General features: G+C 39.3%; 3 protein-coding genes and 3 pseudogenes across 21 annotated transcripts; 4 read left to right on the top strand and 2 right to left on the bottom strand.

Annotated features, from left to right (window-relative positions):
• The first annotated feature begins 6,140 nt into the window (after positions 1-6,140).
• On the top strand, positions 6,141-6,694 carry LOC113613472 (ATP synthase subunit g, mitochondrial pseudogene; annotated as a pseudogene).
• A 25,121-nt stretch (positions 6,695-31,815) lies between these two features.
• Positions 31,816-34,964, bottom strand: LOC113613468 (far upstream element-binding protein 3 pseudogene; annotated as a pseudogene).
• Positions 34,965-54,786: 19,822 nt separating this feature from the next.
• On the bottom strand, positions 54,787-71,639 carry RMI1 (RecQ mediated genome instability 1). 4 transcript variants are annotated; one of them, XM_027094189.1, is made up of 4 exons: positions 71,480-71,639; positions 66,371-66,431; positions 58,089-58,185; positions 54,787-57,020 (listed from the first exon to the last, which is right to left on the bottom strand). In XM_027094189.1, exons 3-4 carry the CDS (start codon positions 58,089-58,091, stop codon positions 55,404-55,406), a joined length of 1,620 nt encoding a protein of 539 aa, XP_026949990.1. In that variant the 5' UTR covers positions 58,092-58,185; positions 66,371-66,431; positions 71,480-71,639; the 3' UTR covers positions 54,787-55,403. The 4 variants fall into 4 exon arrangements, with proteins under 4 accessions (XP_026949990.1, XP_026949987.1, XP_026949988.1 ...); XM_027094186.1 differs by having other exon boundaries at positions 54,787-57,320; XM_027094187.1 differs by lacking the exon at positions 71,480-71,639 and adding an exon at positions 70,947-70,985 and having other exon boundaries at positions 54,787-57,320.
• HNRNPK (heterogeneous nuclear ribonucleoprotein K) lies at positions 71,591-84,106 on the top strand. 13 transcript variants are annotated; one of them, XM_027094190.1, is made up of 17 exons: positions 71,591-71,861; positions 73,840-73,918; positions 74,026-74,110; positions 74,566-74,663; positions 75,329-75,385; positions 76,828-76,871; positions 77,749-77,821; positions 78,349-78,420; positions 78,924-79,037; positions 79,387-79,515; positions 80,129-80,436; positions 80,555-80,609; positions 80,925-81,008; positions 81,287-81,302; positions 81,379-81,461; positions 81,860-82,029; positions 82,741-84,106. In XM_027094190.1, exons 3-17 carry the CDS (start codon positions 74,053-74,055, stop codon positions 82,772-82,774), a joined length of 1,395 nt encoding a protein of 464 aa, XP_026949991.1. In that variant the 5' UTR covers positions 71,591-71,861; positions 73,840-73,918; positions 74,026-74,052; the 3' UTR covers positions 82,775-84,106. The 13 variants fall into 13 exon arrangements, with proteins under 13 accessions (XP_026949991.1, XP_026949996.1, XP_026949999.1 ...); XM_027094195.1 differs by having other exon boundaries at positions 82,801-84,106; XM_027094192.1 differs by lacking the exon at positions 71,591-71,861 and adding an exon at positions 72,098-72,211.
• Positions 84,107-90,543: 6,437 nt separating this feature from the next.
• Positions 90,544-97,844, top strand: LOC113613491 (phosphoserine aminotransferase pseudogene; annotated as a pseudogene).
• A 129-nt stretch (positions 97,845-97,973) lies between these two features.
• QNG1 (Q-nucleotide N-glycosylase 1) lies at positions 97,974-110,966 on the top strand. 4 transcript variants are annotated; one of them, XM_027094167.1, is made up of 5 exons: positions 98,491-99,023; positions 99,545-99,804; positions 105,565-105,760; positions 105,939-106,057; positions 110,609-110,704. In XM_027094167.1, the coding sequence occupies exons 1-4, from the start codon at positions 98,687-98,689 to the stop codon at positions 106,007-106,009; spliced, it is 864 nt and encodes a 287-aa protein (XP_026949968.1). In that variant the 5' UTR covers positions 98,491-98,686; the 3' UTR covers positions 106,010-106,057; positions 110,609-110,704. The 4 variants fall into 4 exon arrangements, with proteins under 4 accessions (XP_026949970.1, XP_026949969.1, XP_026949968.1 ...); XM_027094169.1 differs by lacking the exons at positions 98,491-99,023; positions 105,939-106,057 and adding an exon at positions 97,974-98,482 and having other exon boundaries at positions 110,609-110,966; XM_027094168.1 differs by lacking the exons at positions 98,491-99,023; positions 105,939-106,057 and adding an exon at positions 97,975-98,460 and having other exon boundaries at positions 110,609-110,966.
• The last annotated feature ends 10,930 nt before the right edge of the window (positions 110,967-121,896 follow it).

Here is a 121,896-nt window from a genome sequence, read left to right on the forward strand (position 1 = left end):
ACATAGTGTTGTAGGTCAATTATACTTCAAAAACAAACAAACTCATTGAAAAAAAGATCAGATTTGTGGTTACCAGTGGCACGGGGTTAGGGGAGAGGGAATTGCGTGAAGGCAGTCAAAAGCTACAAACTTCCAGATAAAAGATAAATAAGTATTAGGGATATAATGTGCAACATGATAAATATAATTAACACCGCTGTATGTAATATATGAAAGTTGTTAAAAATGTAAATCCTAAGAGTTCTTATCACAAGGAAAAAAGTTTTTTCTATTTCTTTAATTTTGTATCTGTATGAGATGATGGATGTTCACTAAACTTGTGAAATCATTTCATGATGTATGTAAGTCAAATCACTATGCTGTACACAAACTTATGTCCACTTTGTGGATGACCACTTTGTTTATAAAGGCTGGGTCAGACGATGATTTCTGAGGTTGTTTCCAGTCTAATACGTGCAAAGAAGCAAAGATGTTATCAACTCCTTAGATGTTAATTTTACAATTTAGTAGCTGGTAAGAAAGTGAGACCACACATGAGAAAAGTAACAACTCTAGCAGTACTGTGGAAGGTGAGACAGAAGATAACTTTGGGGAAGATAACTCGATTCTGTCCTCATATCTCCACACAGAATAGACCCTGCCCTCCTGCCCTGTTTCCCACACTGTACGCTATGGTCACACCTTAAATTATCTATTGAACTTGTTTGCATGTTTTTTCGTCTTACTGGACACCAAAGTTCCTTGAGAGACTGAGTCCTATCCATCATTAAATAACCTGGGACAGAGACTTCCCTGGTGGCACAGGGGTTAAGAATCTGCCTGCCGGGCTTTCCTGGTGGTTCAGTGGTTAAGAATCGCCTGCCAATGCAGGGGACATAGGTCCGAGCCCTGGTCCAGGAAGATCCCACATGTTGTGGAGCAACTAAGCCTGTGCATCCCAACTACTGAGCCTGTGCCCTAGAGCCCTCATGCCTAGAGCCCATGCTCCTCAACAAGAGAAGCCACTGCAATGAGAAGCCCACACACAGCAACAAAGAGTATCCCCCGCTCGCCACAACTAGAGAAAACCTGTGCGCAGCAATGAAAACCCAACACAGCCAAACATTAATTAATTAATTAATTAAAAAAAAAAAAAGAATCTGCCTTCCAATGCAGGGACACAGGTTATATCCCTAGTCTGGGAAGATCCCATGTGCCGCAGAGCAACTAAACCCGTGTGCCACAACTACTGAGCCTGCCCTCTAGAGCCCGCGAGCCACAACTACTGAGCCCGCACACCACAACTACTGAAGCCCACGTGCCTAGAGCCCATGCCCTGCAACAAAGAGAAGCCACCGCAGTGAGAAGCCTGTGCACCACAACGAAGAAACCCCCGCTCTCTGCAACTAGAGAAAGCCCGCACGCAGCAATGAACACCCAATGCTGCCAAAAATAAATTAAATAAAATAAATACATTTATTAAATAAATAAATAAAGAGTGTTTGTTCCTTTTAAAAATAAATAAATAAATAAATGTCCTGGGACAGACAGATCAGGTATTTTTAAATTATTGGTTGATTAATTGAACAAATGAATGATTAATTGAACACTTTTTTCTTCTATATTTAATTCACATTTTGCTACTGAAAGCAGCTTACCTCCAGTGCTTATCATGAGTATCTTGAAAAAAAACAGTATGTAATGATGGTATCTTTCACAATAATCAAACTAATCCTATTAGTGATAGAATTACTGATTACTGACACCCTTTCACCCCCTTGAAGTTTTGCATTTATGGCAAATCTACACTACAGCTTTCCGTTTGAATCATGCAAGATCTAGCTGCACCATTATTACATTGTAGCCATTTCTCAGACAGGTGTGGCTCTGTTGCTTCAAACTATATATCTAATCTGACAGAGGATTTCTTTACCCTGTGTCTTGTGTCTCTGAGGTTTTCCAATGCTTTTGTTGGATCTGGCCAACATTTATTAAGTACCCGCTAAATATTTTGTATGAATGCCAGTTTTGTTGAATATTTAGGACTAATGAGAACATCAAAGTGGTATTATATAATCTCTGCCTTCAAGGAATTTCTGGTCTACTGAAAGAGCTAAGACTTGTATAGACATGAAAAGATAACTAATACTGGATCTTACGTAAAGCAGTACATTTAATAGGCCAAATGAGTGGCATAGAAATTAAATGACAATACCCTTGATTATCATTATCTTACTTGTCTTTCCCATTATTCTGTGAGTGCTTTGAGGATATATTATTTGTAAACTCAGCATCTGCTTTTCAAGAGACATCTGATTTTTAACAAGCTTCCCAGGTAATTCTAATGTACAATGAAGGTTAAGAATCAGTATTGTAGACAATAGGGAGGGATGGAGGGGTTTGAAGCAAGAAGATGTCATGATAGAAGTATCTGATGAAGATTCATCTAGCAGGGTGCAAGATGGAGCAGAGCACAGAGAAATTGGAGATCAAAGATACAGAATGAAAGCTGCTGCATTTCTCCACTCTTGAGATAATGAAAACCAGAAACACTAGGAATAGCATAAAGGGAAAGGAAGGGATGGACATGAAAAGCACTAAGCAGGAGGAATCATCAAACTTGGTGACTGAGTGTTTGCTAGAGAAGAAGAATGAAAAATAACTTCAATATTTCTAACTTAAGGAACTTGAATAATAATAACAGCTAACGTGTAATAATCACTGCGGTGGTCACTATGGCCAGGCTACCTCAACAACCATGCCCAACCCTCTTCTTTTGCGCTCATCTCTCATTAGAGGCTAGAAACTAGATGGTCTCTTTCCTGGCCTCTTCCACAGACAAGGGTGGACCTCTGACTTATTCTTGGCAATCAGATGTAGGGAGAAGTCCTTTGTGAGGCTCCTGGGAAAGCTGTTGTTTTCCTGATGAAAGGGACAGTGGATGCTGACCCTGCCTTTCTCCCTTCTTCTTTCCTTGAATGCAGATGTGACACCTGGACTTGCAACACCTGGTGACCACAATGTGATAACCATGGAGATGAAAAGCCAGCATGCTAAAGATGGCAGAGGGGAAGGCAGGAAGAAGTGGGGTCTTTGGTGGACCACTGAACTGCTGCACCAAACCTGGAACTACCCACCTCTAGAATTCTAGTTATGAAAGATAATTAAATATGTTTTATTTGCCTACCATACCATTAAATGCTGTTCTGTTATTTGCAACGTAACACACCCAAACTGATACAAACACTGACTATGCGCCAGGCACTGGTCTAAGCACTTTAACCCAATGCTTCCAACAACTTGATGAGGAATGTGTTATTATTAGCCCAATTATACAGATGAGGTAATTAAGGCATCAAAAAAGTCAAATAATTTGGCCAAGGCCACACACCTAATAAGCAGCACAGCAGGGAATTGAACCCAGGCAGTCAGCCTCCCAAGCCCTCACTCTTAACCACTACATATCTAGTCTCTCAATATTGGTGAGAGCATAGATAGAAATAAATGTTGGGAACAGGTGTCAACAGCTGGAATTCCAAGTGGAAATGTCCATCAGGCAGTTAGAAATGCCAAGTCTGAAGCACAAGAATATAAAAGACCTTATTTAGAACGAGGAGCTATCTGCATTGAAATAAGAGTTGATTTAGTAACTCCAAAAGTTCCAAATTCTCTCCTATCTACAAGGTGAGCTGAGCTGAACAGAACCATATATGTAGCAACCCTAGCTTGGCCGGAATAGTGATGCTTTGTTGACAAAATGCCTTTGATTATCCAAAAGCTGGCTCCCTTGTTAGTGCAGCATTTAGGTTCTGGCTTATGAGTTCATTGTTTAAAGGAATGTTGTTAAGTGTAACTCTTGACTTCTTAATGCCAGAGAAGATTGTTGGCTGTGTGTGGCAATTTCCCAGTGCAGGCCAATGCAGAACATGACCCCAATCTTCCAGATAGCTGCCAGTTTGCAAGGCTGGCCTGACCCAGCAAAATTACCTGGAATCTGGAATAGGGCTTCCAGGGCTGCTGACTGTTCTATCACCTTCAACAACAGGACAGCCTGTTCTCAGAAAAGAGAATGAATGTTGTTTACCTTCATACCACTGAGGTTCAGAGTAAAAGGTGTTTGTGAGAGTGGGAAAAAGAGGGGGAAATAGGTGACATTCATTCCAAATAATGGTAATAAGAGCTTGCACTTATTGAGTCCTGGCTCTGTGTTGAGTGAGCGCCTTTGGTGCATTATCTCACTCAAAACACGGTAATTTCTGGTCTGTTTCTATTTTAACAGAATCACAAAATGTCCAGAGAAAATTGTTGTTAATCACTGATAGTACCTTGGCACTTGCCAATCGTTTTTTGTTGTTGTTGTTTTCCATCTTTCCTCAAAGGCCTAATAAAGGTCAGCTGGAACACTCTATTGATGCCCATGACCCAGCAATAATTCTCATACAAGGCTGACAGCTAGGAAAATAGATCAGTCCTGTGGAAAACAAATTGGCCTGCCTGAGAGATCTGAGAGGCCACGTATATGAAAAAGATACATCTATGAACTTCCTATTGCCAACTTTGAAAGGTTGGTATTTACATGGTCCTAGAAATGGAGCCAACCTAATCCTTACTGATCCAACATAAGGTTATAAATGCTCTGCTGTATTGGAAAAGAACTAAAGAAGGGAAAGATGTCTATTGCACAATCCAGGTATTGGTCAGAATGTGTTGTCCTTTCCTTGATGATCAGCTTCAGTTCTGATCTAGATGTTCTGATCCTCATCACAAATCACAGAGGACACTGGAACAATTTTACTATCATTAAATGCTTAAACGATGTTACAATCACTTAAGCAACTAGAGTATGCATATTAAACCTTTAATTTATAATTCTTTTGCCAAAGCATTTCTGTTAGAATTTAATATTTCTCTGGACTCACACTTCAAGTCCACTCATTACAATTAATTCCAATCTACCTAATCAAGGATGCATGTCTTTACTTATTCTCCCTAAAAGTAACAGAGATTACAAATGGATGGATTTCATTACTGTTCACGATTGTGGTCAGTTGTTCTCAGGTCCTCGGTCTGGAAACATTTCCCACCGGGACGCTATTTGGAAGCTAAACAACCATAGATTTAGCTGCTAACAACAATAACAAAAAGGAGACAGGAAAAAAATACACATCACACTTATTACAGAGATAAGAATGAGAGAGGCTGAATCACCATTGAAGGGGTCAGTAGTCCAAGGCCACTCATGCCTCATGATTGGCAGCTGCAAAGGGTTCCCTTTGCCAAGCCCACTGTTCAGAGGGCAAGAGGTCAGAAAAGCAGTGACAGTGCCTTGGAGAAGTGGCTCATCCGGCATTAGTGGCTAAATCCAGGAACACTGGAAAAACACCTGCAGGTGGCATCTAATCTAGTATTTAAAAGCACACAGGGAAGCAACTAGCAAGTCCTCACAATTCTGCAAAAGTTGATTTTTTTTGGTCTCAAAAGAGAATGAAGGAGAAATGAATTCCCCCCTAGACTTCAAACTCCAAGATACACACCTAGTGGAGTACTAGGTGCACAATAGGAGAGTAATAAATGTTTGTTGGAACTGAAATTAACTGACATGTCCTATCACTGAATCTGCATAACTACCTGACAAAATAGGTACTGTTGTCCCCATTTTACTGTGAAGAAATTGAGAAAGAATAGTTTGGTAACTTGTTAAAAAGGAATAAAGCCAGGACACAAACTCAGGTCTTTGCGGCCCCAAAGCTAATGTTCTTTCCATTGTGTCGTGATGCTGCAAACCACCTGCTTTGCTAAATTAAGAAAAGAACTCCTGCATCTCTTCTTTTTTTTAATTAATAATTGTTTATTTTTGGCTGCATTGGGTCTTCGTTGCTGCACGCGAGCTTTCTCTAGTTGCAGCGAGCCGGGGCTACTCTTAGTTGTGTCGTGGGCTTCTCATTGCTGTGGCTTCTCGTTGCAGAGCACAGGCTCTAGGTGCGCGGGCTTCAGTAGTTGTGGCACGCGGGCTCAGTAATTGTGGCTTGCGGGCTCTAGAGTGCAGGCTCAATAGTTGTGGCGCACGAGCTTAGTTGCTCCACGGATCTTCCCGGACCAGGGCTCGAACCCATGTCCCCTCCACTGAGAGGCAAATTCTTAACCACTTGTGCCACCAGGGAAGTCCCCTGCATCTTTCCTAATTATAACTTTTATAAGACTATTCTATATATGTAAAATCCCCTTTTATTCAGATCTCCTTATTTCCTGCAGGTGATCTTGTTTATTTCTTTATTCAAAATGTGGACATGCTTCCACATTAACACCACTTCTTTGTCTTTTCCCCCATCCTCCCTTCCTTCACTACTGTCACAGAGAAAGTGGTGGCCCTCCAGTTCTGGGTGAGATTTTTCTGTCATAGAACCATGACCCTATTTGTTCATAACCTCACAGAGAAGGCTCAAGCCCTGGTCAGTGCTGCTGTGACTTATATGAAGCCTTGACTGGCCACATTTTGGCACTAGGTCAGTGTTGAGCTGGTTCCTCCAACCCTGCCGAGATCCCTACTCCTATTCAGAGGTTTTAAGAAATAGTCATCAGTGCTCAAACTAGTAGCTTCAAACAGCTCACAGTTAAGGAAGCTCTGCTGAATGGTTTGGTGGCCACTGAGGTGAGAATGTGATTTTATGTTGGCAAGATCATAGGCAAGTGTGGCATTGTTGGCTATAGTGTTTAAAGACCATCGTTGGCTATAGTGTTTAAAGACCTTTAACATGTGATTATATTTTGTTTATTATTTGAGTGTCCTTGGACCATGTGTGACCAGACTGCTGTCTGCTTAAAATGATGTCAAAATCAGTGTTTTCTCTATCAAATGCTACATGGACGGTCACAATATTTCTTGGTACTAAGTTGGGTTGTCTTTTGCTTTGATACATTAATACAGCTCTAAATGTATGTCTTTGCTTAGCCTGAAATTGGAAAGGATATGTGCAAACGTAACATTGTGGTACATGTGTATGTGGGGATAACATTTTAATTTGATGGTTTGAAACATACATATATTTTAAAATATTTATTTATATATTTATTTGTCTGTGCTGGGTCTTCATTGCAGCACGTGGGATCTTTAGTTGCGACATGTGGGTTCTTTAGTTGCAGCATGTGGGCTCTTTTAGTTGCGGCATGTGGGCTCTTAATTGCTGCAGGCAGGATCTAGTTCCCTGACCAGGGATCGAACCCAGGCCTCCTGCACTGGGAGCATGGAGTCTTAACCACTGGACCACCAGAGAACTCCTGGTTTGAAATATATAATGCTGTAGTATATGATGTAGTTAAATCATCTCAGTAGTCATAAAGAATAAAATTTGGACTGTTTCTCCTTGTAAACATCACAGAAAGATCCTTTTGATAACAGCTATGTCTGTAAATGTTAGGGTACTTCTTATCAACTTGAATATGGTCTCCTCAAGCGAGAATAGCAGGCTGGTCTTATAAATGTGTATATTTGTTACATCTTTATCAGTAGGACAGAGTGAATGAGAATCATGATCTACATTTTAAATCTAAGTTTGCTACATATTATATCATTAATCTATTCAGTCTTATGATTTTTAGAACCTATCTTTGCAAAATAAAATATATAAAAAGGATTAAAATTTAGTATCATCCATGGGTCTAAATAGCATATTATGTCCTGGAATAAATAGATGTGATTGGTATTAAAAAAAAAAAAAGTGGTCTTCCTCTATCCCAAAGTGAAAGCTCCCTCCGTGTCCCTCATTCTCATCCATTCTCTGGGGGCTTACTCCACCAATAATCCCCTCAACTTGACCACATTTCATTACATCTTCATTCTTTCTTCTGTGACTTCTTCCTGCCAATGTATAAATGTTTTGAAGTGCTCCCCATCTTAATACACACAGACACACATACACACACACACACACACACACACACATCACCTCCACTCACCAGGCTACCCCCCCTTGAACTAATACATTCCTGCTCCTCTCTCCTTCCCTTCATTACCAAGTTCCTTTATCAGGGCCCCCATTTCCTCACCATCTAACCATGTGCATCCTCATCATGTGCAAAAAATTCTCTCTTGATAACCACTGAAGGATCAAATCCAACAGCTTTTTCTTGGTTTTCATCCTCCTCAGACTCTCTGCAGCCAGCCACCATCAACAACTCTTACTTCTTCATATTATCTTCTCCCATGATTTTTCATAATGTGTTCACTCTTAAGATCTTGTTCTCATTCTCTGATTCCTCTTTCTCCTTCTGACCCCAAAAGTAAGTACTCCCTTTGGTTATGCCCATGGTTCATTTCTCTTCTCTTTACGTTCCTCCTTTGGAAATTTTACTCAATCTTTTCTACCAATCTTAGGTCTTGACTAATGCTGGAGTCCACATTTCTAACTGCTTGTTGGCATCTGCCTATCCTCCTGACAACCCAAACTCATTATGCTCAAAATATAGTGAACTTTCTTTTTGTACATATCTATTAATTATACTGTAAATACTATCCTTCTCAATCACTGTGGAAAAAAATATTCACAAGTTAAGGTTGCATATGTCTAATGCTACAGAAGCCAAATATTAATCATAGGAGGTCTAATATTCAAATAAGATTTTTTCTTTTGTTTAAAGAATGATTTTTCAAAATTAATGAATATTTTTCTAAAGTAATATGATTAGTAAAAAGAATAATTCAAAAATACAAAATAGTATATTATATACAGTAAAAGGTAGGTTGTCCTCTCATCCCTGACCACCATACCTCCAATTCCCCTTCTCAGGAGCAACCTGTGTTAACAGCTTGCTATATATCCACCCAGATATAGTCTATGCATTTGCAAGTATATATGTACAGATACTCCTTAAAAATTCCAGCACAATTCAACGGTAGCATGCTACATACATTATACTCCAAATTACTTTTTTTCACTTAATAATATATTTTGGAGTTTATTTCTCACAAAACATACCTTATTTATTTTTAAGGATTCTATAATATAACCTTGTATGGATACATTTCCTGTTCTTTCCAGTTTTTGCTGTATAAACAACATGTCAATGACTAGTCTGCAAACTTCTATGAACATATCTATAGGACAAAGTACTGTAAATGAAATTGTTAGGTCAAGGGGCTTATGCACTTTTATTTTTAATAGGTATTGCCCCCAACAGCAATGTATGAGATAATTAAAATAATAATAACTGGATTGAATTCAAATGGTCTTAAAACTTTTGAAAATGCCCCATCTTCCATTTTGTCAAGCATCTGACATTCTCTTATTTTGCGGGTGAAGGGTGGTAGGCAAAATGTAGTGAGAGGACAAGCAGGTATGGGGCAGTCTTGGATCCTGCCAATGAGGACCACCTGGAATAGTGTGAAGACCTGCGCAGGAAGATGCTAAAGAGGAACGGACAGATGTCCAACGGTTGTTGAGGCACTCATAAATAACCAGCCAGAGGAGGTCTGTTCACCTCTATCAAGGCATCCCCAAGTGGAGATCTCCAGCTCTGGGAAATCGAGGGGGATGATGGTATCTAAAGAAACCACTAATGTGTCCTGAGAAAGTCTGATCACTACTGAGTTCAGACAGAATTAGCCTTAGGGCTTCCCTGGTGGTGCAGTGGTTAAGAGTCTGCCTGCCAATGCAGGGGACACGGTTTGAGCCCTGGCCCGGGAGGATCCCACATGCCGCGGAGCAGCTGGGCCCGTGCGCCACAACTACTGAGCCTGCGCTCTAGAGCCCGCGAGCCACAACTACCGAAGCCCACACGCCTAGAGCCTGTGCTCTGCAACAAGAGAGGCCGCCGCAGTGAGAAGCCCGCGCACAAGAGTAGACCCCGCTCACCACAACTAGAGAGAGCCCACGCGCAGCAACGAACACCCAATGCAGCCAAAAATAAATAAATAAAATAAATAAATTTATTAAAAAAAAAAAAGAATTAGCCTTAAACAGCTTCAAAGCCCAGGGAACAACAGGCAGTTAAGACTTTTTCTATGCATTATCTCTTCAACCCTGGGTGTGTCAGAAGTCATGGATGCCGGGGGTGGGGGAGGTGTGGTAATAGAGAGGAGATGTAGCCCAACTTAATCTTAACTGACACAAAAGCATGCACCCTCAAAAAAATGGTTACACATATGCATCAAGACCTGTGTGAGGATTTTCATAGCAACATTTGTAAAAGCAAAATACTGAAACAATCTGAATGTCCATGGATACATGGATGCATAAAATGTAGTCTTTTTCTACAATGAAATATTATGCATCAAAACTTGTAAACTATAGCTACATGCATCAACATGGATGAATTTCAGGATTATAATGCTGAGGGGAGAAAAATGAGAAACAGAAAGGTATATATCACATGACTCAAACTATATAATTAACTTTCTATAAGTTAATGCTTTTAAACTAAAACATGTGACACTAAACAATATATTATTTAAGAATACATACAGAGTGGTAAAATTAAAAAGAAAAGCAAGAAAATGTTAAACAAAAAATTCAGGATAATGGTTCCTTCTGAAGGAGGGGAGTGGAATTGGGAAGGGGCATTCTAGGGAATTCTAAAGTACTGGGAATGTTCTAGTTCTAAAGCTGTGACACTGATAATTTGTTTTATCATCATTCTTTAAACCTTACGTGTATCTTACAAATGCAGTTAATCTCTTCATTATTCAATAAAAACAAATTATAGAAAAAATAGAACCGTAGATATTTTCATTAGTCTGAAAAATCCCTTAGTTTTCTTTCACTTTCATAATCATGTGGAATGCATGTAAAGCAATTTGCACAGTACTTAACAAGTGGGATCTATTTTCATGAACCTCCAACTCACCGCTTGTTTGTCCTGTGGGGATTTTTTTTTTTTTTACATCTTTATTGGAGTATAATTGCTTTACAATGGTGTGTTAGTTTCTGCTTTACAACAAAGTGAATCAGTTATACATATGTTCCCATATCTCTTCCCTCTTGCTTCTCCCTCCCTCCCACCCTCCCTATCCCACCCCTCTAGGTGGTCACAAAGCACCGAGCTGATCTCCCTGTGCTATGTGGCTGCTTCCCACTAGCTCTCTATTTTACGTTTGGTAGTGTATATATGTCCATGCCACTCTCTCACTTTCTCCTGTGGGGATTTTAAAGAACTAATACAAGAGTAGCAAGAGCATCGATTTGCTGAGACAACAAGTACTCAGCAGCTTTACGTGGTCCCAGGCAGTGTCAGCACAACACCCAGTGGAAGTGGGAAGGCTGGAATTGTCATGCTACCCTTCCGATGCTGACTATCTGATTTGAATTATCTTCTCACTGAAGGGAATGTCTGTCCTTCCTCCACAACTATGTTCACCTTCACAACTTATCACCACCAGCCTGCAGCCTCCTGCTCCAGGACCCTCCGCAGTTACGTTCAGCATGTCGGATCAATAATGGCCATAACCCCATGTACAGAGTGCTACTCTGTGCCAGGCATTGCTATCTAGCCCCCCAAAACTCCCCAGGCATAACGAGTTTTAAGCCCATTTTACAGAAGAAAACAAGCTCAGGGAAGATAAACTTTAGACAGCTAAAGTCATAGTAGTATCAAGTACTGGAGGTAGAATTCAAGTCCAGGTCTCTCTGACTCCAAGTGCAAACCTCTCAACTGGCACCCAGCACTCTTCATCATGGGACTTCCCTTGTCTATCCAATTTTCCAATGAACCCTCCTCTCCAGTAAGGCAGGCAAGTATCCTGAATGTTTCCTGGAAAAGTCAGGCTCAGTTTGTGTTCATGCCTTTCCTTATGTTATTTCCCCTGCTGCAAACATCCTCTCCTCCACTCATCCAAATACTACACTTCTTTCAAGCTTCTATTTGGGACTGTTCTTCTGAAGTCTTCCCCAACCAATCCAACTCCAGAGTGGTTTCACTTTATCAGAATTTTTTTTGTCTTCTAATGTTTTTTTTTTTTTTTGATTACCTAGGCTAAGGTTCCATAAGAGACAAGATGCCATCTTCTTTTATATCATTTGGTTTTACTTTATTTGGGGTTCTCCACACCCAGTGACTGCAAAATAAATGAAGACAGTGATCCAGGTACTATACAGACATAATTATAATCCCTGTGGCAGTGGTTCCTAGGAGATTCCAAATTTCCCTCGGAGCTTGTTAAATCTGTAGATGCCAAGCTTCACTCCAGGGACCTAGTGAGTCAGAATCTCGTGGGGTTACAGGGTGGGAAGAACTACGTATCTGTATTTTTTACACATGATTTTAAGTGCACCATCAGATGAGAACCTTATGCTTTGTTGCAGTTCAGGACCATGTCAATTCAGATAAACACATAAGGAAAGTGAGTCAAAATTCTAGGAAAGTGAGTCAAAATTCTAAGACTTATAAATACATATTTCAAGATATCTATTTCCTTATGGGCATGATTTGTTTAAGGGAAGAAGAAGGAGAAGGAGGTAGGGAAGAAAGGAAGCAAAGAGGGAGGAAAGGAAAAGAAAGGGGAGGGAAGGGGATGGGGCTGTAACCTTGTAAAACTTCACAGACTCTCCAAGCATCTTATTCTGCATTTGAGCAGTCCTGATTTTTTTTTGAAACTTTCTTAATACCTTATTTTTAAAATTTTTATTTTATATTATAGTTGATTAACAATGTTGTGTTAGTTTCAGGTGTATAGCAAAGTGATTCAGTTAAGCATATACATGTACCTATTCTTTTTCAAATTCTTTTCCCATTTAGGTTATTACAGAATATGGAGCAGAGCTTCCTGTGCTGTACAGAAGGTCCTTGTGGTTATCTGTTTTAAATATAGCAGTGTGTACTGTTGGTGGGAATGTAAATTGGTACAGCCACTATGGAGAACAGTATGGAGGTTCCTTAAAAATCTAAAAATAGAGCTACCGTATGATCCAGCAATCCCACTCCTGGGCATATATTTGGAAAAAAAGCACAGTTTGAAAGGATACATGCCCCCCAATGTTCATTGCAGCGCTGTTTACAATAGCCAAGACATGGAAGCAACATAAATGTCCATCAACAGATGAATGGATAAAGAAGATGTGATTCCATATATACAATGGCATATTACTCAGCCATTAAAAATAATGAAATAATGCCATTTGCAGCAACATGGATGGACCTGGAGATTATCATACTAAGTGAAGTAAGTCAGACAGAGGAAGACAAATATCATATGATATTGCTTATATGCACAATCTAAAAAAAAGATACAAATGAACTTATTTACAAAACGGAAACAGACAAACAGACTTAGAGAACAAATTTATGGTTATGGGGGGGAGGAGGGGAAGGATAGATTGGGAGTTTGAGATTAACATGTACACACTGCTATTTTTAAAACAAGGACCTATTGTATAGCACAGGGAACTCTGCTCTATAATACTCTGTATTAACCTAAATGGGAAAAGAATTTGAAGAAGAATAGATACATGTATCTGTATAACTGAATCACTTTGTTGTACACCTGAAACTAACACAACATTGTTAATCAACTATACTCCAATATAAAATTTAAAAATTTTTTTAAATTTAAAATAAATAAACATAGCAAATCCTATTTTTTTAAATATAGGATTCCTATCCTATAATAATATTTTAATCAATTCTCCTTAAATTTTCTAACTTCTCCACTTGAAAAAAAATGCTATATTAGGGGCTTCCCTGGTGGCGCAGTGGTTGGGAGTCCGCCTGCCGATGCAGGGGACACGGGTTCGTGCCCCGGTCCAGAAGGATCCCACGTGCCGCGGAGCGGCTGGGCCCGTGAGCCATGGCCGCTGAGCCTGCGCGTCTGGAGCATGTGCTCCGCATCGGGAGAGGCCACAACAGTGACAGGCCCATGTACCGCAAAAAAAAAAAAAAAAAAAAAAGCTATATTAGTACTCAGAATTAAAAGTCAATGATTCTGACTTTTGCTTCTGATTCTGATAGTCAGCACTGTCCCTTTGTTTTTTTTGAAGTATTCCTTTTCCTGTCTTCACTAACTCTTTTTTTTTTTTTTTTTTTTTGCCTGAGTCAGGTCTTAGTTGTGGCACACGGGCTCCAGAGTGTGTGGGCTCAGTAGCTGCAGCACGCAGGCTCTCTAGTTCTGCTGCACAGGCTCCAGAGTGCGTGGTCTTAGTTGCCCCACAGCACGTGGGATTCAGTTCCCTGACCGGGGATTGAACCCATGTCCCCTGCATTGGAAGGCAGATTCTTAACCACTGGACCACCAGGGAAGTCCCTTCACTCTTTATAATGAAAATCAAAACAAAATAAAATATAATGAAAGCATAACCCAGAGCTGAGAATTATAAATTCAGTAAGTAAGTTTTTTTGGCAATTAAAAGTGTCTTGCTCACAGAGACAAAGGGAACACACCACAGAGGCAGATACTGGAGTGATACTTCCATAAACCAAGGAATGTCTGGGGCTACCAGAAGCTGGAAGAGGCAAGGAAGGGTCCTCCCCTAGAGATTTTGTAAAGAGCATGGCCTAGCAAACACCTTGATTTCATACTTCTAGCCTCCAGAACTGCAAGAGAATATGCCAAAATAATAATAATAATAATATAATGTCTTGCTCAATGCAAGAACAATACTAGCTCAGTGTAGAAAAATTAGATAAAAGCTGCACAAAAAGAATAAATTTTAAAATATCCATAATCAGTGATGTGAACAAAAATGTCAAAGTAAGGCCTTGAAAATTCTCTGCTCTGTAAACACAAGGAAAACACCAACAAAAATTATCCGAATCAACTTCTTCAGAACTCCAGAAATTAACCAAAGGCTTGCAGTAATCCAGGGAGTGTTTATTCAAGAAAAATGGCTTGATCTCAGTAAGAACAGCAAGCTCTGTGGCATTTTAATTTACCTGTCTCTATCCCCCTTTCCCCATCTCTGCAAGAAGCCTTGAAAACCAACATCCCAAGACTTCCCTGGTGGTCTGGTGGGTAAGACTCCACGATACCAATGGCCAGGGTTCAATCACTGGTCAGGGAACTAGATCCCTCATGCATGCCACAACTAAGAGTCCGCGTGCCGCAGCTAAGAGTCCACATGCCGCAACTAAGAAGCCTGCATGCCACAACTAAGTCCGCATGCTGCAACTAAAGATCCCACATGCCACAACAAAGATCCCACATGCCACAACTAAGACCCAGAGCAACCTAAATAAACAATAAAAATTTTTAAATATTAAAAAAGAAAGAAAGAAAACCAACATCCCACTAGTGAAAACCAGCAGCCTGGCAGCCGCTTGCAGGAGCAGAGTGGTTGGAGCTCCTTCAAAGCCCCACTTACAGAGAATTGTCATTATTTGACCTGTCTGGTGGTTCCCTGGAAGATCCCACTCAGAAGGCTGTCTTTGTATGACCTAACTCAGAGGTCATCTAGTGCTAACAACATTTTCCCTATGGGTGTTTGTCAAAAAAAATCAGACAAAACAAGACAAGCAAAAAAATAAAACAGAAACAGACTCACAGATCCAGAGAACAAACTGTTGGTTACCACAGGGGAGAGAAGGAAGGGAAGGGGCAGAATAGGTAAGGGGGATTAAGAGGTACAAGCTAGCAGTTATAAAATAAATGAGTCACAGGGACATAACATACAGCAAAAGAAATATAGTCAATATTTTATAAAAACTTCATATGGTGTGTAATCTATGAAACTATGAAATTGCTATATTGTAAACCTGAAAACAATATAATATTGTAAGTCAAATATACTTCAATAAATAATTAAAAAAAAAAGAAAAAACAGAGGTAACTTTTTAAAAGTGTAGCTGCATGAGGTGGTAGATAACAGTTATGTTAAAGCAAAAGAAGCCATATACAAAAGGCCACATGTTATATGAATCCATTTACATGAAATGTCCATAATAGGTAAATTTATAGAGATAGAAAATAGATTACTGGTTCCCAGGGGCTGTAGGGAAAAGGGAATTAGAAGTGACTGCTTAGGACAGGAATAAAGATGCAGATGTAGACAATGGACTTGAGGACATGGGGAGTGGGAAGGGTAAGCTGGGATGAAGTGAGGGAGTGACATGGACATATATACACTATCAAATGTAAAATAGATAGCTAGTGGGAAGCAGCAGCATAGCACAGGGAGATTAGCTCGGTGCTTTGTGACCACCTAGAGGGGTGGGATAGGGAGGGTGGGAGGAAGATGCAAGAGGGAGGAGATATGGGGATATATGTATATGTATAGCTGATTCACATTGTTATAAAGCAGAAACTAACATACCATTGTAAAGCAATTATACTCCAATAAAGATGTTTTTTAAAAAAAGAGTGACTGCTTAATGGTTAAAGAATTTCTTTTGGAAATGATGAAAATGTTCTTGAATTAGTGATGATATTTATGCAACTTTGTGAATATATAAAAACCACTGAATTGTTCACTTTAAGTCAGAAAATTTTATGGTATGTGATTTCTTTTTTTTTTTTTTTGCGGTACGCAGGCCTCTCACTGCTGTGGCCTCTGCCATTGCGGAGCACAGGCTCCGGACGCACAGGCTCAGCGGCCATGGCTCACAGGCCCAGCCGCTCCACGGCATGTGGGATCTTCCCGGACCGGGGCAGGAACCCGTGTCCCCTGCGTCAGCAGGCGGACTCTCAACCACTGCGCCACCAGGGAAGCCCTATGGTATGTGATTTCTATTTCAATTTAAAGATAGCAATTTTTAAAATTATATGTACCCACAATTATAATTTTGTAATTTAAATAAAAGGAAATTTATAAAAATATTATCATAATCCCATAATCCAAATATAATCACTATTAATATTTTGGTCTATTTCTAATCTTTCGCTACTGCATCAATGTTATTACGCATTGGTTAAGAGCACTCACTGTCGATCCTCAGTCTGAGTTAGAATCCTGCACTTACTAATCGTGCAATCATGGGCAAGCTCATTAACCTCTCTGGTCTGTTCCTCATCTATAAAATGGAGATAATAATATTGACTTCAAATGGTTGTTGTGAGAATTAAGGGAGTTTAAAAATGTAGAGCCCTTAAACATGTGGCTGGCACATAATAAGTGTTCAATATAGGCTGGCTATTTTTATTACTGAAAATAAAGCTGTGTGAATATCCTTGAATATATATCTTTTCATTTGTCTAATTTTAAAAATTAATTCCACAAAGTGAAATTGCTGTTTCAAAATATAGGCACATGAAACAGACAAAATGTTATTTTAAGGTTGCCTAAGAGTTTTCTATTACTGGAAATGGATATACTACTGAGTGTTCACAAATTTGGAAACGTGAAAAAAAATCAAAAGAAAAAAGAAAAATAGTCCCTGAAGAAATAATCAAGGGAGAAAAAAAAGAGCTTTTAAAAGTTATAATCATAATTCTCAGAGAGATTTAAGAAAATATGGGTCCATAAAATAAGGATGCTGTGAGAAGAAAATAATTTGTGAGTAAGAACTAGCTTTTGGAAATTAAAAAATATAATTTCTTGAACTAAAATTTAATAAGGAGCTAGAAGACAGAGTTGAGGACATCTCCCAGGATGAAAAACAAAAGGCAAAAATAGAAAAAATCGGGCTTCCCTGGTGGCGCAGTGGTTGAGAGTCCACCTGCCAATGCAGGAGACACAGGTTCATGCCCCGGTCTGGGAAGATCCCACATGCCGCAGAGCGGCTGGGCCCGTGAGCCATGGTCGCTAGGCCTGCGCATCCAGAGCCTGTGCTCCGCAACGGGAGAGGCCACAACAATGAGAGGCCCATGTACTGCAAAAAAAAAAAAAAAAAAATATGAGAGAGAGGTAAGACACAGAGAGAGTCAATCTGAGAAGCCTCACATTTGACTGATAAGGCTCCAGCAAAAGAGAAGAGAAAAAAAGGATTATCAAAGACCCTGTACAAAACTTTATGCCAAAAAGAAGAATTTATCTTCATTTTGAAAAATCCACAGAACAAGTGACAAAGACATAGACCTAGACATATCTTTATGAAATTTCAGAACTCGAAGACGAAGAAAAGATCTCAAAATCTCCTGGAAGGGGGAAAGATATGCACTACCCTGCTTATCAGCAGCCCAAGTTTCTAGAAATCAATGGCACAAGCCCTTCAAATTTCCGAGGGAAAATGATCTTCACTTTAAAATTCTATACTCAAACTTTCAGTCAATATGAGGAGAAAATAAGGACATCATCAAGCATTCAAGGACACAGAAATTTTACTTAATCCATATATAAGAGTAACTTCTTTGCAAGTTACTTGAGGATGTACTCCAGCAAGATAAGGGAGTAATAAAGCAAAGAGAAATAAAAGAGGAATATTAAAAGGAAAATCCTAATATGATAACCCTGTAGCAATTGTAGAAATTGACCAGTCCAGATTAGAGCAAGAATATGGAGGCTTCTGGGAATGGGTGAGTGGTTTGCTCACCCATTTGCTCACCCAGCTCACAAGAGCCCATTGTTAATTTTCAGGAATGTTGCAAGTCAATTGTTTAAAACATTGTTATTAAAAATTAATGCCTAAAAGGGGGAGACCTTCAAGATGGTGGAGGAGTAAGATGTGGAGATCACTTTCCTCCCCTCAAATACATCAGAAACACATCTACATGTGGAACAACTCCTACAGAATACCTACTGAATGCGGGAAGAAGACCTCAGACTCCCCAAAAGGCAAGAAACCCCCCACACACCTGGGTAGAGCAAAAGAAAAAAGAAAAAACAGAGACAAAAGGATAGGGACAGGGCCTGCACCTCTGGGAGGGAGCTGTGAAGGAAGGAAAGTTTCCACACACTAGGAAGCCCCTTCACTGGTGGAGACGGGGAGTGGCGGAGGGGGAAAGCTTCGGAGTCACGGAGGAAAGCACAGCAATAGGGGTGTAGAGGGCAAAGCGGAGAGATTCCCGCACAGAGGATCGGTGCCGACCAGCATGCAACAACCTGAGAGGCTTGTCTGCTCACCCGCTAGGGGCGGGTCAGGGCTGGGAGCTGAGTCTCGGGCTTCGGAGGTCAGATCCCAGGGAGAGGACTGGGGTTGGCTGCGTGAACACAGCCTGAAGGGGGCTAGTGCACCACAGCTAGCTGGGAGGGAGTCCGGGGAAAAGTATGGACCTGACTAAGAGGCAAGAGACCATCGTTTCGGGGTGCGTGAGGAGAGGGGATTCAGAGCACTGCCTAACTGAGCTCCAGAGACAGGCGCGAGCCACGGCTATCAGCATAGACACACCACAGATGGGCATGAAACACTAAGGCTGCCACTGCAGCCACCAAGAAGCCTGTGTGCAAGCACAGGTCACTATCCACACCTCCCCTCCCAGGAGCATGTGCAGCCTGCCACTGCCAGGGTCCCGTGATCCAGGGACAACTTCCCCAGGAGAACACACGGTGCGCCTCAGGCTGTTGCAACATCACGCTAGCCTCTGCTGTCGCACGCTCGCCTGGCATTCCATACCCCTCCCTTCCCCTGGCCTGACTGAGCCAGAGCCCCCTAATCAATTGCTACTTTAACCCGGTCCTGTCTCAGCAAAGAACAGACACCCTCAGGTGACGTACATGCAGAGGTGGGGCCAAACCAAAGCAGAACCCCAGAAGCTAAGCGAACAAAGAAGAGAAAGGGAAATCACTCCCAGCAGCCTCAGGAGCAGCGGATTAAATCTCCACAGTCAACTTGATGTACCCTGCATCTGTGGAACAACTGAATAGATAATGAATCATCCCAAAATTGAGGTGGTGGATTTTGGTAGCAAATGTAGAGTTGGGGTTTGCTTTCTGTGTCTAATTTGTTTCTGGTTTTATGTTTATCTTAGTTTAGTATTTAGAGTTTATTATCATTGGTAGATTTGTTTACTGATTTGGTCGCTCTCTTCCTTTTTTTAATACATAGATATATTTTTTTTTTCCTTTTTCTCTTTCTGTGAGTGTGTATGTATATGCTTCTTTGTGTGATTTTTGTCTGTATAGCTTTGCTTTTACCATTTGTCCTAGGGTTCTGTCTGTCCGCTTTTTTGTGTTTTTCTTTTTTAGTATAGTTTTTAGTGCTTGTTATCATTGGTGAATTTGTTTTTTGGTTTGGTTGCTCTCTTCTTTCTTTTTTTTCTTAATTCCTTTTTAATTTTTTTAATTTTTAACAATTTTTTAAATTTTTTATTTTAATAACTTTATATTACTTTTTTATTTCATTTTTTCTCCCTTTTCTTCTGAGCTGCATGGCTGACAGGGTCTTGGTGCTCTGGCAGGATGTCAGGCCTGAGCCTCTGAGGTAGGAGAGCCAAATTCAAGACACTGGTCCACCAGAGACCTCCCGCCTCCATGTAATATCAAATGGCAAAAGCTCTCCCAGAGATCTCCATCTCAATGCTAAGACCCAGCTCCATTCAACGACCAGCAAGCTACAGCGCTGGACACCCTATGCCAAACAACTAGCAAGACAGGAACACAGCCCCATCCATTAGCAGAGAGGCTGCCTAAAATCATAAGGTCACAGACACCCCAAAACACACCACTGGACGCAGTCCTGCCCACCAGAAAGACAAGATCCAGCCTCGTCCACCAGAACACAGGCACCAGTCCCCTCCACCAGGAAGCCTACACAAATCACTGAACCAACCTTACCCACTGGGGGCAGACACCAAAAATAACGGGAATTATGAACCTACAGCCTGAGAAAAGGAGACCCCAAACACAGTAAGTTAAACAAAATGAGAAGACAGAGAAATATGCAGCAGATGAAGGAGCAAGGTAAAAACCCACCAGACTGGGGCTTCCCTGGTGGCACAGTGGTTGAGAGTCCGCCTGCCGATGCAGGGGACACGGGTTCGTGCCCCGGTCCGGGAAGATCCCACATGCTGTGGAGCGGCTGGGCCCGTGAGCCATGGCTTCTGAGCCTGCACGTCTGAGGCCTGTGCTCCACAACGGGAGAGGCCACAACAGTGAAAGGCCCGTGTACCGCAAAAAAAAAAAAAAAAAAAAACCACCAGACCAAACAAATGAAGAGGAAATAGGCAGTCTACCTGAAAAAGAATTCAGAGTAATTATAGTAAATATGATCCAAACTCTTGGAAATAGAATGGAGAAAATACAAGAAATGTTTAACCAGGACCTAGAAGAATTAAAGAGCAAGCAAACAATGATGAACAACACAATAAATGAAATTAAAAATTCTCTGGAAGGGGGCTTCCCTGGTAGCAGAGTGGTTGAGAGTCCTCCTGCTGATGCAGGGGACACGGGTTCACGCCCCGGTCAGGGAGGATTCCACATGCCGTGGAGCGGCTGCGCCTGTGAGCCATGGCTACTGGGCCTGCACGTCCGGTCCTGTGCTCCGCAACGGGAGAGGCCACAGCAGTGAGAGGCCCACGTACCGCAAAAAAAAAAAAAAAAAAATTCTCTAGAAGGAATCAATAGCAGAATAACTGAGGCAGAAGAACGGATAAGTGACCTGGAAGACAAAATAGTGGAAGTAACTACGGCAGAACAGAATAAAGAAAAAAGAATGAAAAGAATTGAGGACAGTCTTAGACACCTCTGGGGCAACAATAAACACACCAACATTAGAATTATAGGGGTCCCAGAAGAAGAGAAAAAGAAAGGGACTGAGAAAACATTTGAAGAGATTATAGTTGAAAACTTCCCTAATATGGGAAAGGAAATAGTCAATCAAGTCCACGAAGCACAGACAGTCCCATACAGGATAAAACCAAGGAGAAACAAACCAAGACACATATTAATCAAACTATCAAAAATTAAATACAAAGAAAAAATATTAAAAGCAGCAAGGGAAAAACAACAAATTACATACAAGGGAATCCCCATAAGGTTAACAGCTGATCTTTCAGCAGAAACTCTGCAAGCCAGAAGGGAGGGGCAAGACATACTGAAAGTGATGAAAGGGAAAAACCTACAACTAAGATTACTCTACCCAGCAAGGATCTTATTCAGATTTGACGGAGAAATTAAAACCTTTACAGACAAGCAAAGGCTAAGAGAATTCAGCACCACCAAACTAGCTTTAAAACAAATGCTAAAGGAACTTCTCTAGGCAGGAAGCACAAGACAAAGAAAAGAGCTACAAAAACAAACCCAAAATAATTAAGAAAATGGTAATAAGAATATACATATTGATAATTACCTTAAATGTAAATGGATTAAATACTCTAACCAAAAGACATAGACTGGATGAATGGATACAGAAACAAGACCCATATATATGCTGTCTACAAGAGACCCACTTCAGACCTAGAGACACATACAGACTGAAAGTGAAGGGATGGATAAAAATATTCCAAGTAAATAGAGAACAGAAGAAGGCTGGAGTAGCAATTCTCATATCAGAAAAAACAGACTTTAAAATAAAGACTATTACAAGAGACTAAGAAGGATACTACATAATGATCAAGGGATCAATCCATCAAGAAGATATAACAATTGTAAATATTTATGCATGCCACATAGGAGCACCTCAATACATAAGGCAAGTGCTAAGAGCCATAAAAGGGGAAATCGACAGTAACACAATCATAGTAGGGGATTTTAACACCCCACTTTCACCAATGGACACATCATCCAAAATGAAAATAAATGATACATTAAACAAGATGGACCTAATTGATATTTACAGGACATTCCATCCAAAAACAACAGAATACACTTTCTTCTCAAGTGCTCATGGAAAATTCTCCAGGCAGGATAGATCATATCTTGGGTCACAAATCAAGCCTTGGTAAATTTAAGAAAATTGAAATCATATCAAGTATCTTTTCCGACCACAACGCTATGAGACTAGATATCAATTACAGGAAAACATCTGTAAAAAATACAAACACATGGAGGCTAAACAATACACTACTAAATAACGAAGAGCTCACTGAAGAAATCAAAGAGGAAATCAAAAAATACCTAGAAAAAAATGACAGTGAAAACACGACGACCAAACCTATGGGATGCAGCAAAAGCAGTTCTAAGAGGAAAGTTTATAGCAATACAATCCTACCTCAAGAAACAAGAAACATCTCAAATAAACAACCTAACCTTACACCTAAAGCAATTAGAGAAAGAAGAACAAAAATCCCCAAAGTGAGCAGAAGGAAAGAAATCATAAAGATCTGATCAGAAATAAATGAGAAAGAAATGAAGGAAACAATAGCAAAGATCAATAAAACTAAAAGCTGGTTCTTTGAGGAGATAAACAAAATTGTTAAACCATTAGCCAGCCTCATTAAGAAAAAAAGGGAGAAGACTCAAATCAATAGAATTAGAAATGACAAAGGAGAAGTAACAACTGACACTGCAGAAATACAAAGGATCATGAGAGATTTACTACAAGCAACTCTATGCCAGTAAAATGACAACCTGGAAAAAATGGACAAATTCTTAGAGAAGCACAACCTTCCAAGACTGAACCAGGAAGAAAAAGAAAATATAAACAGACCAATCACAAACACCGAAACTGAGACTGTGATTAAAAATCTTCCAACAAACAAAAGCCCAGGACCAGATGGCTTCACAGGTGAATTCTATCAAACATTTAGAGAAGAGATAACACCTATCCTTCTGAAACTCTTCCAAAATATAGCAGAGGGAGGAACACTCCCAAACTCATTCTATGAGGCCACCATCACCCTGATACCAAAAGCAGACAAAGATGTCACAAAGAAAGAAAACTACAGGCCAACATCACTGATGCACATGGATGCAAAAATCCTCAACAAAATACTAGCAAACAGAATCCAACAGCACATTAAAAGGATCATACACCATGATCAATTGGGGTTTATCCCAGGAATGCAAGGATTCTTCAATATACGCAAATCAATCAATGTGATACATCATATTAACAAATTGAAGGAGAAAAACCATATGATCATCTCAATAGATGCAGGAAAAGCTTTCGACAAAATTCAACACCAATTTATGATAAAAACCCTCCAGATAGTAGGCATAGAGTGAACTTACTTCAACATAATAAAGGCCATATATGACAAACCCACAGCCAACATCGTTCTCAATGGTGGAAAACTGAAACTATTTCCTCTAAGATCAGGGACAAGACAAGGTTGGCCACTCTCACCACTATTATTCAACATAGTTTTGCAAGTTTTAGCCACAGCAATCAGAGAAGAAAAAGAAACAAAAGGAATCCAAATCGGAAAAGAAGAGGTAAAACTCTCACTGTTTGCAGATGACATGACACTGTACATAAAGAATCCTAAAGATGCTACCAGAAAACTACTAGAGCTAATCAATGAATTTGGTAAAGTAGCAGGATACAAAATTAACGCACAGAAATCACTTGCATTCTTATACACTAATGATGAAAAATCTGAAAGAGAAATTAAAGAAACACTCCCATTTACCATTGCAACATAAAGAATAAACTACGTAGAAATAAACCTACCTAAGGAGACAAAAGACCTGTATGCAGAAAACTATAAGACACTAATGAAAGAAATTAAAGATGATAAAAACAGATGGAGAGATATACCATCTTCTTGGATTGGAAGAATCAACATTGTGAAAATGACTCTACTACCCAAAGCAATCTACAGATTCAATGCAATACTTATCAAACTGCCAATGGCATTTTTCACAGAACTGGAACAATAAATTTCACAATTTGTATGGAAACACAGAAGACCCCGAATAGCCAAAGCAATCGTGAGAAAGAAAAATGCAGCTTGAAGAATCAGGCTCCCGGACTTCAGAATACACTACAAAGCTACAGTAATCAAGACAGTATGGTACTGGCACAAAAACAGAAATATAGATCAATGGAACAGGATAGAAAGCCCAGAGATAAATCCACGCACATATGGTCACCTTATTTTTTATAAAGGAGGCAAGAATATACAATGGAGAAAAAAGAGCCTCTTCAATAAGTGGTGCTGGGAAAACTGGACAGGTACATGTAAAAGTATGAAATTAGAACACTCCCTAACACCATATACAAAAATAAACTCAAAATGCATTAAAGACCTAAATGTAAGGGTTCTATGGGTTGCAACTTTAAACTTCAATCTGTTAACATTCATATTCTACCCTCTAAGAAGATTGTAACTAAGCAGGACCCTATGGGGCCTTCCCAGGGGCAAGCCATTGCCCCATATCCTCTGCTTTAGCTCCTCTCTGAAGTACCTAGATAACAGTAACTGGTGCACATTTTCTGAGTTGTTTTACAGATGTGAAAACCCCCCACCACATGGAAGTTATTAACCACTTGATGACCATTAGCACATAGCCCCCAGGCCTCCTGGAGTCTGAGGATCGATAATGTTAACCCCTGTGACACCATCCTGTTACCTCACCATCAACCAATCAGAGAATTGGGCAGTAGCTGATCACATACCCTTCAACACCACTCCCTCACCTGGCCTTCAAAAATACTTTGCTGGGGGCTTCCCTGGTGGCGCAGTGGTTGAGAGTCTGCCTGCCAATGCAGGGGACATGGGTTCATGCCCCGGTCTGGGAAGATCCCACATGCCAAGGAGCGGCTGGGCCCGTGAGCCATGGCCGCTGAGCCTGTGCGTCCGGAGCCTGTGCTCCGCAATGGGAGAGGCCACAGCAGTGAGAGGCCTGCGTACAGCAAAAAAAAAAAAAAAAAAGAAATATATGGTAAACTCTAAATAGACAGAAGTGCATGCTTGCACACCACCCACCACACACACACTCAACCCAAGCTCAGGATGGCTAAGATGAAAAAGACAGAAAATACCTTTGCTGAACCCTTTCAGGGAGTACAGGGTTTTTTGGGCATGAGCCACCCATCTCCTTCCATGGCCCTGCAATAAAGCTTTCCCTGCTCCAAACTCCAACGTTTCAGTTAGTTTGGCCTCACTGTGCGTCAGGCACACGAACTTACGTTCACTAGCAAGATGAGCTAGCCAAACATACATACGGAAAAATTGTAAGAGACATGCAAGTGGCCTGCAATCCTAATTTAGATTTATTACTTCTATGGGAGAATACACCAAAATTTGGTGCTAGTGATTATCGGTGCTAGTGGTAATAGTGATTATTAACTGTGCAAGATGTTTGCATACTTTGTCTCATTTGAGCCTCGCAAGACTGTAGGCTATAAATCATCACTCTCACTCTACCAATGGGAAAACTGGGGCTCAAAGAAATTAGACAATTGCCAAGGACACATTCCCTAACACCACCACTTGGAAGCCCAAAGCCCTTCCAAGGACACTGGATCAGACTTGTCCTCTTCCAGGTGAACATTTGCTCTGAGAACTAAAATACTGCCTGCCATATCAGTAAACAAAGGATGTTGCAGCCATCAAGCCATCACATTACAGCCCCCCAGACGGTGAGCCCTGAGGGAACTCAGGATGGAGACAAACAGGCTGCCCACTGCCAACCCCATCTAGCAGTCAGCTGCTGCAGCCACCCCCAACTGTGCAGTCTGAGGAAACTCAGGATGAGAAAACACAGGATACTGGCTCCAGATAGCTGAGGTGCATGATAGCTGAGGAATGATTTCAGTGAGCCCACATGTTTGCATCTTCCCATACATAGAAAAGTAATAAATTCCTTGAGATATCTGGTTTTCTTTTATTAACAGTAATCTTTTGATATTCCAAATACCTGATCTTTTGTTGCAAAAACTCCTGTATACTCTGGCTCCCCACCCTTGCCTCTTTGGAGCAGTCTCTCAGAGTTATTTGAGACACTGACTCCCAGGCTTGAAGTCCTAAGACTGTCCACTGAATAAAGCGTAACTCTCAACTTTAAGTTATGCTTTTTCTTTCAGTCGACAGCTCCATTATTATTTATGGGTTATCAGTCAGTGAACAACCGTAAAAGGAGTTGAAAATTGTATGTCCGATCACTATAATTCACATTAAGAAGTAAAGGCATTTTAATAAATTAATTTCTTAAATCTCTAGAATGTTGGAGGGGAGGGAAAGATTTCATTTTGTTTTGTTTGGGACATATATATGATGATTTGGGAGGGAGAAGCTGGTCAGGCGGTACCTTCCTGTTGCCCCTTAGCTACACTTCCACTCCATCACAGAAAGGCAGGAGTCAGGAACTTGTTCTCCCTTCTGAACATTTGTGAGTTCCAAGGACAAAGCCAAATCAGAAACACTTGAGACACTTGTCTTCCATTCTCCTTCCACCTTCTACTCCTTCTTCCCCTACCTCCACTCAGAGTTAAAAGTTAAAAATTTTTAAACTCTTGAGTAAATAGCTTGATAACATTTAGTGATGTTCATAATGTAAAATTACCAGGGACAATCTGTCAATCTGTATTTCCCAGAAATGTAACCTAACAAAAACATCTTAGCTCTCTCGTTCTTTTCCATAAAAAGAACATGGAGAAAAAAACAGATTAAATAAACTTGGGCTTATGCAGCTCTGTTTCATTTCATTAGCATTGAGGTCCCATAAAATTGACAAAAAAAACCCAGGCAAACATGGAAAAGTAATAATGTCAAATACATATTTAAAGTTGACTTATATTGAATCTTTTAAACACACTCTGAGTCTGCTGCCCTGAATCTCAAAGCCACAATGAATACCAACAGCATGAATTCACAAATAAGACACCAAATTTATTGAATTTACTCATGGGATAATCACCTGTCTTTCACTTCTAATTGTTAGAGACTGTTCTAAAACGTTGGTGCCCTATTGTTCATTCCAATGTTTAAGAACTATTTAAGACCATAATTAAGGAAGACAATTCACAGAAGAAATACAAGATCAGATTGGCAATGAATTTTTAATGATAATAGCTTATAAGTATTTGTGATATTGAGAAACCACAAACTCTAAACACTCCAGGTAGAAATATGAACTGGAAAAACTAAAAAAAAAAAAAAGGGTAAAATAGCTATCACTGAGTACTTACCATGTGTTAGGCACTGTGCTAACTACTTTAAAACAATATATTTTCACATTATCTCTGTTTTATGGATGAGGAAAATGATGCTCAAAAAGGGTTAAGTAACATATCCAAGAACACAAAGATAGTGGAAAACAACAACAACAGAGCTAGAACGCAATTTGGCAATGAATATTAAACAACTTTAAAATTTGTATATTTTTAGAGCTAGCAGTTCTTGGAGTTTATCATAAAGAAATAATTAGAGAAATATATAATTATATTTATACAACAATGTCCACCTTAAAATTATTTATAAAAAGGAGAAGTGGCAACAACCTAAAACTCCAACAATAGCCAAATGGCTAGTTTCAGTGTATTGTGCATTGAAGCAATGGAATACTATATGGCTATTTTAAATGATGGTATAACTCTATACTTATTGAAATAGAAATCTAGTCCATGTTTAGTGGAAAAAGCAAAATACAGAGTAGTGTATACAGTACAACTTTATTAAAAATAGTGTAGGAGGGCTTCCCTGGTGGCGCAGTGGTTAAGAGTCCGCCTGCTGATGCAGGGGACACGGGTTCGTGCCCTGGTCCGGGAAGATCCCACATGCCACGGAGCGGCTGGGCCGGTGAGCCATGGGCGCTGAGCCTGCGCGTCCAGTGTCTGTGCTCCGCAGCAGGAGAGGCCACAGTGGTGAGAGGCCCGCGTGCCGCAAAAAAAAAAAGAAAAAAAAAAATTGTGTAGGTATGGATGGTGACTAGACTTATTGTAGTCACCACTTTGCAGTGTATAAAATATCAAATCATTGTTATATATCTGAAACTAATATGTTATATATCAATTATATCTCAATTTTTTAAAAAGTCTATTAAACCATAAAAAATTAGCATAGGTATGAAAGAAACAAGAAGAATATACTCCAGTATGTTAACTCATTATGTCTTGTGGTGGCATTTTGAGTGATTTATTTTGTTTACTCACATATTTTAAAATAATTCTACAACAAAAATGAACTACCTATGTAGACATTTGTTTAAAATGTCACAAGAGAACTTTAATACACTGCTCATGGGAATGTAAAACAATACTACCACTTTGGAAAACTGTTCAAGAGTTTCTTATAAAATTAAGCATACACCTGCAATATGACCCTGGCATTCTACTCCTAGGTGTGTACCTAAGAGAAATGAAAGTGTATATTTACACAAAGACTTGTGACAAATGTTCAAAATAGCTTTATTAACAATAGCCCCAAACTGAAGACAATTCAAATATTCATCAACAGGTGAATGAATAAACAAAATGTAGTACATCCATACAATGGAATACTACCCGGCACCAAAATGAATGAAATACTGATATGCCTGTATACACAACACAGATAAACCTCACATTCATTATACTGAGTAAAAGAAGCCAGACACAAAAGAGCACACTTTGTATCATGTTATTTACGTAAAATACACAAGACTGCAAACTAATTTATAGTGACAAAAAAAAAGATCAGTGACTGCCTGAGGCCAGGAGCAGGAGGAATAGACTACAAAGAGACATGAGAAAATCTGGAGTGGAGGGTGATGATGGAAATGTTCTGTATCTTGATTATGTTGTTTTAAAGGTATATATAGAATCCATTAAACTGTACCCTTTAAAAGAATGCAGCTTTTTTTTTTTTTTTGCGATACGCGGGCCTCTCACTGTTGTGTCCTCTCCCACTGCGGAGCACAGGCTCCGGACGCGCAGGCCCAGCGGCCATGGCTCACGGGCCCAGCCGCTCCATGGCATGTGGGATTTTCCCGGACCGGGGCACGAACCCGTGTCCCCTGCATCGGCAAGCAGACTCTCAACCACTGTGCCACCAGGGAAGCCCCCAAGAATGCAGCTTATTGTACATACATAATACTTCAATAAAGTTAAGTTTTTAAAAAGTTTACAGGAGCTTAATTCTTCAAAATATATATATAATTTTTTCCTAAACTCTGTATACAGGAATTTCAGGTCACCAGATTGGTTTTAAACTTAATAGTAATAACAACAACAATTGCAGGTAACGTTTATAATATTCCAGAAACTATCCTATCAATGTTCTAATTCTGTTTTCACAGAAAGACAGAAATCCACCCTAAAATTCACATGTAATCTCAAGGGACCCCAAATAGCCAAAACAACCTTGAAAAAGAATAGCAAAGTCAGAGATTTCACACTTCCTGATTTCAAAACTTATTACAAAGTCAGTAATCAAAATAGTGTGGTACGTGCATAAAGATACACACGAAGAACAATGGAATAAAATAGAGAGTCCAGAAAAAAAAAAGCCTTGCATTTATGGCCAAATGAGTTTTGACAGGAGTGCCAACACCATTCAACACCATTGAAACAAATGGTGCTGGGAAAATTGAATATTCACATGCAAAAGAATGAAGTTGAACCTTTATACACCACACACAGCACATGTAAAAATTAACTCAAAATAGATCAAAGAACTAAATATGAATCCCTTAGAAGAAAACACAGGTGAAAACCTTCATGACATTGATTTGGAGGTCAAGAATGATATCTTGGATATGATACCAAAAGCACATGCAACAAAAGAAAAAATAAATTAGACTACATCAAAATATAAAACTTCTGTACATCAAGGAACACAGTAAACAAAGTGAAAAAGCAACCCACATAATGAAAGAATTTGTAAATCATGTATTTGATAATAGACTAATAGAATATATAAAGAATTCCAACAACTCAACAACAACAAAACCCAATTTCAAAATGGGCAAAGGACTTCAACAGACGTTTCTCCAAAGAAGATATGCAAATAGCCAATATGCACATGAAAAGATGTTCAACATCACTAATCACCTCAAGTTAAAAGAAATAACCAACTGTTCCCATTTATTATTTTTATTTATTTATTTATTTATTTATTTTTGGCTGTGTTGGGTCTTCGTTTCTGTGCGAGGGCTTTCTCTAGTTGCAGCAAGCGGGGCCCACTCTTCATCACGGTGTGCGGGCCTCTCACTATCGCGGCCTCTCTTGTTGCGGAGCACAGGCTCCAGACGCACAGGCTCAGTAGTGTGGCTCACGGGCCTAGTCGCTCCGTGGCATGTGGGATCTTCCCAGACCAGGGCTTGAACCCGTGTCCCCTGCATTGGCCGGCAGATTCTCAACCACTGCGTCACCAGGGAAGCCCTCCCATTTATTATTAGTTAGGTTCAAAACCTAATAGCAATACTTTGTGTGGTGTTCAACAGATTACACTGTGTCTCTTGAAAATGTAAGTTCACTGGAATGCCTGGAGCATCTCAGCAAACAGTTTGGTAACTATGGATATAGATAATCACTAAGAATAGAGAAGAAATATATAGTGAGGTTAAATACAACAACTCAAACTAAATTACATTCAAGGTTTTAGACTTGTCTAAAAACTGTCAGGTTTTTTAAAAGATGTAGTCACCATTTTAATAGTTCTATCATAATATGGAAAATCTTATCACTATAATATTAAACTGTGTTGCTCAGTCTTTGCCTTTGCCCTCCAAGTCATAAACTGAAGTATTCTATTTTCTTCTTCAGACTGTGCTTGATGCAGATTTCTATTCTACAAGACATAGTTTCAGAAAGAAGCCATTGATTGAGCTAGTATTAAATGCACTCAGATTTAAATTTAAATTTAGTTTACAATTTAGATTCAAAAGTCCCTGGGCTATAGTTTCAGCTGTGACCAGAAATGATATCTGTTACTTCTAGGCAAAGTGAATTAAGAAACGGGCATGAAAAAAAAAAAAAAAAAAGAAACGGGCATGCCTTCACCACCTTTTCTTAGCCTGCTGGCTGGATGCAGAGAACTCTGAACTCTTAAAGGATAGCAGAGCCACAATATGGAAGTAGCCTGGGTCTCTAAATGAGCTCTAGAATAGACATCTGCTGATGAGGAACACGCACATTATACTGCTATACTGGCAAGAAATGTACTTCTATTTTGTTAAGCCACTGAAACTTTGGAGTTGGTCTCTTTTTTTTTTTTTTTTACTTTGCGCACAAGATGTCTTGTGGAAATTTTATTATGTAGAGTGTAAAATGAATTTTCAGTCCAATAAAAACAACAGTTTTTTTAAAAAAACAACATGCATAACCTTTTCCAATTGCCTTTTTTAATAGTTAGATATTTCAAGCATTATAAGGAAAATAAGGAGAAAAACCCCAGACACTTCAGTAACTTCAGTGTATCTCAAACGGAATGTCCCCCAGGTCAACTGAAAAATGCAAGAAAAAATAGCTTCAATTCCATTTTTCTTTTAAAAATACATGTTATCTGTACAAGATACACTACAGTAAACACTGGAAATCATATTATCCCTTTTATTAAATCAAAATTATTTAATTCATATTGTGGTTAATGCTAGATTTATTTATTCATCTAGTTAATTTGACAAATATTAAGAAAATATTTAAAAGAAAGAAGCAAAACACACCTTGGAATTTAAAAAGTTACATTTTTATGTGATTTAATGTTCCATAGTGTTTCTTAAAAGTTATATTGAATTTATTTTTAATATTAAAAATAACAGTATTTATATTTCTGAGAGAATAGAGAAAGGTTTTTTTGTTTTGTTTTTAAAACAAGCTTGGAGGTCTTAGATACACAATTGCAATCTGTAGGTAATGGAGACATGATAAAACGTCTGCTAAACACACAAACACATTTTTATATTATTACCCCTTTAGAACTCTAGAAATTATACAAACCCTATAAAATGCCCCCTCCCGAACCCTGTTGGACAGCAATACAATTATCTGTCTCAATTCAGAATTCACATAATTAATTATAATACGTAATAGTTCAGTTTTTTAAAAAATGCAATGAAACCAGACAGCCAAGACACAAGAAATTAGAAGTAAAACATTTAATGAATTTACACATTTAAGAATATTTAAATACTGTTTAAAAATTTTTTAAAAGAATTTGTTACAAGCCACCTAAGACTTCCAAGCCACTTTCTGTTGCAACAGAAAAAACTGTAAATAAGAAGACATGCAAACAAAACAAAACAAAAACACACCATGTTGAAATGTCACTGCTCTGCGGCACATTCTGGTGCCCGAATTTGCAGGTATTGCTCCAAAAAGAATCCCAGAGCTTACAGATTTGAAGTAACAAACAAAAATAACAAAACAAAAATTATCAGCAATTGTTAGTAACTGATTTTCCCGATATTTAGAAAAATTCTGTTAATCTAGTGTTTCACAGAACAAAACAAAGGCTCTTCATCAAAAGGTTTGCACATCTAAAAACCTCTGTTACAAATAGGTTTTGCTCACAATGGTTTGGGAGGGGGCGGGGAAAGGGAGCTGCAGGCCACTGTCCTACTGCTCCTGGCTGTGGGCCTGAGCTTGCCCTAATGTTTGTCCGTAGAATGCGACCTGCTGTCTGTAATACTCCACCCCGGCCATTGTGTAGTCCGGCGGGCAGCTGGCCTGAGGAGCGGCGCTGGCAGCGTGACTCTGTTTTTTGTAATAGTCTTCCCAGGCCTTGCTGTAGTCGGGCTGGCTGCTCTGCGGCTGGCTCTGCTGGCTTGGAACCTGCTGTGTGGGCTGCTGCCACGCCTGGTAGGTGCTGCCCCAGCCCTGGGTCAGGAAGGCCGGAGGACCACTCACAGGCGTGCTGTGAGGGCTTCCGTTCACTTTAGCGGCCATGTTTGGGAAGCACCCTGAGCTCCTTGGAGGAAAGGTGTTCTGATGCGGCGCGGCAGGTGGCTGGCTGAAGGGGCCCTGTGCATAATCTCCGGGCGCTCCGAGACTGGCACCGCCAACTTTCTCATCTATGAGATGTCTGGCCAGCTCAATCTGTTGAGGAACTCCCGTGATGGTGAATATTCGCAGGTTGGGGTCCGTGTTGGGAGGGTGGTTCCGCTGAAGCTCCACGTGTGCTCCTGACTGCTGGTTTATGCTTTTGATGTCCTCACCCCCTTTGCCTATGACGAGGCCGCACTTATCTGCCGGCACTGTGTAGGTTATCTCCTGGATGCCACCAGGGGTTCCCATGCTCCAGTCACCACGACCATGGCCTCTTCCTCTGGCTACCGCCAGGCCTCCAAAGCCATCTCTTTCCTGAGCTGTAAGAATAAGCTCGTTGATGACATGTGCTGCATGCTGGCATCGCTCTGGGGGTCCCATGACCTGTGCAGCTCTCTCTGGACTAATACCATCATCTGGTTTGAACTGAATTCTCACACCGGCATCATTCTGGATCTTTTTGATCATTTCCCCATTTCTTCCTATTACAATCCCAACTGCAAACCTAGGGACAGACACCTCTATACTGCCTCCTCCCATTCGGGAGCTGAAATCACCACGTACACCTCGAAAATCACCTTGGTCTTTTTCTCGGATGATCTCTAATACCATTTCTCTTGCTTGCTGTACTTTAAATGGGTCTCTGGTGATGCGAAGAGGCTTGTCTGCTCCCGTGGGCAATGGGCCGTCCTGGATCATGACCATCTTCACACCTGTCCGCTCCTGCAACTGCTTTATTGTCTCCCCTCCCTTGCCGATGACCAGCCCCACTTTAGACGCAGGGATGAGAATCTCCTGGATCGTGCTGTTGCCATCTATGTCATTATGAAAGCCAGGTCCATTCCGACAGTGGTCCACAATCTGTCCCAGGAGCCGTTTGGCTTGTTCAATACTTTCTGGGGTTCCGGTAAGTACACAGGGCCTCTCTGGAATCCCAGAACTCTCTGAGGCAATCTGAATTTTGCAACCAGATTCTGCTTGAATCCGTGAAATCTGCTCACCTCCCCAACCGATAATAAATCCAACCATTTTATCAGGCACTTTGAATTCTTCTGTTATTACTGCCCTTTGATGTAACAAGGCCCCTAAATGGTTACCTACTCCATCATCCAAGGGCTGTTTTTGTACTCCATAGCCATACACTGAGGGGTCCACTAGAGGTGTGGAATTATTCAAGTGAGGAATTGAATCAATTTTAGCAGCAATCTGCCGGACCCGGTGCAGAGCATCCACGAAGCCCTCAGCCTTCATCCCCACCGGAGCGCTCTGCCCCTGCACCAGCTCTGTCATTACCACCCCCGCCGCCGCTGCCGCTCGGCTCCCCCGTCAGGCCTCCCGCTCCACTTGGGGACCTGTAGCCGGAAAGTGGAGTTGGTCTCTTACACCAATTAATACACTCCAAACTAAGGCCCATTTCTAATATAATTGAGACTGCTTTTCAAGTATTACTATTAAGTATGACACATGTAAAACTTCCTTTGATACATCCTTTTCATCACCTTGAGTAAATTCCTCATATTCCTAGGTTGCTAAGAGATTTTGTAAGCAAGTGTATATGTTTATTGAATGTCATTTTGTCAAGAACTGCGAAGGGAACAGAAGCAAGAAGAACTACAGTCCTGCAACCTGTGGAACGAAAACCACATTCACAGAAAGATAGACAAAATAAAAAGGCAGAGGACTATGTAACAGATGAAGGAACAAGATAAAACCCCAGAAAAACAACTAAATGAAGTGGAGATAGGCAACCTTCCAGAAAAAGAATTCAAAATAATGATAGTGAAGATGATACAGGACCTCGGAAAAAGAATGGAGGCAAAGATCAAGAAGATGCAAGAAATGTTTAACAAAGACCTAGAAGAAATAAAGAACAAACAGAGAGGAACAATACAATAACTGAAATGAAAAATACACTAGAAGGAATCAATAGCAGAATAACTGAGGCAGAAGAACAGATAAGTGACCTGGAAGAACAGAATAAAGAAAAAAAATGAAAACAAATGAAGACAACCAAGATTACGCTTCCCAGGAAGGATTTCATTCAGATTCCATGGAGAAATCAAAACCTTTACAGATAAGCAACAGCTAAGAATTCAGCACCACAAAACTAGCTCTACAACAAAGTCTAAAGGAACTTCTCTAAATGGGAAACACAAGACAAGAAAAGGACCTACAGGGCTTCCCTGGTGGTGCAGTGGTTAAGAATCTGCCTGCCAATGCAGGGGACATGGGTTCAAGCTCTACTCCGGGAAGATCCCACATGCTGCAGAGCAACTAAGCCCATGTCCCACAACTACTGAGCCTGTGCTCTAGAGCCTGTGAGCCACAACTACTGAGCCCACGTGCCACAACTACTGAAGCCCGTGCACCTAGAGCCCATGCTCCACAGCGATGAGAAGCCCATGCACCGCAATGTAGAGTAGCCCCCATTCCCCGCAACTAAAGAAAAAAAAACCCGCATGCAACAACGAAGACCCAACGCAGCCAAAAAAATAAATTAATTTAAAAAAAAATATATATATATATATATAAAGAAAAGGACCTATAAAAACAAGCCCAAAACAGTTAAGAAAATGGTAATAGGAACAATTCATTTACCTTAAATGTGAATGGATTAAATGCTCCAACCAAAAGACACAGGCTCACTAAATGGATACAAAAACAAGACCCATATATATGCTGTCTACAAGAGACCCACTTCAGACCTAGGGACACATACAGACTGAAAGTGAGGGGATGGAAAAAGATATTCCATGAAAATGGAAATCAAAAGAAAGCTGGAGTAGCAATACTCATATCAGATAAAATAGGCTTTAAAATAAAGAATGCTACAAGAGACAAGGAAGGACACTACATAATGATCAAGTGATCAAACCAAGAAGAAGATATATCAATTATAAATATTTATGCACCCAACACAGGCGAACCTCAATACATAAAGCAAATGCTAACAGATATTAAGGAGGAAATCGAGGGTTTCTCTGGTGGTGCAGTGGTTGAGAGTCCGCCTGCTGATGCAGGGGACACGGGTTCGTGCCTCGGTCCAGGAAGATCCCACATGCCGTGAAGCGGCTGGGCCCGTGAGCCATGGCCGCGGAGCCTGTGCATCCAGAGCCTGTGCTCCGCAATGGGAGAGGCCACAACAGTGAGAGGCCCGTGTATCGCAAAAAAAAAAGAGGAAATTGACAGTAACACAATAATAGTGGGGTACTTTAGCACCTCACTTACACCAATAGACAGATCATCCAGACAGAAAATTAATAAGGAAACACAAGCTTTAAATGACATAGAAGACCAGATAGATTTAATTGATATTTATAGGACATTCCATCTGAAACAGCAAATTACACTTTCTTCTCAAGTGCACATGGAACATTCTCCAGGATACATCACATCTTGGGTCACAAATCAAGCCTTGGTAAATTTAAGAAAATTGAAATCATTTCAAGCATCTTTTCTGACCACAGCACTATGAGATTAGAAATAAACTACAGGGAATAAAATGTAAATAATGCAAACACATGGAGGATAAACAATACGTTCCTAAATAACCAAGAGATCATTGAAGAAATCAAAGAGGAAATCATAAAATACCTAGAGACAAATGACAACGAAAATATGATGATCCAAAACCTATAGGATGCAGCAAAAGCAGTTCTAAGAGGGAAGTTTAAAGCAATACAATCCTATCTCAAGAAACAAGAAAAATCTCAATCTAACCTTACACCTAAAGGAACTAGAGAAAGAAGAACAAACAAAACCCAAAGTTAGTAGAAGGAAAGAAATAAAGATAAGAGCAGAAATAAATGAAATAGAAAAAGAAGAAAACAATAGGAAAGATCAATAAAACTAAAAGCTGGTTCTTTGAAAAGATAAACAAAATTGATAACTTTTACCCAGACTCATCAAGAGAAAGAGGGAGAGGACTCAAATCAATAAAATTAGAAACGAAAAAGGAGAAGTTACAACGGACACCGCAGAAATACAAAGCATCATAAGAGACTACCACAAGCAACTCTATGCCAATAAAATGGGCAACCTGGAAGAAATGGACAAATTCTTAGAAAGGTATACCCTTCCAAGACTGAACCAGGAAGAAATAGAAAATATGAACGGACCAATCACAAGTAATGAAATTGAAGCTGTGATTAAAAATCTTCCAACAGACAAAAGTCCAGAACCAGATGGCTTCACAGGTGAATTCTACCAAACATTTAGAGAAGACCTAAAACCCATCCTGCTCAAACTTTTCCAAAAAATTCCAGAGGCAGGAACGCTCCCAAACTCATTCTACGAGGCCAACATCACCCTGATACCAAAACCAGACAAAGATACTACAAAAAAAGAAAATTACAGACCAATACCACTGATGAATATAGATGTAAAAATCCTCAACAAAATACTAGCAAACAGAATCCACCAACACATTAAAAGGATCATACACCATGATCAAGTGGGATTTATCCCAGGGATGCAAGGATTCTTCGATATACGCAAATCAATCAATGTGATACACCATATTAACAAATTGAAGAATAAAAACCATATGATCATGAGCATCTGCATAGATGCAGAAAAAGCTTATGACAAAATTCAACACCCATTTATGATAAAAACTCTCCAGAAAGTGGGCATAGAGGGAAGCTACCTCAACATAATAAAGACCATATACAACAAACCTACAGCAAACATCGTTCTCAACAGTGAAAAACTGAAACCATTGCCTCTGAGATCAGGAACCAGACAAGGATGTCCACCCTTGCCACTATTATTCAACATAGTTTTGAAGTCCTAACCATGGCAATCAGAGAAAAAAAGAAATAAAAGGAATACAAATTGGAAAAGAAGAAGTAAAACTGTCACTGTTTACAGATGACATGACACTATACATAGATAACCCTAAAGATGCCACCAGAAAACTACTAGAGCTAATCAATGAATTTGGTAAAGTTGCAGGATACAAAATTAATGCACAGAAATCACTTGCATTCCTATTAACAACGAAAAATCAGAAAGAGAAATTAAGGAAACAATCCCATTCACCATTGCAACAAAAAGAATAAAATACTTGGGAATAAACCTACCTAAGGAGGTAAAAGACCTGTACTCGGAAAACTATGACACTGATGAAAGAAATCAAAGATAACACAAACAGATGCAAAGATATACTGTATTCTTGGATTGGAAGAATCAGTATTGTGAAAATGACTATACTGCCCAAAGCCATCTACAGATTCAATGCAATGTCTATCAAATTACCAATGGCATTTTTTACAGAACTAGAACAAAAAATCTTAAAATTTGTATGGAGACACAAAGACCTCAAATAGCCAAAACAACCTTGAGGGACAAAAACAGAGCTGGAGGAATCAGACTCCCTGACTTCAGACTATGCTACAAAGCTACAGTAATCAAGACAGTATGGTACTGGCACAAAAACAGAAGTATAGATCAATGGTACAGGATAGAAAGCCCAGAGATAAATCCACACACCTACAGTCAACTAATCTATGACAAAGGAGGCAAGGATATACAATGGAGAATAGACAGTCTCTTAAATAAGTGGTGCTGGGAAAACTGGACAGTTACATGTAAAAGAATGAAATTAGAACACTCCCTAACACCATACACAAAAATAAACAAAAATGGATTAAAGACCTAAATATAAGACCAGACACTATAAAACTTTTAGAGGAAAACATAGGAAGAACACTCTTTGACATAAATCACAGCAAGATCTTTTTTGACCCACCTCCTAGAGAAACGGAAATAAAAACAAAAACAAATGGAACCTAATGAAACTTAAAAGTTTTTGCACAGCAAAGGAAACTATAAACAAGACAAAAAGACAACTCTCAGAATGGGAGAAAATATTTGCAAGCGAATCAACGGACAAAGGATTAATCTCCAAAATATATAAACAGCTCATGCAGCTCAATATTAGAAAAACAAACAACCCAATCCAAAAATGGGCAGAAGACCTAAATAGACATTTCTCCAATGAAGACATACAGATGGCCAAGAGACACATGAAAAGCTGCTCAACACCTCTAATTATTAAAGAAATGCAAATCAAAACTACAATGAGGTATCACCTCACACCAGTCAGAATGGCCATCATCAAAAAATCTACAAACAATAAATTCTGGAGAGGGTGTGGAGAAAAGGGAATCCTCTTGCACTGTAGGTGGGAATATAAATTGATACAGCCACTATGGAGAACAGTATGGAGGTTCATTAAAAAACTAAAAATAGAATTACCATATGACCCAGCAAGCCCACTACTGGGCATATACCCAGAGAAAACCATAATTCAAAAAGGCACACACACCCCAATGTTCATTGCAGCACTATTTACAATAGGCAGGTCATGGAAGCAACCTAAATGCCCATCGACAGACAAATGGATAAAGAAGATGTGGTATATATATGCAATGGAATATTACTCTGCCACAAAAAGGAATGAAATTGGGTCATTTGTAGAGACGTGGATGGACCTAGAGACTGTCATACAGAATGAAGTAAGTCAGAAAGAGAAAAACAAATATCATATATTAACACATATATGTGGAATCTAGAAAAATGGTACAGATGAACTGGTTTGCAAGGCAGAAATAGAGACACAGATTTAGAGAACAAACGTATGGACACCAAGGGGGGAAAGTGAGGGGTGGGGGTGGGGGTGGGATGAATTGGGAGATTGGGATTTACAAATATACACTAATATGTATAAAACTGATAATAATAAACTGCTGTATTAAAATAAAAATATTTTTTAAAAAAAGAACTGTGAAGGATCTGAGATTTTATGCTACTTGCAATGGAACACTGCTCAGCAATAAAAAGGAATGAATTACTGATACACACAACAACAAAATCTCAAAATCATTACACTGAGTAAAAGAAGCCACACACTAAAGAGTGCATCAGTATTTCTTTCCTTTTTGTTGACAAATAGTATTCCATTTTATAGATATACTGTATGTTGTCTATCCATTCATCAGTTAATGGAGATTTGGGTGGCTACGACTATTGGCTATTACGAATAACACTGCCATAACATTCATGTACTTTGATGTATAAATAAAACATACTGTCTGATTCCATTTATATCATGTTCAAGAACAGGCAAAACTGGGACTTTCCTGGTGGTCCAGTGGTTAAGAATCCCCCTATCAGTGCAGGGGATGAAGGTTCAATACCTGGTCAGGGAACTAAGATCTCACATGCCTCAGGGCAACTAAGCCCACGCATCACAACTACTGAGCCTGAGCCACAACTAGAGAGAAGCCCACGCTACAGTTAGAGAGGCCTATGTGCCACAAGGAAGAGCCCACATGCTGCAACGATACATCCTGCATGCCACAACAAAGATCCCGTGTGCCGCAACTAAGACCCAATACAGCCAAATAAATAAATAAATATAATTTTTTTTAAAAAAAGAACAGGGCTTCCCTGGTGGCGCAGTGGTTGAGAGTCCACCTGCCGATGCAGGGGTACACGGGTTCATGCCCTGGTCCGGGAAGATCCCACATGCCGCGGAGCGGCTAGGCCCATGAGCCATGGCCGCTGAGCCTGTGCATCCGGAGCCTGTGCTCTGCAACGGGAGAGGCCACAGCAGTGAGAGGCCCGCGTACCGCAAAAAAATAATAATAAATAAATAAATAAATAAAGTATTGATCAAAAGGTTTATTAAGAACCACCAAAAACAAAATAAGAAGAGCTGAATAATAGAATCAGAATTCTGTGGGAGGATAAGATCTTTGAAATCATCTGGTCCAGCCTCTTCACTTGTATACATGAGGAAACTGAGGTTCTGAGAAACAAGACTTGCTCATTCTCAATGGCAAAACTGAATAGAAAATCAAGGAGACAACTCAGTGATCAGTGCCAGGATATAAACTGAATATTTAAAACCAGGTTTCTGGCATTCGATATACAGATTACTATGTTTAAATATACAGGTCCCTTCTAGAGTTTATAAAGCAGTATTTGCTGGCAAGTGTTAACCAGATCTCAACATGGCCAGCTGGTACATTTCTGTTTTATAGACGTCCCTTAAGAATAAGCCTTCAGGGAAAAAGATATAGGAATAAACTTATGTTTTATGTATGCCACTTTAAGCCACCCCACTGCCCCTTTTCTGTTATTGTTCATTTCTCCAAATGATATCTATTCTTTTCCATTGCACTTCTCTGATTAAAAAAAATTTTTTTTCAACAGACAAAACAGTTCTAAATAAATCAAATATGAAGCAACTAATGACTGATTAAGGAGATGCAAAGTGGAATAATCCAGAAGAAATATAAATTGATACATTTTAGAATGTATCATCTGCCAAACATAATTAGGAATCATATACTTAACCAGGTGTCTTCTGGGTTTTTGAAAATGAAATAGTCCAAGATAATAATACATCTGCTTTCTCCTAGGATATTTCTAAATGTCTTAGGATTTCTTAGTAGTGAATTTAGAGAGAAAACAAGAATATGAAGCTCTGGAGTAGAGCTTCTGGGATTTAATTCCCACTACATCATCAAATAGCTTATTTGTCTTAGAAAAATCTATTTAACCTCCTTGTGCCAATGTTTCCAAATCTGTAAAATAGAATTGTATAGGGTTGTTCTGAGAATTAAATAATTTGTTCTTCTTCAAGATGATGAAGAGCCAAATGCTTTTTGTTAATCCCTCTGAAAACCTTATTTAAATAAACCTGAAAGTTATTTTCAGTTTATAAACCCACAACATTTAAGAGAGAAGGTAAGCCATTAGAAAACACATTATTTTAACAAATTTTTGGGAAACAGAAAGAGGATGAAAGACCAATGACTAATAAAGCAGGGCAGGAGGAACCACTACTTAGAATATGAGTGGAAAAGAATGTAATGGAGGAGTGCACCAATATTACCTGAAGAAATCCAAAATACTTAGAGCCAGGAAATTCTGACTAGGATGGACAACAGCAGCTGGGTCTGAAAGCAGGGTAATTAATTAAAGCCTGTATATGGAAAGCACCCACTCTCCTGCCAAGAACCAGGAAGCAAAATAGCCATCAGACAGGTGATTATCTTTGGGGCAAAAAATAATAATGCAGGAAGTGGTAGACAGTAGAAAGCATGTTCTTAACCATGAATACTGCATATTTTGTTTTATTTTGGTTAACTTTCACAACAAAGGAGATGAAAGACCTGCAGAATGCAAACTATAAGACATTGATCAAAGAAATTGAAGAAGGCACAAATTAATGGAAAGATATTCCATGCACATGGTTTGGAAGAATTAATATTGTTAAAATGTCCATTTTACTGAAAGCAGTCTATAGATTCAGTGCAATTCCTATCAAAATTCCAATGGCATTTTTCACAGAAATAGAACAATCCTAAAATCTGTACGGAATCACAGAAGCCCCCATTTAGCCAAAGCAATCTGGAGAAAGAACAAAGCTGGAGGCATCATGCTCCCTGATTTCAAGCTATACTACAAAGCTGTAATAATCAAAACAGTATTGGCATAAAAACAGATCAATGAAACAGAATAGAGAGCCCAGAAATAAACCCATATATATAGTCAATTAATTTACAACAAAGGAGCCAAGAATATAAAATGTAGAAAGGACAATCTCTTCAATATATGGTGTTGAGAAAACTGGAAAGCCACATGCAAAAGAATGAAACTAGACCACTATTGTACACCATACAAAAAAATTAACTCAAAATGGATTAAAAACTTGACTGTTAAGACCAGAAACCATAAAACTCCTGGAAAAAAATATTGACAATAAGTTCCTTGACATCACTCTTGGCAGTATTTTTTTTGGATCTGACTCCAAAGGCAATGGCAACTAAAGCAAAAATAAACAAATGGGCCAACATTAACTAAAAAGCTTTTGCACTGCAAAGGAAACCATCAACAAAACAAAAAGACAACCTAGTGAATGGGAGAAGATATTTGCAAATCATAGATCCAATAAGCATATCCAAATATATAAAGAACTCATATAGCTCAATAACCACAACAAAAATATCCATTTTAAAAATGGGCAGAGGATCTGAATAGACATTTTCCTACAGACAAACAGATGGCCAGGGGACCGTATATATATTATATATACAAAACATGTTATGTATATATAATATATATACATATACAATCAACTATACTTCAATTTAAAAAAAAAAAAAGTGTGCCTGGAATCACCCAGGGAATTAGGTTAGAGGGAGGTAAAGAGGAGAAAAATGAGAAATTTGGAAAGGGGGGAGAATTCTCCAAAACTGGAAAGCAGATGGCAGAGTGTGGGAATTCCAATAATAAAACCCATTCCCCTTGGGCTTCCCTGGTGGCGCAATGGTTGAGAGTCCGCCTGCCGATGCAGGGGACACGGGTTCATGCCCCGGTCTGGGAAGATCCCACATGCCGCGGAGCGGCTAGGCCCGTGAGCCATGGCTGCTGAGCCTGCGCATCCAGAGCCTGTGCTCCGCAACGGGAGAGGCCACAACAGTGAGAGGCCCACGTACTGCAAAAAAAAAAAAAAAAAAAAAACCATTCCCCACCCCACCCCACCCCTGAAAGGGGAATGGCTATTGGTGCACTTAGGAAAGTTGGGCTTAGCACCAGGGCTCAAGAACCTAAAGAAAGAGTCAAACAGCCTTATGGCCAATATATGGGGAAGCTGAAGAGAAGTAAATATTTGCAAATTCTGATGAGACCAAAAAAACCCTTTCATTATCCCTCATCTTCATATATATATATATATATTTTATTATTATTATTATTTTATTTTTTTGACTGCATTGGGTCTTTGTTGCTGTGTGGGCTTCTCATTGCCGTGGCTTCTCTTGTTGTGGAGCACGGTCTCTAGGCACGCAGGCTTCAGTAGTTATGGTGCACAGGCTTAGTTGCTCCACAGTATGTGGGATCTTCCCAGACCAGGGATCAAACCCGTGTCCCTGCTTTGGCAGGTGGATTCTTAACCACTGCACCACCTGGGAAGTCCCCCTGCACGTATATTTATATTCTTTAGGCTATTCTGGAGGTTCTTTCCTTGGCAAAGTAGAATGTACCCCATACGGCACAAAAGGAGTCATTTGGGCTTATACCATGAATATCAGCTGTAAACATCATGGACTAGGGACCAGTGGGGCCTCATCTAATGTTCAGTTCTTTCTAAAGCCCTCTGGAAACGTCACACGAATCTGAGTAATGGAACCCAACTATTATCTGTGGTTGAGCTTACCACCAACCCAAGAAGGATTAAAGTCAAATTAAAGATGTAAGGGGAAATGTGTGCTACAATAGAAAACTACATCTTGTGTAGATAACTCTCCTCCAAGTTATCTAATTCTGATCCTAAGGGAGCTATTTTACAACTCTGTAAGTTGTAGATACCTGATAGCAATGCAAAACAATTGTCTATAGACATGCAAGTTGTCTTATCTGATAGAGGATCAGCTAAATTCCTGTCCTCTCTGTGGAAAGACCAGTTTTGCCTCCATTTGTACATTACTTTCAACATCCCTTTACTCCATATAAATTTGTGTTTCCTATTCTGATTACATATATTGTAACCGTTTATAGGAAATACTTGCTGAAGTATTTGGGGGTGACACAGCTTAAGTTTGCATTTTCATATAAATTTTAGAATCAGCTCGGTTTACACTAACATGTTCTACTGAAAATGTGATATTGCATTGAATCCATAGATCAATTTGGGGAGCACTGACATCTTTAAAATATTGAGTATTCTAATCTATGAACTGAATTTACTTACATCTTTAATATTTTGTGGGTTTTAGTGTAGAAGTCTTACACATCTTTCATTACATTCATTGCAAAGTATCTGATGCTTATGCTAGTAAATAGCAGTTTCTCTTTTCATTTTATATTTGTTCCTGATACATGAAAACATAATCAAGTGTTTTTTTCTATTGTCCTATATACAGTAACATTGCCAAGTACAATGTACTACTAATAGTTTACAGATTTTGGATTTCCTACATACACAAGTCATTGGCAAATAAATAAAGAAGTTTATTTCTCTCCAACACTTGTTTGGTTTTCTTTTTTCTAGCCTTATTACTCTGGCTAGGACCTCCAGAACAGAGTTGAACAGAAGTACTAATAGCAGATATCCAGTCTTAATCCCAATCCTAAGTATGATGTCTACTATAGGTTTTATGTAGATACCCTTCATTAGAATAAGAAAACTACCTCTTACTAGTTTGTTTTTATTATGAATACATAAATTTTATCAAATGCTTCTTCTGCATCTACTGGAATGGGCTTATAGTTTTTATCTCTTAATGTGAATTACATTTACTGGTTAAGCTATCCTTGCTTTCCTGAAATAACCCCACTTTGTCATGATGTATTCTTTTTATATTTTTAGGTTTAATTGCTAATATTATATTTAGGATGAATTTATATTTTGAAATTATATTCATGAGGATTAATCTGTAATTCTTTTTTTCAATCTCCTATGCACGTTCAAAGTTATGTCAGCCTAGTAAAAAGAATTGGGAAATATCCTCTTGCTGTCTAATCTCTGGAAGAATTTATGTAGAGTGGTGTTAATTTTTAATATTTGGAAGAACTCACTGGGGATGCCATCTAGGTCTGGATTTGTGAGCTTTCAAGTAGTAGGTCACCCTTTTAAAGTGTACAATTGACTGTGGTTCTTAGTATATTAATAAAGTTGTGCGACCATCACAACCATCTAATTTCAGAGCGTGTAAATCATCCCCCCAAAAAGCCCATATCCATTAGCAGTCATTCACTGATTATCCTCCCTCCTGCTCTGGGCAACCAAGAATCACTTTCTGTCTCTATGGATTTAACTATTATGGATATTTCATATAAGTGGGATCATACACTGTGTGGTCTTTTGTGTTACTTTTTACACTTAGAATAATGCTTTTCGAGATTCATCCATGTTGTTCCATTTATCAATAATTCATTCCTTTTTATGGATGAATAGTATTCCATTGTACATATGTATGCATTTTGTTTCATCAGTTGATGAACATTTGGGTTGTTTCCACTTTTTGGTTATCATGAGTAATGCAGCTATGAATATTCATATATAAGTTTTTGTGTGAGCATACACTTTCAATTTTCTTGGGTAAGAATGGAATTGCTAAGTCATATGGTAACTCTATATTTAGGAAATGCCAGACTGTTTTCCAAAGAGGCTGTACCATCTTACAGCCCCATCAATATATGAAGGTTCCAATTTCTCCACATCCTTGCCGAAACTATCATTGTCTCTTTGATTACAGCTATCCTAGTGAGTGTATAGTACCTCACTGTGGTGTTCATTTGCATTTCCCTAGTGACTCATGATCTTGAGCATTTTATGTACTTATTGGCCATTCATAGATCTTCTTTGAAGAAGTATCTATTCAAACACTTTGCCCATTTTTAAATTGGATTATTTGTTTTTATTGTTGAGTTGTAGGATTTTAGATACTAATCTCTTATCAGATATATAACTTACAAATATACTCTCCCAGTCTGAGGGTTGTTTTTTCATTTTCTTGATAGACTTTGGAAGCACAATTTTTTTTTTAAATTTTTATGAAGTCCAATTTATCTGTTTCTTCTTTGGTTGTCATGTATAAGAAACCATTGCCCCATCCAAGGTCACAAAAACTTACAACTATGTTTTCTTCCAAAGAGTTTTATAGTTACAGCTCTTACATTTGGGTATTCAATCCACTCTGAGTTAATTTTTGTATATGATGTGAGCTATAGGTTCAACTTCTTTCTTTTGCATGTGGCTATGCAGTTGTACCAACACCATTAATTGAAGACTATTATTTCCCCTTGACAAAAATAAATTCAACTACTTTAACAAAATATGGAGCAATTTAGATTTTTCTTTCTTCTTCTATCTGTAGCTTTTCAGGTATTTGACCATTTCATCTAAATTGTTTAATGCCTCAGCATTTATTCATAATATATTCTTAGAAGATTTTTAATATATATAGAAACAATAAGTGGTGTCTCTATTTCATTTGATATTTTTGTCTTCACACTTTTCTTCATTTTAATCTCAAAGAAGCAACTCTTAGCTTTAATTTTAGTATGTTTGATTCCTATTTCAATAAATTAGGCTCTTTTTCTTCCCCCTTTGTGCTTAATTTGCAGTTTTTATAACTTACTGGGATAAATGCTCCACTCATTGACTTTTAGCCATCTTTTCTACTAAATTAAAGATATAAAGTCCCCTCTAAGCAGAGCTTTACCTACACCTCATGAATTGATACTTTATTTTTTAAATGAAATATTTTCTAATTTTCATTGTGGATTCTTCCTTAACCCAAGGTTACTTCTGAGTATGTTTTGTAGTTTCTAAATATATGAGATTTTCTAAACCCCTGCCTTTATTTTTTTTGTATCTCATTTTAATTATGGTCAGAGAATATACTCTGGTTACAATTCTTTAAATCTTGTTTAGATGTGCTTCCTGGTATGGAAAATGGACAGTTTTTGTAAATGTCCCTCATGTCCATGAAAAACTATTATCCATTTGTTGAGTACAATAGCCTACACATGGTTGTTAGGTCAATTGTACTTTCTATATCCCTACTAACTTTTGATTACTGAGTGTGTGATCTTCCTCTATGATTGTAGTAGATTTCTCTATTTCTCCTTGTAGTCCTCTGATAAACTTAGAAGCAATATATTGAATTCTATAAATTTCAAATTGTAAAATCTTCCTAATAATTAGTCCTTTTATCATTATCAACTACTAGTAAGTCTTTAGTAGTATTAATTCTCTTTACTACTAGTAAGTCTTTTGCCTAAAATTCTGTTTGATATTAATATAAGCACAGCAGCTTTCTTTTGGTTAGTGTTTATATATTTTTTATATAAACTTTTCTGTATCATTACATTTTGTTTCTCTTGTATATACAAGCATACCTCGGAGATATTCTGGGTTCAGTTCCAGACCTCCACAATAAAGCGATTATCACAATAAAGTGAATCACATAAATTTTTTTGGTTTCCCAGTGCATATAAAAGTTATCTTTACACTTTACTGTATTAAGTGTGCACTAGCAGTATATCTAAAAAAATGTACATACCTTAATTTAAAAATAACACTGTTGGGCTTCCCTGGTGGCGCAGTGGTTGAGAGTCCGCCTGCTGATGCAGGGGACACAGGTTCGTGCCCCGGTCCGGGAAGATTCCACATGCCGCGGAGCAGCTAGGCCCATGAGCCATGGCCCCTGAGCCTGCGCGTCAGGAGCCTGTGCTCCGCAACGGGAGAGGCCACAACAGTGAGAGGCCCACGTACCGCAAAAAAATAAAAAATAAATAAAAAATAAAAATAACACTGTTTATAAAGCAGAAACTAACACACCATCGTAAAGCAATTATACTCCAATAAAGATGTTAAAAAATAAATAAAAAATTTAAAAAGTAATAAAAAATAAAAGTACTAAATGCCACTGAAATAAAAACACTGTTGGGAAAATGGTGCCAAAAGACTTGCTAACCAGGGTTACTACAAACCTTCAATTTATAAAAATCACAATAAAGCAAAGCACAGTAAAGCAAAGCACAAGGTATGCCTGTCAATTGGATTGTGTTAACTGACAATGTTTGTCTTTTATTGGAAGAATTAGCTTATTTACATTTAATGGAATTTCTGATCTATTTGGATTTTTTTAACATCTTTATTGGAGGATAATTGCTTTACAATGTTGTTAGTTTCTGCTGTATAACAAAATGAATCAGCTACATGTATACATATATCCCCATATCCCCTCTCTCTTGCATCTCCCTCCCACCCTCCCTTTCCCACCCCTCTAGGTGGTCACAAAGCATGGAGCCGATCCCCCTGTGCTATGCAGCTGCTTCCCACTATCTATTTTACATTTGGTAGTGTATATCGTCAATGCTACTCTCTCACTTTGTCCCAGCTTACCCTTTCCTCTCCCTGTGTCAAGTCTATTCTCTACATCTGCGTCTTTATTCCTGTCCTGCCCCTGGGTTCATCAGAACCTTTTTTTTTTTTATATTCCATATATATGTGTTAGCATACGGTATTTGTTTTTCTGACTTTCTTCACTCTGTATGACAGACTCTAGGTCCATCCACCTCACTACAAATAACTCAATTTCATTTTCTATGTCTGAGTAATATTCCATTGTATATATGTGCCACATCTTCTTTAACCATTCATCTGTCAGTGAACACTTAGGTTGCTTCCATGTCCTGGCTATTGTAAACAGGGCTGCAGTGAACATTGTGGTACATGACTCCTTTTGAATTATGGTTTTCCCAGGGTATATGCCCCATAGTGGGATTGCTGGGTCATATGGTAGTTCTATTTTAGTTTTTAAAGGAACCGCCATACTGTTCTCCATAGTGGCTGTATCAATTTACATTCCCACCAACAGTGCAAGAGGGTTTTTTCTCCACACCCTCTCCAGCATTTGTTGTTTGTAGATTTTCTGATGATACCCATTCTAACTGGTGTGAGGTGATACCTCATTGTAGTTTTTTTTTTTTTTGGCGGTATGCGGGCCTCTCACTGCTGTGGCCTCTCGCGTTTTGGAGCACAGGCTCCGGACGCGCAGGCACAGCAGCCATGACTAACGGGCCTAGCCGCTCCGGGGCATGTGGGATCTTCCCGGACCGGGGCATGAACCCATGTCCCCTGCATCAGCAGGTGGTCTCTCAACCACTGCGCCACCAGGGAAGCCCCTCATTGTAGTTTTGATTTGCATTTCTCTAATGATTAGTGATGTTGGGCAGCTTTTCATGTGCCTCTTGGCCATCTGTATGTCTTCTTTGGAGAAATGTCTATTTAAGTTTTCTGCCCATTTTCAGATTGGGTTGTTTGTTTTTTTAATATTGAGCTGCATGAGCTGCTAATATATTTTGGAGATTAATCCTTTGTCCATTGATTGATTTGCAAATATTTTCTCCCATTCTGAGGGTTGTCTTTTCGTCTTTTTTATGGCTTCCTTTGCCATGCAAAAGCTTTTAAGTTTCATTAGGTCTCATTTGTTTATTTTTGCTTTTATTTCCATTTCTCTAGGAGGTGGGTCAAAAAGGATCTTGCTATGATTTATGTCATAGAGTGTTCTTCCTATGTTTTCCTCTAAGAGTTTTATAGTGTCTGGCCTTATATTTAGGTCTTTAATCCATTTTGAGTTTATTTTGTGTATGGTGTTAGGGAGTGTTCCAATTTCATTCTTTTACATGTTGCTGTCCAGTTTTCCCAGCACCACTTATTGAAGAGGCTGTCTTTTCCCCACTGTATATTCTTTCCTCTTTTATCAAAGATAAGGTGACCATATGTGTGTGCGTTTATCTCTCTGGGTGATCCATTTGGATTTAAATTTACCACCTCACCCACTGTTTTTCCTATATACCATTTTTTCTTTGTTCTTTTCCCTTTCTTGCTCTTTTGGGTTGAGAACACTTTTTTGCTCGTTATTCTTTTTATTCTCATTAGTATATAGTGATAGACTACTTTTCAAATCTTTTAGTGTCTATACTCTAAATAGAACATGCAACTTTGAATATTCAAGTCCAATATAAAACAGCAGATTTAACCTTTTCTCTGACATAAGGACCTTAAAATACTTTTCTTTATCCCTCACTCAACTGCCATTGTTTTCATGTAGTTTAGTCCTTTGGTTTTTTTTAACCCTCAAGGCATTATTTTCATTTCAAAATTGCTACTCATTTAACCCATATATTTACCCTTTCAGTTGTTCATCATTCCTTCCTGTGTCTCCAAGCTTCCATCTGGTTACCATTTTCCTTCTGCTTAAAGACAACCTTCTTGTGTAGTTTGTTAGGGAAAAAATTATTTTTGTGTGTGAATTTTTCTTAATTTTACCAATTGCACCCTTACTGTTAAGGGCATTTTTGGTTTGTACAGAACTCTAGGTTGGTACTTATTTTTTCTATCATTTTGAAGATGCCATCCCATTGTCTTCTGATCCCCAAATTTTTTAATTGAGGTAAAATTGGCATATAAGTTTCAGGAGCACACCATCATGATTCCCACTGTCTTTATTTAGTCAGTTGCCATGTTTTTGGTCCTTTGAAATATGCCTTCTTTCACTGCTCTTTTTCTCTTTTTTTAGCTTTCAATGGTATTGATAATATTTGCACAGGTATGATTTTCTCTGAATATATTTTGCTTGGGGTTTGTGGGACTTCTGAAACCTGTAGCTTGATTTCCATAAACTATAAATTTCTTAAGCATTAACTCTAAGTGTTCTCTATTTCCTCTCTTTCAAGGACTACAGCTACATTAATGTTAGCCCTTCTTGGTGTTATACTGTTTTCTGGTTCTTTTCCATGCTTTTGTCTCTCTATACATTAATCTGAATTTTTTTCTTCTGACCAAATTTAATTCACTGTATCCTCAGCTGTGTTTCATCAGGAGTTAAACTCATTCACTGATTTTTTATTTTTAGCTATTATAGTCGTTTAGTTTTTTAAAATTCCCAATTCCCTATTGATATTTTCAAACTTTTCTGTTTTCCTCTTGCGCATATTACACAGTTGTCCATGAGTGTCTGAGCATTTCTTGTAGTGCCTGCTAACTCCAGAATTGAGCAGATGTACCCACCCAATCACAAGCAGTGGTGGACTAGGGCAGGGGCCAATACATGTAAGATATACAGAATGGAGGAGCAAAGAATATGTACTCTCTGAAAGCAGATTCACTCCTAAGAGGCACACAAAGATGATCTGATTATGCCCATGTTTTCCCCTTCCCATCTGCTTCTGCCAGCCTCCCACAGCGTCATTCTTTTTTGAATTCTCAGTTGGAGATTATCATGCAGGTAACTTGAGTGTCTGCTTAGCCTCACATAAGAGCAGACCTATGGCTACGAATTCTCAGGGAAAACTTTTTACCTCTCTACTAGAATCTAGGTGAAGTCAACCAAGTTTTCTTATAGTCTCCCTTTGCTATTGGGCAGATTTTTCTAATTTACTCTTTCACTGAAGAAGATATTTGAGGTGCCATGTATGCAGAGGTTTCAGAGCTTTAAGTACCATGTTATTGAACAGATGATGAGAAATCACTAAAAGATATTAAGCAAGGGAACGCAGATGATCAGATATGTTGATTCATTTGTAATAACAATAAATACTTACTGGAGTTACAAAGGTAAATCACTTAGCCATACCCCCAAGCCGCTTATATTCCATTAAAGCAATGGTTCTCAACCAAGGGCAGTTTTGTCTCCCAGGGAATATTTTCTGGTTGTCACAAATGGAAGGATTCTACTGACATCACATGGGTAGAGGCCAGCCCATGACAGCTCTCTACAACAAAGAATTATTCTGCCCGAAATATAGCAGTAAAATAAAGAAAGCAAGTAAGTACAATAATATATATAATATTAGTCTGTACAATGTATAGAGGGCATGGAAGTGGGCAGGGGAATTCATGAAACACTTCAGTGGGCATCTAAAGCTTAAGCTGAGTGGAAATACAACTGAATATGGGAGGTAGCGGTATTACTATGAGCCATGCATGAGGTATATTCCCCACATCTGGAGAACAACTATGACTAAAATTTAGTGGCAGACCAGGTAGGTGAATAATAAGGAGATAATGGGACTTCCCTGGTGGCGCAGTGGTAAAGAATCCACCTGCCAAAGCATGGGACATGGGTTCAAGCCCTGGTCAGGGAAGATCCCACATGCCGCAGAGCAACTAAGCCCATGTGCCACAACTGAAGCCCACGCACCTAGAGCCTGTGCTCCACAGCACGAGAAGCCACTGCAATGAGAAGCCCACGCACCACAACAAAGAGTAGTCCCCACTCGCCGCAACTAGAGAAAGCCTGTGCGCAGCAACGAAGACCCAACGCAGCCAAAAATAAATAAATAAAAATTTTTTTAAAAAAAAAAAGAATAAGGAGGCAAGATGAGGCGGAAAAGGAAGGCAAGAGTCAGATTGCAAAAGGCCTTACATACTATACATGAAGAGTTTGGACTTCACCCTGTAGGTAAGCGGATAGGAGGAGGTTGTTATTTAAGGGTAACAAACAGAAAACAAGAAATTTATTATTCAAGAATGATCATTCAGGAAGAATTACGGGAAAAGGCTTAAGGGCAAAATAAGGCACAGGCCAATTAGTAAAACTACTGGAATACTTAAGGCCAGAGAAAACTAGAGCCAGAATTAAAGCACCAATTAGAAGGATGGACTGATATGGTAAAGTACTATACCCAGTCTTTAGTGACAGAATATGAAGAGAAAATAAGGTTTAATCCCAGCTTTCCAGCACTACTCAAAGAGATAGAGTACAGGAGAACATTTACAAGAAAGATAATGAAAGATAACATCCATTTAGATCTCTTGTAGTAAAAGAGCTATGCAAGTATATAGAAGTGGTTATTATCAGATGACATAGCAGCAAAATCTGGATTGTGCCTTGAACTCTGATTATCATCCTTCAAGCAATAATGACAAAAGATTTTAGAATATTTTTCTACTATATCCATATCATATTTTTATATATGTATTTATCTTACTTCCAGATATTTTCCTATTACATTATTTTAACTAAAAACACAGTGTCTTCATTTTATTATTTAACTATTTGTTTAATGTTTTAAAATTCAAGATACTTTAATTTAGATTTTTTTAAAAACAAAAGAATAATAAAAATAATTTTACCTTTCAAATGTGACTTTTTAACAGCAAAGTGGGAAAGTCGGAAACAGTCTCCCTTCTGGGTTTTTTTTGTGGGGGTGGGAGGCCGGGGGGAACAATCTCCCTAAAAAAGAAATCAGCACTTCCAACAAAACTAAAGGAAGAACTTACATGTACACCTAATTCAGAAAGGAGATAACTGGGACTTCCCTGGTGGTGCAGTGGTTAAGAATCCGCCTGCCAATGCAGGGCACACGGGTTCGAGCCCTGGGCCAGGAAGATCCCACATGCCGCGGAGCAACTAAGCCCATGTGCCACAACTACTGAGCCTGTGCTCTGGAGCCCACGAGCCACAACTACTGAGCCCATGTGCCACAACTACTGAAGCCCGCGCACCTAGAGCCCATGCTCCGCAACGAGAAGCCACCGCAATGAGAAGCTGTGCACCACGACGAAGAGTAGCCCCCGCTCACCGCAACTAGAGAAAGCCCGCGTGCAGCAACAAAGACCCAACGCAGCCAAAAATAAATAAAATAAAATAAATTAAAAAAAAAAAAAAAAGAAAGGAAATAACTAAAGACATGTGTAAATACCTTATTTTAATCCAGAAAAAAAAATGAAATACTTACTGGATCTTCTTAATAATAATAGATTATCGTTGAAAATAAGGTTTTTAACTATTCAATATAATCTCTGAAATGGTATCTAGTTAAGATAATATTTGTTTTAAATATACCAAATATTTCCAATCAGCAAAACAAAAACCAGCAAAACAATTTGTATCTGAGTCTGACATTCTAATCCACTGGATTTACATTTTTTCCTAATAATATAAACAAATCTTTTGGGGTACTCTACATATTAGAAGTACTCAACTACCTATTTGTAATTGTTAACTTTCAACAGTATGATTCATCAGTAAACACCAATACAGTACTTTAGCAGTCACCTTATGTGAAATAACAAGTGGAAAACAAAATTTCTCAACAACAGTGGGTCATCAAATTGCTTCAGCAGTTACTATAAAAAATTTATTTAAAAAACTTACATACACAAACATAATTAAACATTTTAAAATTAGACTGAAATCAGTTATGAAACTTCCTTTTCCCCTTTTACAAAAAGAAAGTTGTGAAAAGTAAAAGGACAAATTTAATTCTAAATATTTCCTTGTTTTTTTAAATTGTTTGCTAGTAAATTATTTCTTTACTCGCCTCTTTAGGTTCTCAAGGTGTTCCACATTAACATCTTGTAATGCCAGTACCGTTCCCTTAGACAAGGAGGGATTCAATGAAATAGTCATTAGACAGCACAAATCTATTAGATCTCTCTGACATTTCTGCAAACCTTCCAGGAACTTTTGGTATTTACAAGGATCCTTTTTTAACTGTTTCATTTCTAGTACTGAAAACCCTATCAGACTAGTAAGTATTTCATCTACAAAGTCTACATCTAGATATGCAGTACCATCAGAAATTTTTGCTGTTATACTCCAAATGCCACCAGAACTTGAGAGATTTCCAGTTAAGGTTACAATAAATGCTTTGACTTTCACTGTTGTAACTTCCTTTGGTTTGCTGGCCATTAGAACAGACAAATAGATAAAAGGTGGAGAATATAAATCCATGGTGATAGAAAGATTAGTGCTATTCTCTGATGATCTTGAAGAACAAGTCTGTAAGTGGTGCTCATTTTTATTAGAAATGTGTGAACAACTTTTTGGTACATAATTGACCAGCTCTCCGTTTAATATTTTATTATTTAAGGAACGTCCATCTGAACTGCTGGTTTGTTTTATTTTATTATATGTCTCTGAGTTGTTATCTTTATTTGTAAAATTATGGGGTAGGGGTACATTATGATTAACTGAAACAATACTACTGTTTTGGTCTCTAGCAGATGGACAACTAAAAGATTTGTCTTCATTAGTTATTTGCTCAGATAAATTTTTTTCATTCCAATTATTATTTCCATTTTTGCAAATCAAAGAAAAATTATTCAGAGTATTAGATCTATGTGAAAATCTCTCTATACTTTCATCTGCAGTTCTGTTCAAAGTCAGTGGCTGTAATTCTTTGGTCTCTGTTTGTTCTTTCTGGACAGCTTCTTCTAAAAGCAAGGCCTCCTCCAATGAAAAGTCATCTAATTCCTCATCAGTAAAAAGCATAGACTGGTTTTGTGGTTTCTCCTTTGATCTTGGAGAAATAACAAGTCCTGGTTCAAAATCTGACTGTCTGATGGGAACAGTATTTGAAGAACTACCTGTGCTGAAACAACTTCTTTCCAAAGAGGTGTTATTATTTGCTGCAAGCTCATCGTTTTCATCAAGACTTGCCAAGAGTTCTTCATCAGAAGGTCCTAACGCAGGATGTAGAACATCTGTAATTCTGGGGATGCTTTGGTTAGAATTATTTGGTATGACTGGAACTATAGGATCAGGTTCCCCAATTAATCTTGCAAGAACTTTTTCTTGGGCATATTCCTCTAAAAGAGCATCTACTTCTCCTCCCAACACCTTCACATTTTCTGGTTTCAATAAGAGAACACCAAGACGGAAAGAAATGTTTCCATAAATCAAAATTTTTGTACCTGGAGGAAGATCACTATGAAGAGCTGGAATAGACTGATATTCCATCCCCTGTATTTGTACAATTCCATCAGTAAGCTGTAGCATCAACATTCGTGAAGGCTTTGCTTCCCAAGGTTTTGGGGTTACTTGTGTTTCAGCTGTAATTAGGTCATTGGTTGTATTCTTTCCTCTCAACTTTTGTATCTGGGCATACGCAGGTTGACTTACATCAACCAATGAATTAATCTGCAGAGCAAAATATCCATTCAGTTCTCCTTTTGGAACTTCTAAAATGCCATCAGGTAAAAGACGATGCTCCAAATCTCTCAGATCAGTAAGGAGCCATTGCTCAAACACTTGTTTATTCATCTGTGCCTGACTCAAATTAACATTATCATTTTCTTCTTGGATCCAGTTAATACAAGCTTCCAGCCACATTAAAGGCACTTTAACATGCCATGTAGCTAAAAGCCAGGTTTCAACTCTTAATGTAATACTAGCTATACTCATTTCTTTTATATAAAAGAAATATTAGGCATCTATTACCTGAAAACAAAACAAAAAAATTATGGTAATTCAGTACATCTAAATATAGTTTCTATAATTCTCTACAATGCACAAACAGGAGTAATCAAACTTTTAGATTTTTCTCTCTTCAGCACCTTTATAATTCTTTGACTTTCTACATGGCAAAACTTCAAATGCCACAAGTAATCAGATGGTAAAATAAGAAAAGCAAAAGGTTTGAGACAAGATATACCTAGGTTTGAAGGCTAGCTCTTCAAACTATAAGTTCTGTGATTTGTATAAATTTCTTAACTTCTCTAACCTAATTTTTTCATCTGTAAAATGTCAGTACCACCTCCTATCTAACACAGTTGTTGTGAGGATTACATGATTAACATTTGTAAAGCATAATGTCAGACCTACGAAATATCTGTAGTAATTAGTAGTTATGTTAATATAATAATCAGATTCTAATCATTTAAAATTTAGTTAGGAAACAATATTTACTAAGGTCCTTTCTATATCTATAATTCATACTCTATTAAAACTTATACCATTGTATTCCATAAAATTATAACAAGTAACAATAGATTCTGAGCTGATGTAAAGCATCTTATTTGTTTGGCTAAATAATTCTCAACAGTCCTATCAGGTAAATATACTTCTGATTTTCTTAGTATGATAAAAAAGTAGCCAAACACTAAAGACTAACCTTTTTTCACAAAAGTATATTTTTTCCTTCTACAGATGAAGATATCTAAGAGTTCAAATTTATAAAAGTTTTAACATGCCCGTAAGAAAACTTACCATTTGGAACAGAAGCACAGGATTTGAGGACGGGATTTGGAACTGGTTGTTCAGTGGAGTACTTGTAACCTCTATTGCTCAGAAATGGCCCTGAGAGCTAAGACAAGAAGCAGTAAGGGTTATAAGAGGAAGCTGCAGAAAGAATCACTGGCCTATTTTCATAAGTGCAAAGTTTGATGGTATGGTTTGAAGGTTCCTATTATCAATCAGGGTAGAGTAGAGGTAGTACAGAATAAAAACATGAGGTTTGGAATGAAATAAACAAAAGTAAGTTACCACGAGAAACTCAGACACTCTACCTTAGCTTGTTTCCTTCCCTTTATACTTACTTCATAGGGCTACTGTGAAAATTAAAGGATAGGAGAAGATGGCGGGCAGAGCACCAGCATAGGCACAAATCAGCTGACCCGAGGTGGCAATCCAATCATTTAGGCTGCTCACTTAGGCCCCAGCAATGGTTGCAGGCCAGAAGCAGGCCACCCAAAAGGCGTCCGAGGCCCGCAAGCAACCTGAGGCTGAAGCAGACCAAAGCAGCTGAAACTGAAATTGAACAGTACCAACTGCAGAGGGAGAAAGGTTCAAAGCCAGAGAAGCTGGAGCTCTGGGATTCCATGGCAGGGGCAGCACTGGGGTGGAAAAAGAGACCCAGGTGATGACCATTCTCCAGATCTACCTCTGGCAAAACAGGGATGAAAGTGTTAGATAACCTCTTGGCCTTTGTCTGCTACATCTAGCCAGAGATCCATGAAAACTACTGCATAAATGCATAGGGGAAGAAGCTCTGTTCCACGGACTGGCATTTTACATGCCTTCATGGAAAATGAAATTCTAACAAAGCTCAAGTTACATTCTTGTGAAAAGGCATTAAATTATCTCTGTATATTATATAGTAGGTCCTCTCACTTCTTGGAAAATAGCAAATCTAGCTCCCTTGTAAAAACTTAAAGCTTATCCAAAGATTTCATTTTTTTAACCTTGCATTTCTTAGAAAATTTAATAGGCATATATTGTCTGGTTTCCCATATCTTTTAGCTAAAGCAACATATATATCAATACTGACTTCTTCTTTTGTAGATGTAGTTTTGTTTGTTTGGTTTTAATTTTTTAAGAAGAAAGGGATTAATTTTTTCCCCCTAAAGCTTTGTGAAGGTCAGGGGATTTATCTATCAAAAAATAGTAAATAGTTATTTGTAACCTGTACTAAGCAGCATCCAGCCTTAAAACAGTCTTTTCTGGCTAAAGGTTAGAACAATGAATACTAGTATAATTGTTTGGGCTGCTTTTAATATCTTTTAATATAAATTACTAGAGGACAAGAATTTGTTACATGTTGTTATTTGGTGTACTGATAATCATTTAAAAGTAAAACCCGGGGCTCCCCTGGTGGCGCAGTGGTTGAGAGTCCGTCTGCCGATGCAGGGGAACACAGGTTCATGCCCCGGTCCAGGAAGATCCCACATGCCGCGGAGCGGCTGGGCCCGTGGGCCATGGCCGCTGTGCCTGCGTGTCCAGAGCCTGTGCTCCGCAACGGGTGAGGCCACAGCAGTGAGAGGCCCACATACCGCAAAAAAATAAAAAATAAAAAAATAAAATAAATAAAAGTAAAACCCCCTTATCGTGTAAAAAAAAAAAGAAATAAAAAAACAAATGAGAGCCAGTATATAATCTAGCGGTTCAGAGTGCAAGTGTGATGCCAAATTATCTTTCACTTACAAACTCTGTGACCCTAAACAAGTGGTCACATTATTAATTTAACAAATGGTTAAAATTTAAAGGAAGAGTTAGTTATTGTGAGGAATACAAGAATAACATTTTAAAGGAGGAATTAAGAAGGTCATAACTACCAAACTGATAAATCTTTACACTGAAGAAAATAATTGAGCGTACAGATATATAATTTTTAAATTACATGTGAAAAACAATGTAAAAATTCAAAGGTACGATAGGTCCCTGCCCATAGTGATAGAAATAAACCATGCAGAGTCAAATCGGCATGTCTCTTTAACAAAGAAACCAACAATCTCTACATGAGTCCTCTGATTTATCAAATGGAAATATTTTCTACCTTCTGGCTAAAAAAAGCAAAACACAGCGTGCTAACTTTTGTGTACAAAAGAAAGGAAAATAAGCACATTCTTATTTACTTTATACATAAAGGACCTCTAGAAGGATATACAAGAAACTAGATAAAACTTTAAATACATAGCTACACTCAATAACAAAGAGCAAAATCTTGTGGGCCAGGGCTTCCCTGATGGCACAGTGGTTAAGACTCTGCCTGCCAATGCAGGGGACACAGGTTTGAGCGCTGGTCCAGGAAGATCCCACATGCCATGGAGCAACTAAGCCCGTGGGCCATGACTGCTGAGCCTGTGCTCTAGAGCCTGCGAGCCACAACTACTGAGCCCGTGTGCCACAACTACTGAAGCCCACGTGCCTAGAGCCCATGCTCCACAACAAGAGAAGCCACCGCAATGACAAGCCCGTGTACCTCAGCAAAGAGCAGCCCCCGCTCGCCGCAACTAGAGAAAAGCCCACACACAACAACAAAGAACCAACGCAGCCAAAAATAAAAAATAAGTAATTAATTTTTAAAAAAGTCTTGTGGGCTAGGAACAGAGGAGAAACCTAAAGTTTTAGTGCTGATTTAAAGCCACCAGGAAAAGGAGACTTCAGGCTAAAGCTCCAAGGCTTTAAGTTTAAGGGTCCAGTGTGCCAATTATAGGTCAGAAGACCAGAACAGACTACTTGCTAGAACTGGGCCAAAAAAATCTTCTACTCAATACCTACCTATGGCCTATGGAGGAAACAGAGATAACCTAAGAATGGAAATGAGGCCTACATAACTTGTATAGTACATATAGCATGGTCCAGAACTAGGCTATTCACATAAAAACCCAAGTCTCTAATGACACAGCTGATCTAGAGCTATGCCAGCCAGAGGGTCAGGTTGAAGCAACTCCAAAAAAACACAAAAGGGAAAAACACACATGGGAAAAACCTCTCTCAAAATTGAGCTCTCAAACCAAAATTATAACATATTTAAGGAAAATCACCACCATAAGCCACATCAGCAGACACAACTAACAGGAGAATTTATACCTAGAGAAATCTGTTTTTAAATGAAGAATCTTAAATATTTTTAAAATAATCTTAAATATTTTTAAAATGTCTTTGAGCATACTAAATACACTTTAAAAGTAGAACTAATCCTTAAAGAAGAATAGAAGATAATTAAACAGTAACAGGCATTTATGAAAAGTATCAATTGGACATCTTGGAAATGGGAAACAGCCTCAGAAATTTAAAACTCAGTAGATGGGATAAACAAAAGGCTAAAAACAAATGAAGAAAAAACTTACACTTTGGAAATTACATAGAACAGAGTATGAAAATTTAAGAAATTAAGCAAAGAAGGGAAAAAAAGGCTAAGTAGAGAAAACAGGCTTCTACACTGAAGTAATCAGTTTCAGAAGAAAATAGAAGAGGTGAAGGAAACAGTTTTGTTTTTTTTTAAGATAATGGTTAAAGGTGATCAAAAGGAACAAATTTCCAATTATAAGATAAACAAGTAATAGGGATGTAATGCACAACATGATGACTGTAGTTAACACTGCTGTTCGATATATACGAAAGTTGTTAAGAGATTAGATCCTAAGAGTTCTCATCACAAGGAGAATTTATTTTTTCTTTTTCTTTTTCTTTTTCTTTTTTTTTTGGCTGTGTTGGGTCTTTGTTGCTGCCCGCAGCCCTTCTCTAGTTGCAGTGAGCGGTGGCTGCTCTTCCTTGCAGTGCACGGGCTTCTCATCGCAGTGGCTTCTCTTGTTTCGGAGCACAGGCTCTGGGTGCGTGGGCTTCAGTAGTTGTGGCACGTGGGCTCAGAAGTTGTGGCTCACGAGCTCTAGAGCGCAGGCTCAGTAGTTGTGGCACACGGGCTCAGTTGCTCCGTGGCATGTGGGATCTTCCCGGACCAGGGCTCGAACCCGTGTCCCCTGCATTGGCAGGTGGATTCTTAACCACTGCACCACTGGGGAAGCCCAATTACCTTTTTATCTATATGAGATGATGGATGTTAGCTTAATCTGTTGTGGTAATCTTTCACAGTATATGTAAATGCTATACACCTTAAACTTATATGGTGATGTATGCCAATTATTTCTCAATAAAACTAGAAAAAAAATATATAAATAAAAGTGAAATTTTTTCATAATAAAAAAATAAAGAATGGTTGAAATTTTTCTAAAATTCAAGAAAGATATGATTCTGTAGGGTGTAAAAGCTCAATACTGCTAAGCAACAAGTGTAAAAATCCACCTGTAAACATAGCATGGTAAACTGTAAAACATCAAGGACAAAGAAAAAAAATCTTTTTTTTTTAAATCTTAAGATTCAACAAGCTGGATCTAAAATTTGAGGTAACAAAAATGTAGAAAATACAAAAAGAATTCAGAGGGAAGTTAAGGTATTATGTTTTATCAAGGAGGATAATAGAGATTCTGATTATGTTTACTATTTTATAAGAAAAATATAAAAATTATGTGTTTAAGGGTAAAAATGAAAGATTGAAAAAACATTCTTATAATCCCCGCAGAACTCAGATAATAGATTTTTTAAAAGTCATAAAATTCTAAGAACAAAGAAAATGGGAGAAGAAACAATGGCAACAAATTTTGGAAACTGGAAAGCAAACAGATTAGTACATGATTTAGCAGACACTAGAAAGTTGAATTCTAAGGTGGCATTAAGAATGGCTGATATAAAAACCCAGAACCCACAAAAGGCAATACTAAGTATGCCTGGAAGTAAAGGGTACTCTAAAAACAAGATTGATTAGACGATTCTTTAAGACATTTAAGACTGTGGCATCCCTATCCCACATCAGGAAGATACACAATGTACACTTCAAAACTGTTAAGAGGGTAAATTTATGTTATATGTTTTTTACCATAATTTTTTAGAAAGAGAGAAAAATCAAGAGGGAAGTAGAGGAGGAAAAAAAGGAAAAAATAAAATTACCTCTATTTGCAGATGACATGAATGTTTATGAAAAAATGCCAAAGAATGTACAAAGAAGCTATATCACCTGATAAATGAGTTAGCAAGATGCAAGTGTCTTTTTTGTGCTCTATTTAGTGCCACATTTTCACACTTTTGTGCTTTTTGTTGATGATTTCACTATTTAAAACAGCCCCGTAGCATACTTCTGAAGTGCTGTCTAGTGTTCCAAAGCATAAGAAAACTGTGTGAGATGTGTCATATGTAAAATCTGTGTGTTAGATTAAGCTTCATTCAGGCATTAGTTATAGTGCCACTGGTCGTAAGTTCAGTTAATGAATCAACAACATATAGTGAATAAAGTGTCTTTAAACAGAAACACAAATAAAACAAGGTTATGTACTAATCAGTTGGTGAAAATGTCACGACCAGAGGCTCACAGGAACCTAACCTTGTCTTTCTCCTAGGAACAATAGTTCAGTATTCCCTAATTCAGTGTTCACAGGGACTTTATATAGAACATAACTACCAGGAATAATGAGACTTGACTGTACAAGCAATGAACAAAGAGTACAATTTACAGTAGCCCTCAAAACTTAAATCTAACAAAATATGTGCAGGATGTATATGCTGAAAACTACAAACTACTGTTGAAAGAAATCAAAGACAACCTAGACAAATGAAGAGATATGCTGTGTTGAAGACTCTATGATCAAGTTTCAATTCTCCCCAAACAGATATATAGATTCAATGCAATTCCATTCAAAATCCCAGCATTTTTTTTTTTTTAAAGAATGGCAAGCTGATTCTAAGATTTACATGAGAAGGCAAAGAAACTAGAATAACCAAGGTAATTTCAGAAAAAAAAAAAAGTTGGAGACTCACACTGAGTTCAAGACTTAGTATAAACTACAGTAATCAAGACAGTGAAGTATTGGCAAAAGGATTAACATATCAGTCAATGGGAAGAGAAGACAGCCTAGAAAACAGACCCATTCATATATAGTCAATGCAAAGGCATTTCAAAGGAAACAGGATAGTCTTTTGAACAAATGATGCTAAAACAACTGAACATCCATATGCAAAACTATGAACCTCAACCAATACCTCAAATCATATATAAAAGTTAAATGGACCACAAACCTAAATGTGAAAACTACAACTATAAAACATCTATAAGAAAAGTTAGGAGAAAAAAAACCCAAGCTCATAGATAAGAGAGAACAGATTGGTAGCCGCAAGAGGTAAGGGGTGGGGGTGGGCAAAATGGGTGCACGGGGTCACAAGGTACAAACTTCCAGTTATAAAATCAGTAAGTCATGGAAATGTAATGTACAGCCTGGTCACTGTAGTTAAAATACTATATTGCATATCTAAAAGTTGCTAAGAGAGTAGATCTTAAAAGTTCTCATCACAAGAAAAAAAATTTTTTTGTAACTAAGTGGTGATGGATGTTAACTGGATTTACTGTGGTGATCATTTTGCAACGTATACAAATATCAAATTATTATGTTGTATACCTGAAACTAAAAGGTTATATGTCAATTATACCTCAATTTTTTTTAAAGGGGAAGAAAAGTTAGGAGAAAAATCTTTGTGATCTTGGTTTCTTAACAGTGTTCTTAGATACAACACCAGAAGCATAATCCATAAAAGAAAGAAATTAATAAACTGAGCTTCACCAAAATTTTAAAATTCTGCTCTGTGAAAGACACTGTTAAGAGTATAAAGACAAGCCAAACACACACAAAGACAAGCCACAGACTGGGAGAAATACATAATTGACAAAAGACTTATATCTAGACTATATAAAGAATTCTAAAATTCAATAGGAAGACAAACTAATTTTAAAAGGAACAAAAGATTTGAATAGACATTTCACCAAAAGATATGCAGATAACGAGTAAGACATTAAGGAAATGCAAAATTGAAATCACAGTGTGATATTACGCATCTATTAGCATAGCTAAAATAAAAAATAACTGACAATACCAACTACTGGAATTCTCATACATTGCTGGTGGGAAAGCAAAATGACACAGCCACTTTAAAAAACAGTTTAGCAGTTTCTTAGGAAGAAAAACAGTTTAGCATTTTCTTACAAAGTTAAACTCACCATACAACCCAGCATTACTAGGTATTTACTCAAGAGAAATGAAAACGTATACTCATTAAAAATCTCTATGTGAACATTTATAGCAGCTTTTTTCATAATCACCAAAAAACTAGAAACACCCCACATGTCCTTCAAGTGGTGAATGGATTAACAAATTGTTGTACATCATTACAATGGAATACTATTCAGTAATAAAAAGGAATAAACTAATAGATGCAATAACATGGATGAATACTGCTACAGATGGTATCACTCAGAAAATTCATATGTTGAAATCTTAATGCCCAATGTGATGGCATTAGGAGGTGGGGCCTTTGTGAAGTGTTTACATTATGAGAATGAAGCCCTCATGGGACTTCCCTGGCAGTCCAGTGGTTAAGACTCTGCTTCCACTACAGGGAGCACGGGTTCGATCCCTGGTTGAGGAACTAAGATCCCACATGCCATGCAGCATGGCCAAAATAAATCAATAAATCAATAAATAAAAATAAAGTCAGAATTTTGAAAAGATATTAATTAAAAAAAAACTTACAACCCAATAACAAAAAAATAAATAAACAGTAGAGACGTCTCCACACAGCTACTTACCCCTTCTGCCATGGGAGGTTACTGTAAAAAGACTGTCATCTAAGAACCAAAGAAGCATGTTCTCATCAGACACCCACTAAATCTGCCATCACCTTGACCTTGGACTTCCCAGTCTCCAAAGAAATAAATCTCTGTTGTTTATCAACCACCCAGTTTATGCTATTTTGTCACAATAGCCCAAATAGACTAAGACAAATGTTAAATGCAGCGAGCTAAGTAAAAGAAGCCAGACAAACACTGTATAAGTCCAAGATGGCATTATGGAAAAGGCAACACTATAGAAACAGGTGGCAGCGATGATGTGACTAATGTTTGTCAAAACTCATAGAACTATATACAAAAAAGAACATGAATTTTACTGAATGTAAATTATATCCTCAATAAAAATACTGAAGACAAACACCAAAAGGATAGATATTTAATAACTAATTTTCAAACTTGCTGAGGAAAACACAGAATAAAGAAAACAATCCAAAAGAAGGCACAAAAGGAACTGGCAAGCACTATAAATAGAAAGAATAAACAAGGTGGTAGAAGTAAGTCTAAATATATCAGCAATCATAATGAACATAGATTAACTCACCTGTTAAAAGATACTCTCAAATTGAAAAAACCAAGTTCAGCTGCATGCTTAAAAGATGACCCTAAAACAAAATAACATCGAAGCATGAAATTAATTAAAATAAGGCATGTTAAAATCCCCAAGCATGATATTATGAGGCCACAGCTGAGTGACATCTTATCCTCAAGACAGAGATCTGTACTTCTATAACCTAAGATTCCCAAGTGCTACTTTATCGCATCTGTTGTCATTTTTTTAACCTCAAAAATTAAGCTAGATCCAAGGCTCTTAGGTGTGCTCATTCAATAGTAAGTTACCTTACTTTCTCCACTAAAATTTAAACACCACAGCACTGGCAAATGGGCCTAGTCTAATTGGCAGAGGTGTTGTAGTAATGAGATGACAGTCATTAAGTAAACTGAAATTAAGACAGTGTACTTTCAGTAGAGTTATAATTATTTAAATGAATTATCAAGTATAAATGCCACAATTAATTAAGTTGTTTGCAGAATGTTTTGTACTATAAATTATTCAGTGTATACAGTATATATCCCTAAATTATTATATGCAGCCATTTAACACAAATGCTATTTTCTACCTGAACCTGTTAAACAGTAGGAGTTAATACTGTTAGTACTTCTAGGAGGATGAAGGAACCAATAAAAAAGAAAGACTGATTGATTGTGAACTGAAAAGGTCAAGGCTGGATAGAAAATGAAAGAAAGGAATTTCAGTGGTGTTAATTCTATATCCCAGCAGTACAGCTGTTTAAACAGAGAACTGAAGAAAAAGGTTTAATAAAAATTAAAACCTCTTATTTGTAAGATTTTAAACTTTTTCAAAATACATACTTTTACATCTGTAATATTATCTAAACCTCAAAATAGTCATTTATGATAGAAAGGGTAGGGATTGTCATCTATTTGGGTGAGAATGAAACAGGCATGAAGATTAAGACATACAGATCATACATGGTAGCAGACGCAGAATGAAATTCTGCTAACCTCCATTTCTATATCATTTTCTAGACCCTGTTCGACTTAAAAGAGAAAGTAAAGCCAGTCCCTCATTTACATATACCCACTTGCATATAAACTATAAAACTCATTCATAAATGGCCATTCTATAAGAGCACTACACTATTACAATGAACAGACTTTTCTCAGATCTCATTTAAACGACAAGCTCACCTAGTATATTCTAAATTATTTCCTTTACAAAGTCAAATCAAAGAAACACCTACTGCATCTATCTTTATAACAGCTTCAAAACAGTGTTATCATTAAGTACTTTTCCTTTTGCTATAACTCTACTAAAATATGACATAAAAGTTTTTTTAAATTTTTAAATATTACAAACTGATATTTTAAGGCTTATGTATTCATTTATTTTATTTTTTTAATTTTGTAGTTATCTCAAACACGCACTTCCTTGTTTGTGTTGTTGCATTCGGCAAGTGACAAAACTCCTTTCAGATGATAGTTGGGACAAATTATGAGAAACAGTGCTCAATGAACCACAGTGAAATTGTTCTATAAACACGTGGCAGTTCTAATTAATAATTTTCTCCAAATACTACCTTCTAGGATTTAAATTTCCACTTCCAGAACTACATGATATACTACAATTTTATAATAATGTTATAACTAAATGCACATTTGCTACATAGAATTCTTCATTTAACAGCAAAGTAAGTAAAGTGGAGGGCATATTGATCTGAAACATGGTTTACTCCCCACAACTGCATGTTAAAAACAATTTCAATAAGAAGATGTTTTTATATATAATAGGATTTTTTTTTTCCTACAGGTAAAAAAGAAAAGCTTATTAAATTTTTTAATTAAATGGAAAAAGTATTATCATGTGGGATTACAAAGTTTAGACTGGGTTTCAATAACCGAGCCCTTTAATAATTTAGTAAATTGTATTACTTGCATCTACTCCTTCAAGAGAATTCCTAAGGTTTTTGTTCCTCCCTTTCTTGAGAAACTGAGTAACCACAGTCACCGCAGGTAGAAGCAACTCAGAGGGGAGGTGTTAGCTACAGCAGCACAACTTCTCATCTGCTCATACATAAAGAACAGCCCCTGATCCTCAAGAACATCACTGTCCAAGAAAAAAATATGAAAAAGTATACGTTGTTGAAATTGTACATTAAGAAGTGTTCACACCGTATGATTTCAAAACTTAATCTTAAGAAAATAATCAGAAATGAGGACAAAGATTTTATGTGCCAGAGTGTTTATCACTGTGCTTTTACACTTTGGAAAAAAACCAGAACAATCTAAATGTTCAACAACAGTAAAAAAAAATTTTTTTAATTAAATATATTACATTGGATCCATGAAATAGTCTTCTGAAAAAACATTTTTAAGTACTATTTAATGACATGAAAATATGTTCATATTTTTATTCTGTTAGGAGAAAAGGTCAGATGTAAAACTACATACATCTTAATCTCCATTAATTTTATAATCATGAAAAAAATGTTTTTTAAAAATTGATTTACATCTTGTGCTTGCTAAACTTGGCTGACCACACTAATCTACATTCTAGATCTTGACTGCAGGAACTAAGCAGAAGAGAATAGAGTAAGAAAATTCTATCATTTGCCACTAAGACTTAGGCAAATTTGATTTATGTTACTTTTCAGTCAGCCTCACATATTTCAATTTTTTAAAAAATAAAAAAAGAGGCAGAAGTATTGATACCATCCTTTTGGACACTGTATGCGGCATTCAATCAATAGCTAAGACTTAAAAGCACTAACAAATACTCAAGTTATAACCAGTCCATGTTTCCACTGTCTTCATCTAAAAAATACAGGTGAGTCTGTGTTTTAACTCCTTGGGGATGACTTTAAGGTAACCCCAGAATTTTGAGAAGGCACTCTGAAAATTATGGGAAAAAAATTTGTATTTAATGACTGAAATCAGAAAGAAGTAATTAGTGGAGCTGTTTGTGGATCCTCCATAACCTAATGTAAGGAAAAGACAGACAGAGAATAGGTTTAGGAGTCTGAATTCCATTTCTGCTATGTGACCTTACACGTGTTCCTTAACTTTTTCTTAACCACAATTTACTAGCTGAACTGTAATAAGCATTAAACTGCCAGCACAAGGTCTGGCACAAACTCAGAAAATAGTAGTTATAAAATTTTAAGTAATCATCCAGCTCGCTGGTGTACAATCTCAATTATATTAGTTTATCTAAAGCAAATCCCACAAGCTAAGTAATACTAGCTCTAAATTCATCAGGAATCCAAATAATCATACAATTATTTACTCAACACAGGAGCCACAATGTATCAACCAAGTTGGTAAGTTCTTGAATGAGCACAGATGTAACAGTTTGGCTGAAAACAATAGAGAATGAAAGGATGGTGAAAAGACAGACTTTCCTCAAGAGAGCAAGTCCCTGAATGAAAATGGTGGAAAAAACAGACTTTCTTGTTATTTAAACAGTAAACCTATAAAGCAAATTAAAAGAGGTAAGGAAGAAAACAAGTAGAAAAAGAAAAAAGCAAAAAAACAACAACAACAACAACAAAAAAAACCTGACAATGGCATCTAGAAAAGAGAAATAAGACCTTTCAGCAATTAGGGTCCAGTCAGAAGACAGTGAAACTGGGAATAAGTTCTTAAGATAAAGCTGCTTACTTTGCATTCCTGCTCATCAATCATCACTGTTTATCAAGGCAGAAAATGATGGTTTCAACAGAAATACTAGCTTGAAAGAAAACATCATTAGTACAGTACCCCTATATGTGCCTATCTGTGTTAGTGAAGTGTCCCAGGTTTTAAATGACAGATTCAATTAAATGCTGCAAATCCTGACTGGCAGATTAAATCTCTACAATCCAAGTATCGCCAGCCCCTTCATACACTCAATTTTCTTGGCTGAACATTAAATAAAAATCCAAACTATGTATCGTAAAACAAAACACAAGTTAAGTTTTACCTCCCAACAAGGCTATGATATTCTTCATGGTGGGGCCATTAAAAAATTATATTACCACTCAAAGAGCCTTTTAAAAACTCCACAATCCCAGACAGTATGCTCTAACAGTATTTAACTATCCTCCCAGCCAGTAAATGTTGGTGGTTCATGAAGTTCTCCGTTCCTCCTAAAGAGTTCTCTTCCTGATTAAGCAAGTAAAAGATAAAAGATGGCGGAAATCAGACATTTTTTTAAAATGCTGGTTACATCTAATTTGCAAAGTATTCAAGAGGAAAATCAAGTTACAGCGGAATGAATCAGCACAAATTCATAATTACCAAAAAAAAAGTGTATTCTAACGGTGGGTTTACATCCCATGTAAATTATAACATTTTTATGCTTGAACACAAGTTTGGGGTTGTGGGTGAGAGCTGGAGAGCTGAGTCAGGTTGTGGATACTGGGTACTAGTTACTGGCAATTTCCCAGGTTTGTCACCGATTCAGAGTGACCTTAAGTGCCTTAACAGAAGAAACCATCAAAGCCTGACACAGGGGCCTTAGAAGTAACCGCACACAAAGCAAGTATAAACTGAACACGCTAGAACGGTAACATATCTGAGAGCGAGGGTTTTAGTCTGTTTTAATCACTGCCGAATACCTTGACACACGGTGGGCGCTTTAAAGAGGTGAACGAACGCAAAGCGGATGTCTACAACGCATTTTGCGATTTGCATTCATTGTAGGACATGAAAGCAATACTTCCAGAAATTTTTCACACGTAGCGGCAGCACCGACACTACAAAATACTCGTATCGCAGGTCCCATTAACAAAAAAGAAAGAAAGAAAAAGAAAGGAAAAACGAAAGGTTTCGTCAGAACGGAGAGCCCTGTAAAGACCCCGGGAGTACAGGCTCAGCGCCGGAAGCAAAGGGACTGAGTTCTCCCGGACTCCGAGGCTCGCCCGCCACAGCCCAGCGGGACGGCCAACAATTCCCGGAACCCCGAGCCGCCAGCGGACAGCGGGCCGCGACCCTCCGGCTGCGCCCCCGGCCCAGGCCACGCCTGAGGGGCGCCGCGGCCCGTTACACACAACTCGCCCCGCAGCCCGGGCGAGAGGGGAGCACGGGGGAAGAAAGGAGACGCGAATGCGGGCTGTGGAAACGGGGACATTCGCCTGGGCCTAACACCGACCTGGACGTCCCGCCTTCCCCTCGCGCAACACTGGTTCCTGGGCCTCGCGACTGTGAGAACGGGAACCACCACGGAGCGCGCCCTAATCCTTTTTTGCTCCTTCCCGCTCGTTTTGCCGCGCACTCACGCCCCTCCTCCAAACCCTGAAGACTCCTCAGGGCCCCGAAGACGCCCCTTCACCCGCCCCCTCCCTGTGCGCGTGAACTGGACAGCCTTTAGTTCTCGCGAGAGGTTTTCCCCCCCTCCCCCCAGCTAGTGAGTGCGCGAACGAGAAAGGAGGAGGGCTCTCCGGGCGAAAGCACTGCAGGCGCCATTATCCTCTGTTTCTCTGCTGCACCAACGTCGACGTCTTCCCTACTTCCCGGTTATTTGCGGCCCATAGGTAATTAGGGTTATTGGGGCTTGGGTATTATGGGTTCGGGCAGGGGTTTGGCCTCCCTAAAGGCTGCGCTGACTTTTTCCAAGTCTGGTTTTTCTCGGGCCCTTAGCGGCCTTACAGCCTGAAGGGAGGCGCCGGCGGGAGGCGGGGCTGTCGCCTCCTCCAGCGCCTTGATTGACGCGGCCTTGGGCCAATCGCTTCGCCCTCGCGCCACCGCTGTAGCTGGGGCAGCCTATCGGGCCCGGCGGCGGGGTAGGAGAGCGCGGGGAGGGCGGTGGGGGCCTACGCTCGTTCTCTGTCTAGCTGTGACCGGCTGAGGCGGCGCGGCGGCATAGGGACGGTAGCCTTGCCCGGTGAGGAATGGGGCTGGGCGAACGGCGCGTGGGGGCGAGGGCCGGAGACCAGTTTCTCCACTTGAGGGAGGCGGTTGGGGCTGCTTGGTGGTTGGCCTGTTCTGGGATGGAACGTTGCCGGGTTTCCCCTCCCCCCACCTCCGCCATTTCCCTGAGCGTATATCTGCAGTCTGCGCTGCGGTACTGGAGGCTTCGGGGAGTCGCGAGGTTTGTGACGGTGGAATGAGCTGCAGTTTTGTAGTGTTGGGAACTAGGTCTTGTGGGAAGGAGAGGGGGTCGGCGGGCGGGCCCCGAGGGCGGTAGAGAACGCCGCTCTCTTTGTGTGGGTTCCGGCGCACTTGGGCGCTCCCGGCCTGGGCCCGACGCGGGAACGGGCGAGCTGGAAGGGTCGGGGCTGCCACAGTTGCTTTGTCTCTCCCGCGGTGGGGGGAGGGCGCGGGGGACGAGGTCTCGGGACCGCGTGGTGGGTGGGGGAGGGGGGGTCCGCGCTCGGCTCCGCCTAGTAGCACGTAGTCGCCATTACGCGGGCCGCCATTTCCTGTCGGATCCGGGTGAGGAGAGGTGCGGCGCTGGTGCTCTCGCCTCGGGAGCTTTTTCAACTCCTGTTGCTGGGCCGTTGCCGATCCCGGTGTCCCGGGCGTTGGAGAGAGAACGGCATGTTTGCGCTCGGCTGGCCACGCATGTACTTAGCGATTTTCACGGTCTGAGAAACGGTGACTGAAGGACCTGAAGGATACTTGTTTATTTTCATAAATAGAGCTTGCGGTCGTTAAACCACTTTACCCAAATCTTCCACCACACCTCAGTATTTAACTGAGTGATGGGCCAGGTTAGCGTTTCAGTTGGTCATTGGAAGAGTGGAAGGCGTAAATATGGCCTTGATTTTTAGCTCTAAGCTGTTCAGCTATTCCTGGGGGCCGCAGGTCGCCGCTTTTTGCCAGTCATGAGAGGCGAGCTAAAAGGCTGCAGTCCTATCGCCAGTGTGGTGTTGGAGGTATAATTGTGAGGTTATACCGCTTTTAACGTAATGTAAAATATCTCGCTAGTGATGGTGTTGGTGTTCAGGGGTTCTGTTGGATAGTCGAGTAGTATTAGCAGTTTGGGTGTGCTCCTGTATCAGCTTTGCAGGTTTATCGCTCCAGTAGATTGACCTGCCGGTTGGGTATGGCTTGAATTTGCTTTTGTATTTGTAAACTTTAAAGATTTCAGAAGGTAGTTTTTCAAGTCACCAATGGAAAGAAACCCAAAAGCGGTTTAAAATCCCAATGTAAAAATAATTTTGTGTATCTTTTTATAAATTTATATTCTTCGGGAACAATAGACTCATGGGTTTATCGATATGCCCTACATGTGTCTAGTTTTCTTTGTATTTATCATATAAAGTAACTAATTGCTGTGGTGGGACTTGATCCAAAGGCTAAAAATGTGTTTTTCCTTTTACAAAAGAATCAGATACGGTCTTTTGGCTTGTGTTTTTGTGTTTGAAGGCAATCGTTTGGAAGTTTAAGACCCTAAAACAAAGAAGCAAGTTTTAGAAATAGATCTTTTGTTTGTTGTGTTCAAATTGGTGTTGATTAGTATTCAGTAATAACCAAAAAAGCAAAACTGATTTGTGTTGGTTTTTATAGGCTACTGCAGCACTAGGGTGTCAGTTGGTCCCGCCCAGAACACTTCAGTTCTGCCCTGCAAGGATATATTTAATAACTGGTACGTTCTAGAAACAGTCATTACTTTTCCTTGTTTTTAACCTTTAGCAAGATGCACCGCTTACTTTTCAATAAACCAATTGTACTAGCCTCTTTATTTTTCAACAGATTGGTGTGTTCCTTTAATACAAGAAAATGGAAACTGAACAGCCAGAGGAAACCTTTCCCAACACCGAAACCAATGGCGAATTTGGTGAGAAGACATTTTAACAATTTTATTCTTGTTGGTCTGTTAATTTCATTATTACTTTGTATGTTTAATTTGAGATCCGTGTCAGTTACATCTGAGCATATATTTATGAACCAGAAGTAACTCATTTGCATAGGTAACGGTAAACTGATTAAAAGAAAGCCAGTAAATGTAAAACTAATGTTTTTCTTGCATTTTGAAGTTTCTTATCCTTTGAAGTGTTGTCACAATATCTTGTGTTTGGAAAACCATTTGGAATGGAGTGCTTAAATTCATGCTTAAAAGTCCAAGAACCAGTGCCTTTGGCCTTTTTAAAACATACCTAAGATTAGCAACAAATCCCTTTAAACAGTGGACTTAAAGTTTCTCTAATCTGTAGGTTAAAATTGAAATGTAATTAAACCTACCCTTCCTTGAAGATGCTGGTGCTTTCTGAAATTTGAACTGTTAATTTTTAGGTAAACGCCCTGCTGAAGATATGGAAGAGGAACAAGCTTTTAAAAGATCTAGAAACACTGATGAGATGGTTGAATTACGCATTCTGCTTCAGAGCAAGGTATAAATTTTATTCTTGAAACTTTGAAAGTGGTTCTTAAGTAGGAATTAAGAAAAGTTCTGATTGAACCTTCTGGGAAGCTTGCAAAAGCTTACAGCCTGCAGAATATAAAAGATTTGTTTGGCTTTTCCTAAACAGACTTTCTAGGTTATGGTAATTGTGTTATTTTGCCAACAATTAAAAAGAAAGCCCTTAACATAGCCTACTACAGGGCTGAACTAGGAGATGGGTGTGGATGATCCTTAAAGCATTAATGGATTAAAGATTGTGTCTGATTACATTGTGAATTCATTAGAAAACATCCTGGTTGGCAGCTTACCTGACTGATAATACACCTCACAATGTGAAAGTACCTATTGGCATTTAAATTATTTAATTGGCTTGCAGAAAGACATTGTAAAGTTAGTGCTATTGCTTAAGTTTTAGACTCAGTATGTTCTGAGTATTTCAAAGCTCTGCCTTGGTGTTTAGTCCCTAAAGCACATAGACTCTTTAGTTTTTGCTAACCTGATGGTCTTGACATCCCCAGATAGATTTTCATCTCTATAACCAAAAAAGAGTTTAGACATGTGTGGTGTTTGTTTGTTTGGCTAAAATCTTAAGAGCGTAGGAAGACACCTTAATTCTAGGAAAAGACAAAATAAGTTTCTTTTTATTTTCTCTAGAATGCTGGGGCAGTGATTGGAAAAGGAGGCAAGAATATTAAGGCTCTCCGTACAGACGTAAGTATTTAAGAGTTTAAACTACTACACAGGAAGCTTCAGTTTATGTGTTTGTAGGATTAAAGAATTGCATCATAGAAATCATTTAATAGTCTAGATTCAAGCCTTTTATAATAATTGGTTACATAGATGATGTTCAAGGTTTGACATTCCTAATTTAACAAAGCCCAGATTGAGCAGGGGGTGGTCTATATTAAATCTCCCTTTCTAATAACTTTACACCAAATTATTCACTTCAAGCAAGATAACATCTTAATTAGAAATAACAATATAAAACTCCTTAATTTGTACCATTTCCCATGTATGAATCAAGTACAGTATTACTGAAAACCATTGCAGGTGGCTGATTAAACTCCAAATTTTTTATTCCCTTTTTTTTCCAATTTGCCCATCTGTTCTTTAACAGCTTGCACATGGAGCACAAAGAAATTAAGGTTGCATGATTAAGATATGGGTAAAGAATAGAGTAGGCACTTAATCTTACAACTGGGAAGCCGTTTGTCAATGCCGATGATTTGTTTTGAGTCTTCATATTTTATAGTGGGTTGACTCTTGTGATTAGACACATTAAATGTTGGTATCACCAGAAGTGAGCGTATTTATAGGACTTGGGTACACCAGATTTCCTAAATTTTTTTTCTCATGTACACACTCTTGATGTTTTCTTGCTAAAGTTGAGGCAAATAATAACTGTGTTGAATACTTATTTGGTATTTTTTCATTTCTCTCTTGGTCACAGATCTTTGTATGTTCCTCTTGATTACTGTAAACTGAACTTGAAAAATTGTTTAAATTTTACAAACCTGCCTGTAGGATCTAGGAGTGCGTTTTTAAATCTCCAGGAAACCAAACAGTCTTTTAACAGTTAGGGTTTTTGGTGGTGTGGGAATTTTTGTTTTGTCTTTTATAAACCTCTTTCCTTTTAATCCAGATGTTCTATATAATTATCTGGGTTAATAATTTCCCCATTTCCTCAAGAATTCGAGTCATGACAGGTTTTGTGTCTACCCTCATGAGCCAGCCTGCTACTGAAACATTGTTTGTTTAAAAAAAAAAGTACCATCATTAAAGGTCCTTAAATGTTAAGCCACAGTCAGATATAGAGAAGTCCATTATTGTGTTAGTCTTCAGAACAACTTAAGCTTGTTTCATTAATTGAGAGTATGAGTATAGTTTGTATTAAATTAAAATTTATTGCTTTTCCCCCTTTTCCCTCTCCTTGTTTTTTTGGCCATATATCTCCGTTGCCCATGTACTGGATCGACTTACCCCTGCGTTGCCCACCATGACGTTGGCCCATCCGCCCCTGAACGCCCATGTGAAAACCCTGGTTGGCTATGCCCAAAAATGTGCTCGTTGCCAAACGGGTACCATACTTGACAACTTCTGATTGAATGCCCATGCCCAATGCCAACATCCACGAACGCCAATGACCAATGCAGTACAATGCCAGTGTTTCAGTCCCAGACAGCAGTGGCCCCGAGCGGTATGTCCCAACAGTTTATGCCTCACTGCCTGATTAGAAAGAGAGAAATGTATTTTATTACCTGCCTTTTATATAATTAAATAGTATCCCCTTTAGACGGTGTATTGTTTTTCAAGTTTCTGTCTTATTTTCCCCATTAAGTCTTTTTGTCACTGAACTTTTACCGTGAGTTGCCCACCCAAACGATCCACTAATTTTATTTCGATGGAAGGAGCACAGCTTCAAGTGTTGCATATTTGCTGCATTGTAAATCAAATTGTTACCGAAATAGTCTCTCGCTCTGTCTTTGTGGCCCACCTTGCTTCCCAACATTGCCTGTTCATAATTTTTTCTGATGAAATGCTAACTCTGGTTCACTTTCCTTCACTTCTCATTTGTGTTGTCTTTGTTTTTGTCTTGCATTTGTATTTGTTTTCTTGCAGAGCCCATTAGTGATCTAATTTCTAACTGGTATTCATAACCTTACTCCAAATATAATGTTCACCACTTGCATATTCCCCCACTTTGCCTAAGAGAAGGTGTGCCAGTTTTACCAATGTAACAGCGAGGGTATCCTTAATTAACTTAGTGGTGGCGGGGAACATAAGTATTCAACTCTGCTTCAGTTCTGGTCAATTTATTGCCCACTTAATCTGAGCCCTTCCAAGAGCCCATTCTCTGTCTCTCTGCAAGTCTCCTAATAATGTTACCATGTTTGTATTGGGCATAAAACAAAATGCATGTGAAAAATGTATAAATAGGCTACTTTAAATGGGGAGGATTAAATAATTGTATGTTCTTCTTTGTAAAAGTTGTTTGACTACTGGTGATGACCACAAAACTCATTTTTCTTTTCCACCTTTTTTTTGTACTATCTGGTATTTGTGATGTTTGACAGCATATTGAGTATCAGTGCTGATATTGAAACAATTGGAGAAATTCTGAAGAAAATCATCCCTACCTTGGAAGAGGTAGGCTCATTTTTAAAATGTATTTGGCAGTTGGGGGGTGCTTAAAGGATGTTTTAATGAGGCAAAATGGGGGAGGTGGAGAGACATTGGCTATAACAGTTTTGTAGCAGCAGTGTGTTGCACTCCGCCACTTAAGGTGCAGGGTTATTATACCCACATTACTTGTTTGAAAATGTAGTCTAGCCACTGGAGTAGATAGGAACTACCTGTGGCCATACACTTTCATGAGGTTTAGCATATGTTTTATGGGCTTTAGTTTTAGAGATTTTGAGTTAGAATAATGATTGTGGGACTGTCAGAAAGGACTGTGTTTGATTTAGTTCAAGGATTTTTAAATTTTATGTAATCATTTATTTACTAGGTGTATAGAGAAAAGCAATGTATGTTGATCCTTAACGTAGATAAGCAGTTTCTTGTTATTTAATGATATAGATGTGAAATATGTTGTAGTAGCTTTACCAATATATGCGACAATAGCCTGATCACACTAGACACTTAACCTATTACTCTTATTTTTCTACTTTCAGGGCCTGCAGTTGCCATCACCCACTGCAACCAGCCAGCTCCCGCTCGAATCTGATGCTGTGGAATGCTTAAATGTATGTCATAGTGCCATTGAACCCCACTGAAGTATGGAGCCTGGCCCATAGGATCAATTTTATTTTCAACATAGCGTACTTTTCCCATCTCTATAGAAAAAAGGCTTAAAAACATGATAAATGAATGGTCTTACAACTCACTGTTGACCCTGCTCCATGCTGCAGTGGGAATTAACTACATTTGCAAAGTGCTTTGCAGTCATTTTTATTATGGTGTTATTTGAATGTTAATAATAATTTTGTGGTAACAGCGACATGCTAAATGGCTGCAGTGTGGGTATGGTGTTGCAGGACCTGAAAATAAAATAGTTTTTTAAGGTGGTGCAGAATGTCCTTTTTGGGCCTGGCTATTGAGGATAATAAGCACATAACTGGTAAAGTTATTGAAATATAAATTCAGGTTGCTCACTGCAACAGTATATTGGTATGCTTATAGCAGATAAGTGTGTATTCTTGGGGAATCCTTGATTTGGGACTAAAATTTTATAACTCTCCCTCCGCAGTACCAACACTATAAAGGAAGCGACTTTGACTGCGAGTTGAGACTGTTGATTCATCAGAGTCTGGCAGGAGGAATTATTGGGGTCAAAGGTGCTAAAATCAAAGAACTTCGAGAGGTAAAGTGATAGTTTTCTTTTTTCCTGCCATATTACTAGAAAATAGCTTTTTATGTGGACTTGGTTCCGTGGGCTTCTCTCATTCCCCTTTTTGAGTTTCCTCCCTTAAGTTTATCTAGTTTGCTAATTAAAATATAACAGAAAGGCCTGACCATGCTATACAAGTTATTTTGCCAAAAATTTATTGTGCAAAGTCCTAGTGTTACTAACAAGCTTTTTACATGGGGGGAAATTTTACTGAAATACAAATTAAATCTGTCTAAACCTGGACGTTGTTTTGTACTGCATTTCCTTTTTTCTGATTGATCAATGATTGATTAATGCTGCTTTTTTTGTAAATCTGTTACAGAACACTCAGACAACAATCAAGCTTTTCCAGGAGTGTTGTCCTCAATCCACTGACAGAGTCGTTCTTATTGGAGGAAAACCTGATAGGGTTGTAGAGTGCATAAAGATCATCCTTGATCTTATATCAGAGGTACCTTCAGAACCCTTTATTTTATTTGCGCTTAATTTTGTAAAACAGATGTCTTGTTCAAAAGTACTTTGAGAACATTTAGACAAACGGCTTTTACTTTTACTTTTCCTTCACCTAACAATTTTCTATCACCCTGCTTTTAGCTATCACTTTAACTTAGAAATACTTTGGGAGAATCTGGAGAGTTGTCTTTACATTGTTGGTGAGGTTTTTAATAGCCTTTGGTCCTTCAAAAGAAGTTTCTATGGTTCCTTTATAGTACTACACTGCATACCCAGGATATCGATCCCCTCAGCCCTTGGGGTGGTCACTTCTTCATAATCCCCATTGTGAAATGTGAAAGGGGTTTGTAGTCTGTTACTTAAGCTCTAAGGGTAAAATAAAGCTGTTAATCCTTACCTCGCAAGCAGTAAAACTCAAATTTTTTTTGTTTGAAACTCACCAGAAATGCTTTTTTTAAATCCTTCCTATCTTTGCATATATTCCTAGCCCTATCTCGAGTTCCTCCCAGGATAAATACAAAGGGCTTGAAATGTTCTGTTTGTTAAAAGAATGTTTGGTGTGAACTAAGGCTTTTTCCTCAGTCTATAAAGTTGCTATGTTTTTGTTTCAGTCTCCCATTAAAGGACGTGCTCAGCCTTATGATCCCAACTTTTACGATGAAACCTATGATTATGGTGGTTTTACAATGATGTTTGATGACCGCCGTGGACGTCCTGTGGGATTTCCCATGCGGGGAAGAGGTGGTTTTGACAGAATGCCTCCTGGTCGGGGTGGGCGTCCCATGCCTCCATCCAGAAGAGATTATGATGATATGAGCCCTCGTCGAGGACCTCCTCCACCTCCTCCTGGACGAGGTGGCCGGGGTGGTAGCAGAGCTCGGAATCTTCCTCTTCCTCCACCACCACCACCTAGAGGGGGGTAAGTTTCTTTTATCCACACATTAACATACAAGAAGCTGCACTTTATGGGTAGAGGGGGTAGGTTTTTATTTGATATGTGTGACCAGCTGAGATTACAACAAGTACTATGCTTGCAGAGATCTAATGGCCTATGACAGAAGAGGAAGACCTGGAGACCGTTATGATGGCATGGTAAGAACTTTGATATTTCATCAGTGTTATTTATGAGTGCTAAAAGGGGTCTTAAAGTCGGATAGCTAACATTTTGTTCAAGATTATTAACTGAGGAATTTTGTCTTACAAACGGGCTTTTGTAGATAGATAGCCACTTAAATCATTGTTTTGGGTGTTTGCTGGGATATTAAGACTTGTTCCATCTTTGTTTCCCCCAAAATACATGATTACTGCCAGTGTATATAGAGATGTGAAATAATAATTGGTCATAAAAATGGTGATTTCAGACAAATATAGTGCAGGTTCATATTAATAGTTTTATCTCTAACACAGGTTGGTTTCAGTGCTGATGAAACCTGGGACTCTGCAATAGATACATGGAGCCCATCAGAGTGGCAGATGGCTTATGAACCACAGGTTGAGTATCATGGGTGTTTATTATTCATGTCACTAATAATTTTAACATTCTCGTTTAGTCATCGATAAGTGTTTTATTTCCCCCCATATAACATTTTTGTTTCTTGGGATACTGTGTACCTGAATGGTTTCTTCCCGAGGATTGTCTTTGAGATTTACTTACTAGGGAAGGTATAGGAGGACTTTGCTTTTCTAATAAACTCTAGGGGATTTAATGTTAAAACACCTGAAGTTTTGAAGGTGAAGTAATTTTCTGTTTTTTTCTGTTCTGTTTTTAGGGTGGCTCTGGATATGGTAAGTTTTCTTCTTTGTGAAATCAAGTATTATTTCATGCTTTGTAAATGAACTTAATACTCATTATTTAAATCAGATTATTCCTATGCAGGGGGTCGTGGCTCATATGGTGATCTTGGTGGACCTATTATTACTACACAAGTAACTATTCCCAAAGATGTAAGTATCTTTAATATTATAAGGGACATTTAGTAAGTCATTTTAAGTTCCCTGGCTTTTAATAAAAGGTTTTAACAAAAATATTCCCTTTTAGGATTAAAATTGTGTTTCAAGGACTTCAGCTGAGGTGTCATTCTCCAGTTTAAGCCTTGTCGAAAGATGTTCAGTACCATTAAAAAGCAGTTAGGAGGGTTCTGAGCCCCTGGTTCATTTATTAAAGGAAATGTCTATGGGTGATGTAACTACATTGTAATTCAAACCTTGACTAGTGTGGGGCATTAAATTAGCACAGCATAGTCAATATGTTGTACAAAGTTAATACTCTTGATGGTCACTGAACGTACAGGATAATACTTTGAAAGTATATAATAAACACTTGTTTTTAAAACTCTTTTCAGCTGGCTGGATCTATTATTGGCAAAGGTGGTCAGCGGATTAAACAAATCCGTCATGAGTCAGGAGCGTCGATCAAAATTGATGAGCCTTTAGAAGGGTCCGAAGACCGGATCATTACCATTACAGGAACACAGGACCAGATACAAAATGCACAGTACTTGCTGCAGAACAGGTCAGTTTGTTTAGCTTTATGTTAGCCTAAACATACTAAAACCTTAAAAAGCTTCTCTTCTCAACTGATTTTTCTTTTTAGAAGCCATGGTGTCTCAACCTTTTGGGGACCTAACTTCTAAACATTCTAATAGCTTTGCTTTAATTTTCTTCTGCTTTCTTACTAAATAAAAGAAGACATTCAATACTAATCTTGCTGGAAGAAGCCTTAACCAAGCAAACTTCTCATTTCTCTGGTGAAAACTGCTGCCAAAACCACTTGTTATAAATTATACAGAGCCTGTAGAAAATATAGAAGATTCAATGGATGTTGGTCTAGTTCTGTGTGGAAGACTAGTGATTTTGTTGTTTTTAGATAACTAAATCGACAACAAATCACAGTCTGCCGTATGGCACAGGCCATGCCTCTACAGGACAAATGATTGGTGCTGTAAAATGCAGCATTTCACACCTTAACTGACATTTCTTTGTCTTTTCTACCAAATATTAACAACTTTGGATTTTAATTCTGCTCTACTAATGTCTGATTTACTGTTAATCTTTTTTCTTGGGTTTTACATTGCTCTAATTTGTAATTGCTAATGTTTTAATTCTTATCTCTGTGTAATGGACATGTTTATCATTTTAATTTAGCATTGAAATTGTCTTAATGTTGATTAAGATGTTACGAACAAAAATTCTAATTCGTACTTTTTTTTCTTTTCTTTTATAGTGTGAAGCAGTATGCAGATGTTGAAGGATTCTAATGCAAGATATTTTTTCTTTTTTATAGTGTGAAGCAGTATTCTGGAAAGTTTTTCTAAGACTAGTGAAGAACTGAAGGAGTCCTGCATCTTTTTTTTTTTATCTGCTTCTGTTTAAAAAGCCAACATTCCTCTGCTTCATAGGTGTTCTGCATTTGAGGTGTAGTGAAATCTTTGCTGTTCACCAGATGTAATGTTTTAGTTCCTTACAAACAGGGGTGGGGGGTGGGGGAGGGTGTGCAAAAACTAACATTGAAATTTTGAAACAGCAGCAGAGTGAGTGAATTTTAATTTTTGTTCATTGTTGGTGGTTTAAAAAAAATCCCCCCATGTAATTATTGTGAACACTTTACTTTGTGATCACTGTAACATTTGGGGGGGGTGGGACAGGGAGGGAAAGTAACAATAGTCCATATGTCCCTGGCATCTATTCAGAGCAGTGTGCAGAATGTAATGCTCTTTTGTAAGAAACGTTTTATGATTTTTAAAATAAATTTAGTGAACCTATTTTTGGTGGTCATTTTTTTTTAAGACGGTCATTTTTCAAATGGCTGAATTCCCCCCAACCTGCCCCCAAACTAAACACTAAGTTTAATTTTCAGTCCTCTGTTGGATATAAATAAATGCATCTCTTCTTGGACTTAGGCAAAGTATCTTGACACATTAAGTTCTGGTGATTTCTTAAGTGATTTGAAAGTCCATTGCTTGGGAGGAAATTCCACCACACATTCATGCTTATAATAAGCTGGGGATTTTTGTTTGTTTTTGCAAATGCTTGCCCCTACTTTGCAACGATTTTCTGTTTGTAATTGTGAAGAACCAAGGTGGGGAGCAATACAACAGATATGGAGTAGTTGGTATAAGTATATACCAGAAGCCTAATGGCAGCAAGTTTTATTAATCAGAATAATACTTGGTTATGGAAGTGACTGATGCTAAATAAATTCTGATTATTTTTTATTAGATAATTTCTCACCTATAGACTTAAATTGTCAGCTTGGTAGTGTCTATTAGTTAAACTTTGTAAAATATATATATATATTCTTGTTTTTCCATTGTATGCAAACTGAAAGAAAAAGATGTACCATTTCTCTGTTGTATGTTGGATTATGTAGGAAATGTTTGTGAACAATTCAAAAAAAGATGAAAAAAGTTCCTGTGGATGTTTTGTGTAGTATCTTGGCATTTGTATTGATAGTTAAAAGTTCACTTCCAAAATAAAACTCCCAAAATGCTAGATTTGATGTGTGCCCAATTCGAACAAAGGTTGATTGACACCTGTAAAATTTGTTAAAACATTCCTCTTGTAAGGAAATACAGTAATCTTAAATTATATATTTTTCGTGTGAAGTGTTTTTCTAGCATTTATAAATCAGATATGATAGGGGTGGTAAGTTAAAAATTACAGTAGTTGGGCTTTTAGTTTTAAAGGGGAGTCCAGCATAATGAGAGCTGAGTCATTCCAATTCTACAAGTCCTATTCTCACATTACCTGTGAGCTGCTTTGAGTTTCTTAGGTTTAACTTTAAAATAGTTCCAGTTTGTTGAGAGTGTTTACAGATGAATGTAAAATTTTTTTTTCTGGTTCTTGGCTCCGTAAATCCTTAAAATGCTACCTGTTAACTTCCAACTGCCCAGAAAGCCTGAGAACTCAGCAATTACATGGAAAAGAACTCATGGATGCAATTCTGTTTAAGTCTAGAAGAGGCTTGTGTATGATAGAAGAAAGTGAAGTGAGCAGAATTTTCTGGACTATGTATGACTAGTACACGCAAAGGTGTTTAAAATTTCAGTGATACCCCTTTTTAGGGAGGGAGATGGGGTGTTCTCTTGATAAGTGACAGTGATATCACAACATCACTTAAAATGCTACCTGTGATAAGGTTTCCCCAAAGGTGAAATTAGTCTGAATTGCCACTTGGGTGTTAGTTTCCCTCTTGTGTTTGTTTTAAGTATGGGTAAGTTTGGGTTGCATAGGGTCAGTATAGTGTACTTATGCTGAAATGTGCCCCTCTCCTAGAGAAAAACTATTCGGTAATGACATTTTAGTCAAATTGTTACTTATATTGGAGGAAAGTATCCCTGGAGAGAGCACTGGCTTTCAAAGTTTTCGTTTGTCATTCAAAAATTAGTTGTGTAGGGACTTCCCTGGGGGTCCAGTGGTTAAGACTCCCCCTTCCAATGCAGGAGGTGCGGGTTGGGGAGCTGGGATCCCACGTGCCCTGCAGCCAAAGAACCAGAAAGCAAAAGCATTGTAACAAGTTTAATAATAAAGACTTTAAAATGTTCCACATGAAAAAAAAATCTTTAAAAAATTATGTAAATAGACTTGGGCTGAAAGTTTTTATTTTTGCCTTTTAAAAATCAGACCTTGAACACAACCTACTAAAAAAAAATCTGTGACGTTGGTAAATTGGGGACACAACTTTGGAGGGAGGGCCCTGTTTCATTTCCACTGTTACCTGGTAAATGGTGTCTGAACATGGGCTGGCAATTTGAGAAAATTCTCTGAAGTAAGCTTAAAATTCACTGAACAAACGGAATTTTGAGCCTATTTTGTAAGAAATAAATATTAGGCAGATTTATTGAAGTTTTAAACGTTTAAATGTAGTTTCAAAAATGTTTTTAGCCTAACTTTTTGAAAATCAAGTGATAGGCAAACAATGTTGGAAACCAGATTGCACCAAAGTTTTTTCAGGATCAAGGAAAGGAATTTAAATCTTTTCCCTACTATTCAAATGTTAATAGTTTGCATAATGAAACTGATAATAAAGTACATGAATTTTATTGAATGATCTGTCAGTTACTCCTAAATCTAATCACTGATACCATTGCAACACAGAGACTGAATCTTTAAGGAAAGCGGACAGCAATTTTTCTCTTAACCATACTAGTGGTTTTGTTTTGAAATACCTTATGTTGTTGGTGCTCAAAATGGAATTACTGTTCCACAAACATGATAGGTTATGGTTTGCTTAAGACTGCTGCTAGATAAAGAGACCTGTATTTTAAATTCTTTTTACACCAGTGGAAACTTTTCTGTCAATAGGTGTTCAGTGTCATCAAAATGTTTATTGAAAAAGTAACCTTGAATGCTACATTTTACATCTCCCACTTACCAAGGTTTGCCCATTGTTGGCAAGTTTGAAGTGAAACTGATCCAGCTTTTTTTTTTTTCTGCCGCGCCTTGTGGCCTGCAGGATCACAGTTCCCCAAGAAGGAATCAAACCTGTGTACCCTGCACTGGAAGCGTGGAGTCTTAACCATTGGACAGCCAGGGAAGTCCCAACCCAACTTCTTGATGGTGGCATTGAACCCTTGGGAAGCAATATTGCAGTGTTTCTCAGGCTGTTCTTAGGACCACCTTCAAAATCAACAGTGCTGGTTAAAAATGAGAATTTCTGGACCATCCTTCAGCTGTACTGAACCACAATCTCTATAAGAGGTGCCAGGAATCTGCATATTTAACAAATTCCTCGAGTTAAAATAGTTTTGAAGACCTGTAATATAGCAACATGTAGTTAAGAGAACCACAAGTTTCCATATTTTTTCATTAATTCATCAAATACATATTTTGTTCCTAGGTGTACAGTGGTAGGCCCTGAAGAGGCAGTGGTTAGCAAAAAGTATTTGGAGAGAGCAATAATTACAACAAGCTGGTAATGAAAAAGAAACAGTACTGTGAGATGTGTTTAAGAAAGCAGAAACCAGCATACATGTGTGTACGTGTATGTATAGTCATTACAAGCATATTGCTTGAAACAAAACTGCACTAGGAATATCCCAGTGTGTTGACTAAAATTCTGCCTTCTGCTCCTCTTAGCAGATGAAAAAATAAAGACATGGGGCATATATACACAGATCAACATCATTTACCCAGGCCAGGCCTCAACACTTCCAGTCAGGGAAGACATCTGACCTGAGGAAAAAGAAGGGGAATACCTGAAAAATTAAAGCCCAAGCAGTTACCATTTGTCTATATGAAAAATGGGGAGCTCATCTGCTGAATCAAGGTGGTTGGATGTGGAAATACACATGGAAAAATGGAAAATGCAAGTGTTTTGTGGGGTTGGGCTTCCCTGTTTGCTAACTGAGCAACAGGCACTAGCGAGTGTTGGGGTAAAATGATATACCAGCTATCCTATGACTTTAAAGCTTTATCCACCTCACTCTTTGTCCAGAACCCATAAGACTTTCCTATCCTCCCTCTCTACAGATCTCCCCCAATTTCTCCCTCCTCCCTCGAACTCAGACCTATAACCCCCAAACCTGTAATTGTGAAGGAAATAAACATTTGGTCACCAAAACCTCACACTTCTCAAAATCTCATTCTCCCCACTTCCCCCCTCCTTTTTTTTTTTTTTTTTTTTTTTTGGCCACAGCACACGGCTTGCGGGATCTTAGCTCCCGGACCAACCAGGGATCAAACCTACACAGAGTCCTAACCATTGGACTGCCAGGGAATTCCCCATTTTCCCCTTTTGGACATCTTACTCCCTTTGCCCCTTTTTTCCCTAAAGTCTTTCTACCATTAAGGACAGGCTTCACTGGAAAGGAAGGGTCACCTTGTTCACCTAGTATGAAGGAAGTCTATAGAGTAGCAAGGGAAAGCATATGATATCTGCATATTAGACCAAAAGTGGGAGAAGTGATTTTGATAGTAATGAGACAGATTTGGCAGAAACAGTGTAGAAAGTGCCAGCTAAGTCCCTCAGAGATCGCCCTAGGGTTCAGCCTGGGGCAGGGCAAGTGAGCAGAAATTCCAGGGAGGTTGAGTAAGAAGCCAAAAACAGAAGCAAGGCTCAAGACACCTATTTGGAACACTACAAAGTGTCCCTATGACCACATAAGCTAGTAAAGCACAGCAGAATTGAGACATATCACGTTTGGGCACAGAGAGAACCTGAGGCTCTCGTTCTCCTCAGAATTCCCTTTGATTCCTATATGGCATAAGAGGAATATTAGTTAAGTGCTAAGGGGCTTGCCATGGGGCCACTGTGATGAAGGGGGTGGTTACTGCATGACAGGAGCTATAAGGTAGACAGCCCACCCAGGGACTGGATGGAGACACAGCAGAATTTAAAAGGGTTGTCAATACCAGTGAAAGCCAAAGTGAGATCAAGTTAGTCAAGGAAGACCACTGGCCTGAGTGCTGAGAAACCAGACCACCAGTTACACTAGCATTGGTCATTCAGTGGTAACTATAGGGAGAGTAGGTGCCAAAATTCAGACACCAGACAGACTACGCCTCAGAGGTCAGAGTTTACTGATAAAGGCCCTTTCCTTCCATTATCAGAACACCTAAACCCTTTGCACCCAGACCTTGGAAAGTCTTGGAAAGGTGGAAATGAAAGAGCTTTTAGTGAAAACAAACAGCCCTAATAATAGGTCTGACCTTTAAGTTAACTGAAGTTATCTAACTTGAATTAGATCATTTTAAACTGGAAGAGATCAACTTACTTTTACTTGGCAAGTTTATGTGTTTGTTCTAACCTCAGTGGAAAATGGAAACTTAATGAGAAGGAGGGTATGAGGGAATTTGGGACCTCTAGAAGTCCCCATTTTAAAAGCAGGAGAGGGGCTTCCCTGATGGTGCAGTGGTCAAGAATCCACCTGGGAGACATGGGTTCAAGCCCTGGTCAGAGAAGATTCCACATGCCACCAAGCAACTAAGCCAGCACGCCACAACTACTGAGCATGTGCGCTAGAGCCCCTGAGCCACAACTACTGAGCCTGCGAGCCACAACTACTGAAGCCCGTGTGCCTAGAGCCCATGCTCCGCAACAAGAGAAGCCACCACAATGAAGAGTAGCCCCCGCTCGCCACAATTAGAGGAAAAACCCGCGCTCAGCAACGAAGAGCCAACGCAGCCAAAAATAAAAAATAAATAAAATCAGGAGAGGTAAGGCTAATACTACCAAACTATATGTTCCAGGTGGAGGTGGCCCCAGTTGGGTTGGGGCCTTCATTTGGTAAATCACGTGGCCTTTTTTATCTAGATCATTTATTCATACCTGTGTTTCAAAGTGGCACCAATTCTGTGTACGGTCCAGACTCCAGAATTCTGTGGGATCAGGCTGACACTAATCTCCAGCTGAGATCAAATCATGGCTTGACTGATTCCCTGCCCTATCCTGCTTCCCTCACTCCCTTTCACCTGAGAGCATTTCCCCAGCAAATCATTTGCACAAGAATCCCTGGGCTGGGCTCTGCTTCTAGGCACTTGATCTAAGACAGCTGAGCTGGAGCTAGAGCAGAAATTGATTTCACCTAGACACCCTTGACAGAGTTTGATGCAGTAAATAATGATACATTGAATTATCTCCTTCTGAGGAAGGAGTGCGAATCCTTTTACTTTATGAGGCATAGCTGCATTCTGTTAGGCAGGAGTATTTTTGAAAGTATATATATGGGAATAAAATTGTTTGGGTGCCGAACAGCCATAGGGGTGAATTTTGTTAAACAACACAGCATTAGTTTTTCCTTTCTAATAGAACCCAGTTTTCCTTTTAGAATTTTTCTCTCCCGGTTGTATGTAGACTTGATGAGATAGAAATCTTGGTCATTAGAGACTCCTTATCACCCAAAAGAGTGGGCATTTGACCCAGCCTTGCCCAACCAGACACTTTGTCCTGGGACTTTGAACCTTGAACAAAATAACGGAAGCAAGTTAAAATTATCATAGTTTTTTCAGCAGCACCAGTAGAAGAGAACTTTGGGTAGTTTCTGGTCTCAGTACTCTAGAACTGCCTGATTTCTGTTTACACGTTTCATTCCCCAGCCTTCCCTTCCATCCTGAGAGCTTTTTCACAACTTTTTTAAAAATTTGTTTTCCTTAATTAGCTAGCTAGTTGCTATTACATGCAGCCCATCAAATGAAGAGGCTTTTCTATTTATTTATTTATATTGAGGTGTAGTTGATGTACAATATTATATAAGTTGCAGGTGTACAACATAGTCACAATTTTTAAAGGTTACACTTCATTTATAGTTATTATAAAATATTTGCTACATTCCCTGTGTGTACTATATATCCTTGTAGCTTATTTATCTTACACATAGTACTTTGTACCTCTTAATCCCCTACCCCAGTCTTGCCCCTCCCCGCTTCCCTCTTCCCACTGGTAACCACTAGTTTGTTCTCTATATCTGGTAAGTCTGCTTCTGTTCTGTTATATTCACTAGTTTGTTGTATTTTTTAGATTCCACATGAGTGATATCATACAGTATTTGTCTTTCGCTGTCCAGCTTATTTCACTAAGCATAGTACCCTCCAAGTCCATCCATGTTGTTGCAAGAAGAGGTTTTTCTTGTACAGGCAGCATGGCTAATTTCAGGGGGGAGAGCCACAAAGTATGGGTGAGAGCTTCCTGCTCCACCTCAGCTGCCACTGCTGCAACCAGTGTCAGTTGGGCCTTCACAGCTATGCCATCTGGGGCATAAATCAGTCATTTTATAGGAAAGTGCCAGGCCCTATCTCAAGGCTGCCACTGAACATCCAGAGCAGCTAGCAATGTGCCCCGAGTTTCTGGCTTTTTCTTCCACTTTCAGACTGCAATAAAATGCCACACGTCACAGGCAAGGAATCTGACTTCTCTAACAGCCACCAAAGGGGCTGGGTGATGCAATCTGGGATGATGGAGGAGTTAACTCCCAGTGGGGAAGACTCTCTGACTATGGGGAAAAAAGAGACAGGAGAGAGATGTACACTGTCCTGTGATGGATCCTCTCCAGCCAGCTCCAGCCATGCCGCTCGGGATGCACTGTGAACACTTGGAGGTAGGCAGTCAGTTTTAGCTCAGGCCACCAAGCTGCCTAGCTCTGTGTTGTTAGACATACAAAAAGAACTACTAGACCACAAAGGAGTCGGCATTAGTGTTCTTGAAATGAGCCACAGGCCATCAGCTTTAGCTGAGATTATTAACGGCACATAGAATCTCATGTGGGAAAAAAAAAAAAAAAAAGAATCTCATGTGGAAATTGTTAACCGTTCCAGATAATGATTTTTGTGCAAAGAGGAGGGTTGGTTGGGCCAGTTCAGTGCTGTCCCCTTAAACCTGATTGACGTGAAAACCCCCAGAAGCCTAGAAGTTTGGGAACTGTGAGTGTCATCTATTCTAAACTTAGAAGTTATAGGAAAATTCTGGATCCAAGCCCCTGGAACTTCAATCAGGTCACTTCCTCTATGTATTACTGCACAAATGAGACCAGGTCCAGAGTAGAATTTTACTTTATCTCTGATGTCAGGGGAGCACTGCTGGTTTTTGACACTCAAATTTCCCATATAAACCAGTTTGGTGTTTACAAGTTTGGTGTGATTTTTGATGGTGCCCAGCAGAATGCTGGCTCTTCAGGGGTCACAGTGGTGATCTTTCAAGATATCCTGCTAGGATTCACCCTCAGAAAGTGCCCCTCCATCCTGGAATACAAAGTGCAAGCCGGAAACAACTCTATTCAACACAGCTCCCTGTTTCGGCTTCTATGGCATTGGCTTGGTCTTGGAGTATATTAAGAATAACAGTGGTGAAGGACTTCCCTGGTGGTCCAGTGGTTAAAACTCCATGCTTCCACTGCAGGGGGCGAGGGTTTGATCCCTGGTCGGGGAAGTTCTGCAAAAAAAAAAGAAGACTAACAGTGGTGAAGCAACCATGAAGCTTAGCTCTGTCAAATCTCAAATGATTTATGATGTTATTGATAATTCTCAAGGATCCTATGTATATCCAGTGACGCCCAGAATAGAAGCAAGGCAAATATTCCATTCTGAAGCAAGATGAATATTCCATTCTGCATTGGCAATGCCAAAGGAGATGATGCTTTAGACTAAAAGATTTCTCAATAAAGCTTTTGAATTCAATATAATCTCCTTGAAAGGGCATGGGTCTGTGGCAGGCATCATGGCTTCTCTGTATAATGCCAACAGGAGAGAAGATGTTCAGAAGCTGGCAGCCTTCATGAAAAATTATTTGGAGATACATCTATGAACACATCCTAACAAATACGTACTCTGTCCTTGAACATCGGACAAAATTTAAAGTAACTTGGGAATGGCTATGAAAAACTTAACAAACACGGCATTTTTCCCGAATGGACATATTTATTATAGACTCTTCTTTTTTTCAAGGAACAATAGCAAAACATCCACAGCTGGTGGGACTTAGACATCTTAATTCTGACTTGAACTGTAAACATTTAAAAAATCTTCCTCTTGCTTTTCTAACTAAAACTAGCTTATGTTGCCTTTGCTGCTACTTTTTCTAGCTAGATCTCAGTATTCACACTTGATTGTGGACTTAATTATGCAAACTGAAGTTGTTTCTAGAGGCACACAAACACACAGTGAGGAGGGTGGATGGTGTTCTCTACAAACTCGATTCTTGATCCTTTACAAAGTGACAGCAGTGGGGTCTCCTGGCTTCCGCAGCTGTTAATTCAGGTCTGCACTGACCGTGTGCTGAGTGTTCAGAAGTTCCAGACTAAAGGGCAAACTGGAGATCTTTCTTTATACTGTTATTCTCATAAAGCGATAAAAGTGACGTACTACATGTTTATATAGCAAGGTCTGTTTTTAGTACCAAATAGTTTATATCACTATGCGCTTATATTTCCAATAATGTGGTTCTCAGTAATACACATAGAGAATTTTAGAATTTGTTAGAATCCTTCACTTCCTGCATTATAGCATTACATTAGCCACAGTTGCGCTCCCCACTTCCACCCTCCCTCCCTTTTAAAGCTGCTTTACAAAAAAGATTTAGAAGTTCTCAGGTTCACTTTTGCTTTCCTTTCAAAGAGTAGAAGAGAAGGTTGGTTGATTGGCTCTTTTTTGGTTATGCCGTTGAACTAAAATTCTCTGTTAAATTCCCTTATCCTTTGTTCACTTGAATGTTCTTTTATAGTGTTTGACCAGAGGGAAACTGAGTTCTGGAAGGTCTTTGCTGAAGAGTCTTTTCCCTTATTGTTTATATATTGTCAGTATTTTATGTTGAATAGGTGAAGAACATTAAAATCCTAAAACAGCTAGAAAAAGAGAGAGACAGAGAGAGAGAGGAGGATTTCCTTTCTTTTCTCCCTCCACAGACTGCTCTGAGGCACAGTTTCTTCATGTAGTTGTCCAGGTAGTGCAGGCTGTGCCAATGCTTCTACACAGTGATTAGCTGTGTCTCTTCCAGGCTCACCGTGAAGCAGTAGTCAGCACACATACTATGTCCCCCTGTGTTACTTGCCAACCGAACTTCCTCTTTTCCTCTCCCTCACTGTCAATGCCCTCAGATTGCACCTCATAGATAAAACATCAGCACTTAATCCCTGCCTCAGATTCTGTCATGATAAATATTCCTTTGTATCTGTTTATTTTTGCACTTTTTAAAAGTAGGTTTTTTGCATATGTTACTGTGAATCCCCACTCCACCCACACCTTTTTTTTTCACTAAGTGATCTGCTGCCAACTGGCACCAATTCTGCAAATCAAAGTGTGCATTGCAAACATGATCATGTGATCCTCTTTACTAGAAGGTACACCAGGCAATCTGTCTACTTCTGTTCCCCAGAACCTCTCCCACATTTGCGTTTTTTTTGGTTCGTGTGTTATTTTCTTCCAGTTTTATTGAGATATAATTGACATACAGCACTGTATAAGTTTAAGATGTACAGCATAATGATTTTTTTTTTTGGCTACTTTTTTTTGTTTGTTTTTTGGTCTTCATTGCTGTGCACAGGTTTTCTCTAGTTGTGGCAAGCGGGGGCTCTTCGTTGCAGTGCACGGACTTCTCATTGTGGTGGCTTCTCTTGTTGTGGAGCATGGGCTCTAGGTGCACGGGCTTCAGTAGTTGTGGCACGTAGGCTCAGTAGTTGTGGCACACAGGCTTAGTTGCTCCACAGCATGTGGGATCTTCCTGGACCAGGGATGGAACCCATGTCCCCTGCATTGACAGGTGGATTCTTAACCACTGCACCACCAGGGAAGTCCCCAGCATAATGATTTGATTTACATACATCAATTTTATTATGAAGTGATTATCATAATAAGTTCAGTGAACATCCATAATCTCATATAGGTCCAAGATTAAAGAAATAGGAAAAAAATTTATTTCTCTTGTGATGAGAACTGTTAGGATTTACTCTCTTAACAACTTGCATATATAACATCCAGCAGTGTTAATTATAGTTATCATGTGGTACATTACATCCCTAGTACTTATTTCTCTTATAACTGGAAGTTTGTATCTTTTGACTGCCTTCATCCAATTCCCCCTTCCCCTGCCCTGCTTCCACATATTTAAATATCAGTTATGGAAATTTCTTTAGCTTGTCTTTGGGCAGTGCAACAACCCCTTGCTTGATGATTTCCAGAACCCATTCCACTGACAGCTCAGCTCCAGCTTGTAGCATCCTTGAGCTAAAGAAGGTGATTACCAGATCAATACGTTGTGTTACATCCTGAAATGAAGGGTGAGTTCAAAATTGTTCAAAGAGATCTCATGTTCAAAGCAGTGCATACACCAAGTTTGGATGGTGGTGAAGAGAATTTGGCAGGCAGGAACTGATGATCTCTAATATCATTGAAATCATTTCTTCAATGACATTTAAGTCTTGTTTGTAATCTGCTAAAGGAACATTCCTGGAACTCAGCAAACCTCTCAAGGACTGTCTGGCTTGTTCCAGAACTTTGTTGTGTTTTTTAGACAGCAAGGAAAATAAATAGATTATCAGTTTACTGTAAGAGGATAAAACTCAGGAACAGCCAGATGAAAGAGACACATAGGGCAAGGTATGTGGGAAGAGGCATGGAGCTTCCATGCTCTCCCAGCATGTTACTCTCCCCGAATCTCACCAATCTGGAAGCTCTGCACTGTTTTTTTAATAATACTTAGTTCTTCCTCCAAAGTAGGAAATGTTAATATTAATATTTCACTAGTTAAAAGCAAACTATGGTTCAAAAAAATTCTAATTGGTTTTGAACTGTAGTGAGAATGTTAATGATATATAATGGAAATGATATATTTATTCCATTATAGCTGCATATTTTTAAATAGAAGTTGAAGTATTTAAGAGTCAGAGTTTTCACTAAAAAGAGTCCATTCTGTCCCTAAGCAAAGCCTGTAGATGGGACGTTCTACATACAATAAGAAGAGAGGAGGAAGAGAAGGAGCCTTCAATGGTACTAAGAAAACTAGGATAATATAATATAATGCCCTAGAAGCCAAGAGTGAATTTAAGGAAGTGATCAATTTTAAATGCTATACATGGATAAATCAAGGAGAAAATGAACAGAAAAACTACATAGTAGTGAACCATATCTCTTTTCTGTTAAGCCTTCTTGGGGCTTTAGTATGTTGGTCACTTCGGGAGAGTCAGGAGAAATGAAAATAACAGATATCCTACCTTCACAAAATCCATTTTACTTCTTTAATTTCCTCCTTCTGCATATATCAGAAACTACTGCTCTCTAGCAATGTCTATTGTCCGTCCATTGCTCTAGCCAACTTTTGCCCAAGAATACATTTTAACCCACTTTTTTAAGTATCTGCCATAGCAGATCATGACAGAAAATAGCAGATGTAGCAATGATTGTTGCCAATGCTTGACATTTAATTTAGCTATTCAGAATGATGGCTCTCTTGATAACTGGAAAAATCTAACTTGATTACTGTTTGGGGGGTGGAAAATGATAGGGACACATCATTGACCATGCCTCCCTCCCTTGATCTCTTCAAAAGCCTATGCCTATGTGGTAGAGCTTCTGGCAAAGGTTTTCAAAAGAAACATACTCAGTTGGCATGTTTCCTTGGCCCTTTGCCCCCTTTACTTTCCTCCTTCTTTTTGTGGACACAATGCCTTGTAAGGGTAGAGCCATCTTACAACCATAAAGCCACATACTAGTGATAGTGAGACAGGAAGCAAGGAGCCTGGCTCCTTGCTGGCATTCTCAAAGAGTTGCACCAGCCCTGGAGTGCCTACCTCTGGACTTCTTATTATATGAGAATAACAATCCCCTTTTTGTTTAGTCACTAGAATCTGGTTTTCTGTTGCTTGAAGCATAATTCTACCCAGACATTTGTCTGCCTTCCCCACTAGATCATAAGATGTCAGATAGCATGTCTGTATTTGCTACCTAAGATAGGAAGCTTTCATAGCAAATAATAGAAAACCCAACTCAAAACTGCTTTAACTATAAGGAAGTTTATTAACTCAGATAACTGGAATCCAAAAGTAAGACAAACTTAAGAGTTGACGTGAGCTTCGCTGGTGGCACAGTGGTTGAGAGTCTGCCTGCCAATGCAGGGGACACGGGTTCGTGCCCCGGTCCGGGAAGATCCCACATGCCGTGGAGCGGCTGGGCCCGTGAGCCGTGGCCGCTGAGCCTGCGTGTCCGGAGCCTGTGCTCCACAACGGGAGAGGCCACAGCAGTGAGAGGTCTGCGTACCGGAAAAAAAAAAAAAAAAAAGGACTAGCAATTTCAAGCCTCATATCCAAGAACAACCATGTCCAGAAGGAGCATGAATCACTTCTGGAAGTTCTCCTGGAATAGCTTTTCTGGAAGCATCCTGCAAACCTATCCTTGCAACTCATTGAGGTGAACTGGGGAACATGCATGATCCTAATCCAATCCCTGGCAAGAGTGTAATATTACCCTTAGACCAGTCCAGACCACCTCTGGAGCTGAGGATGCTGTGCTACACAAACTATGGGTAAGAGAGAGATTCCTGAACAACGTCAGAATTCTGCTGGACAGGGAGATCAGCTCTGTGCTTTGTGACCACCTAGAGGGGTAGGATAGGGAGGGTGGGAGGGAGACGCAAGAGGGAGGAGATATGGGGACATATGTATATGTATAGCTGATTCACTTCGTTATAAAGTAGAAACTAACACACCATTGTAAAGCAATTATACTCCAATAAAGATGTTAAAAAAAAAATTCTGCTGGGAAGGAAGAAAGAGGGAAAGGATGTTGAGTAGGTAAAGAACTCACTTTTTCTATTCCTAGCATCTTGCAAACATACTTAAAAAAAAAACAACTCCTCTTATACACGAAAAGTTTATGCTTTATCTTAACAAGCTCCTTGAGAGAAGGAAGCATGTTTTACTTTTGTTTGTACTACTCTTATGTCTCACTCAATAGCCTGAACATAGTAGAATTTTGACTTTTTTTTTTTTGTCAACAAGCCTCAGTATAAGAAAATGGCCTAAATTATTTAACCTCTTGGATTCTTTCATAGATTGCTAAATTTTCTTGTTAATCAATCAACTTTTTTTTCCTTTGGCCACATGGCTTGCAGTATGTTAGTTCCGGACCAGGGATTGAATCTGGGGCCGTGGCAGTGAAAGCACCAAGTCCTAACCACTGGACCGCCAGGGAACTCCCTACTAATCAACTTCTTTGACTCCCAAGACTTACAACTGCTGGGGTAGTCAATAGGTTGACATTTATTCAACAACCGTATTACTGTACTAGTGACTTTTTCTGGAAGAGCAAATCGTAGTGAAGCTCTTAAAGTTCCTTTTTCTTATCCAAATGAAGAAACTGCAGGGATGAAGGTGTTCTGCTTCTCTAAAGGCACAGTTGTCAGACTTAAAGTTCCAAATACTCCCCCAATTCAATAACTAGGGATGACTACTGATGATTATTTTTAATGGGTGATTTTCAAAGATGTGAACGTTTTATATGATCCATGGAGATTTAAGTCTCTGAAGGAGAAAAAAATACATGCCTCTATACCAAAATTTCATCACGAGGCAAACTTGGATCATCGCTAAACTGACTCCTAAACCTCTCTCCTTATACTAGAAGGTTTGTGTGCGTTTGTTTTGTTTTGCTTTTTTAAGTTTGGGGCTGTAAGGTGATACTTATATTTTATAATAATGTCTCTTCAGTTGACTAGAGCCACTGACATAGTCCCTTACTTGACCAGGATGGTTGGCACTGGTGAGCTTGTTTCGTGGAAAGTGCCTTTGACTTGGAGATGGAATCTCAGCCCAGACCACTGACATGACCAGGAAGTAAGCACTGAATCACTCAGCTTCTCTTGCACAAATAGGGATTACGATTGCTGCTTTTGACACGGTCGTAGACTAAATGGGATTCGGTATCTAAGCACAAATCCAGGCACATAATATTAATTCAACGATTTAATACACTTGTTTCCTCATCCATTTCTCCAAACATTCCAACTAATCCTAAACCTCCAAATGGGCCAGGATTCAGCAAAATGAAGAAGTGGCCTGCCTGGGACATGTGGGTGGGGGTGGCGGGACCGCCAACCCGTGTCGTAGTCCAGGGGTGGCTCGGCCCCCCATACCGAAACCCGCGGCCAGAAAGCTCCTCGCGTTCCAGGAACGCGGATGCAGGGCGTCGCCACGGATATCTTGCCTAGACTTCGCCCTCCGTGGAGAGGGGAGGGGCGGGAGCCGAGTGAGGGCAACGCAGTACACCGGTCGGAATCATCGCGACTCGGGCCACGGCGGCGGACGCAGGCCCACCTGCCCGAGGGAGGGGGGAGCACGGGCAAAACAGCCAAGCCCCACGTCTCGGAGTGGGCAACTCCCAGCAAGGGCGCGCCGGACGCTTCGAGGCGGTTTCCAGACCTTCAGAAGCGGAAGCGGGTCCCGGGAGTGCGCCCCGGCGCGAGTGGGCGGGGCCGCCCTCCCGGAAGTGCCTGCGGCCTCGGGCTGGCGCGCTGCGCAGCGCAGCGGTATGCACAGTTCCCCAGTCCGGTACGGCTTCGGCTGTGGGGGCCGGGCCCAGTCGGTTTTGCTAGCCTCTCTGAGAGGGCGGGTGCCTTTTAGGGCAGCGATCCCGCGGTGCAAAGGGAGGAGGAGTCGTAGGGGACCCTGGCCCTTGCCCCAGCTAGAGAGGGAAGAGAGTTTGGCCGGCCTGCGGGCGAAAGCGTCGGTTCCCTTTCCACAGGGGAGGGGCGGATGGACGGGCTTCTGACTCCCAGGGAGTCCGCAGAATTCATTGCGGAGAACAGTCGAGATGTGTTCATTGACGGCGGAGGCGTGCGGAGGGTGGCCGAGCTTCTGCTGGCCAAGGCCGCGGGGCCCGAGCTGCGCGTTGGGGCCTGGAAGGCCCTTCATGAGCTGAACCCCAAGGCGGCGGACGAGGCCGCCGTTAACTGGGTGTTCGTGACAGACACGCTCAACTTCTCCTTCTGGTCGGAGAGTGACGAGCACAGATGTCTGGTGGGGTACGGGGGGAAAACGTACAGTGGGTACTGGTCCCTGTGCGCCGCGGTCAACAGAGCCCTGGACGAAGGTTGGTGCCCCTTCTCCCGGTCAGACCCAGCAGCTTTGAGGTTTCAGTTTAGTGGGAGGGTCCCACAGAGCGGGTTGGGAGATGGAATAATGTGTTGATAAGGCGAAATTGAAGTTCTTCACTGCCGGTACCTCTGCTTAAAAGTATGAGAAGAGGCTGGCATGAAATCTTTATTCAGTGGGAAATGATTCTAATATTTATCATTGTCACAGCTAAGTCAAAGTCAGTTTTCTAAAGAATGCCACTTTGATGGCATCTGAGGAACAAATGGCAGAAATTATAACACATTTTACACAGTCAAAATACATCTGATGTAATATTACAATTGTTAGAAGTGAATGAATAAATACAGACAAGCAAATAGAGAATGAGGGATCTGCTTCAGATTTTTAATTACTCATCCACTTTTACTGCATTCCTGTAACAATTATGCAGTTTCATTTTAATTGTGTTGCAATAGCAAGGGCCTAATGAATATAAATGTATGACGTTATTCCAATGCCTTTTCTTTTCTCCCCAAGGGATACCAATAACTAGTGCTTCGTACTATGCCACAGTTACCCTGGATGAGGTTCGGCATATACTCCGTTCTGATACAGACGTCCCCATGCCTTTGATAGAAGAGAGGCATCGGATTCTCAATGAAACCGGGAAAATTCTGCTTGAGAAATTTGAAGGCTCTTTTCTTAATTGTGTCCGAAAAAGTGATAAAAGTGCTCAGAAGTTATTGCACCTGGTAGTTGAAAGCTTTCCTTCTTATAGAGATGTGACTCAGTTTGAGGTGAGTTGCTTCTGTTGGCCATTTAATTTTTTTTTATTTTTATTTTTTAAAATATACTTATTTATTTTTTGGCAGCATTGGGTCTTCGTTGCAGTGCGCGGGCTTCTCATTGCAGTGGCTTCTCTTGTTGCGGAGCACGGGCTCTAGGCGCGCGGGCTTCAGTAGTTGTGGCACACGGGCTCAGTAGCTGTGGCTCACGGGCTCTGTAGCGCAGGCTCAGTAGTTGTGGCGCACGGGCTTAGTTGCTCCGCGGCATGTGGGATCTTCCCGGACCAGGGCTCAAACCCGTGTCCCCTGCATTGGCAGGCGGATTCTTAATCGCTGTGCCATTAGGGAAGCCCCTGTTGGCCATTTTAGAGTTCTTTAATTATCTTCTCATAGTTAACTCTTTTACTTCCAGAATTCCTTTTGAGAATAAAAATTTAAATTTTGGAATTTTTTTTCCATGTGGAACAAAGGAACAATAACAAAATTATTAAGTAGTGTTTCAAAGATATTTTCTTAATTTTTCTAATCAGTGTATTCTCTTTATTCTGTCCTTTAAAAATGTTTCAAACCTGAATTAACACTAGACCTTCAACATGATGTTGTCACTTAGGGATAGTGAGGTCCTTTTAGTACTTCAAAAAATTTACTTCATTGGATGAAAATCAGGATGCATACTAAATTCTCTCTAATAAAAAATATTTCTTGCAGAGTTCTCATGTATATATACTGTGTGTTTTCTTTTTCATACACAGGGTACTTTAACAGTATTATTTGCTTTATGGTACAAAAAAGTTTAAATAGGTGTTCTTTTAAAAGGGTGAAAAAAATTTTAAAAAAAAGGGTGAACATTTTGTGTACTCTCCCAGTGTACACCTGGATTTTGCTTTTGTATAATTATTTTAGAATTTGTTATCACTGTTTATTTTAACTGTAACGTAGAATTGAAAGCAACTTCAGGGGGATCATATAATGTAAATCTATTGACTAAGTTAATGAATACTTGTGTCAACTTAAAATTTTGAAGCTACCCTTTTGTAATCACAATTCTACAACTAAAATTACCAGTAATATTGTTCAAATCATTCTTTATGATTTACAAGGTGTTTGCACAGACACTCTCATTTGATCCACAGAACAACTCTGTGGGGCCTAGGGACAAGGAACATTACAGTCCTGTTTGCAGACCAAGAACCAAAGTCTGAAAAAAAGAAAGGTTAACTAGTGTATCTTAGGTCATTTAGTCAAGAAATAGCTAGCTTTTCAATTCTGCTGTAAAGTGAGAGATGCCTGATTATGTATGTTAAGATTCTTTTAATTGCAACTGACAGACACAAAACAAGAAAAAACTTAAGCAAAAAGAATTTGGGGCTAGGTACTGGGGATAAACATCCGGGATCAGGGACTCAGTGCCATCAGGATTCAGTCTCTCTTCTTTGTTTCTCTTGACTCCATTTTTCCTTTACTGCAGACCAGCTTTCTCCATGAAGTAGAAAAGGTCCATGAATTTTGCATTTTATCACTTTAGCCATCAGGGAGAGAGGGAGAAACTTCCTCTGGGTTCTAAAACTCCTGGGCGAGGACTGAATGGGCCGGCCTGGGCGAGGACTGAATGGGCCGGACAGAGGCAGTTCTTAGAAAAGAGGCCCTAGGCCACTGTTGAACTTTATTCTCTTCTGAGGAACCATTTTACTAATGCAGAGGGTACTTTGAGATTTATCTTTGTCTTCAAAGTATGTCATTTCAACCTTGTTTTTCAGGAAATTTAGATCAAGTTCCTTGGTCCATCATTCCGACCATTTATAAATATATTAAACAGTGTATAAAATAAATCAAACTGCCATTAATGTGGCTAAGACTCTGTGTATTCCAGAACTGACATGGTTGTTGTACAAGAAGGGCTGAGATTAAATCTAACATGACTTCAGGATGGAATGAATTCAGGATACCATGTAGTTTATTTACTTTCAAGTTGTCCTGAATTTTTGTCTTTGTGAAAGGAGTGATTTTTTTGGTAGATTATGGTGTTGATTTAGTAAGCATTTGTTGAATTTCTCTTTTATTTACAGCATAGTGCTTTCTTTTGATTTGTTATGTATGCTGAAAAGTTCAGTTAAAAACTGTACCAGGATATAGATTAATTTTAAGGCTGATACATTTTAAATGAAAATTAGTACCTGAACCATTTCCCATCAGTATTTATTTCTAAAATACATTCTTACAGAAATATCCCCCAAATGTAACAAAAATCAAACCTAAACCTTTTAACACTTTCCTAAAGGAGTATTATATTTTTTCATGTATTTTTTCATAAGATTATCATTATTGTTACTCAAAAACACTATATTTCTGAAAGCCATATGATTCCTAACATAACACTGAGCATGTAGTGGGTGTTCACTTAACCCTTTGATTAGTTAATTTACAGTTACTGTTGCATATTCATTTAAAAGATATATAAATAGTTAGAGCACTTTGCTCAATTAATTCCAAGTCTAAAGGAATTCTAATTAAGTTTGGGCGCTGCTTCTGAATTCAGAAAGTGCTAAAATCAAATGTCTTTTAATCCATATTTAAAAATTTTCTAATTGCAAAAGTAAAACAAATTAATACAGAATTTGGAAGGTACAGAGGAGCAGTCTTTATTCTGCCAAGAGGTAACCACTGTTCACAATTGCGTCTTTTTCTCTGTGTGTGTGAATGTGTATACATATGAGTGGGGGAGAGTTATGCTATACAAACTGTCTTAAAATTTAACATATTATGAGCATCTATGTCAATAAAAATTCTTTCACAGCACACTTTTTTTTCCATACTACTATTTTTAATGACCTCACAGTATTCCACCATATGGATGTACCTTACCATAATTATTTGCCCGAACTATTTTACCAGAATAATTGTGATACACAGTTTTAGTTTTTAAATTAAATTTTGTATCTTATTGTTTTCAGTTTTATATAATAATAAGCAATACTGACAACAGTTCACACCCATAATATTTTCTTAGGATGGATTCCTAGTAATGGGATTACTGAGTCAGAGCATGGCCAGGATTTTCAGGCTTGTGATACATAAAAATGGTAACTCTTCTCCAGAAAGATGATCAGCCACAGCGTATTGGAATGCCCTTTTCCCTGCTCCTTCGTAATATGGTCGTGGTATTGGTTGCTGTATTTTTTTTTTTTTTGGTTGCTGTATTTTTTAATCTTCAGCAAGTTACATAAAAATAGTTACAATTGTTTTTAATGTTTATTTAGTTACTGCGATTATCATTCATTTTTAGATATTATGAACAAATTAATGAAATTAGAAAATTTGTCTAAATGAGACAGTTTTAGATCAGTGATTTCCCAACCTGGCTGTGCCCCAGAATCAGTTAGGAAGCTTCAGAATTCAGATACATTTCCAAAGCACCATCCTCAAAGATTCTGATCTATGGGTAAAAGAATTATTTTTTTTAAGCTCTTCAAGTGACTCTGATTTAGACTATTCAGTAGCTATATAAAAGTCCTAATTAATAGATTGGCTTCCTTTACGCTGATGTACTGATAAATATACATGAAAAGCATGAGCTTTTCTGATATTTTAATTGATAACATTTTATGTTACTCTTAAGCATTTGTAATTTTTGACCTTTCTAATTTGTTCATAATAAGTTTGTTGCAGAAAATCAACTCATGGTTATAGAGTTTTACACTGGTAATTACTTTATAAAGGTACTATTTTGAAAATATTTTATTCACAAAGCAATATTATGGAAATATAGGGTAATTGTTATTTGGGGATTTACTGTATTTTCAGTGATATCAGTTAATATTTTACAGATGTAGAATTTTATTACTAAAATTATTTCATTACTAAAAACCATATCAGCTTGTTAAGAAAATGTTTTATAGGTGATTTGAGTTTATTTTTAGATTCCTTGCTTGAATTTGTTTTTGTTTTCATTTTAGGGTATTATAATCTAATCCTTGTGATACTAGTTGGCTACCATGGAAACAGTGCTCATGATGTGACAATTTGTGTTTTGTTAGATGCCAGCACTGATTTTGTTATATAAGTCTGGTTCCTAGATTTTTCCAGTTTGCTCTATGAATCTTGTTAAAAATAGGAGACAATAGCTTCTATCATAGTAAATATTACGATGTAATAATTTTGTTTGAAACAGTTTTATTTTGCCAATTAAGTTTTATGCCTTGCTGTTTAATAAAGTAGACTTGAATTAGAAACCTAGTTACCATATATAAGTCCAGTGTATATAGAGGAACAGCTGCCAGGTTGTCATATTTTGATAGGTTTGAGAATATAGATTATTAGCAAATGATATAGGGATATTTCTTAGTGGTGATTTGTTCCCCCAGCACTCAGTGTAATTTACAGTCTTTACACGATGTCAAAAAATGAGTGTATGTGTTTGCCCTAGAAAACAAGATACCTGCTTTTTTAGTGGTGGCCTTAGAAAATTTAGTTTAAAAAAGAAAAAGAAATGAAATTTAGTTTATTTAGTAAAAGTAAGTCTGGATTGATTGTAAGAGGTATACCTTAAGGTTAAGGAATATTAGGTTATTTCTCATTAGGACAGTGTAGCATTGGAGGTTTTTTTAGTAAATAAAAGAATCTATATTATCATCTTAAAGAATTTTTATATGGAGTCTTTCCTTGAAGAATTTAATTTCATTTTTTATTTACTTCTTTATGTCATTTACTTATTTAAACATTCTCCAAGGTGGTCAGAATATATTTTGGGAGCCAGCGATACTGATTATTCACATTTAGCAGACTAGCAGTTATAAAAGATGATTTGAGGTTATTAGCATTGGTGTTAGGACTAGGAGTAGACTGTAATTATCTGTTTTTCCATAGTGAAAGCTAATGAGCATTTGTAGTTTTATAGAGAGTTTTAAAAAATTTATTTATTTATTTGGCTGCACCGGGGTCTTAGTTGCGGCACATGGGACCTTTAGTTGCGGCATGTGGGATCTAGTTCCCTGACCAGGGATTGAACCCAGGCCCCTTGCATTGGGAGCATGGAGTGTTAACCACTGGACCACCAGGGAAGTCCCTATAGAGAATTTTTGAGTTAAATTATGACCCATTATCTTATAATGCCTGGTTAAATTTGTTTCTTCCATGTATAAATATAATTGGTAACTAATTTTGTTCTATGGACTTACATATTAACTTGGACCATTTCCAAAAAGGGTAGACTTGATAAATTATAGCTGCTGATCAGTTTTGTCTTTATCTCTGAAATAAGTTAATCATTTTATCTGAAAGGAAACATTAAAAAATGGATGTTGTAATTCTCTTCAGAGGTGAATTTAAGAATGAGTATTTTCTTCTTTATACTCTTCCATATTTTATACAATTAATGTGATTTATGTTGCAATCAGAAAAACATATATTTTTTAACTTAAGAAACTTTCTAAAGAAATGCTATCTAGCCCTTAACAATAGCAAGCAGGTGGATTATAGTGACACGGAAATATGTATATGAAGTAATGCCATTGAAAAAGAACACTAAATAGTGCCATGATTCCATAAATTGTATTTTATGTGCTTTGAAAAATATAGGAAGTAAATTTGTAGTGATAGAGATAACTTAGTATTTATTAGACCCCTTCTTTTCTTCTGTAAAAGGCCTATAAATTCTTACCAAAGAGTAAGATTATTCCACCCTTGAAAAATGTTTTCTATGTGTGCCTTTTTTTTAACAGCATACATAAAGCTTTCACATACCCAGGTAACATTTTTATTCTCCTCATTCATCAGGGGAAAAGAATTTCTTTTTACAAACGGGCCCAAATCCTTGTGGCAGATACGTGGAGTGTATTAGAGGGAAAAGGAGATGGCTGCTTTAAGGACATCTCCAGAATCACCATGTTTGCTGACTATAGATTACCTCAGGTTCTTGTTTACCTGGGAGCCCTGAAATACTCTGACGAACTACTGGAGAAACTTCTCAAAGGTTTGCCAGCTTAATTAAGCCATTCTTTGTTATATGTTGGGTCTTTGTCTAGTTTCTTTCACAAAAGGTCTTCTTTCCTTAAAAAACAAAACAAAACACTATTACTGTTAAAAGCACATGTAAAGAAGAATGCAGGGGCAATTAAATTACAAAGGAAATTGCTTTTTGTTGTTTACAGTGTGGAATATTGATATTGTTGGAAATCACACTATTTGGACATCATCATTTCAGAGTCTTATAATAAAATGAAACCTAAATTTATGTCACGTGAAGGTGTGCAACACTAAGACAGTTCAGGTTTGTATTTAAAGCGTGCTAAGCTGAAGAGCACACTACACTGTGAAATAAAAGGTGGGCTGAGGGCTTCCCTGGTGGCGCAGTGGTTGAGAGTCCGCCTGCTGATGCAGGGGACACGGGTTCGTGCCCCGGTCTGGGAAGATCCCACATGCCGCGGAGCGGCTGGGCCCGTGAGCCATGGCCGCTGAGCCTGTGCGTCCAGAGCCTGTGCTCCACAACGGGAGAGGCCACAGCAGTGAGAGGCCTGCGTACAGGAAAAAAAAAAAAAAAAAAGGTGGGCAGAGAGATAGGTAATATGTACTGGATTTTGCATTAGGAGGCTCCAAGGTCTGTCACCGACTTACGTTGCACAAGTCGCTCACTTTCCTAGGCTTGCTTATTTGCCGTTATTGGGTTTGATTATTGATTCTCAAGAGTGGGAGCCTTATTATAATATGTGAGTATAGATAATTGTGTTTGTATGAAAAGTAGCTTTTTGTTTTTTAAACATTTCTTTGTATAAGGAAAATAATTATACTGTACAATTTTCATGTTAATTTCACTTTTAGGTACAGTATTTTCAGCCACTTTTTTCTTTATTTTTAAAAGAAGTAGTTTTTATGATTGAATAATTTTCTCTTGTGAAATAGATTTCAATCACCCAAAATAAGAATAGCACAGGATATAAAAGTACCATTATTCCTATGATTGCTTCTACCAGGTTTTTATGCAGCCTTGGGCAATCTGTTTTGCCCATTTCCTCATTTGAAAAATAAGCTATTTTATGTCACAGTGCTCATGTCTGGGGTCATTAATTGTTGGATACCTTTAAAAGGGACAACATTTAGCAGTCAGGGCTTCTACATACAGCCGTATTCAGCTGATCTTTTTTTTGGCCAACATATAGAATGTTCATTCCTATCTCTAAACACACTCTTGCTTGGTTTCCCTCACCCAGATTTTCTTTTTTTCAATTCAAATCCTACACATCCACAAAGGCTTAGTTCAAATGTTACCTCTTCCACATAGCTTTTCCTAACTCTCCATGCTTTGTCCGTCTCCTTCTCCTGAGTTTTTAGAGCACCCAGTTGTCTCTGCTACTGTGAGAAAAACTCTGGTGAGAAGGGATCACCCAGCATAGTTGTACAGAGTTGTCTGAATTTTCTTCTACCATCCATTTCACCTCCAGAGGCTCTTTTCCAGATGTCCAGCTGCAGCTGTTACTGCCTCTTATTACATCCAGCTTCAAACTATCCTTCGCTAGTTTGTCATAGGGGGAGCAAATTCCCTTGCCTCTTAGTTTATTTAAGCAAAGTTGGAATTTTTTTTCCCAAAAAAGTACTTTACTAGCAAACTAGAGGAGAAACATTGATAGAACCTATAAATATAAAGGAGCACACGTAAATCTAGGACACTGATAAAAAAAATTTTTTTTTAATATTTATTTATTTGGCTGCGCCGGGTCTTAGTTGCGGCATGTGGGCTCTTTTAGTTGCAGCATGCGAGCTCTTAGTTGCAGCGTGCGGAATCTAGTTCCCTGACCAGGGATTGAACCCGGGCCCCCTGAATTGGGAGCATGGAGTCTTAACCACTGGACCACCAGGGAAGCCCCTAAAGATTATCTTAAGTGAAATCTAGAACCAGGTGGCTTGATTAGATGAGGTAGAAACTTCCTTAACTGATATCCAGTGATACTTTTTCCAAACTTGAGGATATGCTACACGTATAATTCTTCTCTTCTCTTCTGGGTAGGGCAGCCCTTGGAAGACCTACTTAGATTTCTGTTCATTTACCTACCTAGATTTCTGTTCATTTTATCTTTAGCCCATCTCTTTGCCAAAGGCATATTTTTTAGCTAGCTATAAAGACTGACAATGCAGTTTGGCTTAAATTAGATTCTTCATTGTGATTCTAAGGCTGACTTTTAGGCCTAATATGTTGGCCAAATTACCTTCCCTGACTCTAATCTATGTCAGTCCTCTCAAATGGTTTCATTCTTTTTCTGTTTCAAAGTCCATGTCCTGTTCCATACTATAAGTTGCTGTATTAGTTACTTTGTTTCCTTATGGCTGACATAACAAATTATGACAAACTTGATGGCTTAAAACAACAGAAATATATTCTCTCATGTCTCTGGAGGCTAGAAGTCTGAAATCAAGGTGTTTGCAGGGCCATGCTTGATCCCTCTGAAGGGTGTTGGGAAGAATCTTTCTTTGCCTCTTCCTAGCTTCTGGTGGCTGCCAGCAGTCCTTGGCATTCCTTAGCTTTGTAGCTGCATCACTCCAACCATGGCTTTCTTCACTGTGTGTCTCCTCTGTCTCTTCGTATCCTCTCCTTTTTTTTATGAGGACAGCAGTCATGGCATTGAAGGCCCATCCTAACACAGTTATGACCTCAACTTGATTACATCTGTAGAGGCTCTTTACGAGTAAGGCCACATCCACAGGTACCAGGCGTTAGGACTCGAATGTATTTTGGGGGCGGGGAGGGTGGGGGGAAACACAGTTCAACTCTACAGTTATTTGTTACTGTGTAACAAATTTTGCTCATATTTAATGACTTAAAGTAACAAACATTATCTCACAGTTTCTATGGATCAGGAATTTGGGTGCTGCTTAACTGAGTGCATCTGGCTCAAGGTTGCAGTCAAGCTGTTAGCTGGGGCAGTGGTCTTATCTAATGGCTCCACTTGGGTGTGGTATCTACCTCCAAATTCACTGTCATGGTTGATTTGGCAAATCTGGCAAGTTGATAGTCAAGTTTGAAGGAGTTGATTAGCAAGAGAACTGAAGAATGGATTTGTATGCTGGCACCTGGGGCAAAGGAAATGGAGGGACACAGCCAGTGTCTGTTCTTCCACCTGCCCCAGGGATCAGGGAGAGATGGATGGAGGGGACACTATTTAAGATCCTAGGTGACAGAGTGGAACTCAATGGCGCTAGGGTATTTTCCCTAGGTCTCAGTGGATCACAGGGCCTCTCAGGTACTGTGAAGCTCTGTGCAAGGGTACAGATTGGTGGCCAGAGGCCAAATTTAGCTTGCAGATGTGTTTTGTTTGGCTTGAACAGTGTTTTAAGTGATTTTTAATTAGTTATCAGCACTTGACAAATAGGAGATTTCACATGAAAATCAACTTTCTGGCTTCTCTTGTAAGAGTAGAGAAATATAGGTACATTGGGTTTACCTTTACACGGGGCAGCACGTGCTCTCTAGCTCACCACAGTTTGCATCTGGCAGCCGCATCCACTTACTCTATCTGGTTTATCTTTATAGGCAGTTGAGTTGATGAGCCCAACTCTAGTCTCCCTGGCAAAGCACTGCCAGCGCCCACCCTGCAGGATCAGATATACCCTGGAGATGGGCGCTGAATATACTGCAGGTCCTATAGGAGCTCGCGGCTCCATATTCAGGCAGAGCTGACTAAAGGATCCTGAATCCAGGATGTGAGGGCAGTCTGGCTACGACATCTGTCACCCCATTGACGGCCAGGGTTGATTCGGCTGATCTGGCTGGCTAGGCAGGTGTCCCCTTCCTCCCTCACCGCTCCATGTGCGTCCCTCCTGAAGCTGCGCGCTCGGTGGAAGAGGACGACCTTCCCTGATAGAGGAGGACCGTTCTTTGGTCAAGGGTATACGAGTAGCTGCGCTCCCCTGCTAGAACCTCCAAACAAGCTCTCAAGGATCCTAAATCCGAAGAATGATGATGGTTTTCCTTGCTCAAGCTAAGAACTTTGATTTCCTAAGTTTTCCTTGATGTACCTGGCATGTCCCCAAGACAGTGTTAAGTGGGGAAGGGAGGTACTGTTTATTTGGCCCCCTAGGAGTCCTCCAGATTTTGCAATAATGTTTTTATTTTTCCTGACATTAAACCCAAAGTTTAAATCTTCTCTAAAAGTAATTTAATAATCTTGCTGTCATATTTTAAAATGTATGGTTAGGGACTTCCCTGGTGGTGCAGTGGTTAAGAATCCACCTGCCAATGCAGGGGACATGAGTTCAAGCCCTGGTCCGGGAAGATCCCACATGCTGCGGAGCAACTAAGCCTGTGTGCCACAACTACTGAGCCTGCACTCTAGAGCCCACGAGCTACAACTACTGAGCCTGCGTGCCACAACTACTGCAGCCCGCGTGCCTAGAGCCTGTGCTCCGCAACAAAGAGAAGCCACCGCAATGAGAAGCCCACGCACCGCAACAAAAAGTAGCCCCTGCTCGCCGCTGGAGAAAGCCTGCACACAGCAACAAAGACCCAGCATAGCCAAAAAAAAAAAAAAAGTATGGTTACCCCATACTTTTTATTTATTGGGGAGCTAGTATATGCAAGGTGCTAGGTTAGGTCCTAGGAATATTGAGACAACTAAGCCAGACATGATCCTTGTCCTTGTGGAACTTAACTTGCAATTTTGAATTAATGCCTGAGTTTAGAAATGGTTTAAATTACCAAAAATAAATCTGAGATTTACAATTTTAAAATCAGTACTATTTAAATACTGTGTTTTGTCCTATAGTAAAGTTTTGAGTAGATTTCATTTCATTGACTATTAGTGCTTCTTGCTCTGTCTTTTTTCCCTTTCAGGAGAAGTGCTTTCGTATGGGAATAGGCAAGAGGTGGAAATCAGAGGGTGTTCACTTTGGTGTGTTGAGCTGATCCGGGATTGTCTTCTGGAGCTTACTGAAAAAAAGGATGAAAAAACTAGTGGAGAGATCAATTCCATTCTTCTGGATTATTTCTTATGGGACTATGCCCGTGATCACAGGGAAGATATGAAAGGAATTCCATTTCATCGCACACGTTGCATATATTATTGACCCACAGTGTAAACTGATCCTAAAAAAAACTTGCATTTTTTTTTTTTTTTCTTTGTGGTATGTGGGCCTCTCACTGTTGTGACCTCTCCCGTTGCGGGGCACAGGCTCCGGACGCGCAGGCTCAGCGGCCATGGCTCACGGGCCCAGCCGCTCCGCGGCATGTGAGATCTTCCCAGACCAGGGCACGAACCCGTGTCCCCTGCATCGGCAGGCGGACTCTCAACTACTGTGCCGCCAGGGAAGCCCTAAAAACTTGCATTTTTATATCGCATAATTATTTGTATAATTTTGCTTTGTTATTAGAGAAGGTGGTAGAGGTTACAGCAACAAGAAAATTGATTACCCAGGCTCTCTTAAAATATTTTTCCTGACATATCACTCTGTATTGCCAACTTTTCCCTTTGTTTGCTTGTTTAGTTCTAACTATATTTTCCTTTTCTGTGGATACATGACAGAAATAGTAAAGGAAATTTAATGCTTTCTTTAAATCTCAGATTTCTTTTTTTTTTTACATCTTTATTGGAGTATAATTGCTTTACAGTGGTGTGTTAGTTTCTGCTTTATAACAAAGTGAATCAGTTATACATATACATATGTTCCCATATCTCTTCCCTCTTGTGTCTCCCTCCCTCCCACCCTCCCTACCCAGATTTCTTAAAATTAATCATGCCTTATAATGTTATTGATCTTTGGTAATAATATTTCATCCATTCTATTGGTATCTTTTTTCAAGGTGTCATAATTTTCTATATACCTTAATCATTTGATATAAGAGAGAGGGAAAGTAGGGTCTTTGCTGTATGAATGCTGCTGCTCTTGTAGAAATCAATCTTGACAGATTTTTAAAAACTTCTTATTGATAAACATAATGATTTTCAATTAGGATATCTGTCCAGTTTTCTTTTTTTCCTTCGGAGTAACTATATTAGAATTTATTGAATAAAGATTTTTTAAACTTCTCTTAAATCTGGAATGAATTATTTCATTAAAATAGAATTTACCACACATATTTTTAAAAGGTTTACAATGAATTTGACTATTTACTTTATGTTGCAGGACTCTCATTACCTACCAAGCAAGCACTCGTCTCCCACCTTCATCCCCACCTCCCTTCTAACGTAATCTTGATTTTTGTTACCTACCTTATCACCTCACTGTGACTTGGTGTGAATCAGAAAAAGCCGGCCTTTCTCCAAGCACTTCACTGCCATCTGCTGGAAACTTGTCATAATAGCTTTACAAATGACAATGAGTGGGAATGTGAGTGGGGCCCCCTGGAGTCCTGTACTGCACAACTTGCCCCGCCAGAAGTAGTGGTCCTGTATCTGTCTCTCCCCTATGTGACTAAGGGGAAGGTGATCTTGTCCCCAGTTCTGGAGATAGACCCGAGTTAATATGAATGGTGTATTATTCATGATAATCCTATTCTCTGCTTGTGATTGTTCTAATAATAGATATATAATCTAGTTCTGGCCAGTGACACTGGAGGGCAAGTCTGCAGGGAGGCTTATGGGAAAAGGTTTCTTCACTTTTAAGAAGGGGCCATGGGAGAAGATCCCTCTTCTTCCTCTGAGCAATGTTCTGCCTAAAATGTGATACCTGAAGCTGTAGTAACGATTGTGTGGAGCCAGAGCCCTCCTGAACCTGCCCTGCCTGAGTCCAACCTAGCTATGGCCTTCATTCCTGAGATAATGAGCTCAGCACCTTATTATTGCCATAATTTTGAATTAGTTTTCTGTAGAAAGTATCATAGTTAATAGTTTCCAATTTAACCCGCTCTTACAAGGCTCCAGGAAGCGTAAGCAGAACAGTTGCTTAGACCTCAGGGCTGGCCCAGCTCCTTCTCCTGTCGCCCTTCTTGCTCCTCTCCCTGTCCTGCCCACCGTTGTACCCTTTCCCCTGCTTCCTGTCTTTTCCCTCTTCTCCCTCCTCCCCACCTCTCCCTCTCCTCCCCTCTCCTTCCCCCTCCAGGCTCAGCCAGCTCTGGGCTTCCTGCTTTCCCCATTTACTTCTCCATCATGTAAAAGACAGGGAAGGCAGTTTAGGGCTGTATGGTGCTCCCTGATGTCCAAGACACAGCTGTCTTTTCTCTTGTTTACACTGAGCATAGCCTGGACTCGCCATCCAAGGTGTCTGCGTTCTAATCTAGGCAGCAGGGTTGAAGAAGCTATGAAGTTGAAGAGTGCAAGGGTTGACAGGAAGCCTCTAGCAGTTACCACGTGCAGTTTTGCTTTCATTTCACTGACTAGAACTTAGTCACATGACCACAACTTACTGCCAGGGAGGCCAGGGAACTATTCTCTATTCCAGGCATTGGGTACCAGCTAAACTAAGGAGTGTGGATGAATATTAAGAAACAGCAAGTTTTCGTCACCATGCATGGATTTTATAGTTTTCATACCTGATACAGACTAAGAATTTAAATAACAATTCACCTAATGGTTTTAACAGCGAATGATGCTCACTTTCCAGATCTATTGTTTCATTAGGGATTGCAAAATAGTAATATTCTAATTCTAATATTCTTGGTTGTGTGAGCCTTGCACAGAGAGAACTTCTCTCTTGATGGATTTCAGGATAGACTGAGGAGCATAATGAACTTGGAGCCACAGCTCCTGAAGTTCCAGAAGATGAGAATGTAGAAATAGGATCTAGAAAGGTTTCTGGTTATGTTGATTTATTCTGCATGCTAATCTCAAAGACAATTAATGTAAATGTGCACAGTTCCTGGAGCCCTCCCTCGCCCTCCCCATCACAGCCCTCCATTCAGGGGAGTCCTTTGTTTATTGTCATTAAACCAGTTCCCTAGCAGAGATCAAACATTAGTTCTGATTCCTTGGTGACTGTTTCCTTTAATAGCTTTTGCTTTGTAACAAGCTCAAAAAACATTTTTTAAAAACATATTTCATTGATTTCTTTAGGATTTTCTGATGGTTTAGCCGTGGTACCATGTCGATGTCCTCCAGCCAAAGTAAACAGGTTGGGTTAATTACTTGTTGCAGCATGGGATGTCTCAGTAAGAGGATGCCTTGGGACAGGGTCTAAGGAAGCAAGGTTCTCTCTAAATTGGATGCCATCAGCCAAAGGCAATTCTACCTTTGGCTATCTCAAATCTTATCCATAAGGAGGGCAGGCTGAAGCAAGGAAAAACAGAAATTGGTAAAGAAGCATCAGTCACTCATTTCAGCCAAGATAGTAGGATGTTTGGTTCTGTGTGTGTGGCACAGTAGCCTAGGCAAAATTATCAAGTGGACTTATTTTGTCTCACTTTATCAAGGTCTCTGAGTAACCTCGTCTGAGATTATGTTCAACAGGAGAATACCATGGCATAGCTGTGAGTGCCAGGGCAGCTTTTGTCAGGGGCTGCTTTTGTTCCTTTCTCAACCTTTAACTTCTCCCTGATTAGCACTAAAGAAATTAATAGATTTCATTCAATTCAGTCCAGAAATCAATTAATGAATTCCTTCACTGTTCCTCTTCCCTGAAGCTGAATGGATAATGGTTTAATAATCCAGTTGCGGAGGTGCAGGTTTAATGAGCCACAGTACGTGACTTGAGGCAACTACACCTTCCTTTTCCTTGTAGCTCTATGACTCATCTCTCCCTCAGTGTGCTTAGATCAGTTTTTTCCTTTTTTCTTCTTTTTTTACTTTGTTTTTTTATTCTCAGCCCTTTGGTGGATGTTATTGCCAAAGAGAATACCTGAACAAGTAAGGAAATTGACCTTATTCAGTTAATTGCAATATGAAGAGCACCCCAGATGCGAAGATCAGGGTTTCTTGGCAGGGTGGTGTTGCCCTAGTCTTTTATAGGGAGGAGTAGACAGGTTACAGGTGGGGGAATTCACAGGTGGGTTTGTTTTGCAATCAGAAGGCATCTCAGTTCCCTGAAGAGGAAATTTTTATCTTTGTGTCTAGCTAGTTTGAGGCAGACAGATAGTTCTGATCTCAGCTAATCATTCACGAGACAAAGAATGAGGAATTGGGGAGTCTGTGGCTGGCCTCCTTAGCAGGTTTGGGTGAAAGGGGAAAGATTCGTGTTTGGTCTTGTCACAGTCACAAGTCAAGCAGGGAGACATGAGAAAGAGTCGACAGACAGTCTTATCTAAGTCACATGGAGAAGGGTCGTTCTTTTGGGTAAACCATTTCCCAGAACATAAAAGGGTGGGGGATTTCAGAAAACAAAAGGTTAAAAGGTTGAAGGGATTTCTTTTCATTCTTTTTTAAGATATTTATTTAGTTAGTCATTTGGCCACGTCAGGTCTTAGTTGCGGCATGCGTGATCTTCATTGTGGCACGTGGGATCTTTCGTTGTGGCACGCAGGCTCCAGAGTGTGCAGGCCCAGTAGTCGCAGCACATGGGCTCTGTAGTTGTGGCATGTGGACTAAGTAGTTGTGGCATGCGGGCTCACTAGTTGTAGCACGCGGGCTCCTGAGTGAGGGCTCAGTAGCTGCCGCCTAGTTGCCTTGCGGCATGTGTGATCCTAGTTCCCTGACCAGGGATCTAACCTGCGTCCCCTCCATTGAAAGGCAGATTCCCAACCACTGGACCACCAGAGAAGTCCCTGGAGGGATTTCTTTTTTTATAATTTTTAAAATTAATTAATTTTATTTTTGGCTGCGTTGGGTCTTCGTTGCTGTCCGTGGGCTTTCTCTCGTTGTGGTGAGCGGGGGTTACTCTTTGTTGCCGTGTGCGGGCTTCTCATTGCAGTGGCTTCTCTTGTTGTGGAGCATGGGCTCTAGGCACACAGGCTTCAGTAGTTGTGGCTTGCGGGCTCTAGAGCACAGACTCAGTAGTTGTGGCACACAGGCTCAGTAATTGTGGCACACAGGCTTAGTTGCTCTGCAGCATGTGGGATCTTCCCGGACCAGGGCCTGAACCTGTGTCCTCTGCATTGGCAGGCAGATTCTTAACCACTGGATCACCAGGGAAGCCCCTCTGGAGGGATTTCTTAATGTCACTGTTTTCTGAAAGTACAGAGCTCAGGTAAAGTTCAATGTTGTTGCCATCAACCCTTTCTTGTGCTTGTGCGTTTTTTGGGAAAAAGATAAGCTGCCATGGCCTAGGCAACATTTGTATTTGCTCTCAAACCATGGGAGGTAATGATCCTCAAAGTAAGGAAGTCCAGAATTGTGAGTTCTCCATAGTATAAAGTATCCAGAATTAAGATCCAAGGGTCTGGGCTGCCCTAAGGGGAATCACTGTATGCTCACTCCCTTGGTTCTGTCATCAGCTTTTGAACAAATCAGTTAAAATCCCTATGCCTATTTAATTTACATATGCAAGAGGATAATCTGAGTCTGATTTTCTAGTTCCGGTTCTAGTTTTCTTTTTGCATCATTTTGTAAAATATATGCATGTCTCATTTACAGGCTGCAGTAGGATGATATCGTGGTGGTTAATTTTGTGTCAGCTTGACTAGTCCAAGGTGCCCAATTAGTTGGTCAAACACTAGTCTAGATGTTGCTGTGAAGATATTCTCCAGGTGTGATTAGCATTTACAATCAATAGACGAGTAAAGCAGTTACACTCCATAACGTGGGGGCTTCAGCCAATCAGTTGAAGGCCTTAAGAGCAAAGACTGAGCTTTCCAGAAGGAACAACCCTGCCTCAAGGCTAAAACGTAGAAACCCTGCCTGAGTTTCCCACTTGCTGCCCTGCCCTGAAGATTTTAGACTCAAGACTGTAACATCAGCTCTTATCTGAATTTCCAATTTGCTAGCCTGCCCTACAGATTTCAGACTTGACAGCTCCCACAATCACATGAGCCAATTCCTTAAAATATATCTCTTTCTCTCTAGATAGATGAATGGATGGGTGGAGGGATAGATAGACATATATAGATTATATGTCTATAGTTAGATCTATGTATCTATCTCTCTATATATATTCTGTTGGCTCTGTTTCTCTGGAGAACCCTAATACAGGTATGAATAAATAAAATGGCAAAATAATTTTTGTCTAATTCAGGGATATCGAATATATAATGAGAAATTAATAAATGTATAATGGGACTAAGTAATTTTCAAGATTCCTTTCAGGTATAAAATTTGCTGACTAGGGCTTCCCTGGTCGTGCAGTGGTTAAGAATCCGTCTGCCAACTCAGGGGACACGGGTTTGATCCCTGGTCCGGGAAGATCCCACATGCTGCGGAGCAACTAAGCCCGTGCACCATAACTACTGAGCCTGCGCTCTAGAGTCTGTGTGCCGCAACTACTGAGCCCCTGCGCTACAGCTACTGAAGCCCACATGCCTAGAGCCCATGCTCCGCAACAAGAGAAGCCACCACAATGAGAAGCCTGCACACCGCAACGAAGAGTAGCCCCCGCTCGCCACAACTAGAGAAAGCCCACGTGCAGCAATGAAGACCCAATGCAGCCAAAAATAAATTTAAAAATTAAATCTTTAAAAGAGAAAGAAAAAATCAAGCATGGTTCCTGTACTAACTGTATTTCAGGATAACCTGATAGTGGGAAAGCTCTTCTTTATAGAACAATTCTAGCTAATAAATGCAAAAAAGAATATTAGAATTAGGACATTACCATTTTGGAATTCCTACTGAAATAATACCTCTGTAAAATAATATCAATGGTTGTTAAAACCATTAAGTAAAATGCTGATGGGTAAATTTTAAAGGGATGGATTAGGCTGAAAGCACCTGAACTCACTAATAATCTTATCACCAGAAGTGAGATACTCAAACATCATGTACCTCCTGGTGTGTTGCAAGGGAAGTACACAGCCCTGTATTCTCGCCAGAAAAATTGAGCCTGAATCTAATCAAGAATCTAGATCTACAAGTTTACAGGAAATGTAGGAAAAAAGAAGAACAAGTTAAATGGCAACACAAAGATGCCATCGCCAAATATAGAATGTGAGATGTTCTAAAGGACAAATGGCACAGTTTCTTCAACAAATAAGTGATTAAAAAAAAAGTGGTGAGCATTGGTGAGGATGTGGAGAAATTGGATCCCTTGTGCACTGTTGGTGGGATTGTAAAATGGTGAAGCTGCTGTGGAAAACAGTACAGCAGTTCCTCAGAAAATTAAAGATAGGATTACCACACAATCCAGCAATTCCATTCTGGGTATATACCCAAAAGAACTGAAAGCAGGATCTTGAAGAGATAGTTGTACACCTTTGTGCTTTTCAGCATTATTTTCAATAGCCAAAAGTTGGAAGCAACTCAAGTGTCCAACAAGAGATGAACGGATAAACAAAATGTTATATGCATACAGTGGAATATTAGCCTTAAGAAGGAAAGAAATTCTGACACATGCTACTGAGGCAAGAGACAGATGGGCCCTCAGGGCAAACGGTTTGCGTTCGTTCCTTGTAGACGGATACTCTGAGATGGGAATAACAGGACAACTGAGAGAGGAGGCTCAGCCCTGCCCAGATAGAAGATAAGAGACCTCATTCTCGAAGTTAGAAGACCTTCCCGACTACACATGTGCAGAAAGGCTCCTTGGAGGTCAAAAGGGGAGTCATGCCAAGTGACCAAACCTACACGTAGGCCTCGTTGGTAGAATCCATCTTGGCTAAGAGATGCATGTGCACACATGGGAAAATCCTGAGGTACACCAAATATGGACTCTGAATCAGACAAATCAAAATGCTTGGTCAAAGGAAACATGGAAGAAATGCCCCATATAAGTGATTTAAACTGCCACGATGGCGCGACTCTCTCTGAGCCCGCCTGTGTGTCTATCCACACGTACTGTACTTTTTTTTCTCTTAATAAATACTTTACTTGTTTCACTACTTTCCGTCTTTGTGCGAATTCTTCTTCTGCAAAGACGTAGAGCCAGGGCCTTATCACTGACCACTGGTCTAGTGGCTAGGATTCAGTGCTCTCACCGCCACAACCTGACCTCAGTTACTGGCCGGGAGCCGAAATCTCACTTCAAGCCGCTGCAGGCCAAGGCCACCCAAGATCACTACAACATGCGTGAAGTTTGAGGATATTATGCTAAGAGAATAAGTCAGTCACAAAAGGACAAATACCATATGAATCCACTTAATGAGGTACTTACGGTAGTCAAATTCATAGAGACAGAAATTAGAATGGTGGTTTCCAGGGGGGAAAGGGGTGAATGGGGAATTGTTGTTTACTGGGTATAGAGTTTCAGTTTTGCAAGTCAGAAAGTTCTGGAGATTTGTTGAACAACAGTGTGAATGGACTTAACACTTCTCAACTGCATACCTAAAAATGGTCAAGATGGTAAATTTTATGTTATGTGTATTTACCACAGTTTTTAAAAAGGTGGAGGTAACTTACTAAAAGAGAATTAAGGGACCTGTCAACCAAATGCTACATGTGAACCATGTTTGGATCCTGATTTGAGTAAATACAGGGAGACAGAAAGATGGAGAGGGGAACAGACAGAGAGAGAGAGAGAAAGATGTACATTATGTAGAAAGCTATAGCTGAGCTCAGTCTTTGAGGAGGCCGTGTTGACTTTGTCATCTGACACATATAGGCTTCAGTCTTGCCTCTGTCACTTACCAACCATGTAGCCTTGAGCAATTTACTTGCTGTCTGTTTTTTAGTTTTTTATTTCCATAAATATTTGTTGCATCTCTGCGACGAGCTTAGTATTTACTATGTATTAAACGCTGCTCAACAATGGGGGCATAAAAATAAATAATATATGGTCTCTGCTGATGCTGGAGAATAAAATGTGAGGCAAGAAATAGCAGGGATGAGTCTAGAAAGGTAGGCAAAAAGTAGATTAAGGAAGGCCTTTGTATACCATGTCAAGAAGACTGGACTTTATCATGAGAGCCGTTTTATCTTTTTCATAAAAGAGCCATGCAGTTTATACATTTTAAAATTTGTCCTCTATGTTTATAAAAATGTGTTATAAATTTAAAAAATTTAACTGCAATTCAATAAAAAAAGTCTCAATGGAACTTTCTTCTGGAAAATGTCAAACTGATTCAAAAGTTCTTCTGGAAGAGAAATGCTAAGAATAGTCAAGAAAGTTACAGTAATGAGGAAGGGCTTGCCCTATCAGCAAAATATACAGCAAAATGTGCAAATATACAGTCTGCCTCACTGAATGCTTGCCCGTATTACATTATGAAAAGATGTTGCCAACTTTATAGGGGAAAATGGTTTATCATTTTAATTTTTTAAAATATTTATTTATGGGCTTCCCTGGCAGCGCAGTGGTTGAGTCCGCCTGCCGACGCAGGGGACACGGGTTCGTGCCCCAGTCCGGCGGGATCCCGCATACCGCGGAGCAGCTGGGCCCGTGAGCCATGGCCGCTGAGCCTGCGCATCCGGAGCCTGTGCTCCACAAGGGGAGAGGCTGCGGCGGTGGGAGGCCCGCGTACCGCAAAACAAAAACAAAAACAAAAGTATTTATTAATTTAATTTATTTTTTAATTTATTTCTTTTGGCTACGTCAGGTCTTAGTTGCAGTATGAAGGGTCTTTGTTGAGGCATGCGGGATCTTTCGTTGTGGTGCAGGCTCTTCACTGCGGCATGCAGGTTTCTCTCTAGTTGTGGTGTACGACCTTCTCTCTAGTTGTTGCTTGTGGGTTTCTCTCTAGTTGTGGCATGCAGGTTTTCTCTCTCTAGTTGTGGCACGCAGGCTCCAGGACACATGGGCTCTGTAGTTGTGGTGCGTGTGTTCCAGAGCGTGTGGGCTCTTGTAGTTTGCAGCATGTGGGTTCTCTAGTTGAGGCGCACGAGCTCAGTAATTGTGGCAAGTGGGCTTAGTTGCCCCGCAGCATGTGGGATCTTACTTCCCCGACCAGGGATTGAACGTGCATCCCCTGCATTGGAAGGCGGATTGTTTACCAATGGACCACCAGGGAAGTCCCTATCATTTTAATTTACATTGTTTTGGTTTATTAGTGAAGTAAAACATCACTGACATGTAAGCCAGACTGGTTTTGTCCAGCACCAGACTTGACTTAGGGGCTGGCAGATCTTTAAGTTGCTACAAACAATCCTCTGTCACAAATACCTCGGTTAGCAATGTAGACTTTACTGAAGATTTTGCAGGGGAGAGAGAGGAAGAGGTTCACCTTCCTCACAGCATGCAACCTAAAGATCTCCATTAGCCATTTCTGTTCTCCCTGGAATTCCTTTATCAGCTATCCTTTCCCTCTCTCTGATTCAGCTTCTTCCCAGCATCTTGGGCTTCCTCCATCTTTCTCATTCCTTCTCAAGAGCAGTCAAATAATTCTCCTGGTTCATATGCGCAACACTATCTTCTCTGAAGCCTGGGTACCTACCAAAGGTCAAACCCAGGAGACTTAACTTCCACCTGGGTGTAGGCTGGCAAAGCATCTTCTCGGCAAAAGAAGTCTCTCTCTCTACATGGATTTCTCATTCCAGCTGCTGAGTAGTAATATTCTCCATGACGTCATAGAAATGGTATAGGCAAAGGGCAGATTTGTGGTCAAGTTTGTGTCCTGCATAGATCACTATAGCAGGTGTGCAGGAAGGATTTGTGAGGGCAAGATGGGAAACACAGGAAAATCACAGGTTCTTGCCCTGCCAAATGGTGGGAGTGCAGGCTGCTGCACTCCAGCGCCCTCCCTGCACTGCTATCCAATTGCTTTGCTTCAGTATAGAGAGGCACATGTAGCATCTTGCCCTAGCCCTGTCCAACCAGACGGCCAGTTTCCCCTTGGTGCCACTCCCCCAGGCTCTCCAGGTCACTATTAGAGCCTCCTTTGACTTAAGAGAGATGCCTCTTACTTGTGAACCCTCTATTCCCCACTCCACAAGGACCAAGACCCCATGACTCTCCTTTAACACGCCAAGTCCCTCTTTATAAGGGCTATAAAAGGAGATAGGATTGGAGTTAGAATGGAATTAGTTTTGTTCTGCTGTAAATCCTGGGGGTGAAGGGGCTGATAATGACTGGTGTCTACAATGTGGGGAACTTAAGTGACCCCTTCTCTTCAACTTTGGACTCAAGACACCAATTTGGGGGCAACAGGAAATGTCCTGTTCCAATTCTGTTAGGCATTTGCTGACCTCGTCTGCAGACATGTGGCCTCCTGAAACCTGCTGCCTAGTCTTCCCGGGA

This window comes from Aethalodelphis obliquidens, unplaced genomic scaffold (assembly GCF_003676395.1).
Source record: "Aethalodelphis obliquidens isolate GAN/ISIS:26980383/991018 unplaced genomic scaffold, ASM367639v1 scaffold88, whole genome shotgun sequence".
Taxonomy (NCBI): domain Eukaryota; kingdom Metazoa; phylum Chordata; class Mammalia; order Artiodactyla; family Delphinidae; genus Aethalodelphis; species Aethalodelphis obliquidens.

What these genes read in the sequence shown, in the direction of transcription:
- RMI1 (XM_027094186.1), bottom strand. Translation starts at nt 57,284, where the DNA reads ATGAGTATAGCTAGTATTACATTAAGAGTTGAAACCTGGCTTTTAGCT.
- HNRNPK (XM_027094190.1), top strand. Translation starts at nt 74,053, where the DNA reads ATGGAAACTGAACAGCCAGAGGAAACCTTTCCCAACACCGAAACCAAT. An exon ending in CCACCACCACCTAGAGGGGG is followed by an intron (nt 80,437 to 80,554) that starts GTAAGTTTCTTT and finishes CTATGCTTGCAG; the next exon opens with AGATCTAATGGCCTATGACA. An exon ending in CAGTACTTGCTGCAGAACAG is followed by an intron (nt 82,030 to 82,740) that starts GTCAGTTTGTTT and finishes TTTCTTTTATAG; the next exon opens with TGTGAAGCAGTATGCAGATG.
- QNG1 (XM_027094166.1), top strand. Translation starts at nt 98,687, where the DNA reads ATGGACGGGCTTCTGACTCCCAGGGAGTCCGCAGAATTCATTGCGGAG. An exon ending in GAGATGTGACTCAGTTTGAG is followed by an intron (nt 99,805 to 105,564) that starts GTGAGTTGCTTC and finishes CTCATTCATCAG; the next exon opens with GGGAAAAGAATTTCTTTTTA. An exon ending in ACTGGAGAAACTTCTCAAAG is followed by an intron (nt 105,761 to 110,608) that starts GTTTGCCAGCTT and finishes TTTCCCTTTCAG; the next exon opens with GAGAAGTGCTTTCGTATGGG.